General features: G+C 38.8%; 2 protein-coding genes across 6 annotated transcripts; one reads left to right on the forward strand and one right to left on the reverse strand.

Moving 5' to 3' along the window:
- Positions 2,399 to 83,831, reverse strand: LOC102176015 (solute carrier family 25 member 40). 3 transcript variants are annotated; one of them, XM_018047306.1, is made up of 12 exons: positions 83,588 to 83,831; positions 43,109 to 43,177; positions 41,671 to 41,791; positions 39,990 to 40,049; positions 38,122 to 38,228; positions 22,556 to 22,623; positions 20,498 to 20,622; positions 19,704 to 19,877; positions 17,710 to 17,819; positions 13,933 to 14,014; positions 11,620 to 11,700; positions 2,399 to 3,228 (listed from the first exon to the last, which is right to left on the reverse strand). In XM_018047306.1, the coding sequence occupies exons 3-12, from the start codon at positions 41,765 to 41,767 to the stop codon at positions 3,146 to 3,148; spliced, it is 987 nt and encodes a 328-aa protein (XP_017902795.1). In that variant the 5' UTR covers positions 41,768 to 41,791; positions 43,109 to 43,177; positions 83,588 to 83,831; the 3' UTR covers positions 2,399 to 3,145. The 3 variants fall into 3 exon arrangements, with proteins under 3 accessions (XP_017902795.1, XP_005679115.2, XP_017902796.1); XM_005679058.3 differs by lacking the exon at positions 2,399 to 3,228 and adding an exon at positions 9,102 to 11,284; XM_018047307.1 differs by lacking the exons at positions 2,399 to 3,228; positions 11,620 to 11,700 and adding an exon at positions 11,708 to 13,239.
- DBF4 (DBF4 zinc finger) lies at positions 83,982 to 109,575 on the forward strand. Of its 3 annotated transcripts, none has more exons than XM_005679057.3 (12): positions 83,982 to 84,289; positions 85,379 to 85,551; positions 92,685 to 92,864; positions 95,128 to 95,178; positions 95,646 to 95,715; positions 95,926 to 96,002; positions 98,484 to 98,520; positions 99,368 to 99,410; positions 103,558 to 103,686; positions 104,140 to 104,254; positions 106,144 to 106,268; positions 108,396 to 109,575. In XM_005679057.3, exons 1-12 carry the CDS (start codon positions 84,244 to 84,246, stop codon positions 109,372 to 109,374), a joined length of 2,025 nt encoding a protein of 674 aa, XP_005679114.2. In that variant the 5' UTR covers positions 83,982 to 84,243; the 3' UTR covers positions 109,375 to 109,575. The 3 variants fall into 3 exon arrangements, with proteins under 3 accessions (XP_005679114.2, XP_005679113.2, XP_017902797.1); XM_005679056.3 differs by having other exon boundaries at positions 83,983 to 84,289; positions 99,365 to 99,410; XM_018047308.1 differs by lacking the exon at positions 85,379 to 85,551 and having other exon boundaries at positions 83,987 to 84,289; positions 99,365 to 99,410.

Genomic DNA, 131,225 nt, shown 5'->3' on the forward strand with positions numbered 1-131,225 from the left:
CTACTAGCTATAGATGATGCTGTGAAAGTGCTGCACTCAATATGCCAGCAAATGTGGAAAACTCAGCAGTGGCCACACGACTGGAAAACGTCAGTTTTCATTCCAATCCCAAAGAAAGGCAATAACAAAGAATGCTCAAACTACCACACAATTGCACTCATCTCACACACTAGTAAAGTAATGCTCAAAATTCTCCAAGACAGGCTTCAGAAATACGTGAACCGTGAACTTCCAGATGTTCAAGCTGGTTTTAGAAAAGGCAGAGGAACCAGAGATCAAATTGCCAACATCCGCTGGATCATGGAAAAAGCAAGAGTTCCAGAAAAACATCTATTTCTGCTTTATTGACTATGCCTTTGACTGTGTGGATCACAATAAACTGTGGAAAATTCTGAAAGAGATGGGAATACCAGACCACCTGACCTGCCTCTTGAGAAATCTGTATGCAGGTCAGGAAGCAACAGTTAGAACTGGACATGGAACAACAGACTGGTTCCAAATAGGAAAAGGAGTACGTCAAGGCTGTATATTGTCACCCTGCTTATTTAACTTCTATGCAGAGTACATCATGAGAAACGCTGGGCTGGATGAAACACAAGCTGGAATCAAGATTGCCGGGAGAAATATCAATAACCTCAGATATGTAGATGACACCACCCTTATGGCACAAAGTGAAGGGGAACTCAAAAGCCTCTTGATGAAAGGGAAAGAGGAGAGTGAAAAAGTTGGCTTAAAGCTCAACATTCAGAAAACGAAGATCATGGCATCCGGTCCCATCACTTCATAGGAAATAGATGGGGAAACAGTGGAAACAGTGTCAGACTTTATTTTGGGGGGCTCCAAAATCACTGCAGATGGTGAGTGCAGCCATGAAATTAAAAGACGCTTATTCCTTGGAAGAAAAGTTATGACCAAACTAGGTAGCACATTCAAAAGCAGAGACATTACTTTGCCGACTAAGGTCCATCTAGTCAAGGCTATGGTTTTTCCAGTAGTCGTGTATGGATGTGAGAGTTGGACTGTGAAGAAGGCTGAGTGCGTAAGAATTGATGCTTTTGAAGTGTGGTGTTGGAGAAGACTCTTGAGAGTCCTTTGGACTGCAAGGAGATCCAACCAGTCCATTCTGAAGGAGATCAGCCCTGGGATTTCTTTGGAAGGAATGATGCTAAACCTGAAACTCCAGTACTTTGGCCACCTCACGCGAAGAGTTGACTCATTGGAAAAGACTCTGATGCTGGGAGGGCTTGGGGTCAGGAGGAGAAGGGGATGACAGAGGATGAGATGGCTGGATGGCATCACGGACTCAATGGACGTGAGCCTGAGTGAACTCCGTGAGTTGGTGATGGACAGGGAGGCCTGGCATGCTGCGATTCATGGGGTCGCAAACAGTCGGACACGACTGAGCAAGTGAACTGAACTGTCCTTTTTGCACACTGAGAGACCGTTTAAAAGACGGTTCCTTTTGACATCCTGGTAGTCTGTCACAGCTTCCTTGCTTTGTGGAAAATAAAATGTTCTGAGTTTCTTTGGTACATTTCATGCCCATAGTCAGGATCAGCTGCTTCTCCAAGTCCTGTTTCCTTACACTAGAAAATGATACCGGAGAACATAATCTGGGCCTTAGAGGTGTTTCTAGCCTGTTTCTAGCCTCTTCACTAGTGAGTTAGGAAGTTTTTTAAAGAAAAATATACCTAAAATTTATTTTATTTTGTAATTCATACATAAAAGGTTTCCATGTACTTGATTTTGTATATCTTTCTTATGAGGAAAATATTGGTCCCTAGTTTATAGGAACATAATTATTTGCTTTTCCTTATTATTTGTTCTAATTTCAAAGTAATATTATCTCTATTACTAAAATAGGATAAATTAATATAAATTTTTAATTATTTTATCTCGTGAATATATCCCAGAGTCAGAGTACTATGCTTAAAGTTCATCTCAACTCTGCTAACTTCTACTTTCATAACTATCTTATTAATTATCTATTGATCTTTAAAAATATATGCAAATTAAAATAAATTCATGTTCCTCAATATAAAAGATAACATATTATGTGCTTTGCTTTTTCCACTATGTAGTATATCCTGGAAATTATAGAGATTTTTCTCATTCCCTTTTACACCTGCATATTACTCCAGTGTGTATGTCAGACTGTTAGTCTTTGCAATTACTGTTATAATCTGTGTATTTTAAAAATATGTGTAATCTAAGTATACACTCTCAAAGAATTGAAAATAGGACTCAAACTGATACTTGGATGCCAGTGTTCACGGCAGAATTATTTTCAGTAGTTGATAGGTGGAAACAACCCAGATGTCCATACAGATGAGTGGAGTAATAAAATGTCATATATATACACCATGGAATGTTATTGAGCCATGGAAAAGGAATACATACCACATGCATGAGCCTTGAAAAAAAATATTACGTTGTGAAATAAGCCAGACACAAAAGGGCAAATGCTGTATGATTCCAATTTTAAGAATGAATCTAGGACAGGCAAATTCACAGGAAGTAGATTAGAGGTTTCCAGAGACTGAGGGGAAGGGGAGAAAGGAAAGTTACTGTTTAAAAGAGGTAGGGAGTTTTTGTTTGGCATGATGAACATTTTTTGAAATAGTGGTTGGTGATGGTTGCACAATAGTGTGAATGTGATTTTCACCTTACTAGCCTTTCACAAGCCACTCCAGTGTTCTTGCCTGGAGAGTCCCAGGGATGGCAGAGCCTGGTGGGCTATGGGGTCGCACAGAGTCAGACACGACTGAAGCGACTTAGCAGCAGCAGTAGCACCAGCAGCCTTTCACAGCCTTAGGGCGGCCTCTTAGAGCAAGCATGTGCACAGTGGGGGTTGAAACTTGTTCTGCTTGGGAGAGAACGTGTTTTCCCCAGGCATGGACACAGACCTCTGCCACTCCTCCTTCAGGGACCGACTGACTTGTAGCAGGTAACCGTATTCCTGGTGCAGAGTAGATGCTGAATGTTTATTCAGTCAGTGGACAGAGGTTCCCTAGGTCAAGCCTCCAGCTGAACTGCAGCAGTTCTGCTGCTTCTGCATCGCTTCACCTTTACCCACATGCGGATTTCCTGGTGTTTCTGTCGCCTGGGCACTTGTGTTGTTGCTGTAGTTTCCTGTTATTCTTTACTAATTGGATATGACCATATTCTCCCCCAAAAAGGTAAATTCCATATTTGTTCCAGAATATCTCAAGCTTCCATATCTAGAACCTTAAAAGAAGCACAAATAATCCCACTGTCATGTTTCTATTAAGGGGTAGCATTGAAATGACTGGAAGATCAAAAGTCAACATACAGATGTTTGATTTTACAGTATGTTTGCACTGTTTTATACACTACGTATGGCGAAGGCGATGGCACCCCACTCCAATACTCTTGCCTGGAAAATCCCATGGACGGAAAAGCCTGGTAGGTCCACAGGGTCAGAAGAGTCAGACACAACTGAGCAACCTCACTTTCACTTTTCACCTTTATGCATTGGAGAAGCAAATGGCAACCCACTCCAGTGTTCTTGCCTGGAGAATCCCAGGGATGGCGGAGCCCGGTGGGCTGCCGTCTGTGGGGTCACACAGAGTCGGACACGACTGAAGCAACTTAGCAGCAGCAGCAGCAGCAGCATACAGTATGTAAAGTTTAATGGTTTTAGGATCTTACTAGTATCAAGTTTCAAGAGCAATTAAATATTTGTTATCCTAATTTTCAGGTAAAGAAGATACTCCCTCATTGCTTGGCCTCTGTGAGTCTCTAACATCAGTGGCAAGTTACAGATCTCTAACAAGCCTAAAATAGAATGACTACCTTGCAAGTCCCAAAACAGAGATGACAAGTCCAGGTCTGACTCCATCCTGAAAAATTGTGTGTAAAAAACCAGAAGTTTTTATGTTGCAAATATTCCATATACGTAAGTTTGACTGCTGGGAAAATCTTTGGAATTTTATATTGTTCTGGGACATGTCTGGAATTCTGTTGCTTATATTAGAGAATTCAGTCCACTCCATGTAAACTTCTGAGTGAAAAAAAAAATGCTGCCATTTTTCATTTAAAAATTATATTTGTCACTGAGGTTTAAAAATAGGCTTAAAAAACTTTCAGATATCCTCCAATAATCCATTGCAAATTGTACGTATTTATTATTCAGCTGATTTTCATATATTTAAATGTATCATAGTTGCCAGAGACTGAGTTCAAGGTTTTATTCTAGATATTTAAGTGTTTTCTTTTGCTCTCTTATTCAATGATTACATTTTCTAAAAATGACTTATTTCATATTTCATGAACTCCTTCCCAGGTTCTGATGTTTAAATGCCTTGTCTTTGAAGTGAAGAGAAATTTTCTCAGCTGCAGTTTCACAACAGTTTATTCAGTTTGTCTGTAACAGTTACCATTTAGCATCAACCTAACATTCCATTCAGCATTTTATAAATTTTGTAGGATGTGCATTTAGGCAGTTACTAAATTTGTTGGGGCACAAGGAAAGTATTTTACAGTATTTTAGGCCATTTAGGTAAAATGAATAACACTTTGTTTTCCAAAATTTCCTTTAAAGTTTACCAGTTTTACTGGTCAACCACTTGTAAAAGAATGAAACTAGAACACTTTCTAACACCATTCACAAAAATAAACTCAAAATGGGATTAAAGATCTAAATGTAAGACCAGAAACAATAAAACTCCTAGAGAACATAGGCAAAACACTCTCCGACATACATCACACCAGGATCCTCTATGACCCCCCTCCCAAAATATTGGAAATAAAAGCAAAAATAAACAAATGGGACCTAATTAAAATTAAAAGCTTCTGCACAACAAAGGAAACTATAAGCAAGGTGAAGAGACAGCCTTCAGAATGGGAGAAAATAGTAGCAAATGAAGCAACGGACAAACAACTAATCTCAAAAATATACAAGCAACTCCTGCAGCTCAATTCCAGAAAAATAAACGACCCAATCAAAAAATGGGCCAAAGAACTAAACAGACATTTCTCCAAAGAAGATATACAGATGGCTTACAAACACATGAAAAGATGCTCACCATCACTCACTATCAGAGAAATGCAAATCAAAACCACAATGAGGTACCGTTTCACACCAGTCAGAATGGCTGTGATCCAAAAGTCTACAAGCAATAAATGCTGGAGAGGGTGTGGAGAAAAGGGAGCCCTCTTACACTGTTGGTGGGAATGCAAACTAGTACAGCCACTATGGAGAACAGTGTGGAGATTCCTTAAAAAACTGGAAATAGAACTGCCTTATGACCCAGCAATCCCACTGCTGGGCATATACACCAAGGACACTAGAATTGAAAGAGACACATGTACCCCAATGTTCATCGCAGCACTGTTTATAATAGCCAGGACATGGAAGCAACCTAGATGTCCATCAGCAGATGAATGGATAAGAAAGCTGTGGTACATGTACACAATGGAGTATTACTCAGCCATCAAAAAGAATACATTTGAATCAGTTCTCATGAGGTGGATGAAACTGGAGCTGATTATACAGAGTGAAGTAAGCCAGAAAGAAAAACACCAATACAGTATACTAACACATATATATGGAATTTAGAAAGATGGTAATGATAACCCTGTATGCAAGACAGCAAAAGAGACACAGATGTACAGAACAGACTTTTTGACTCTGTGGGAGAGGGAAAGGACGGGTTGATTTGGGAGAATGGCATTGAAACATGTATAATATCATATAAGAAACGAATCGCCAGTCTAGGTTCTATGCAGGATACAGGATGCTTGGGGCTGGTGCACTGGGATGACCCAGAATGATGGTATGGGGAGGGAGGCAGGAGGGGGGTTCAGGAGTGGGAACTTATGTACACCCATGGTGGATTCATGTTGATGTATGGCAAAGCCAATACAGTATTGTAAAGTAAAAAAAAAAAAAGAAAAGAATAGAATTAAAAATAAATAAATAAAGTTTACCAGCTTTAAAATTGATCACATTTATGTCCCATAAATTGGAAAAACTTAACAATGTAGAACACATGTTGAAAACAATTTTATCAGGAAGGATATCAAGTCCATTTAAGGATTTGAGAAGCTTTAAGATAAGGATCAGCAGGCTAATCACCACACTTAACAGCATGCCTGACATCCGGTGCTGTTTTCTCTCGTGTACAAGAATGAATTGTGTCTCACATGCTTTAACAGCTTCTGTTATTAATCATGCCAGAATCTCATTTTAAAACTGACCTTAAAACTTATTAGTTAAAAATCAGTTTTCTTAAAAAGCTCTGAGATGTCTTTTTAAATTTTTGCAAATTTTGAAACAATTGTACATTTGGTCCCCCCAAATTCCACCATATTGAAAGAGGAAATGCATGAAGTACATTTTCTAGAGTAATATGAGGAAAACATGGTCAATTGTGCCAAAGATCTTTTATACATTGTTTACATGAAGAGGCTACTACAGTACTTATCTGGGACTTTGTATGCTATTTTTTATTTGTTAATAAAACATTACATTCAAACTTAGCAACTTTGACTATTGAAAGAACATTCCTCCTAAAATATTGAGGGAAAAGCAGCACTTACCACAGTCATTCTTTGTATTCGAAATGTGGGAGTGTGGTGGTTCTCTGCAATACTTGACTCTCATTATTCGGAATTTAAGATAATAAACAGTAACAAGGCTAGTCATATGTTAAGACAGTTCAAACAATGTCATTTCAGGGATAAAGAAGACCTGGAAGCCCTTAAATTATTTACATGTATCAGAACATACTCAGAGCTTTCTTCCTTTAGCTTAAGTCTTTGGTACTTGTAGTAATGCAAATATTCTTGAGAAATGGTACCATCAATCTAGTCTTAATTCTGTATACCTTATTGTGAATAATGTATCTACAGCAATTTGTAATTCAGCATGGGGAATGGAAGGAAGGTTAAAACAAGGTTACTGGAAACCTTGGGCGGAGCGAACGAGAGACAATTAAGGGCGGGAGGAACTTGGAAAATTTTAGGCTAGCCTTAAGCACTGTTGCTGCTGCTTTCCTGACAGTCAGACTCTAAATGCTTTCATTCATGGTCCACTCTCAAATGACATTATCCTTCAATAATTAAAGAAAATCATTGTTACATTTTCCATACATTTTTATAATATAGAAAGGAAATACAGGATTCCATAACTGATCAAAATTTTCAGATTTGTTCTAACGTGTACCGAATCTTGTGCATCTTCCCACACTGCTGAACGCATACTGAAACACGGCATCTGAGGACAGCGCCTCTTCCTCCTTTCTTGGAGCTCTTGGTGTAAAACTGAGCTGCTAATGTGACTTCAGGTTTCTACAGTTCTTCCACGCTAGTTATAGAGGTAGTCTGTTAATGTTTGCATGAGGTATGTCTCTATCTTCAGTAGTGTTCATTGTTCACACACTCTGCCCTAAATAGAATGCTGAACTATATGCTACTATTTCCACGCGTATTTTGTTGCCTTGATGTACGATACTTGTTGCATGTATATTAAACATTTTGTACCATGCAGTAGTAGTCTTATTTTTTCTTTGACAAAATGTTATTTGATTCAAGGTATACACTGAATTTTTGTTTCAACAAATGTGGTAAGTGTATATTAACACCTCAAATACTAATATGAAAATGATTTTGGAGAAATCTTCATTTTGTTTCAAATTTTTATTTTCTAAAAAATGACATAATATGCTTTAAAATTGACAACATTCACTCAAGTGGTACAGGACAGTAGTGGTTTTGGCTGAGTTGTGATTTATGTAACAACCCTGTTTGTTTTCTGACGTGTAAAATGGACCCACCACCATCCTCTCAGTACCTATGTGATGGCATCAGGATAAAGTCAACATTATATAAAATTACAAGTTCTGAAGTGGTAAGTACCAAATGCAAACTACTATTAACTGTGACTGACAGGAACCTTAAACATCCAAGTAGACTAAGTTGGTTTTAAGTCACTAAGTTGGTTTTATTAGATGTACATACAAGTTTTCAAGTGGTTAAAAATGTTTCTCAAATTTACAACTTATGTAAATTCTTTGTTAAATTTCCCATTGTTGGTTAGTTTCTGGTTTTGATAAACTCATCCCCTGGATTACTCTGGAAATGTCACATGACTGCTTTGAACATCAGGGCTCTTAATCTATTTTACCTAGTCCACTTTGCTCTTTAGTAAGCAAAGCAACTTCTATTTTGCTTTAGCTTTTTTCCCCACAGATAGGAGGGGGAAGATAAAATTATACCAATGCCATGGTGGTACCTTTTAAAAACATACTTTAGTATAAACCAAAACTTGTTTTTAAATAGGTCACCTGCTCATAAGTCCCATTTTTCATCCTGCCAGTCATTTTCCTAAAATCAGCTTCACTAAGCTGATTTTCATCCTGCCAGTCATTTTTCTAAGACCAGCTTCACTTGGTCTTAATATGTGACACATTCTGGTGTTTTCTGTTTTATTCTAGGCTAACCTATGCTATCCTATTTTCTTTCAGTTAAAAAAAAAATAGGTCTTGAGAGAAAAACAAAACACAACTCTGTAACTTTTCAGAGCTGGGCTCAAAATACTTCCTTGGTTTTCTCTTGCCTTCTTGTTCCTTCTTGGCAGACCAGGCCCCCTGGACTCCTTTTCCCATCTGATCTACCACGGGGCATGTACACTCTGCTCAAGCCACTGGTGCTAAGTACCACTACCTGATTGAAGACTGCCAGCCTCCAGGTATGTTGCCTTGGACTGCCTGTCCTAAGAACCATTTGCTGACCAGCCTGTGCACCCCAGGCCAGGGGAGAATTCTTCAGCTTTTCCATTACTTCTTTTGTTTATTCCTAACAATCACAGCTGAAACCTTAAGACCAGTGAGAGTAACTGCAGTGTCTTACCTCCAGTGCTTTTTATGCTGCCTACCACGTAAAAGAGCTCATCTCAGTAAGTGTGGAGTGATGGATTAAAACATAACAACAGTCATTTACTTTTAAAAGTTCACTTGGACAAAAATTAAAAAGTAATACACCAAACTTTCCTGTATTCCTGGAATTTGTGCTCCAGGAGGAAAAAAAGAGGCTAGAATTAAAGGAGTCAAATGTGGCTAAATAAACATAGTGATTAGTTTTCCTAGAAATAACTTTATTTTTGAAAATTAATATGGAATTATATGAAAAGCAGCAAGCATGTAATACCTGAAGAAGACATTTTTCTTAAAAAACTTACACATAAGAAATTAAATGTGTATGTTAGAAATTTTAACATTAACAGAATGCATTTAGAAACATTACCAAGAATACAGTTTGTAGCCAAACCTTTTTTGGTACCTACTAGTAATGCTTTTTACCACTTAAGTATAGACAAAGCCTAAATTCAGACTTCTTTTCTTTCAGATACCTTGCATGTAATGTATGTTACAAAAACTACAGGGAGTTAGGTTTATTTAAGTTCTTTTAGTTATAAAATAATAATTTTCCACAATGCAGTCAGTAGTGAGGAAGGAGAGGATGAAAGTTTCCCTTCTGTTTGTTTATAAGTGACATTAACTGAAATACATAACTGATTTTTGAGACTATTGTTCAAAACCTAAATTTTTCTGCCTTTTCCTACCAGTTACCCAAGAAAAGCACAGCAGGACAAAGGTAAATTTAAATTTAATATTGTAAAAATCAGTGTTCAAGATAAACTTCCATGTGTGTTTTATATATGTGTTTATAGAATAGCATTAACGTAATTTTATATGAAAGTATTTAGCTAGAAGCACAGTGGTAGCTTTAAGAAAGCACAAAATATTTCAATGAAAATATATTTATATTTTTATGGATATATATGTTGCAAACTTAAGGTAAATCAACACAGGATAAAATAAACACAAAAAGCTTAAAATATAAACCCTATATAGTTTATTTCTGGTGAAACATTAAATATTTTTCTACTATATTAGAAAATATATTAATTCCTACCAACACTAGAGATTTGCCATTTAAATATATATTACTCTATTTTAGGGAAAAAATGTTTCACATTTTCATAAAATACAGATAGACTGCAATAAAGTGCTTTTTCTTAGAGTATACATATCCTGAGGAAAACGAAAATATTTAAAAATATTGTTTGTCTTGAAATCATATTCTTTTTCATTCTTACATTCATAAATTAAACTTCTTAGGCATTAGCCTCCAGTGACCAAAAGCTCTTTCTTCAAGGAAATCGGCTTGGTAGTTCTTGGTCTAGCACTCTGGTGTGAGATGTGTAAAGTCAAGGGACATCTTGAACATACTCTGTCTCAGTGGTGTTAGGACAAGCGAAGAGACGTGACCTAGAGAACTTCACAAATGGTAATGCCTGATGACAAGACAGCTGAAACCAGAGGCCTTTCTTGTGCTGAAACGGCTTTCTCGCTGGCCTGAATACAACGTGCTTTTCCACTGCACACCCAAGTTTGACTGAAGTGAACACCGAATACGGTCAGTGAACACTCTCTCTCACAGAAACAGTAGATAATACAGGGTCTTTAGACATCAAAAATAGCAGCATCAATATCACACAAGTTATATTTTTGGTTCATGAACATAACATAGCCATACCTTTGATCAGAGAAATCTTAATACACATGAGGCCTTAAGACAGTAACATGGTGGGGGGCGGGAAAACACCCAAATACATGTGAATTAAAGAAAATAACTGATAGGCAATATTTGGTAAATGATGTGAATAATAATATTTAAAGACTGCTTTCCATTATCTACTTTGTTGAAACACTTAAGTATCTACGTCCATGATTTAAACGTGTATAATAGACTTGGGAATTCTCTTAGACTCTGTACATCATTCAGCACACAACTGCAAAAATGTTCGACGACTCTGACACTCCCAACAGGATGAAGTTACACAGAAATCTATACCAAACTCTGAGATTATTGCTTTCAGTGTAGAATAATTTTTCTCTTCTTTACAAGAATGCTCAATGGTTATGATTTCTGGAATATCTTTTTCAAGTTCTCAAAAATTAGGATAAAAACTTGAAGTTAGAATGATTAAATGCAAAGTAGGGGTTTACTATTCATTTAAATTATAGATAAGGATGATAGAAAACCACTGTAAGATAATAGCGAAAAAGGTGAAAAAAGCTCTTGTCTAAGAGTCTCCGCTTATTATTTGGTCATGGTGGTTATTTCAGGTTGAAATAGCATCTCTAGTATTGCTGTCTTTGAGCATTTTGTTTCTGGAAAAAAGACTTTCCAAATTCATATGTACTGATCATAACAGCACAAGCAGGAGCAATTTTAATTAAACGAGGAATCAGTCCTAAAAAGGGAAGAGAAAAATTCAGACCAAATTTTTCCTTACATTTTAAAATGTAATTTATTTGGTTTCATTCTGACAGTTATCAAATTAAGTGAAGTTAACATATAAAACACCGCCCCATAACTGGTGTCAAAGAACAAGCCGAACTGTTCACTCCTCACTTTAATTCCAAATTACTTCAAAAGCAACTGGCATTTAAAATTTTTAAACTTACAGCAAAGATACTTAGGAGGAAATAGTAAATGAGGAATATTTTCAAAAATTTTCTGCTGAAAAGCAATTTAAAAGGAAAAGTAAACATTTTAGTCAACAGTTGGTAAAGGAAATATTTTTACCTGTAAATAATCCAGAAAATCCGTTCTGAGCAACAATGTTCTTCATTATACTCCAGGTTGACATTTGCAAAGGCATAGAAACTAAATGTTAAAGAAATGATGCTATTATAAATTACCACTTAATTTCTAATATAGATAAATACACATCAAAGAGTGTTTATGGGCTTTGGGATATATCAGTTCATTATAATAAGAACAGATCTGTTTACATAAAGAACTATTTTAAATCTTATTTTTAATAGTTGGATTCATTAAAAGAAACTTTAAAGGCACTTTTAAGGTACATAGGACCCGATGCAATCAAGGAGGAGTATACAGAAAGCCTCTCCTGAACTGATGTTTAAGCTTGGTGGTGTGTATCCTTTATACTTTTTTCCGTATCTTAAAAATTTTTTCATAATGAAAAATTTTAAAGATGTACAGGAATTTTCATGGGGTTCCCCAAGTGAAGCCATGATAACCATTTTTCATTGTACTTTTAGTGCATACATTAAAAAACTCTTTTCCCCAAAGAGAAGCTTTAAGGAAAATAGCTCATTTTCCCTAGGGAGGTTCCACCTTACTAGAATCTTTCTGAATAAATGTGCTAGTCTTGAAATAAATCAATCCTGTCTCCTCTGAAAGGAAGAGTTTTCCTGGAAATAACAGTAACATCTCACTTATCTGCAACTACTCAAGTGTCTGGAACACAGTAAAGAAACAGATTTATACATCTATTGAAAACAGCAAAAATAGATGTTACTCAGATTCAAACATAAACCTCATGAATGTGCTGTACATACACAAAGTTCGCTCACCTTCGTTGTACACAATGATTCTAAGCAGCTGGCTTAGCCCCCAGACTATAGACACTAAAGGTGAAAAAAAATCTGCTAAAAGGTGGGCATCCTACCACGTGAGCACTGTGACAGCTGAAGATTTCAGTCTTGCCCAGCCCAGTGTGTGATAGGCCAACACTCCTAAGTGTCTCACTAGCTTCTGAGAGCTGCGTTATGAAACTACAGTAATCAGTGTGTACAGTGACGACAACTCTGAGTCTTTAGGATTAAAGTACATTTTAGTACGTATGCCTAGGGAAAAAGGGAAAATTAGGGAAAGGGATCATTCAGTAACAGCTCTGTAGAATCTGCAACTTAATGACAAGGGGCTCATTATCTCAAAATTTCTTCTATATAAATCAGATTCTCTATGAAGATAAATGAGGCCTTGTCATTTAAGAAGCTAAACTATCTATATAAATAGTGTAACTATAGTAATTAGAGCAACCAAACAGAAAGGATACATTTAAAAACCAAGAACAAAGTATTTATGATTGAAATTTAACTCTCTAAACACAGTCAGTGACAAAAGCTTTATACTGCAAGTTGACAACTTATACTCCTTGCTTAAATGTTTTCAAGTTTGGAAACAACTAGTAAAGAAAGGAGGCTAAGTAGCTGGGTATTTCTAATGTTATGGAGCTCAAGCTCCAAACCGATCTCTATTTTAACAGTAGGGTGAGATGAATGTAAAAGAAGACGAACAAGAAGACTTCCCAGCTGGAGGGACGCCACGGCAGAGCCCTGCCTAAAGCGCCAACGTCCAGGAGCTCTTTCTACAGGGGAAAAGCAGCTTCATACACTGTAAGGAAACACTGTGTGATTACTAATATTTCAAGCACAGACAACAATAAACACTCCTCTACTGACCGTCCAAATGATCAAATCCTAAAAATGTTAAGTTTCAGAAACAAAGCCCTATTTCCAGTGGGCTTGCTACACTTTCTATAATAAAAACAGAATGAATATAGTAGAAGCAACTAATAGTACTTTTTGATAAATATGGACCATTGTTAAATTCTTTATTGAGGTTGTTCAGTATTGCTTCTGTTTTATGTTTTTTTTTTTGCCCAGGAGGCATGTGGGATCTTAGCTTCCCAACCAGGGATCAAACCTGCACCGTCTGCATTAAAGGGGAAGTCCTCAGGACAATTTTGTTCTAGAAGAAATTACAGGTTATAAAGAAGTAGATGGGATAACAGGCAGGGGGAAAACAAAACACATCAAAAGGGAAGCTAAAAAATAGAAAAGAAAAAAAAAGGACTATGTATATGCATACTAATATAGTCTTTTAAATTTCTTAAATTTTTTGCTTAGGTTTAGAGGTTTTTCTGGGTACTCCATTCTAACAGTACATTAGTTTGAGTTAAGTAGAGAGGAAGGCAACCAAGCGACAGGGAGAATCTTGTCTTCCCTATCTTATATATTACTAACTATCTAGAAAGAAAATATTTTCCATGGCATCTTAGACACATTTTAAATTAATTAAACTTACTTTTCTGGCTTTCATATATCCAAAGTTGTGTCTGCTTTTGTGTTTTTACCACATCAAATGGCAAAGTTACAACAGCTGCAAACTAACAAAAAATAAAATTGATTATTTAAATTTTTCCCAAAGTATTTTATACTCTAATTAGCATATTACTTAATAAGCATAGTAATAAAATCATAATTAAAGTGAAACCAGGGATGTTTAAGAGAAGCTCCTATTGAAGAGGACAGATAAAGTCTTATGTATTCCTCCCAAAGTTCAGGACTAAGAGAACAGTCCCCCTATATTCCTGAGGTCACACCACACTAGTTGGCAGGCAGAATTCCAATCAGACCTCTGACTGCAAAACCAGTATTCACAATTTCTGATGCTCCTGTGTGTTCCATTATTCCTTTACTACAGATGAAGGTATATGTATTTTAAAGCAGAAATTACTTAGTAATTAGCATTTAAAATGTTCCAAATGTTTTTTAAATTGTTAAAAAAATTAAAGAAAAGGGACTTTGGAACTTTTAGTCCTACATACATTTTCTTTATGGGTTTCAACATATTTATCAAATGTAGTTCCCAAATCATTTTTAAAAACACATTTCATGCAAATCAAAACCACAATGAGGTGCCACACTGGTCAGAATGGCTGCTATCAAAAAGCCTACAAACAATAAATGCTGGAGAGGTGCAGAGAAAAGGGAACCCTCTTACATTGTTGATGGGAATGCAAACTAGTACAGCCACTATGGAGAACAGTGTGGAGATTCCTTAAAAAACTGGAAATAGAACTGCCATACAACCCAGCAATTCCACTGCTGGGCATACAAACTGGGGAAACCAGAATTGAAACAGACACATGTACCCCAATGTTCATCACAGCACTGTTTATAATAGCCAGGACATGGAAGCAACCTAGATGTCCATCAGCAGAGGAATGGGTAAGAAAGCTGTGGTACGTATACACATTGGAATATTACTCAGCTATTAAAAAGAATGCATTTGAATCAGTTCTCACGAGGTGGATGAAACTGGAGCCTATTATACAGAGCGAAGTAAGTCAGAAAAACACCAATACAGTATATTAATGCATATATATGGAATTTAGAAAGATGGTAGTGATGACCCTATATGCGAGACAGCAAAAGAGACATGTAAAGAACAGACTTTTGGACTCTGGGAGAAGGCAAGGGTGGGATGATCTGAAAGAATAGCATTGAAACATGTATATTAACATATGTGAAATAGATCACCAGTCCAGGTTCTATGCATCAGACAGGGTGCTCAGGGCTGGTGCACTGGGACGACCCTGAGGGATGGGATGGGGAGGGATGTAGGAGGGGGCTTAAGCATGGGGAACACATGTACACCCGTGGCTGATTCATGTCAATGTATGGCAAAACCACTACAATATTATAAAGTAATTAGCCTCCAATTAAAATAATTAAAATTTTCAAATTAATCAATTTAACAGTTATTTCCATAATGCCTTAATTAAGCAAGAAAGGTTTTCTGAAAGAACAAATTCCCCTAAGAATGTCTTATATTTGATATAACAGTCATGCAAAGTAAAACAGTCTCTATTTTCTGTTTCCCAACTTACATTTGGCCAATATGCTCATAAAATGACCTTTAAAGTCATTTATTTTTATTTCACCCATCAATGTAAGGAGATTTAAGTTCTTGAAACCAGTTTCAAAGATCTCAGGTAAGATAAAATCAATGATCGTTTCTCCACAATCTAACACATATAGTTGTTCTTTAGTATCCGAGGTGCACTGGCTGCAGATACTGAAACCTGCCGAGTATCTGTCCCTTATATAAAACGTCATAGCACAGTTGGTCCTCTGTGTCTGTGGTTCCACATCTGTGGATTCAACAGCCAAGAATCGAATTGGTTCAATCTGAAGGTGCAGAACCCCTGGATAGGGGGTGCTGATGGGAGTATCAAAGGCAGCAACAGTGCGGGATGAGCCTGACACTCTGCAGAATAACAGGTTTAGGCTGTTCGGTTTTCTAACAGAAAGCCTGGACATTATCCCACTGATGTGCTTTTCCTGTTGCAGACACATTTTTATTTGTTTAACGGTTAAAAGGCAGTAATATTTTCTAAATTATTAAAGAATTTAAAAATATATTTTCTGTGTTAGGTAAGAAATAGTAAAACAACATTCTTTTGTTACTGGAAAGCTGGGACCCTACATCCATTCAACTTTTTCCTTTTTTTACATAATGCACTAAGTACAGAATTGGTTCTACAATTGTTATGGATCACTAAACATAAATGGTACTTGTTTTTCATTTCATGGTGGATTAAGATATAAATAAAATTTGTAAGTTACTTTTAATCACCTCACAAATAGAAATAATGAAAAGATTTTGCTGGTATTCTAACTTCTTGAATTAACACAAAGAATTTCTCTTTTGCCTCAGTATATTTATACCCCACTAATGCGGGAGACCCGGGTTCAATTCCTGGGTTGGGAAGATCCCCTGGAGAAAAGGAAATGGCAACCCACTCGAGCACTCTTGCCTGGAAAATCCCATGGACGGAGGAGGCTGATAGGCTACAGTCCATGGGGTCGCAAAGAGTCGGACACAACTGAGTGACTTCACTTCACTTCACTTCAGGGTTAATCTGCAGAGAAGGTAATGGTACCCTACTCCAGTACTCTTGCCTGGAAAATCCCATGGATGGAGGAGCCTGGTACGCTGCAGTCCATGGGGTCGCTAAGAGTCGGACACGACTGAGCGACTTCACTTTCAGTTTTCACTTTCATGCACTGGAGAAGGAAATGGCAACCCACTCGAGTGTTCTTGCCTGGAGAATCCCAGGGACAGGGGAGCCTGATGGGCTGCCGTCTATGGGGTCGCACAGAGTCGGACATGACTGAAGCGACTTAGCAGCAGCAGCAGCAGCAACAGGGTTAATCTGACATATACCAGACCCGAGAATCTTCATGTCTCAATTTTGAACACAATTTCAGGGTCTTCTGTAGCCTGAGGTTAGGTTTCCTGACAGTGACTGAAGTATTTTTCTGCCAGTCTCCATGACTGCACTGTGCTCCTTCACTGTCTCTACCTGGTTCCAGTATGTCAGCACATCACTGTCATCACAAATTCATTCTCTAAGTATGTGGGGATAAGAAAGCTCTCTCCTCTCTGGGGATAAGAAAGAGAGAGAGCTCCAAGATCATGGTGATAAGAATCTGCATAAAGGCCCACTACATGAGTTTTCATTATGTGGAGGAGTGGCCAAAGGTGAACTCCCTACTACCCAAGAACGGTCACTGGGTACTGCTCCCTTCTAATTGTAAGTTTTTTTAAAATTCTTTTAAGAGGTACTCAGCTAGAATGTTCCCAAAGAAACAGGAATTAGCAGCAAAGGATGCAATTACTTCTATTCAATCAGATGATACATAAGAGATAACATTTATAAAATATTAACTAACAAGATCTACTGGTATTTAATGACCAAATTGCCAAATACTTTGTGTAATAAAGTACTATCTAAACTCATTATCATAACTAATCATCTAACAAGTTCAAAAGTTTCAGAAAGATATAATGTACTTGTAATAAAGACAGATATAAAATGCATTTTAAAATATTTAATGGCTAGTGCTGATAATTTATCTTCAAAATAGGGTAGTAAATACTTAGCACTTTGACGATGCACTACCCTAAAGCTGTTCTATCTCAATAGACATGAAATGCTACATAATATTTTGTTCTGTTTCAGTAAGACAATTATCACTATTTTGGAATATAACAACAATAGAAGAAACTTACAGAACCAGACAATGCCCCTGAGGTAAAGTTGATCATAAATGTTGGTTCATATAAGCCAGATTTTGTACACAACCACTTCTTTAAGACTTCATAGTTATACCAGTACATTGCTACAAAAACAGAATAGAATGAACACATTTAGAAATGAAATGTGGACTTTATGGAACATATTTGAAGAATATTATATATTAAAGGAAAACAGAATTCTAGTATTGACACACCTTGTTTTCTGCTTAGGCAAATACTAGGTGAAATTTGTAAAAATAGTAACCAAATTCTCAGTAATATTCTAGGAGTCTTATAAACAAAACTATGCATCAGTAAAAAGTAGGGCTTTAATCTCAAATCCCAACAAGTACACGAGAGGAAAGGAGAGTCACATCTCATGAACACTGATATAAAACTCCAAAAGAAGAAAAACGGAAGTATTTCATGAACTGTCACACACTATGACTAAATTAGGTTATCTGACAAACACAATGATGGTAAACATAAGAAATGCTTTAGATACCGTGTATCACATTAACAGAATTGTAGAATCATCTAAAAATGATGGAAAAGCATTCAAAGGAATTTCTTAGAAACCTAGGAATAAATGGCAGCTTCTTCAACTGGATAAAGGATATTCATCACGAACTTTAAAATGAAATAGTTATAATTTACACATTATTGTCTACATAGAAAAAAGGCAGGCAGACAAATTAGAATTTATAACAGTTTTAGAAGAAGCTGAATATAAGCTAACAGACAAAAATCAACTCACAATGCAACATCCACAAACACCTGGGAAACTTTTTTTAAATAGATTTTTAAAAATAGGCACTAAAAGCTGCATATTCTTGTACATACCCAGCAAGAGACTTAAAAAATGTTTACAGCATTGTTTATTTGTTTATTCATGTATAAACAAGAGTGAAAAAAACACAGTTGCACATATAAAACAAAACAAGGAATATTTCCAAGTAAAATAAATTGTATACCTCAAAAATAGGCAAAACTGAATACCATTGTTTAGCAATAATACATATGTGGTAAAACTACTTTTTAAAATGAAATAAATGATAAAAATTTAGGTAAGAGGTTACCACTGAGGATGTGACAGTGGAGGTGGACATACGTGGTTTCATGATTTTAAAAACTGCAGTGTCCTAATTCATACACAGGGGTGGTGATGGCACAGGTGTGTGTCAGTGCACTTGGCAATTTATATCCTTACTGCTTTTTATGTGTAAAACATCAAAACAAAGAATGAAAAAGTATTGGTCTAGGAATCCATGGTGTTTCTAAAAAGCATAGCTGAACACAAAAGTTGAAGAAAAATACTAATGGAAAGAGAAAGATACAGGACTGTGAACAGGAGTCCAAGCAAAGGATTAAATCAAAGAGAGAAAGAATGTGGAATGTTAATACAACAGTTCTCAGTAATTCTTTCTTCCAGGTTTTAAATGGAAACATCAGTTTCACAAGAGAAGTACTACTGAAGTATGCACATTCTATAAGTTGTTAATTTCTTATTTCTTCATGATTTTCTCCCTCTTCATAATTCAATGATTAGCACAATCTTGAATCTGATTTATAATAGTCCCTATAAGACATTTACTCAAGTGGCAGAGAATTTTAATAACTGAATAAAGTAGGAGTCAATATAATTCACAGGTGGTCTTAAATGTTATGATATTTTGATTCGTAGTACTTTACATATCTTACTAATTATGACTTCTTTACAATAATTTTAAAGGTAGCTTGCATTACCTAAATATGAGTACTCACCAACTGATATTTAAAAAGAAAGAAAACACAAAGAGAAAAGAAAACCAGGCTTGAAACAGAAACCGTCCATTAAATACTCATCAAGATCTAAGAGAGCCACACTGAACGAGGTGTGTGTGATCACCTAAGACAGTAGCTTACATTTAGCCTTAGTGAGTCTAGAATTTCCTTCATTTAAAAGTAGTACATACAAAGCTACTTAAAATGTAGCAGATAAGTCCTACCTGAGAATGGTACATCTCTAAGAATGGTAGGAGCCCAGCCCCTCCAGAGGGAAATCCAACCATCTTCAGATACCTTCTTGCTGACAAATCGATGCAGTTCCTCATAAGAAAACTTCTTAGATTGCATCTTGGTTCTGATCAATTCCAGTGGACTTATTACAGTCACTGCGCCAACTGGTACAAAAGAAGCGAATACAACTAAAGCAAGCCATGCAGTACGAAAACATGCGCGCAGAAATGGGTATTCCATGCATCTTTATATTTTAAAATTTTATTCTGAAATATCTGCAAACTGTGTCTAGTATCTCATGATGGCAACATACTGGCTCAGATTTTTTTCCTTGATAAAGGTATTTCACATACCTTACTCTTTCAAGAGCAGGTCCACAGCCATTATACATCAACCAGGACTATTATAAACTTCATTTCCACTACACAGAGAAAAATGCCCTTCTGATTAAACTCTGAATCTCAGAGTGTATAAAGAAAATGATGAAAGACTCTGGCATTAATTAGACTCTGTGTTATTATCCTAAAATCTAGAATCTAAGGTCTACAATCTCACATCTGAGACTCTGTCCAAGAATTAACGGGATAGGCTGATCCCGTCTGGTTCTGACGGCAGTCACCACACAATGTGACCGCTCGAGCACAGGTGTCAGCATAGGAGGACAAACTATGATGCAAAATAAACCGTCACCAATACTCTGCTTGAAATTCTCCACGAATGTAAACATTTTAAAGCAAGCTTTAAGTAGAAATCAGAATGAAAATATTCTGAATTTATTACTTACGTCTGGCCATGATTCCAGCAACGATTGGTATGCGGCTTTCATTTTCTCCTAATTTAGATCTCAGAAGAGCAGTTAATTGATCATAGCAGGTAAAATAAATAACTGTGGCAGGAACTGCCATCACTCTGTTAGAAAAAACGAAAAGATTGGTATAACACTATCAAAAGGCAGAAACATATTCTTACGTTATTATGAAGCACAAGATACAGTCATAGTGCATAGGTGCTCAGTCATATCAGACTCCCTGAGACCCCATGGACTGCAGCCCGCCACGCTCCTCTGTCCATGGGATTTCCCAGGCAAGTATACCAGAGTGGGTTGACATTTCCTTCTCCAGGGGCTCTTCCTGACCCAGGTATCAAACCCACATCTCTTGTGTCTCCTACACTGGCAGGTGGGTTCTTTACCAACTGTACCACCTGGGAAGTACAAAATGAAGATCCTTCTATTTTACAGAAGCTGAAAACCACAACAAATCAGCTATGAGATCAATTTTTCTTTAAGAATTAGCAGTGTTTAACTTAGACAACAAAAAGATGTAAAGTAGGTTTCTGCTCTCCAGAGATTTGTAATGTAGTAGAGAAGGGAAGTTTAGAGCACCCAGTCAGGTCAAAAATATGAAAAGACAAATAAGTCGTCTTGACTTATTCTGTGTCTGGTCTTCATTCCCAACTACATATACTACGGTAACATGAAAATCACTAAAGTAAAAAATCTTCTAAAAATTACTTGTAAAAAAGTACAAGCACAATTATAAAATACTTTTGAACTGTGGACCATGTCATACCTGCTTATAACTGAAAATAATGTCACCAGAATTATACATACTCAAAGCAAATTCCAATGACATTCTTTCAAATGGAAATATCAACAGGGAGTTATTAATTAAACACAAAGTTGAAGGTACTATCATGTCATAAAGATTTAACGCAACAGGAAACCGGTCTCTGTTACTGGTCTAACCAAAGGACTATCACAGACCACACATGGGAACGCCTAACACTCGACAGTGAAGTGTGGTGACGAGAACTTAGGAACAGGACTGACTGCTGCTCCTGGATCTATCACCAACCTTACAACCTTAGGCACTGTTTAGAGTATGTGCTTCAAAACTGACTAATGTGCTCCATAACAACATAAATCAGAAAGAAATGAGGCAGAGAAAGGCAAGGTATTAATTGGAATTTTTACATTCAGCCTTACTAGCTTGTCATGTGAATTCACGTAATAGCTAGTTAGTACAGAATTTCATTATCTGGAAAAGAAGTATAAATAGCACAATACCTCTCATTATTTTAGTAAAATAAAAACTCAAATGAACACTAATTTCTTAATTTCTGAACATGGAAAAATAAAGTATGCTTGTGCCCCAAATCCAGTATCTTCAGGAGGGTCTATTTGTCTACTTGACCTAGGGTCATCTTCAAGGAATTTAGCCCTCGAAATACTCCTTGTAACAAGGCTTTTCTGTATGTCTAGAGCACTAAACTAGCTTGCCTGCGTTGATTTGTGCAACTGATGTGAGTTTTGGTAAACATCTGCTTCTTTTGGGGGGGCTGGAGTTTCAGTAACCACAGCCAGTCATGAACACAGCATGCTATATCATCAGCCCCCAGTGCAAACCCTAGACTCAGATTCAAGTGCCGGTAAGGCTGAAGCCCTGCACTGGCCGCGGCGGCCTGGGGCTGGGAGAGGCAGCATGCGCCCTGTGTGTCACAAGTGGGGTCTTGGCAGGAATCCGCCTGGCCAGCTCCTGTTGGGCCTCTCCCCTCACTGATTCCACCTCACGCCTCTCCCCTCAGATTCCAGTTCACGCCTCTCCACTCACTGATTCCGCTTCATGCCTTTTGCGGTAATAAACCACAGACATTAGTATACATCCTGTGAGTGCTTCTAGCAAATCATTAAATGTGGGGTACTTGTGAGAGTCACAAAACAATGCTCTAGAAAATGAAAAGTTCTGATATTAAAAATGTATGATGTTGTCCCATCATACTGATAAGGCAAAACAAAACCAGCACCATCACTAAGTAAGAAAAATACTAAATTTCAACTTACAACGTAGGAGGAAGGCCGCTCCATAGGGATTTAATGCCCTCATTTCGAATGATTTTCAAAAAAGCATCCTAAAATTGTAATAGAAAAAAAGTGGTCAAAATAAACAAAAAAGCTTATAATGATAATTGGTATTTGATTCTTTTAAGCATTTATTTCTAAAATAAAAGCTTCCCTGATTTATATACGCCCATTCTTTAAAAAGGAAAAAAAAAGAATTTTTCTCAACTTCCAGACACAAATAAAGCATTTCTAAATGACAGTTCCTGCTTACAAAATAAACCTATATTACTCAGCTTGGGATTGTTCTACTTAGGGCTGAGAAGCAATGTGTTTCAAAGATTATTATAAAAAGGAAGTGGAGGGATGGCAGAAAGTTAGAATAACTCTCCTCTCCAATTATGAAATCTGAGAGAACATTATTTAAACCCAGTATTTGAAACCTCTCAGGAAGAACAAAAAGCAAGTAGAAGCTAGAGGGAAGCTTACTGTTAAAGTCAAAGTGCCATGAATGAGGTTTGCACATTTACAGCTTTTTGCCGATGGGAGCTGCAAGGAACAGTACATTTACTTGCTTGAGATGGCAAACAGCAGAGTTCAGGCTCGTGGACTAATCAGAAAGTTAGAAGGGAAATCCTAGGAAAAGAGGCTACAGAGGACATGATGTTGTTGCCGTTTTAGTTGCTCAGTCATGTCTGACTCTGTGACCCCATGGACTGTAGCCCTCCAGGCTCCTCTGTCCATGGAATTCTCCAGGCAAGAACACTGGAGTGGGTTGCCATTTTCTTCTCCAGAGAGAGGACCTAAGCCCTTGAATTTAGAGACAAAGTCAGCCCCAAGATGTGGCTCACCACTCAATTGTGCAGCCCCAGGAGAAGACAACAAAAACAAACCCCGTGGATGGCAGACGGGGTGGGAATTTCAGCTGCAGCCTCCCACAGTGGTGCCTGAGTGCGAAGTCTGAATCTGGCCAAAGTTAACTGCCTTTTAGAGCAGAACGGACTCTTGGGAAGAATATAAAAGAACCCAGAGTCTTTACAAGGCATTCTTCATAATGCTCACTATCCAATCAAAATTCATTAGACATAAAAAGAAACAAACGAAGAAGTAGTCATCAGAAATCAGCACAGACATGATTAACATGATGCTATCTGCAGACAAGAACTCCAAAACACCTATTATAAACATGTGCGAGGGTTACAAAGATGATGGGTCCATAGTACATGGACAAATTTGGAATTCAACAAGGAAATAATTACTGTTAAAACTGACAAGTGAAAATTCTGAACCTGAAATGAAAAATTAACTAAGTGGGCTTAACAGCAGAAAGGAGACATCAAGGAGTCACTGAAGACAAATCTAAAATTAAATCGGAAGAAGGAAGAGAAAACGAATGAAGAAAAATGGGAACTTCTCCGTGGTCCAGTGGTTAAGACTTTATGCTGTCAATGCTGAGGGTCCAGTTCAATCCCTGGTCAGGGACTGTGATCCAGCAACCCATGTGGCATGGCCAAATTAAAAAAAAAAACACAAAACTTTGGAAAAATGATCAGAGACTCAGAGATCTGAGCGTACAAAAATGATCAGAGGCTCAGAGACCTGAGGGGAAATATCAAGCACTACAGCACTAGTTTATGTGGAGTCATAGACAAAAGGAAAGAAAACAGAATAGGAAATTACCTGATGCAATGATAAGCAAAAACCTCCCTGAATTAGTGAAACGTATCAATTGACAGGGTCCCAAAATATCCAAAAAAAAAAAAAAAAGAAAAAAGTGAATAAAAAAAACAAAAAACAGTAAAGGAAAATGACAAAATACATATAGGGAATCCAGTTCAGTCGCTCAGTCGTGTCCGACTCTTTGTGACCCCATGAATCACAGCACGCCAGGCCTCCTGTCCATCACCAACTCCCAGAGTTCACCCAAACTCATGTCCATCACGTCGGTGATGCCATCCAGTCATCTCATCCTCTGTCGTCCCCTTCTCCTGACCCCAATTCTTCCCAGCATCAGGGTCTTTCCCAATGAGTCAGCTCTTCACATGAGGCAGCCAAAGTACTGGAGTTTCAGCTTCAGCATCAGTCCTTCCAATGAACACCCAGGACTGATCTTCCTTGAAGTCCTTCTTGAAGGAACCCTCAAGAGTCTTCTCCAACACCACAGTTCAAAAGCATCAATTCTTTGGCGCTCAGCTTCCTTCACAGTCCAACTCTCACATCCATACATGACTACTGGAAAAACCATAGCCTTGACTAGACAGACCTTTGTTAGCAAAGTAATACCTCTGCTTTTCAATATGCTATCTAGGATGGTCATAACTTTCCTTCCAAGGAGTAAGCATCTTTTAATTTCATGGCTGCAATCACCATCCACAGTGATTTTGGAGCCCCCAAAAATAATGTCTGACATTCTTTCCACTGTTTCCCCATCTATCTGCCATGAAGTGATGGGAACAGATGCTATGATCTTAGTTTTCTGAATGTTGAGCTTTAAGCCAACTTTTTCACTCTCCTCTTTCACTTTCATCAAAAGGCTTTTTAGTTCCTCTTCACTTTCTGCCATAAGGGTAGTGTCATCTGCATATCTGAGGTTATTGGTATTTCTCCTGGCAATCTTGATTCCAGCTTGTGCTTCTTTCAGCCCAGCGTTTCTCATGATGTACTCTGCACAGAAGTTAAATAAGCAGGGTGACAATATACAGCCTTGACGGACTCCTTTTCCTATTTGGAACAAATCTGTTGTTCCATGTCTAGTTCTAACTGTTGCTTCTTGACCTGCATATAGGTTTCTCAAGAGGCAGGTCAAGGTGGTCTGGTATTCCCCTCTCTTTCAGAATTTTCCACAGTTTATTGTAATCCACACAGTCAAAGGCTTTGGCATACTCAGTAAAGCAGAAATAGACGTTTTTCTGGAACTCTCTTGCTTTTTTGATGATTCAGCAGATGTTGGCAATTTGATCTCTGGTTCCTCTGCCTTTTCTAAAACCAGCTTGAACATCTGGAAGTTCACGGTTCATGTACTGCTGAAGCCTGGCTTGCAGAATTTTGAGCATTACTTTACTAGCATGTGAGATGAGTACAACTGTGTGGTAGTTTGAGCATTCTTTGGCATTGCTTTTCTTTGGGATTGGAATGAAAACTGATCTTTTCCAGTCCTGTGGCCACTGCTGAGTTTTCCAAATTTGCTGGCATATTGAGTATAGCACTTTCACAACATCATCTTTCAAGATTTGAAATAGCTCAACTGGAATTCCATCACCTCCACTAGCTTTGTTCATAGCGATGCTTCCTCAGGCCCACTTGACTTCACATTCCAGGATGTCTGGCTCTAGGTGAGTGGCAGAGATTTTAAAATTATCAGACTGGGGATTTTCAGTAACAGTGACGAATATCAGTAGTATCAGAGGACTAGTAGTGGAGACCCGACAGTAATAAGGCCGCTTCACCAGAGGCAACAGAAATCACCAGGGGAGTCAGAAATTCCACTCCCACTGTCTTAGTCTGTTAAGGCTGCTGTAACAGAACATGACAGAGTGGGTAGCTTAGGAACATCATTAATTTATTTCTCAGTTCTCAAAGCCAGAAGTCCAAGATCCAGGTTCTACTAAGGTCAAATGAGGGCCCTGTTCTGGATTTCACACTTCTCATTGTGTCATCACAAGGCAGAGGGGCGAGGAAGCTCTGCAGTCTCTCTTCTAAGGGCGTTAATCTCATGCATGAGGTCTCTGCCCTCATGACCTAATCAACTCCCAAAGGCTCCACGTCCTAAAACGACTGCATCAGGCATTAGGATTTCAACAATGAATTCTGGAGGGAACACAAACACTCAGACCACATCGTCCCACAGTGAAAGCCCCCGACTCCCACTCTGTGTGTCAGTGGAGGCTGACATGGAAGGAAGACGGACTTCCAGCTCTACCAGCCTAATAACAAGGTGGCGCCCTCTTCCTCTGAGCCGACAGTGTCAAAAGGGCCAACTGGCATATTTAAATGAGATTCAGAGCCTCATAATACTCAAAATTTCCTGGTTCCAATTTTTTTTTTAAAAAAATCACTTGTCATTTTAAGAAGCAGGAAGAGGAAATTCCCTGGTGGTCCAGTGGTTAGAAACTGGCACTCTCATTGCCAGGGTGCCAGGTTCGATCCCCGGTTGGGGAACTAAGATCCTGCAAACCACTGGGTGCAGACAATAAATAAATAAACAAGAAGGAAGATGTCAAACTGAATGAAAGGAGACAATAAACAGACACCAAAAGTAAGACTGACAGGATTATCTGACAAAGGTTCTAGAGCAATCAATACAGAAATCACTGACTGATCACTTACAAGATGTCTGAAACAAATGAAACATTAGAACAGCTCAGCAAAGGAATATATACACAAAAACCTATATATCAAAATGGAATTTCACAACTGATACCACGGAAATACAAAGGATCATAACAGATTAATGACTATATGCCAGTAAAATGGATGACCAGGGAAAAAATGGAAAAATTCCTAAACCAGAAAGAAATATAAAATATGAATAAATGAATTACCAGAAATGAAATTAAATCAGTAATTTAACAACTTCCAATAGACAAAAGTCCATGACCAGATGGCTTCACAGGTGAATTCTAACAAATACTTGGAGAAGAGTTAATGCCCATCCTTCTGAAACTATTCCAAAAAACTGTACAGGAAGAAAAACTTCCAAACTCATTCTATGAGGCCAGCATCACCCTGATACCAAAAGCAGGCAAAGATGTCACACACAAAAAGAAAGTGGCAGGCCAGCATCACTGATGACACATATGCAAAAATCCTCAACAAAATCTTAGCAAACCAAATTTAATAATAAGATAAACAATGATCAAAGGGGTCACACACCAGGATCAAGTGAGATTTATCCCAGGGATGAAAGAACAATTCAGTATCAATAAATCAATCAATGGCACACCATATTAACAGACTGAAGAATTAAACCATACGATGAGGACTTCCCTGGTGGCTCAGTGGTAAAAAATCTGCCTGCCAATGCGGGAAAACACGAGTGTGATCCCTGATCAGGAAGCTCCCACATGCCAAGGTCTATTAAGCCTGTGCTCTAGAGCCCAAGAGCCACCACTACTGACCCATGAGCCACAACTCCTGAAGCCTGTGCCACCTAGAGCCTGTGCTCCACAAGAGCAGCCCCCGAAATGAGAAGCCCGCACACCACCAACTACAGAGTAGCCACCACTCCCTGCAACTAGATGGAAAACAAAAGAGCCTGCATAGCAACGAAGACCCAAGTTTACAAATAAATAAATACATAAAATAAAATAATTCAGCTAAAAATAAATGCATATGATCATCTCAATAGGTGCAGAAAAAGCTTTTTACACAATTCAACATTCTTTCATGATAAAAACCCTCAACAAAGTGGGTGTATGGTTACAGAGGGAACATACCTCAACACACTGTAAGCCATAGACAACAAGCCCACAGCTAACATCACAGTCAACAGTGCAAAGTTGAAAGCATCTCTGCTAAGATCAGGAACAAGACAAGGATACACCTACTCGCATCATTCAACATGGTTTATTCAACATAGTTTTCAAAGTCCTAGCCACAGAAGAGAAGAAAAAAATACAAGAAATCCAAATTGGAAAGGAGGAAGTAAAACTGTCACCATTTACAGATGACATGATATTAAACGCAGTAAATCCTGAAGATGCCAGCAGAAAACTACTAGAGCTCCTCATGAGTTCAATAAAGTTGCAAGATGCTAAATTAATATACAGAAATCCACTGCATTTCTAAACACTAAAAACTATCAACAAGGAAAACTACAGAAATTATCCCATTCACAATCATATCAGAAGGAATGAAATACCTAGGAATAAATCTAACTAAACAAGGTGGTAAAATATTAATACTGAATTATTATAAGTTATAATTATAATAATACTGAATTATTATAATCAGAAAATTATAAGACTAGAAATTGAGGGTTACTCAAACAGATGTTTTTTGATTGGAAGAATAATGTTAAAATGACTATACTACACAAGGCAATCTATAGATTCAATACAATTCCTATCAAAATGACAATGGCATTTTTTACTGAACTAGAACAAATATATTCTAAAATTTGTATGGAAACACAAAAGATCCTGCATTGCCAAAACAATCTTGAGAAAGAAAAACAAAACTAGAGGTTATCATTATCGCTGATTCCAAACCACATTATAAAACTGCAGGCATCAAAACAGACCTCTAAGGTGGCAGAGTTGAAGGACATGCACTCATCTTCTGCGAGAACTCCAAAATTCCAACTAGCTGCTGAGCAACCACTGAAAGGAGAATATTGGATCCCACCAAAAAATGATACCCCACATCCAAGGGTAAAGGAGAAGCCCCAACCAGATGGTGAAGTGAAGTCGCTTAGTCGTGTCCAACTCTTTGCAACGCCATGGACACTAGGCTCCTCCGTCCATGGGATTTTCTAGGCAAGAGTACTGGAGTGGGTTGCCATTTCCTTTTCCAGGGATCAAACCCAGGTCTCCCACATTGTAGACAGACGCTTTCCGTCTGAGCCACCACTTGATCTTAGCCAGATGGGAGGAGGGGAGAAATCACATTTAGAATCAATCCCTATACTCACCAGAGACTCTCGGAGGGCTCAAACAAAACCTTGTGTACATCAGGACCCAGAGACCCCACAGGAGACTGAGCCACGCCTGCCTTTGAGTGTTTGAGTGTCTCCTGCAGAGGCATGGGTCAACAGTGGCCTATTGGGGGAACAGGGGCTCTGGCTGCAGCAGACCTGGGAGGCACAGCATGTGGCCTAAGGCCTCTTGGAGGAGGCTGCCATTAGCCCAATGATACAGCCACTGAGCAGATGACCCACAAACTGGAGAACAGTTATAGCAAAGAAGTTCTCGCACTGTTGCAAAAGTTCTAAGGCCCAAAGCAGATTTCTCAACCTGGAGATCCAGCAAAGGGACTGAGAATCCCCAGGGAACTTGACTTTGAAGGCCAGTGGGATTTGATTACAGAACTTCCACAGGACTGGGGACCAGACTCTTGGAGGGTACAACAAAAACTTGTGCACACCAGGACCCAGGAGAAAGGAGCAATAACCCCATAAGAGAGTGAGCCAAACTTGCCTAGGAGCATCCCAGAGTGTCCAGCAGAGGCATGGATCAACAATGACCTGCTGTGGGGTCATGGCACTGAAAGGGAGGGAACACAGTCCCACCCATCAGCAGAAAATTGGATTAAAGATTTGCTGACCCACCCATCACAGCAAGATCCAGATTCACCCACAGCCAGTCCTTCCCATCAGAAACCTTCCACAAGCTTCTTACCTTTAACCATCAGAGGGCAGACAGACTGAAAACCACAATCACAGAACACTAACCAAACTGATCACATGGATCACAGCCTTCTCTAACTCAATGATACTATGAGCCATGCCATGTAAGACCACCCAAGACGGACGGGTCATGGTGGAGAGTTCTGGCAAAACATGGTCCACTGGGGAAGAGAATGGCAAACCACTTAAATATTCTTGCCTTCAGAACCCCATGAACAGCATGAAAAGGCAAAAAGATATGACACTGAAAGATGAACTCCCCAGGTTGGTAGGTGCCCAGTTGTGACTGAAGAAGAGTGGGGAAATAGCTCCAGAAAGAACGAAGAGGCAGAGGCAGAGCAAAAACAATGCCCAGTTGCGGATGTGACTGGTGATGGAGGTGAAGTCTGATGCTGTAAAGAACAATACTGCATAGGAACCTGAAGGGTTAGGTCCATGAATCAAGGTAAATTGGAAGTGGTCAAACAGAAGATGGCAAGAGTGAACACTGACATGTTAGGAATCAGTGAACTAAAATGGACTGGAATAGACAAATTTAATTCAGATGACCATTATACCTACTGCTGTGGGCAAGAATCCCTTAGAAGAAATGGAATAGCCCTCACACTCAAAAAAACACTCTGAAATGAAGTACTTGGGTGCAATCTCAAAAACGACAGATTGATCTCGTTTTGTTTCCAAGGCAAAGCATTCAATATCACAGTGATCCAAGTCTATACCCCAACGACCAATGCCAAAGAAGCTGAGGTTAAATAGTTCTGTGAACACCCACAAGGCCTTCTAGAACTAACACCAAAAAAAGATGTCCTTTTCATCAAAGGGGACTGGAATGAAAAAGTAGTTAGTTAAGAGGTACCTGGGGTAACAGCCAAGTTTGGCCTTGGAGTACAAAATGAAGCAGGGCAAAGGCTAACAGAGTTTTGCCAAGAGAACACACTGGTCATAGCAAACACTCACTTCCAACAACATAAGAGACTACTCTACACATGGACATCACCAGATGGTCATTACCGAAATCAGATTGATTATATTCTTTGCTGCCAAAGATGGAGAAGCTCTATACAGTCAGCAAAAACAAGACTGGGAGCTGATTGTGGCTCAGATCATGAATACCTTATTGCAAAAGACAGACTTAAATTGAAGAAAGCCGGGGAAACCACTAGACTATTCAGAAATGACATAAATCAAATTCATTATGATTATACAGTAGAAGTGACAGATAAATTCAAGGGATTAGATCTGATAAGAGTACCTGAAGAACTATGGATGGAGGTTGTAACACTGTATAGGAGGTGGTAAGCAAAATCATCCCCAAGAAAAAGAATGCAAAAGGCAAAATGGTTGTCTGAGGAGGCCTTACCAATAGCTGAGAAAAGAACAGAAGCTAAAGGCAAAGGAGAAAAGGAAAGATATACCCATGTGAATGCAGAGTTCCAAAGAGCAAGGAGAGATAAAAGAGCCTTCCTAAGTGATCAGTGCAAAGAAATAGAGGAAAACAATAGAATGGGAAAGACTAGAGATCCCTTCCAAGAAAATTAGAAATATCAAGGAAATATTTCATGCAAAGATGGGCACAATAAAGGACCAAAACAGTATGGACCTAAAAGAAGCAGAAGAGATTAAGAAGAGGTGGAAAGAATACACAGAAGAACTATACAAAAAAGATTTTAATAACCCAGATAACCACGACAGTGTGATCACTCACCTAGAGCCAGACATCCTGGAATGTGAAATCAAGTGGGCCTTAGGAAGCATTGCTATGAACAAAGCTAGTGGAGGTGATGGAATTCCAGTTGAGCTATTTCAAATCCTAAAAGATGATGCTATGAAAGTGCTGCACTCAATATGCCAGCAAATTTGGAAAACAAAGCAGTGGCCACAGGACTGGAAAAGTCAGTTTTCATTCCAATCCCAAAGAAAGGCAATGCCAAAGAATGCTCAAACTACCACACAATTGCACTCATCTCACATGCTAGTAAAGTAATGCTCAAAATTCTCCAAGCCAGGCTTCAGCAATATGTGAACCGTGAACTTCTAGATGTTCAAGCTGGTTTTAGAAAAGGAAGAGGAAGCAGAGATCAAATTGCCAACAACTACTGGCAAGTGTTAAAAAAAGCAAGAGAAATTCCAGAAAAACATCTACTTCTGCTTCAGTGACTACGCTAAACCCTTTGACTGTGTTCACTTCAGTTCAGTCGCTCAGTCACGTCTCACTCTTTGCAGCCCCACGGACCGCAGCACGCCAGGCCTCCCTGTCCATCACCAACTCCCAGAGTTTACTCAAACCCACGTCCATTGAGTCAGTGATGCCATCCAATCATCTCATCCACTGACTGTGTAGATCACAACAAACTCTGGAAAATTCTTAAAGAGATGGGAATACCAGACCACCTCAACTGCCTCCTGAGAAATCTGTATGCAGGTCAAGAAGCAACAGTTAGAATTGGACATGGAACAATGGACTTGTTCAAAATTGGGAAAGGAGTACATTAAGTCTGCATATCATCACCCTGCTTATTTAACTTATATTCAGAGTACATCATGAGCAATGCCAGGCTGGATGAAGCACAACCCGGAATCAAGATTGCCAGGAGAAATATCCGTAACTTCAGAAATGTGGATGACACTATCCTTGTGGCAGAAAGCAAAGAGGAACTAAAGAGCCACTAAAGTGAAAGAGGAGAGTGAAAAAGTTGGCTTAAAACTCAACTTTCAAAAGACTAAGATCATGGCATCTGGTCCCATCACTTCATAGCAAACAGATGGGGCAACAGTGGAAACAGTGAGACTTTAGTTTCTTGGGTTCCAAAACCGCTGCAGATGGTAACTGCAGCCATGAAATGAAAAGATGCTCCTTGGAAGAAAAGTCATGACCAATCTAGATAGCATATTAAAAAGCAGAGACATTACTTTGCCAACCAATGTCCATATAGTCAAAGCTATGGTTTTTCAGTAGTTGTCTATGGATGTGATAACTGGATCATAAAGAAAGCTGAGTGCCGAAGAATTGATGCTTTTGAACTGTGGTGTTGGAGAAGACTCTTGAGAGTCTCTTGGACTGCAAGGAGGTCAATCCAGTCCATCCTAAAGGAAATCAATCCTGAATATTCACTGGAAGGACTGAAGCTGAAGCTCCAACACTTTGACCACCTGATGCAAAGAACTGACTCACTGGAACAGACCCTGACTCTGGGAAAGATTGAAGGCAGAAGGAGAAGGGGACAAGAGAGGATGAGATGGTTGGATGGCATCACCGACTCAATGGATATGAATTTGAGCAAGCTCCCGGAGATGGTGAAGGACAAGGAAGCCTGGTGTGCTGCAGTCCAGGGGGTTGAAAAGAGTCAGATACAACTGAGCGACTGAACATCAACAACAAATGTGTACAATGGATAGCTAGCAGGAACCTGCTATAAACCACAGGAAGCTGAGCTCTGTGATGACCTAAATGGGTGGGAAAGAGGTGAGGAGGAGGGAAGCCCAGGAGGGTTAGGATATAGGTACACATATAGCTGATTCACTTTATTGTACAGAAGAAACTACACAACATTGTAAAGCAATTATAATCCAATACTTTGGCCATGTGATGCAAAGAACTGGCTCATTGGAAAAGACTGATGGTGGGAAAGATTGAAAGCCAGAGGAGAAGGGGATTACAGAGGATGAGATGGCTGAATGGCATCACCAACTCGATGGACTTAAGTTTGAGCAAGCTCCAGGAGTAGGTGATGGACAGGGAAGCCTGGCATGCTGCAGTCCGTGGGGTGGCAAAGAGCTGGACACGACTGAGAGACTGAACTGACTAACTGAATCACAACAATATGGTACTGGCAGGAAACAGACACAGATCAACAGAACAGAACAGAGAGCTCAGAAATGAACCCACAACTATATAAGCAATTAATCTATGATAAAAGGGGCAAGAATACACTGTGTGGGCAAGACTGCCCCTTCAATAAACAGTGTTGGGAAAACTGGACAGCTACATGTAGAAGGATCAAATTGGACTACTCTCTCATACCACGTACAAAAATAGGCTTATATCTAAGACATGAAACCAAAAAGCTTACAGAAGAAAGCACAGGCAGTAAACTAGAGCACCACACCAAGAGAAGTCATGGCAATGAGACACCTGAGCACCACAACTACAAAGCAGCCCCCGGACAGGCTCGCTGCAACCAGAGAAAGCCCTCGTGAGCAACAAAGACCCAGCACCCACAAAAACAAGCGTCAAACTTCCAAAACACTTTATATGGAAAGACAAAGGAACTCTAGAAATAGCTAAAACAACTTCCAAACAGAAAAATAAGGATAAAGCAGAAGGAATCTACTGATTTCAGGATTTACTCCACAGCTACACCAATTAAGACTGTGTGGTACTGATATAGGTAATAGATAAATGTTACAGGATAAACAACCTATAAATAGATTCACACAATATGCCCAAATGATTTCTGACAAAGTGCAAAAGCATCTTAATGGAGGAACGATACCTTTTGAACAAACGCAATTGGACAACCATAGGGTAAAATAAACAAAAAAGAACAAACTTCAACCTCAAATCTATAGATTATATAAGAATGACTCAAAATGGATCAAGGACTTTAAAAATAGGAGAAAATCTTCAGATCTAAGAGTAAATAAAGAGTTCTTAGATTTGACACCAAAACCATGATCTATAAAGTAAAAACTAACTGGACTTCATCAAAATTAAAAACTTTTACTCCATGAAAGACTTTGCTTACGAGGATAAAGGGGGAAGGTAGAGAGTGGGAAAAAATATTTGGTAATTTAGTAACTACATATTCAACAAAGGACTAGTATCTAGATAATACAAGGAGTACTCAAAACTTAACAGTAAAAATATAAACAGTTCAATTAGAAAATGAAGAGTTCAATTAGAAAATATGAAGAGTCATTTCACTGAAAAGGATAAACTGATGGCTAATAAACATATGAACAGATTTTCAACGTCAGTAGCCACTACAGAAAATGTAAATTAAAACCACAATAAGGTATTACTACACACTTATCAGAACTGCTGAAATGAAAATAGTAACAACACCAAATGCTAGTGAGGATGTGGAGAAGTTAGAACAGTCATACACTGCCACTAGGAATGTAAAATGATACTATCAGTCTAGCAAACAGGTTGGCAGTTTCTTAAACCATGAACAGGCAACTACCATATGACCCAGAAACCCATGGATATTTACTCCAGAGAAATGAAAACTTACCATGATATTATAATTAAGAAAATATATACATTTTGGTCTTAATCCATGGATCCTGGCACACAGCTCCAAAATTCCTATAATGTCCTAACTGACATAGAGCAAAGGTATAAAAACGGTATGAATTTAACAGAAGCAGAAGATATGAAGAAGAGGTGGCAAGAATACACAGAAGAATTATACAAAAAACATCTTAATGACCTGGATAACCACAATGGTGTGGTCACTCACCTAGAGCCAGACACTGGAGTGTGAAGCCAAGTGGGCCTTAGGAGGCATTACTATAAACAAACCTAGTGGAGGTGAAGGATTTCCAGCTGAGCTACTTCAAATCCTTAAAGATGATTCTGTTCAAGTGTTGCATTCAATATGCCAGCAAATTGAGAAAACTAAGCAGTAGCCATAAGACTGCAAAAGGTCAGTTTTCATTCCAATCCCATTAAAGAACAATGCCAAAGAATGTTCCAACTACCACACAACTGAGCTCATTTTACATGCTAGCAAGGTAATGCTCAAAATTCTTCAAGCTAGGCTTCAACAGTATGTGAACCAAGAACTTCCAGATGTACAAGCTGGATTAAAATAGGCAGAGGAAGCAGAGATCAAATTGCCAACATCCTTTGGATCATAGAAAAAGCAAGGGAATTTCTGAAAAAAATATCTACTTCTGCTTTCTTGAGTATGCCAAAGCCTTTTACTGTGTGGATCACAAAAAACTGTGGAAAATTCTTCAAGAGATGGGAACACCACACCACCTGACTTGCTTCCTGAGAAATCTGGAGGTCAAGAAGCAACAGTTAGAACCGGACATGGAACAACAAACTGGTTCCAAATCGGGAAAGGAGTACGTCCACACTGTGTATTGTCACCTTGCTTATTTAACTTATATGCAGATTACATCATGAGAAGTGTTAGCCTGGATGAAGCACAAGCTGGAATCAAAATTGCAGGAGAAATATCAATAACCTCAGATATGTAGATGACACCACCCTTATGACAGAAAGCAAAGAACTAAAGAGCCTCTTGATGAAAGTGAAAGAGGAGAGTGAAAAAGTTGGCTTAAAACTCAACATTCAGAAAACTAACATCACAGCATCTGGTTCCATCACTTCATGGCAAATAGATGGGGAAACAGTGGAAAAAGTGACAGCCTTTATTTTTTGGGCTCCAAAATCACTGCAGATGGTGACTGCAGCCATGAAATTAAAAGACGCTTGCTCCTTGGAAGAAAAGCTATGACAAACCCAGACAGCATATTAAAAAGCAGAAATATCACTTTGCTGACAAAGGTCAGTATAGTCAAAGCTACAGTTTTTCCATAGTCATCTACAGATGTCAGAGTTGGACCATAGAGAAGCCTAAGTGCCAAAGAATTGATGCTTTCAAGCTATGGTGCTGGAGAAGACTCTTGAGAGTCCTTTGGACAGCAAGGAGATCAAACCAGTCAATCCTAAAGGAAGTCACCTCAATATTCATTGAAAGGACTGACGCTGAAGCTCTAATAGTTCAGCCACCTGATGCAAGGAGCCAACTCACTGGAAAAGACCATGATGCTGGAAAAGATTGAAGGCAAGAGAAGGTGGCAATAGAGGATTAGATAGCTGGATGGCATCATCGACTCAAAGGACATGAGTTTGAGCAAACTCAGGGAGATGGGGAAGGACAGGGGAGCCTGGTATCCTACAGTACATGGGGTTGCAAAGTCAGACACGACTGAGTGACTGAACAGCAAGGAATGCTGCCTCCATTAAAATCTCTGAAGAAAGGCATTTGGAGGCTTCCCAGCTGGTGAGCATAGGGAGGTGCTGGGAGAGTGACAGGCCTGGAGAGGACGCAGAAGCTCCATGCCTCCCCTAAGTCCTGCCCTGTGCACCTCTTCTATCTAGCTCTTCCTGAGTTGTGTCCCTTCATAATAAACTAGTAATCTCTTAAGTAAATTTCCTTCCTGAGTTCTGCAAGCTGTTCTAGCAAATTACTGAACCCAAGGAAAGGATCGTGGGGACTTCTGTCTTTTGACTTGCAGCCGGTCAGTCAGAAGCATGGGTGACAACCTGGCCTTGAGAGTGGCGTCTGAAATGGAACAGTCCCGTGGGAGCTGACAACTAACTCCAGGTAGATGGTGTCAGAATTGAGTTAAACTGCAGAACACCACCAGTCTGAACTAGAGGACTGCTTGGTAGGGGGAAAAATACCACTAATCTGTTCAGAAGAATTCTGAGTGTTCAGAGAGAAAAACAGCGAGTAGTTTTTTCTTGTACGTTGACACCAAAACCTGTGAATGAACGTATGCAGCAGTCTTATTCAGAGTCAAAAACTGGAAACCACTTGAAACAAACTATGGTATATCCATACCATGTAATACTAGTGAGCAGTAATAAAAAGGAGCAAACTTGATACATTAAACAACTTGATGAATCTTTAGACAATTAAAAGAAGTCAGAAGTACCAATCCCAAAATGTCCTATTACAATTCCATTTATAGAACATTCTTAAGATGACAAAAATTATGTAAACTGGAGAACAGGCTAGTGGTTGGTAGGAGTTAAGAAGTGGGTGTGACTACAGAAGGGAAACAGGAAGGATCCCTGGGTGATAGAATTGTTCTGTATCTTCACTATATCAATGTCAACATCCTGATGGTCATATTGTACTCATCCTGTTACATGTTAGCAACTGAGAGAGGATACACAGGGTCTGTCTCTGAATATTTTTCTTAAAATTATGTATGATCTACAAGCATTTCAAAATTTTAAAAGTCTACTCCTTTTTTCCCCATATATAAGAAAGCATAAACAGATGAACATAAAGTTAACAAAGAATTAAAAGTAAAAAAAGTCCTTCCCCTCTCCTGCTTCAATGTCTACGTTTTAACTGTGTGCTAACTACATGATGGACTTTTTACTCTCTTGCAACTGCTGAATCTTTCATATAGAAGAATAAATGTAAGAATAAAAAACATGCTGTGATTATAAATAATGTAATCTCTTTACCAATGTTCCCTGGAAACGTCCTGGCTTCTTATACCATGCTTTGTTGCCTTCCTCTTCACAGACACACAGATGATCCATAAGTCCGTTACTATATAGAAAACATTTTCCTAACAAAGAAGATTACAATGGTCAACAATTATTTCACACAAGTGTATTATTTTTACCGATGATCAAAATAAAAATACCGGGAGAAGGATGAACAAGACACAATTTTGTCTTCACCTTTTAGGATGAAACAATCTGATTTGTTTAATGACAGCACTGGGCTCTAAACTCACAGTGGTGAAAAGCAATTGAATAAGTTACTGGATTCTGTGTGCAGGTCTATAGTTAAAAAATGTACACAGAAAAAAATTCTCTTCAGTTATCTGAGGGAATGGAGAGGAAAGATAAGAGGAAAACCTCTTTTGAAAAGACAGTATGGGTGTGCGTTTTCTCTATCTGATCAGAACTCTGTGGTATGTAAGGGAAATTCTGACCAAAATGCATTAGGAAACAATGCATATCTGAATCTTAAAAGAGCTCATTACAAGGAAAAAATCATATTAACTACATGAGGTGATGGATGCTGGCTAAACTTACTGTGGTAATCATTTTTCAATATATACATACATGAAATAATTATACTGTACTCCTAAAACTAACACTATGTTCTGTATCAATTACATCTCAACTGAAAAAAGTAGATTATGAAAAAATGTTTTTCATAATCTCAACCCATGCAAATAAAGCTATGCTTTGCCCCTTTCTCTGTATTTTTACTGGTTAATCTAGACACTGGCCAGCTCCCTTCTAATTGACTACAACTTTTTCTAATAATGATTCCTTCCCATTATTGGATTCATTCTTGCTCCCATAATTGTCTTCCCCACTTAACCATATATAATTCTGTCAGTTTCATAATACACTGGTCTACCTTTAATATACAGGAAACTACTCTGCTTTTCATCCTTTCCTACAATCCACCTATTCTTTCATCTACCTGAATACCTGTCGTTCATTCTGTCTCCCTGATACACATTCAACAGAGTGGAATTTATATATGAGCTTTTTTACAGTCTGTTTTCTGCTATTTAAACACATTTGAAATGACATTATCTTTATAAAAACCGCAAAATACAGATCAAGGAATTGTTATTTTGCCTATCTAATAAAAACATATAACTAGTCTTCTCAAAGTCCACATAAGCTCTAATGTCCAGCAATTAACCAAGCTGCTTGATAAAATATTGAATTTCCTATTACTATTCAAGCAACAATTCGATGCCTATTGGAGGAATACTGTAGGATGGGCACAGCTCTTGGACTAAAGTAGGAAGCTAGATTCAAGGTCCCTTATAAGTAAAATTCTGTTCTTACTTGTAAGGCATACACTGAAATACAAAATTGTCCTCTTCATTTGCTAGTAGGTTCATCAAAGTGTTACATGTGTTACATATATGCACACATATACACACAGCCTGTTGACTCTTGAACAACATGAGTCTAACTGTGAGGGTCTACTTATACAGATTGTTTTCAATAGTAAATACCACAGTGTTACACGATCTGCAGTTGGCTGAATCCAAGGATGAGGAACTACAAAAACAGAGGAATTATGGACACTGAGGACCAACTGTAAATTATAGGCAGATTTTCAGCTACACCAATGGTGGGCAACATTAACCTCCTCATTCTTCAAGGGTCAACTGTACTTGTTTTCTGCCTAGACTTCATCAGGTATAACTAAGAAATGAGGAAAATGTTTCCGCATGAAGATAAAGGCATCAGTTTTCAAAAACTGGCAAAAAGAGAATTTTTTTTTTTAAATGAATGCAGTGACATTTAAAAACCTAACATAACATTTTCAGGATAAGCTGAACACATACCTTTGGGGAATGGGTTGTTTTGGGCTTGGAGTCGAATTTTAACAACATCAAAGGGTGTCACTATGAAGATACATAAAATTTCAATTAACAAGTGATATCTGTAATTTGCAGCATAGATGTTTGTCCAAAGAAAATACACCACATGATACCTATATAATGGTTAAAACTATTTATCATAAAGTGGTTTTAAGTGTTAACATTCTAATTTTTTGCACTTGAATTTTGTTTAAAGAGGACCAACGAGAAAATGTAGTTACTTCTTTCACAGGTACTAAACTCTCATTTCGGAGAAGGCAATGGCACCCCACTCCAGTACTCTTGCCTGGAAGATCCCATGGATGGAGAAGCCTGGTAGGCTACAGTCCATGGAGTTGCTAAGAGTCGGACATGACTGAGCAACTTCACTTTCACTTTTCACTTTCATTCACTGGGGAAGGAAATGGCAACCCACTCCAGTGTTCTTGCCTGGAAAATCTCAGGGACGGGGAAGCCTGGTGGGCTGCCGTCTATGGGGTTGCAGAGTCGGAGACGACTGAAGCAACTCAGCAACAGCAGCAAACTCTCATTTATACTATTTCTACAGCTATAATTCCATTAACATTAAAGCTAAAATACTAGTATTTGTAAGAAAATGTTATCTAAGATAAAAGTGAATGTTCCAAAAGACCACTTAAATATCTAAAGATAACTATGTATTACAAGTAATCAATAATCCAATAATATAAGTCTCCCTATATTAAAGTCTCCCTCTGTTAAATTCACCTGTATCAAATAAAAACCACAGGTATTGAAAATTTGAGTAAGCTAGCCATAACTCATTCTTGCTATCATATTGTGTTACTCTATATGGGAACAGTGCAACAAAGGAAAATGGGCATTATGGTCTGAAGTAAAATACTATATTCTAAAGCAATTAGTTTACATTTGTTCTAACCATCTTGGGCTTCCTGGTGGCTCAGACAGTAATGAATCTGCCTGCAATGTAGGAGACCTGGGTTCAACCCCAGGCTCAGGAAGATCCCATGGAAAAGAAAATGGCAACCCACTCCAATATTCCTGCCTGGAGAATTCCATCGACAGAGAAGCCTGGTGGACTACACTCCATGGGATCACAAAGAGTCAGACACGACTGAGAACGAACATCTACTATCTTATTTAAATAAACTAGCCAACTTGTTCAAATGTTAACCTGGCACCTACTGTGTCATTTGGCTGTGTCTATAAGAAATTCATTTAAAGACAGAGAAATGTAGTCCAGAGAAATTTAAGCAATTCACTAAAAGCAAAGTAAATGATCATCTGAATTTGTTGGTACTGTAAGTTATCCACCTTCTATGTTTTTCATCATGCTCATATTTAACCCCATATTTTCACTATTTTAAAAAGGATAACAGTCATAAAAGTTTGATATTGACAGAGACCTCAAAGAACTTCAGATCTAAGCCCCTAAATTTAGAGAGGGAAAATTAAGTTCAAAGAGAATAAAGACAATCCCAAAGTACATTCATCCTGAGAACGGCAAAGCAAAGACTAGAATGCTCATCTCTCGATTCTCTGTCCAGGGCTCTTTCCTGTTATCATGATGAAGCATGAATGATAATATCATCAGTATTTCAGAGTAAAACTCAAGTGGGATCAATAATTCATTCAGATACATAATCTACATCCAGCATTACTGTACCCATCAGTGATGTTAGTATAGCTCCAGTGCAAGAGGCGAACATTTGCTGAAGCGGCGTCACTGTTGTAATTGGTGGTCCCTCTGATTCAGGATCCATATCCTTAACTAACAACAGCAAAATCTGTTAAAGAAAAGCAAGATGTAAAATAAAAATGTAACAGAAGATGCCCTCAAAACTAACTGCTAAAAGTTAAATAAACTATAAAAACTAAAACCAGTATTACTATCAAAGCACATCTTGACCAGCAGAAGTATACACATAAGTTCTATACACAAAGGCACAACACGGTTGTCATTAATAGAACATGTTCTCGGATGTTCCAAAAGTGTAATGTACTTCAGCTAAGCTATGTGAGCAGCATCACATTTGCAAGACAAATCAATAGAGCATTAAGAAAACAGACTCTGGCCATGGAACAGAATGAAAGCAGTTGACCAGTAAGACTCAAAATCAGAATTTGGTCTCATAAGAACCACTCAGATACTTGAATCTAGTAGAGTTATCAGCAAATATAGCACTATTTTTATTGCACTGCAAACACTGCTGCAAAAGTACAAAATAAACCAAAAGCATAACCTTCATAAAAAGCATTATTTTAGAAATAAGATAGTGAGAAAAGCAACATATACTCTTTCTGAAAAACTCAACACAAGAGTATAAAAATCACTTAGAAACTTATTAAAACAATAACCACGGGCAACATACAGTATCATCTTTCCAAAGGTCTATGTACACAAAAACGCAAATATGGAGGCAGATTACATCTAACCAAATATGTACAAACATTCAAGTATCTATACATGCATCTTTTTTGAAAGACAAAATAGATTAACACCATTCATAGCTTTTAGTAGCCAACTTTGATGCTTAAAAAGATAGATGTATTAATGAATACAGATTGACATTATCATTTTTAATGCTTTCATGGTATTCAATTATATTTATTTCGCCTCTTAGATATTCAGGTTATTGCCAATTTATTAATTCTTTAATTTCATAAACTCTCATATAAATATCTTTATACATACATCTTGTTGTAGTGTCTTTACAATTACTATAGGAGAAAAAGTAAGATTGCTGGGCTAAACTAAAAACCTGAGAAAAATTACCAGTGCTTTCCAGAAAGACTGGACCAATTTATATTTCTATGGAAATACATGAGTTACTGTTAGCCCATAAATTCACCAACACTCTCTCATACTACATATCATTTACTTTTTCTGACCCATTTGAAAGTAGACTGCATACTATATCATACCCCCTTCATCCTAAACACCTCAGAATACTTTCATATAATTGAGGTCCAATTACCAAATTTAGGAAACAATACTGACAGTATTCTAAAGTTCATTTTCCAATTCTGTCAATTATCCCAATTACAACCTTTATAAAAAAGAATGCGTCCATTGTTTCTTTAGGCTTTTATTATTTACCTACCTGATTTAAGTCTTTTCCTCAACTCTATGTTCCAATATTTTATTGTTTGTAACATCAGTATCTGAAAATCTGTAGTGAAAAAAGAAAGAAACTGTCTTATCTTTTCACACAGGAAACGGATAGCAAACCTAAAGGAAAGGAGTATATAAAAAAACTTTAAAACATAAATCAACTAATATTTATTAACTATTATTATGAAATATTTTATTAAGTACTTTGCAGAATATGAAGAGCACTCCAGAAATATTATCATCAGAGTTATAAAAGTATTATCACACAAAAATCTTCATATTATCCCAGCAAATATACTCTACTTGAAAAGCAGACAATTCTAAACCTGAACATACTGACCCATCTTAGTATCAACAGGAGTTGAACAACCAGATTTTGTGACGCTTGGAGGAAATTCAGACTAAAGTAACATGGTAAACATGTGTATATTGCCACAATACAGGAGAAGGTAACACTCTGGTCTACAGGACTAAGGTCTTAGCTTCTTCACGTGAAAGTACGGTGGGAAAAAAGGTGGCAGGGAGGCACACTGTTCTAGAATAAAGGAATCCACTCAAATGCATCCTGGTTTAAATAAGAGAATTTTAAAAAGCCAGTTTGAAAGTAACTAAAGAAATCTGAATGTGGGTTGCATATCAGATATTTTTAAAGTATTCTTGATTTTGTTCGGTGGATAATGTTATTGTGCATACACAAGAGGTCTTTTGGAATGATTTTGTTTGCTGCCTACTGTACAATATTACGGACTTCTATCTATAGTTCTTCAGGCACTCTGTTTATTAGATCTGATCTCTTGAATCTATTTGTCAAATTTCCTCTTCTTCAACAAACAATGCAAAGAAATAGAGGAAAACAACAGAAAGGGAAAGATTAGAGATCTCTTCAAGAAAATCAGAACTATAAAAGAACATTTCATCCAAAGATGGGCACAATAAAAGAAAGAAGTGGTAAAGACCTAATAGAAGCAGAAGAGATCAAGAAGAGATGCACAGAAGAACTGTACAAAAAAGGTCTCAATGACCCAGATAACCATGATGGTGTGATCATTCACCCAGAGCTAGACACTGTAGAGTGTTAAGTCAAGTGGGCCTCAGGAAGTAATGCTATCAGTAAGGCTAGTGGAGGTGATGGAATTCCAACAAAGCCATTTAAAATCCTAAAAGATGATGCTATCAAAGTGCTGCACTCAATATGTCAGCAAATTTGGAAAACACAGCAGTGGCCATAGGACTGGAAAAGGTTGATCCGCATCCCAATTCCCAAGAAGGGGAGTACTAAAGAATGTTCAAACCACTGGACAATTACACTCATCTCCCATGTTACTAAGGTTACGCTCAAACTCCTCAAAGTTAGACTAGCATCACGTGAACTGAAAACTTCCAGGCATACAAGCTGGATTTAGAAAAGGCAGAGGAACCAGAGACCAAATTGCCAACATTTTCTGGATCATAGAGAAAGCAAAGGAATTCCAGAAAAACATCTACCTCTGTTTCATTGACTATGCTAAAGTCTTTGACTGTGTGGATTGTAACAAACTGTGGAAAGCTCTTAAAGAGAAGGGAATACAAGACCATCTTATCTGTCTCCTGAGAAACCTGCGTGTGGGTCAAGATGCAACAGTTAGAACTCTGTATGGAACAACTGACTGGTTCAGGATTGAGAAAGGAGTACAACAAGGCTGTTGTTTACTGTCATCCTGTTTATTTAATTTATACGCAGAGCACATCATGAGAAATGCCAGGCTGGGTGAGTTACAAGCTGGAATCAAGATTACCAGGAGAAATATCAACAACCTCAGATATGCGGATGATACCACTCTAATGAGAGAAAGCAAAGAAGAACTTAAGAACCTCATCATGAGGGTGAAAGAGGAGAGTGAAAAAGCCAGCTTACAACTAAATATTGAAAAAAAAACTAAGATCATGGCATCTGGTTCAATCACTTCATGGTAAACAGAAGGGGAAAAGGTGGAAGCAGTGACAGATTTCCTCTTCTTGGGCTCTAGAATCACTGCAGATGGTGCCTGCAGCTGTGAAATTAGAAGACAACTGCTTCTTGGCAGAAAAGCTATCACAAACCTGTGTTAAAAAGCAAAGACATCATTTTGCAGACAAAGGTCCGTATAGTCAAAGCTATGGTCTTTCCAACAGTCACATATGGTTGTGAAAACTGGACCATCAAGAAGGCAGAGCATTGAAGAATTGATGCTTTTGAACTGTGGTGCTGGAGAAGACTCTTGAGAGTCCCTTGGACAGCAAGGTCAAATCAGTCAATCCTAAAGGAAATCAACCCTGAATATTCATTGGAAAGAATGATGTTGAAGCTCCAATACTTTGGCCATCTGATGCGAAGAGCTGACTCATTGGAAAAGACCCTGATGCTGGGAAGAACTGAGGGCAGGAGAAGAGGGAGACAGAGGATGAGATAGTTGAATGGACAATGGACTGACTCAGTGGATGGACCCAGTGGACATGAGTTTAAGTACGCTCCTGGAGATAGTGAAGGACAGGGAAGCCTGGCATGCTGCAGTCCATGGGCTTGCAAAGCTGGACATGACTGAGCGACTGAACAAGAGAATCAAGTGATAACCTTGGGATTTTGATTTCATCTGCCTGATGATTAGTCTCGCTCAGTGTCTTTTCACACACTGTTGGTCATTTGGACCTCATCTTTGAAAAATGTTTATTAAAGTCTTCTATCCATTTTTAAATCAAATTATTTGGTTTTTAAGCTGTAGGTGCTTCATAAATATTTTGGATACTAGACCCTTAATAGATATATTGTTTGTAAATATTTTTCTCCCATTCTATAGACTGTCCTTTTACTATAGTTTACTGCCTTTGGTGTATAGAAACTTTTCAGTTTAATATACTTTCATTTTTATTGTTGTTTCTCATGTCACATCCAAGAAATCACTGCCAAGATAAATGCTACGAAGCTGCTATTCTGTTTTCTTCTAGGAGTTTTTATATTTGGGGCCTCACGCTTAAATCTTAATCCATTCTGAGTTGATTTTGTATATGGTATAAGAAAAAGGTCAAAGTTCTTAATGTAGCCAAATTTATTGATCTTTTCCTTTACAGATAACACTTTTTTGTGCTTTCTTTAAACAATCTTTCCCTACTCAAATGTCCAAAACATATTCATCTATATTTCTCCCTAAAAGTTTTAAACTTTTGCTATCACCAAATTTTAAGTCCTTAATCCATGACTGAGTGACAAAACTTTCACCTTCAATCCATGCAGAAGTATTTTAATAGCATGTGAAGCAGTGATCCAATTTCACCTTTTTCCATGTTAAAACAGATAAACCACTTTACCCAGCTCCAATATTAAATCCCTCTGGGACTTCCCCAGTGGTCCAGTGGTTAAGACTTTGTCTGCCAATGCAGGGGGTACAAGTTCAATCCCTGGTCAGGAAGCAAGGATCCCCTAGGCCTCAGGGCCAAAACATGGAAAGATAAAAGCAATACCGTAACAGACTCCAAAAAGACTTTAAAAATAGTCCATGTCAAAAAATATATATATTAAAAAAAATATTAAATCCCTCCTTTCTCCTTTAAACTGACATACTACTTGGTCAAAACTAAGTTTCATTTTGGTATGGAATTGCTTCTGGTCTCTCTATTCTATTTGCCAACTTATGCATCCTTAAACTGTAGCACACTCTATTATTATTACGTCCTAAGAAGCCCTCCTGTTTGGTAGGGTAAGTCTACCCTCCCTGTTCCTCTTCTTCACAAGTGTCATGCTTCTCTTGGCCCTATGGTCCCTTCAGAGTTTAAAACCCATCTTACCACGTTCCTTGAAAAACCTCTTTGGGATTTTGACTCAAATTGGATTGAATCTACAGATAAAACTGGTGAGGATTTTAACTATGAATACAGTCTATTCTTTCATTTCAGTTCAGTTCAGTCGCTCAGTCGTGTCCGACTCTTTGCGACCCCATGGACTACAGTGCGCCAGGCTTCCCTGTCCATCACCAACTCCCAGAGTTTACTCAAACTCATGTCCATTGAGTTGGATGCCATCCAACCATCTCATCCTCGGTCGTCCCCTTCTCTTCTCACCTTCAATCTTTCCCAGCATCAGGGTCTTTTCCAATGAGTCAGTTCTTCCCATCAGGTGGCCAAAGTATTGGAGCTTCATCTTCAGCATCAGTTCTTCCAATGAATATTCAGGACTGATTTCCTTCAGGATTAACTGGTTTGATCTTGCAGTTCAAGGGACTCTCAAGAGTTTTCTCCAACACCACAGATCAAAAGCATCAGTTTTTCAGTGCTCATCTTTCTTCATAGTCCAACTCTCACATCCATAGACAATTACTGGAAAAACCATAGCTTTGACTAGACAGAACTTTCTTTCATTTATTCCGATCTTAATGTTGTTCTGAGAAGTTTTAAAATTTGTGCTATAGAGACACTGCATATTTGTGGCAGACCTAGTTCTAGGTACCTGATAATCTCTACTACTAACATAAAACAGTGTCTTCCTTTTAATCACATGTTCTCTGTGCAGTTGGGCTTCCCTGATAGCTCATTTAGTAAAGACCCACCTTCAATGTAGGAGACCCCGGTTCGATTCCCGGGTTAGGAAGATCTGCTGGAGAAGGGATAGGCTACCCACTCTAGTATTCTTGGGCTTCCCTTGTGGCTCAGCTGGTAAAGGATCCGCCCGCAATGCAGGAGACCTGGGTTCAATCCCTGGGTTGCAAAGAACCCCTGGAGAAGGGAAAGGCTACCCACTCCAGTATTCTGGTCTGGAGAATTCCATGGACTGTAGTCCATGGGGTAGTAAAGAGTGGGACATGACTGAGTGACTTTCACTTGCTCTGTGCAATTAGAACATGCAACTTATTTTTTTGTCTATTAAGCATGTACCCAGCCAATCTTGCTAAAAAAGAAATCCTTTATTATTTTTAACTGCTGACTTATAGACTCTCATGAGTTTTTTATGTAAATATGTATGCTATGCTGTGTTCAGTGGCTCAATCATGTCTGACTCTTTGCAACTCCATAGACTATACCCTGGTTCCTCTGTCAATGGAATTGTCCAGGCAAGAATACTGGAGTGGGTTGCCATTTCCTCCTCCAGGCAATCTTCCCAACCCCAAGGGGTGAAACTGCACCTCTTGCATCGGCAGGCAGGTTCTTTACCAGTGTGCCATGTGGGAAGTCCATCAACGTGCATATTTGTCTGCAAACAATGACTGATTTCCATCATTCCTAATCATCATGCTACCATCTTAATTTCCTTTTTGCATAGCTAAAATGTCTAATACAGTATTAGATAAATAGAGAAAATGAGTATATTTGTTCCATTTCTGAATTTTAAAAGAATTCTTCTAAGGTTACCCATGAGAATGATGTTTGCTCTAGACTTTTTATCCATTTATTTTTAAACGGACATTCTTCACCACATTAAGGAATTTTCTTTCCAATCCTAATTTGCTATAAAGACTTTCTTTTTCTTTCATTCTTTTTTCTATTCCAGTTTTACTAATGTAAAACTGATATAAAATTTGTAAGATTATTATAGTGACTTGATATATATGTATATGCTGTGAAAAAGTACCTTCTGTCTAATCAATCAGCACATCCATCACCTCACATATTTAGCGGTACTTGTTTTAGTGAAAACATTTAAGTTCTACTTTCTTAGCACATGTCAGTTATACAACACAGTATTATCAATTATAGTCACCATATTTTACATGAGATCTTCAATCTGTATTTCTCTTATAGCTGGAAAATTTCGCCATTTACTAACCTCTCCCCATTTCCTCCACACCCCGGCCCCTGACAACCACTTTTCTACTCTGTTTCTGATTTTTTTAAGAGTCCACACACGAGGTACTATGCAGTATTTGGGTTTTTCTTTCTGGCTTATTTCACTGGGCATAATGTCAAGGTCCATCAGTGATGTCACAAATGGCAGTATTGCTTCTCCTGGCTGAGTAACATTCTATTTATCTGTATCACATCTTATCTTCTCTCTTCACAATTTTACTGAGGATTAATTGACATACAATGAACTGCATATAAGTAAAGCTTACAACATGAGTTTTGACCACCTGTGAAACTATCACTCATCAACAAAATGAGCATACCTGGCAGGCCCATTAGTGTCCTTCTGCTCCTTTGCCGGCGCTATTTCCCAGCTCCCATGCCTGCACCGATGCAGCTGTGAGCTGCTGTCACTACAGTTTAGTTAGAATTTCTGAAAATTCCACACGAATGGAATCACACGATATGTATTAATTTTCTTTTGGCATCTTTCATTTACCATAAGTGTTCTGACACTCATTTATGTATTGATACTTACTTCCTTTCTATTACTAAGTAGTATCCCACTGTATAAACACACTACAATTTTTTTATTCATTCCCCGGCTGATAAAAATTCAGGTTGCTTCAAGTCGGGGACTAGTACAAATAAAGGGGCTATGAATTATTCACATATAAATCTTAAATAAATAAGTAGAAATAAAATGGCTAAATCAAACAGCGAATGCATGCTTAAATTCTTAAGAAACTGCAAACGTATTTTCCAAAGCAGTTTTATCATTTTATATTCCCACCAACATGTAAGTTCTGGTTGCTCCATATCCTTAAAACACTTGGTACAGTTATTTTTAAAAACTGTAATCATTTGAATAGCTGAGTAGTGATATCCCAATGTAGTAGTACTTTGCATTTTTCCAAGGAATAATGATGTTGTGCATCTTTTCAAAATATGCATAATTTTATTATTTGTTGAATAGTTGGAAAATTTCACGTATTTTTTTGGTGATGAAAAGGCTATGAATACTTCGTACATAAACAACCACCAACTTTATCACAAAAAAGTAATAGCATATACTAAGCCAAAGAAAGTCTTCCCTGATGGCTCAGACAATAAAAAATCTGCCTGCAATGCAGGAGACCCAGGTTTGATCCCTGGGTTGGGAAGATCCCCAGAAGGGAATGGCTACCCACTCCAATATTCTTGTCTGGAGAATTCCATGGACGGAGGAGACTGGAGGGCTACAGTCCATGGGGTTGCAAACAGTTGGACACAACTGAGAGACCAACACACACAAGCCAAAGAAGAAGAGAAATCCTTACTGAGTTTTATAATTTTTGGCCACTTGAGTCACTACTTGTAACATAAGAGATACAATACTCTTCACTATATACATGGGTTTCTCGTAGCCACAAGTATTCAATTCCACAAATCACTATAAATTTTAAATGCATAAATACTCCATTTGGTAGTGGCTACTTCCACGGGGAGTTTTAAACAGGCTATCTAACATTCATCCTTTAGATCGTCCGCAAGCATTAAACTACTCTTCTGCTACTGGGAAAAACAGACACACAATTTACCAAACAATTTACCACAATAAGCCTCATTCTCGTCATGAGACAGGTCTCAATGAATTTAACAGGATTTAAATAATATAAAATATGTTCTCTGACAAACTAGAAAAGAATAACAGAAAGCCACCTGGAAGTCCCTAAATAATGGGAAGCTGAAGAACACCCCTCTAAACATCTCATGGATCAGAGTAAAAATTAAAAAGCATTCTTACACTTAATGATGAAGTGATATCAAGCACATGATAAGAATGTAATTACCACTACCCCTACTTAATGTTTTATTAAAGTTCTTAGCCATCCAGATAAGCAAAAAGTACATATAAACTTTATAAAGAAAAAAAATCAGTATTTCCAGATGACATAATTGTGAACACAGAAAACGTAAACTCATCATAGAATTATTAATATTAATAAGTTAGCAATGTTGCTAGCTATAAAAATCAATATGCTAGGCTTCCCTGGTGGCTCAGTGGTAGAGAATCTGCCTGCCAATGCAGGAGAGACAGGTTCAATCCCTGGTCCAGGAAGATCCCACATGTTGCAAGGCAAGCCTGCGTGCCACAACTACTGAGCCTGTGCTCTAGAGCCCGGGAGCTGCAACTCCTGAGGCCACCTGCCACAAGTCCTGAAGCCTAAACACTCCAGAGCCTGTGCTCCACGAGAGAAGCCACCACAATGAGAGGCCCATGTACCCCACAACTAGAGAGTAGCCCCTGCTCATCACAACTAGAGAAAAGCCTGTGCAGCAACAAAGACCCAGCACGGCCAAATAAATAAATGTTATTTTTAAAATTATCAAAAATCATATACCTGTATATCATATATCATATATCATACACCTTTCTATATACCTGTAATTCACAGAAAATGAAATTTAAAATAAACAGCATGTACAGGGGCATGGAAGAATTTCATGTATTCTGGGGATAAGTTTCACAAAATATTCTCAAGACATCTGTTTAAAAAACATAAAATTTCACCAACTGAAAGGTCTTTCTGGGTGGAGTCCAGATGACAGAGCAGGAGGATGCTGAATTCACATCTTCTCACACCCCGGACACCTACCAGGGCTGCTGAGAGGCCTTGGATACCTAAGGGACGGGAGGAATTCCCAAGCGACTGGGTAGGATGATGGGGAGAAAGAGGGGGAAACGAAAAGTAGAGGTGGGATGGGAGAAGAAACCCTGAGGGGCAGCAGGAGGATGAGAGGGGTCACCATTCAGAGGGGCCCGCCCAAGGAACTAGGATTAGCAGGGATGCGAAGGGAGTTTGGGAGATAGTGGATCAGAGGGGAATGTGCCCAGCATCTCACCCACCCCCTCAGCCACTGGCAAGCCTGCTGGGGTCTCGGACCCACCTTCTGGGGTCCCCTCCAGCCTAGAGGGTCCTGAGCCCCCACCCCCACCAAGAGCCTTTTCTAGCTGCTGGGGTCTTCAGCCTAAGCGCCTTCCTCCTCCCCTAGGGCCTTTTCTGGCTTTTTCTGCTGTTGTAGTTTTGTTTCACTTTGTTGTTGTCTTATTTTCATTTCTCCTAAAATATCAAATTTTTTTTTAATTTTTTATTCTTTCTTACTGTTTTGCTCCTTTTTCTTTGTTGCCTTTTCTTTATGGCATATAGGGGTCTCCGTTCCCTGGCCAGGGGTTGGGCCTGAGCTCCCATGGTGGGAGCACCAAGCCCAAACCACTAGACCAACAGAGAATCTAGGATCCCAGGGAACGTTAATTGGTGTGAGTTATCCCAGAGGTCTTCATCTCGGCACCAAGACTCAGCTCCATCCAACCGCATGCCAACTCCAGTGCTGGACACTGCAGGTCAAACAACCAGCAAGGAAAAAACAAAGCCCCATCCATCCAAAAAAAAAATGAGATGACAAAACAATATGGGACAGATGAAGGAGCAAGGTAAAAACGTACAAGATCAAATAAATGAAGAGTAAATAGGCAATCTACCCAAAAAAGAATTCAGAGTATTGATAATAAAGACAACCTTAAACCTCAAAAGCAGAAGGGAGGCACCGATCAAGAAAACAGAAGAAATGTTTACCAAAGACCTAGAAGAACTAACGAACAAACAGTGGTGAACAACACAACAACCGACAGAGAAAATACGCTAGAAGGAATTAATAACTGAAGCACAACTGAAGCAGAGAAAATGAATGAGTGAGTGCGAAGACTGAAGGGTGGAAATAACTGTTGAAGAGCAGAATAAAGAAAAAAAAAATGAAAAGAAAGGAGGGGAGTCTCAGAGACCTCTGGGACAACATTAAATGCACCAATATTCAAATTACAGGGATCCCAGAAGAAGAGAAAGATAAAGAGTCTGAGAAAACATTTGAAGAGACTATAGTCAAAAATTTCCCTAACACAGGAAAGGAAATAGTCAACTACGTCCAGGAAACACAGAGTCTCATATAGGGTTAAACCCAAGGAGAAACATGCTGAGACACATATTAATCAAACTAACAAAAATTAAATTCAAAGATAAAAAATATTAAAAGCAGCAAGGGAAAAGCAACAAACAGCACACAAGGGAATCCCCATAAGGTTATCAATTGATTCTTCAACAGAAACTTGCAGGCCAGAAGGGAGTGGTGGAATATATTAAAAGTGAGGAAAGAGGAAAGCCTACAACCAAGATTACTCTATCCAGCAAGGGTTTCATTCACATTTAATAGAGAAATCAAAACCTTTACAGCCAAGCGACACTTAACAGAATTCAGCACCAGCAAACCAGTTTAATAACAAATGCTAAAGGACCTTCTCTAAGAAGAAGAAAACTTCTCTAGGAAGAAGAAAAATAACCACAAAAACAAAGCCAAAACAGTTAAGAAAATGATAATAGGAACATACATATTGCTAAGTACCTTGAATGTAAATAGAATGATTGCTCCAACCAAAAGACGCAGACTGGCTGAAGAGATATAAAAACAAAACCTATATATATTCTGTCTATAAGAGACCCACTTTAGACCTTGGGACACACATAAACTGAAAATGAGGAGACAAAAAAATATTCCATGCAAATGGAAATCAAAAGTTGGAGTGGCAATACTCGTATCAGATAACTAGACCTTAAAATACACGTTGTTTCAAGAGATAAGGAGGGTCACTACATAATGATCAAGGAATCAATACAAGGAATCAATTACATAATGATCAAGGAATCAATTACAAATATACATGCACTCAACAGAGGAGCACCGCAATACATAAGGCATATACTAACAGTCACAGAAGGGGAAATACAACAACACAACAACAGTGGGGAATCTTAACACACCACTTACACCAACGCACAAACCATGCAGTCAGAAAATAAATAAGGAAGCACAAGCTTTAAATGGCACAACAAACCAGTCAGGCTTAACTGATACTTACAGGACATTCTACCCAAACGTGGCAAAACACACTTTCTTCTCAAGTGCATACAGAACACTCTCCAGAAGAGATCACATCTTCATCCACAAATCAAGTCTAGGTAAATTTAAGAAGACTGAAATCATATCAAGCATCTCTGAACCACAATGCTGAGATTAGAAATCAATTATAAGAAAAAAAAAAAACCCTACCAAAAAAAAAAAAAAAAAACACAAACACATGGAGGCTAAGATCTACACTAGTAAATGACCAAGAGATCACTAAAAGAAATATCAAAGAGGAAATCAAAAAAACATAGAAACAAATGACAGTGAAAAACACAACTTAAAATCTACAGAACAAAGGAAAAGCAGTCCTAATGGAAATTTGTAGCAACTCAATCTCATTTCAAGAAACAAGGAAAATCTCCAACAAACAATTGGGTGCTTCCCTGGTGGCCCTGTTGGCAAAGAATCTGCCTACAGTGCAGGAGACCTGGGTTCGATTCCTGGGTTGGAAGATCCCCTGGTGAAGGGCATGGCAACCCACTCCAGTGTTCTTGCCCAGAGAAGCCTGGCAGGCTACAGTCCATGCGGTCGCAAAGAGACACCACTGAGCGACTAACACTTTCACTTTCAACCTTACAACTAAAGCAACTAGACAAAAAAGGGAAAAACCCCTAAAGTTAGCAGGAGGAATAGGTCATAAAGACCAAAGCAGAAATAGATGAAATAGAAATAAAGATCAATAAAACTAAAAGTTGGTTCTTTGGGAAGATAAAGTTGATAAACATTTAGCCAAGGTCATCAAGAAAAAAAGGATAGGATTCAAATCAATAAACTCAGAAATGAAAAAGCAGAAATTACAACTCATGCCATGAAATACATAAGGGACTACTATAAGCAACTATATGCCAATAAAATGGACAACCTGAAATAAATTTTTAGTAAAGTACTATCTTCCAAGGCTGAACCTGGAAGAAATAGAAAACATAAACAGATCAGTCCATAAGTAATGAAGTTGAAGCTGTAATTAAAAATCATCCAGCAAATAAAAGTCCAGAACAGATGGCTACACAAGCAAATTCTGTTAAATATTTAGGAAAGAGCTAAATACCTATCCTTCCTATACTTCTCAAACACCTCCCAAAAAAACTGCAGAGGGAAGAACACTCCCAAACTGATTCTAAGAGGCCACCATCACCCTGATACCAAAACCTGACAAAGATATCACAAAAAAAAGAGAAAACTAAAGACCAGTATTGCTGACAAATACAGACACAAAGCTCCTCCACGAAATCCTACCAAACAGAATCCAACAACACATTAAACGGATTATATGCCATGATGAAGTGGGATTTATCCCAAAGCAAAGATTCTTCAATATACGCAAAATCCATGTAATATACCAGACTAACAAACTGAAGAATAAAATCCACACGATCATCTCAACAGATTCAGAAAGCATCTGTCAAAATTCAGTGCCCATTTATCATAAAAACTCTCCAGGAAATGGGCACAGGGGAACCTACCTCAATACCATAAAGGCCATACTGACAAACCCACAGCACAGATCATTCTCAGTGGTGAAAAATCAAAAGCATTTCCTCTAAAATTAGGAATAGGACAAGGATATCCACTCTCACCACTTTCATTCAACATAGTTTTGGAAATCCTAGCCACGGCAATCATTGAAGAAAGAGAAATAAAAGGAATACAAATTGGAAAAGAAGAACTCAAACTGTCACCTTTTGCAGATGACATGACACTATACAAAGAAAATTCTAAAGATGCCATGCCCTCCTCCAGGGGATCTTCCCAACCCAGGGATCCAACCCAGGTCTCCTGCATTGCAGGCAGATTCTTTACCGTCTGAGCCAGCAGGGAAGCAGTCAGTAAGTATGGTAAAGCAGTCACTGATCGAATTCAGGACACCCTACCCCCCAAAACAATACCTATTGAAAATTTCAAGCTGAAAAAGTCTGAGAACATAGCAGAAACAAGAATGTCCCTCTAAACTTCCCTGCCCTGTCCTTCTCTCCTGAAATAAAACCATAGCACCTTCATGTCAGAGGTGCCCTCCCTACATCTCTTTCTCTTATTAATCTGCTAGTGTCAGTTTAATGTTCAGATCCAGACAAGGACCATAAGAGAGTTGAGGAAAACCTTTTCCTCCCCTTCCACTATTCTTCTACATAGTTTTCTTGTTTCCTGGTTTTCATTTTTTTTCCCAAATGAACCTAAAATAATTCTGTCCCCAAATTTTTAGGATTCCTATTCATATATGCATAGGGTATGTATCTGGAAGAGATTACAACTTGTAACCATAGTTTCCTCTATAGAAGGAAGTAATTTGGAACTTCATACAACTGAACTTCTAACTTGTGCATATATTACTTTTAAAAAAGTAAAAATCTCTTTTGAATTTTCTTATTTAAAAAAAAAAAAAGATGCCATTGGAAAACTACTAGAGCCGATCAATGAGTTTGGTTGCAGGATACAAAATTAATGCACAGAAATTCTTGCATTCCGATACACTAATAATGAAAGATCACAAAGAGAAATTAAGGAAACAATCCCAATTATCACTGCAACAAAAAGAATACAACACCTATGGGGCCTCCTTTGCGTTCAGCAGTGAAGAATCCACCTACCAATTCAGGGGCTGCTGTTGCTGCTGCTAAGTCGCTTCAGTCGTGTCCGACTCTGTGAGACCCTGTAGATGGCAGCCCACCAGGCTCCTCCGTCCCTGGGATTCTCCAGGCAAGAACGCTGGAGTGGGTTGCCATTTCCTTCTCCAATGCACGCATGCATGCTAAGTCGCTTCAGTTGTGTCCGACTCTGTGCAACCCTATGGACAGCAGCCCTCCAGGATCCTCCATCCACAGGATTCTCCAGTTAAGGATACTGGAATGGGTCGCCACTGCCTGCTACCAATGGAGGGGATATGGGTTCAATCCCTGACTCAGGGGATCCCATAAACAACAACATCTAGGATCATACATAGTAATAATCAATCAAAAGACACAGACTGGCTGGGTAGATACAAAAACAAGACCCAAATATATGCTGTCTACAAGAGACCCACTTCAGACCTAGGGACACTTACAGACTGAAAGTAAGGGGATGGGAGAAAGGTATACTATGCAAATGGAAATCAAAAGAAAGCTGGGGTAGCAATACTCATATCAGACAAAACAGACTTTAAAACAAAGACTATTATAAGAAACTAAGGACACTACATAATGATTAGGTATTTGAGGCAAGAATATATAACAATCACAAATATACATATACACCCAACACAGGAACATCTCAACATGTAAAGCAAAAACTAAAAACCATAAAGGGAGAAATCGACAGTAACAAGGTAATAGTGGGGGACTTTAACACCACACTTACACCAATGGACAGATAATGGAGACAGAAAATAAATAAGGAAACACAAGCTTTAAATGACGTAACAGACCAGACAGACTTAATTGTTATTTATAGGACATTCCGTCCAAAAACAGCAGGCTACACATTCATCTCAAGTGTACACAGAGCATTCTCTAAGACTGACCACATGCTGGGCCACAAGGCGAGCCTTGGTAAATTTAAGAAAAATGAAATCATATCAAGCATCTTTTCTGATCATAACATTATGAAATTAGAAATAAACTATAAGAAAATATCTATAAAAACACAAACACGTGGTGGCTAAACAATATGTTACTAAACAACCAATGGATCACTGAAAAAATAAAAAAGGAAATCAAAAAATACCTAGAGATCAATGAAAATGAAAGCACAATAAAACACCTGTGTGATGCAGCACAAGAAGCTCTAAGCGGGACGTTTATAATGATACAATTCTACCTCAAGAAACAAGGAAAAAATCTCAAATAAACCACCTCACCTTACACCTACAGATAACAACTTAGTGTAACCTAATGAAGCTACGAGACATGCCGTGTAGGGCCACCCAAGATGGACAGGTCATGGTGGAGAATTCTGACAAAACATAGTCCATGGGAGAAGGGAATGGCAAACCACTTTAGCATTCTTGTCTTGAGAACCCCATGAACAGTATGAAAAGGCAAAAAGATAGAACACTGAAAGATGAACCCACCCTCCCAGGTCAGTAGGTGTCCAATATGCTACTGAAGTAGAGAAATAGTTCCAGAAGGAATGAAGAGGCTGAGCCAAAGTGGAAACAACACCAGCTGTGGATGTGTCTGCTGGTGAAAGTCAAGTCTGATGCTGTCAAGAACCACACTGCATAGGAACCAGAAAGGCTAGGTCTCTAAATCAAGGTAAACTGGATATAGCCAAACAGGACACGGCAAGAGCGGACACTGACATTTTAGGAATCAGTGAACTAACATGGAGGGGAAAGGGCCAGTTTAACTCAGAGGACCATTATATCTACTACTGTGGGCAAGAATCCCTTAGAAGAAATGGAGTAGCCCTCACAGTCAACAAGAGAGTCCAAAATGCAGTACTTGGGTGCAATCTCAAAAATGACAGAATGATCTCGGTTAGTTTCCAAGGCAAACCATTCAGTATCACAGTAATCCAACTCCAACCACTAATGCTAAAGAAGCTGAACGGTTCTATGAAGACCTACAAGACCTTCTAGAACTAACACCAAAAAAGATGTCCTTTTCATCATAGGGGACTGGAATGCAAAAGGAGGAAGTCAAGAGATCCCTGGAGTAACAGGCAAGTTTGGCTTTGGCGTACAAAATAAAGCAGGGCACAGGCTAACAGAGTTCTGCCAAGAGAACACACTGGTCATAGCAAACAGCCTTTTCCAACAACCCAAGAGACAACTCTACACATTGACATCACCAGATGGTCAATACTGAAATTAGATTGATTATATCCTTTGCAGCTGAAGATGGAGAAGCTCTGTACAGCCAGTAAAAACAACAATGGGAGCTGACTGTGGCTCAGATAATGAACTCCTTATTGCCAAATTCAGACTTACATTGAGAAAACTAGGGAAAACCACAAGGCCATTCAAGAGTGACCTAAATCAAATCCTTTATGATTACACAGTGGAAGTGACAAATAGATTCAAGGAATTAGATTTGATAGAGTGCCTGAAGAACTATGGACAGAGGTTCGTAACACTGTAAAGGAGGTGGTGAACAAAACCATCCCCAAGAAAAAGAAATGCAAAAATGCAAAATGGTTGTCTGAGGAGAGCTTACAAATAGCTGAGAAAAGAAGAGAAGCGGAAGACAAAAGGAGAAAAGGAAAGATAAATCCATCTGAATGCAGAGTTCCAAAGGACAGCAAGAAGAGATGAGAAAGTCTTAAGCGAACAGTGCAAAGAAAGAGAGGGAAATAACAGAATGGGAAAGACTAGAGATCTCTTCAGGAAACTTAGAGATACCAAGGGAACATTTCACGCAAAGATAGGCACACTAAAGGACAGAAACGGAATGGACCTAACAGAAGCAGAGAGATTAAGAAGAGGTGGCAAGAATACACAGAAGAACTAAAAAAGGTCTTAATGACCTGTACTACCACAATGGTGTGATCACTCACGTAGAGCCAGACATGAAGTCAAATGGGCCTTAGAAGCATTACTATGAACAAAGCTAGTGGAGGTGATGGAACTCCAGCTGAGCTACTTCACGTCCTAAAGGATGATGCTGTTAAAGTGCTGCATGCTATATGCCAACAAATGTGAAAAACTCAGCAGTAGTCACAAGACTGGAAAAGGTCAGTTTTCCTTCCAATCCCAAAGAAGGTCAATGCCAAAGAATGTTCAAACTGCTGCACAACTGTACTCATTTCACATGCTAGCAAGGTAATGCTCAAATCCTTCAAGCTAGGCTTCAACAGTATGTGAACCGAGAACTTCCAGATGTACAAGCTGGATTTAGAAAAGGTAGAGGAACCAGAGATCAAATTGCCAACATTCACTGGGTCATAGAAAAAGCAAGGGAATTCCAGAAAAACAACTATTTCCACTTCATTGACTACACGAAAGTTTTGACTGTGTGGATCACAACAAACTCTGGAAAATTCTGAAAGAGATGGGAATACCAGACCACCTATCTGCCTCCTAAGAAACCTGTATGAAGGTCAAGAAGCAACATTTAGAACCAGATATGGAACATACGACTGGTTCAAAATTGGGAAAGGAATATGTCAAGGCTATAAATTGTCATCCTGCTTATTTAACTTATATGCAGAGTACCTCATGGTAAATGCCAGGCTAGATGAAGGTCAAGGTGGAATCAAGATTGCAAGGAGAAATATCAATAACCTCAGATATGCAGTTGACACCACCCTAATGGCAGAAAGTGAAGAGGAACTAAAAAGCCTCTTGATGAAGGTGAAAAAGGAGAGTGAAAAAGCTGGCTTAAAACTCAACATTCACAAAACTGAGATCATGGCATCTGGTCCCATCACTTCTTGGCAAATAGAAGGGGAAAAAATGGAAACAGCAACAGACTATTTTCTTGGGTTCCAAAATCATTGCAGACAGTGACTTCAGCCATGAAATTAAGACAGTTGCTCCTTGGAAGACAAGCTATGACAAACCTAGGCAATTTATTAAAAAGCAGAGACATCATTTTGCCAACAAAGGTCTGTATAGTCAAGGCTATGGTTTTTCCAGTAGTCATGTACGAATGTGAGCGTTGGACCATAAAGAAAGCTGAGTGCTGAAGAATTGATGCTTTTGAACTGCAGTGCTAGAGAAAGACTCTTGAGAGTCCCTTGGACAGCAATGAAATCAAACCAGTCAATCCTAAAGGAAATCAGCCCTGATTCATTCATTGGACTGATGGTAAAGTTCCAATATTTTGGCCATCTGATGCAAAGAGTTGACCTACTGGAAAAAGACCCTGATGCTGGGAAAGATTGAAGGCAGGAGGAGATTATGACAGAGGATGAGAAGGTTGGATAGCATTACCATTTCAATGGACATGAGTTTGAGCAAACTCTGGAAGATACTGAAGGACTGGGAAGCCTGGCATGGTGCTGTCCGTGGGGTTGCAAAGAGTGGGACATGACTGAGTGGCTTAATAATAACAACAAATACACCTAAAACAACTAGAGAAAGAAGAATAAAACCTAAAGTTAGTATAAGGAAAGAAATCATAAATATCAGAGCAGAAATAAATGGAATAGAGACAAGAAAACAACTGGAAAGATCAAAGAAACTAAAAGCAGGTTCTTTGAAAAGATAAATCAAACTAATAAACCTTGTATCAGACTCATCAAGAATAAAAGGGAGAGGATTCAAATCAATAAAATTAGAAACAAATTATAGCTGGTTCATGTTGATATATGGCAGAAACCAACACAATATTATAAAGCAATTATCCTCCAGTCAAAAATAAATAAATTTTTTTAAAAAGATATGTAAAAGGAGAAGTTACAACTGACTCCACAGAAATACAAAGGATCATAAGAGACTACTAGGAGCAACTAACTGTGTGCTAATCAAATGGACAACCTGGAAGAAACGGACAAATTCTTACAAAGGTACAGTTTCCCGAAACTGAACCAGAAAGAGACAGAAAATATGAACAGACCAATCGAGCACTGAAATTGAAATCCTGATTAAAAACCTCCCAACAAACAAAAGTCCAGAACCTGATGGTTTCACAGGCAAATTCTATCAAACATTTAGAGAAGAGTTAACACATATCCTTCTGAAACTATTCCCAAAAATTGCAGAGGAAGAAAAACTTCCAAGCTCACTCTGTGAGGCCACCATCACCCTGATACCAAAACCAGACAAAGATACAACAAAAAAAGAAAATTACATGCCAATATCACTGATGAACATAGATGCAAAAACCCTCAATAAAATACTATGAGCCTTATCCTACAATATATTAAAAAGATCATACACCATGATTGAGTGGCATTCATCCCAGGGATACAAAGATTTTTCAATATCCACAAATCAATCAGTGTGATACACTACATCAACAAACTGAAGAATAAAAACTGTATGATCATCTTAACAGATGCAGAAAAGCTCTTGACAAAATTCAGCACCTATTTATGATTAAAAAAACTCTCCAGAATGTGGGCATACCTCAACATAATAAAGGCTGCTGCTGCTGCTAAGTTGCTTCAGTCGTGTCTGACTCTGTGCAACCCCATAGACAGCAGCCCACCAGGCTCCCCAATCCCTGGGATTCTCCAGGCAAGAACACTGGAGTGGGTTGCCATTTCCTTCTCCAATGCATGACAGTGAAAAGCAAAAGTGAAGTCACTCAGTCGTGCCAGACTCTTAGTGACCCCATGGACTGCAGCCTACCAGGCTCCTCTGTCCATGGGATTTTCCAGGCAAGAGTACTGGAGTAGGGTGCCATTGCCTTCTCCCATAATAAAGGTAGTATGTGACAAACCGACAGCTAACATCATTCTCAATGGTGAAATGCTATGAGCATTTTCTCTAAAATAGGAACAAGACTAGGACGTCTACTCTTGCCACTTTTACTCAACATAGGTTTGGAAGTCCTACCTTCAGCAATCAGAGAAGAAAAAGAAGTAAAGGGAATCCAGTTGGAAAAGAAGTTAAACTGTCACTGTTTGCAGGTGACATGATACTATACATAAAGGACAGTAAAAGTGCTACCAGAAAACCACTAGAACTCATCGATGGACTAGGCAAAACTACAGATTACAAAACTAACACACAGAAATCTGTTGCATTTCTATACACTGACCACAGAAGATCAGAAAGAGAAAGCCAAAAAAACAATTCCATTAATCACTGCATCAAAAAAAAAAAAAAAAAAAAATCTAGGAATAAACCTACCTAAGGAGACAAAAGACCTGTATTCCAAAAACTCTAAGAAGCTGATCAAAAATATTCACAAACAGATGGAAAGACATGTAGTGTTCACAGATAGGAAAAATCAGTATTGTCAAAATGACTCTATTACCCAAAGCAATCTAAAGAGTCAATACAACCCATATCAAATTACCAACCAATAGCATTTTTCACAGAACTAGAACAAAAAAAAAAATCTCAAAATTTGTACAGGAACACAAAAGTCCCTGAAAAGCTAAAGCAATCTTGAGAAATTAACTTCAGACTATACTACAAAGCTACAGTCATGAAAACAGCACAGTACTGGCAAAAAAATAGAAATACAGATCAATGGAATAGGATAGAAAACCTAGAAATAAACCCATGCACCTATGGTCAATTAATCTACAACAAAGGAGACAAGACTACACAATGCTGCAAAGACAGTCTCTTCAACAAATGATGCTGCGCAAACTAGACAGCTACATGTTAAAACACGGAATTAGATCATTCTTTGACACCATACACAAAAATAAGCTCAAAGTGGATTAAAGACCTAAATGTGAGACTGCACACTATTAAACTCCTAGAGGAAAACATAAGCAGAACACCATGACATAAACAGCAGCAGTATCTTTGTGGATCCATCTTCCAGAATAATGGAAATAAAAACAAAACTAAACAAATGGGACCTAATTAAACTTAAAAGCTTTCACACAATGAAGGAAACTATAAGCAAGGTGAAAAGACCACCCTCAGAATGGGACAAAACAATACCAAGTGAAACAACTGACAATTTCCAAAATATATAAGCAGCTCAATACCAGAAAAATAACCCAATCAAAAAGTGGAGGAAAGATCTAAACAGACATCTCTCCAAAGACATAGAGATAGCTAATAAACACATGAAAAGATACTCAACATCACTTGTTATTAGAGAAATGCAAATCAAAACCTCAATAAAGTATCATTTCACACCCTGTCAGAATGGCCACCATCAAAAAGTCTACAAACAATAAATTCTGGAGAGGGTGTGGAGAAAAGGGAACCCTCTTACACTGTTGGTGGGAATGCAAACTGGTACAGTCACTATGGAAAACAGTGTACAGATTCCTTAAGAAACTAGGAATAGAACTGCCTTATGACCCAGCAATCCCACTGCTGGGCATACACACCGAGAAAACCAGAAATGAAAGAGACACACATACCCCAATGTTCAGTACAGCACTATTTACAATAGCCAGGACATAGAAGCAACCTAGATGTCCACTGGCAGATGGACGGATAAGAAAGTAGTGGTACATGTACTCAATAGAATATTACTCAGCTATAAAAAGGAACGCATTTGAGTCAGTTCTAATGAGGTGCATGAACCTGGAGCCTATTATGCAGAGTGAACTAACTCATAAAGTGAAAGACAAATACTGTATAGTTATACACACACACACACACACACACACACACACACACACACGGAATTTAGTAAGATGGTATCGAAGACCCTAAGTGCAAAGGAGACACAGGCATAAAGAACAGACTTTGACTCAGTGGGAGAAGGCGAGGGTGGGATGATTCGAGAGAACAGAAATGAAACATGTACATCACCATGTGTAAAACAGATGACCAGTGAAAGTTCGATGCATGAAGAAGGGCACCCAAAGCCAGTGCTCTAGGACAACCCAGAGGGACAGGGCGGGGGATTCAGGATGGGGGGCACATGTATACCTGTGGCCGATTCATGCTGATGTATGGCAAAAACCATCACAATGTTGTAAAGCAATTATCCTCCAATTAAAATTAATTAATTTTCAAAAAAAAAAAAGCTTTTGCACAGCAATGGAAACAATAAACAAAATGAACAGAGCACAGACTGGGAGAAAATATTTGCAAATGATGTGACCAACAAGGTATTAGTCTCCAAAATCATACCAACCACAATGGCTATCACCAAAAAATCCACAACAAATGCTGGAGAGGGTGTGGAGAGGTTATTGGTATCGGAGGTTATTGATATTTCTCCTGGCAATCTTGATTCCAGCTTGTGCTTCTTCCAGCCCAGCGTTTCTCATGATGTTGCCTTGACAGACTCCTTTTCCTATTTGGAACCAGTCTGTTGTTCCATGTCTAGTTCTAACTGTTGCTTCCTGACCTGCATATAGGTTTCTCAAAAGGCAGGTCAGGTGGTCTGGTATTCCCACCTCTTTCAGAATTTTCCACAGTTTATTGTGATCCACACAGTCAAAGGCTTTGGCATAGTTAATAAAGCAGAAGTAGATGTTTTTCTGGAACTCTCTTGCTTTTTCCATGATTCAGAGAATGTTGGTAATTTGATCTCTGGTTCCTCTGCCTTTTCTAAAACCAGCTTGAACATCTGGAAGTTCACGGTTCACGTATTGCTGAAGCCTGGCTTGCAGAATTTTGAGCATTATTTTACTAGCGTGTGAGATGAGTGCAACTGTGTGGTAGTTTGAGCATTCTTTGGCATTGCCTTTCTTAGGGATTGGAATGAAAACTGACCTTTTCCAGTCCTGTGGCCACTGGTGAGTCTTCCAAATTTGCTGGCATGTTGAGTGCAGCACTTTCCCAGCATCATCTTTTAGGATTTGAAATAGCTTAACTACTCAGTCATTAAAAAGAACAAAATAATGTCATTTGCAACAATATAGAGGGACCTAGAGACTGACACACAGAGTGAAGTAATTAAGTCACACAGAGAAGCAGAAACATATTACAGCATCCCTTATATGTGGAATCTAAAAAGAAATGATATAAATGAACTTACAAAACAGAAAAAAGCCTCACAGATTTAGAGATAAAACTTATGGCTACCAGGAGAGGAAGGATGCGCGAGAGGGATAGTTAAGGAGTTTGGGATGGATACCTACACACTGCTGTATTTAAAACAAGGAACCGAAGAGCAACTACTGTATAACACATGAATGCTGCCCAATGTCATGTGGCAGCCTGGATGGGAGTGGGGTTGGGAGACAATGGATATCTGTATCTTTATGGCTAAGTCCCTTTGTTGTTTACCTGAAACTATCACAACATTGTTAATGGGCTGTGTGTGTTAATTGTTAAACAGTTGCTCAGTCATGTCCAACTCTTGGCAACCCCATGGACTGTAGCCCACCAGACTCCTTTGTCCATTGAATTTTCCGGGCAAGAATACTGGAGCGGGTTGCCATTTCCTACTCCAGGTGATCTTCCAAATCTGGGCATCAACCCATGTCTCCTGAGTCTCCTGCATTAGCGGGCAGATTCTGCACCATTGTGCCACCCGGGAAGCCCCATTAATTGGCTATACCCCAATACAAAATTAAAAGTTAAACAAAAAAAACAACTACAATGAGGTATCACCTCACACCAGTCAGAATGGCCATCATCAAAAAAAAACCCCTACAAACTATAAATGCTGGGGAGTGTGTAGAAATGGGAACCCTCTTGCATTGTTGGTGGGAAGGTAAACTGATACAGCCACTATGAAGAACAGTATGGAGGCGTCTTAAAAAACCAAAAATAAAACTATCATATGACCCAATAATCCCATTACTGGGCAAATCACAGTGGAAAAAAACACCTGTACCCCAGTGTTCATTACAGCACTATCTACAATGGCCAGGACAAGGAAGCAACCTAAATGTCAAGATATAGTACATATAAACAATGGAACATTTATTACTCAGCCATAAAAAGGAATAGTATTGGGCCACTTGTAAACACGCGGCTGGATCTGGAGCCTGTCATACAGAGTGAAGTGAGAAAGAGAAAAATAAATGTCATATATTAGCACATATATGTGGAATCTAGAACAACAGAACAGATGAACTTATTTGAGGGCAGGAATAAGTCATACAGAACAGACGTGGACACAAAGGGGCACTGGGAGGGTGGGATGATTAGACTAGGGTTGGCATATATACTCTATCATGAGTAAAACAGATAGCTGCCTAGTGGGAACCTGGTACAGGGCACAGGGAACTCAGCTTGGTGCTCTGTGACGACCTAGATGGGTGGGATGGGAGGAGCGATGGGAGAGAGGTCCAAGAGAAAGGGGATACATGTACAGCTGATTCACTTAGTGTACAGGAGAAACTAATGCAACATTGTAAAGCAAATTATACTCCAATAAAAAAACAATACAACAAAACATTGCTGAAGGGAAAAAAAATACAGGTCTTTATAATTCAAAAAGATACATGCAGCCCTATGTTCAGAGCGGCACTATTTACAATAGTCAAAACACGGAAGCACCCTAAGTGTCCACTGGAAAATGAATGGATAAAGATGTGGTACACATATACTATGGAATATCTCTTGCTGTTTTTAGTCTCTAAGTTCTGTCTGACTCTTTGCAACCCCATGGACTGTAGCCCGCCAGGCTCCTCTGCCTATGGGATTTCCCAGGCAAGAATACAGCAGTGGGTTGCCATTTCCTTCTCCAGGAGATCTTCCCAACCCAGAGATCAAACCCGTGACTCCTGCATTGGCAGGCAGATTCTTTACTGCTGAGTCACCGGGGAAGGCCACAATGGAATATTACTCAGTACTCAGCCATAAAAAGGAATGAAATGTGGGTCATTTGTACTGGGTCATTTCCAGAGATGCAGATGGACCTAGAGTCTGTAACACACAATGAAGTAAGCCAGAAAGAGAAAAACAAGTATCATATGTTAACACATGTATGTGGAATCTGGGGCTTCCCAGGTGCCGCTAGTGGTAAAGAACTCACCTGCCAATGCAGGACACATAACAGACGTGGGTTAGATTCCCGGGTTGGGGAAGATCACCCGGAGGAGGGCATAGCAACCTACTCCAATATTTCTGACCGGAGAATCCCATGGATAGAGGAGCCAGGGAGGCTACAGTCCACAGGGTCACAAAGAGTCAGACACGACTGAAGCAACTTAGCATGCACGCACATGTGGAATCTAACAAAGAATGATACAGATGGACCTATTTGCAGGGCAGGAATAGAGACGCAGACATGAGAAGAGACATGTGCACAGGGGGAGCAGGGGAGGACAGGACAGACTGGGAGATCAGGACTGACGCATATATGCTACCATGCGTAACACAGATGGCGAGGGGAACCTGCTGTATGGCACGGAAAGCGCAGCTTGGTGCTCTGTGATGACCTAGATGGGTAAAACGGGAGGCTGGAAGGGAGGGCCAGGAGGGGGGGATGTATGTGTACACACAGTGATTCACTTCATTGTACAGAGATGCTAACACAACCTTGTATGTCAATTACACTCCAATAATAATAAAACACTTCAAAAAGAAAAATGCAAGTTTTTATAATTCAAAAAGATACATGCACCCTTACGTTCATAGCAGCACTACTCACAACAGTCAAAACATGAAAGCAACCTAAACGTCCATCAACAGATGAGTGGATAAAGATGATGTGGTACATACAGACAATGGAATATGCCTCAGCCATAAAAAAGAATGGAATAATGCCATTTGCAATAACATGGATGGACCCAGAGATGATCATTACCAAGTAAAGTCAGTCAAAAAATAAAGGCAAATACCACATGATGTAACTTATATGCGGAATCTAAAATATGGCACAAATGGACCTATCTAGAAAACAGAAATGAACTCAGAGACACAGAGAACAGTCTTGTGGTTGTCAAGGGGAGGCAAGTACTGGGAATCAGGGACTAACAGGCGTACCCTGTTATATATAGGGCGCATGAACAGCAAGGTCCTACTATATAGTTATATTCACCATCTTGCCATAAACCATAATGGAAAAGAATATTTTAAAACATGTCTATATGTACATAAGAGAATCACTTTCCTTTAGAGCAGAGATTGGCAAAACACTGTAAGTCAACTATATTTCAATTTAAAAAATAAAATTAAAACAAAGTTAAATGTCTTAATAGAAAAAAATACCACTTTATGGACTGAAATAATAAATGCTATAACTATATCAAATCTTCCAAACTGGTTCTAAAATTACAGGAATCCTAACAAAAATTCTCAATTTTTTAAAAATTGTGTATTTGATAAAATACTTCCCAAAACCTATATTGAAGTAAAATGGCAAGAGTTGCCATAAATTGTGAAATGCATCTAAAGCAGTGCTTACATGGAAATTTATGGCATTATATGCTTCTATTAAAAAATATCTAAAAAACAAGGATCTAAGCACTTGCGTTAAGAAACCAGAAAAAGAAGCGCAAAATAGAACCAAAAAAGGCAGAAAGAAACAATTCAACCAAAAACAGAAATGAATCATTCACAAGAGGTTCAACAGCATATATGAGAGAACAGACAAAAGAATCAGTAAACCTGAAGATCAACTGAGATCATTCAATCTGAGGAACAAAGAGAAAAATAATGAAGAAAAATGAACAGAGTCTAAGAGACCTAGGTGATATTATCAAGCATATCAGCCTACACATAATGAGAGTCCCAGAAGACAGAAAGGAACAAAAGAACAGAGGCCAAAAGCTTCCAAACCTTGATTAACAGAAGGGTGGGAGGGGAGAAGAGAAGGAGAAAAAGAAACTACACATTCCAGAGTCTCAACAAACTCCTGGCAGGATAAGCTCAGGAACAGCCACACTAAAAACATTATAATTAAACTGCCAAAAGCCAAACACAAAGAGAATCCTGAAAACAGGGAGAGGAGCAATTCATTACATTAAAAGGATCTTCAATGATTACAGGCTGATTTCACATCTAAAACCTGGAGGCCAGAAGGCAGTATACATTCCCAGATAATCTGATAGATTTTGTCTCTAGTGATCTTGTCCTCTAAAAACTCGGGGGCATCCGTTCAAATTAAAATGAAACACACCACTACACAGTAACTAGAACTCATATGAGGAAGCAAAAAGCACCAGCAAAAGTAACAACATAGATAAATATAAAAGACAACTGGTCTTCTAGCTCAAGATGGCAGAGTAGAAGGATGTGTGCTTATCTCCTCCGGCAAAAGCACCAGAATTGCAATTACCTGTTGAACAACAATCAACAGGACACTGGAACCCACAAAAAAACATACCCCACGTCCAAAGACAAAGAAGAAGCTGCAGCAAGACAGTAGGAGGGACGCAATCACAATAAAATCAAATCCCATACCTGCCAGGTGGGTGACCCACAGACTGGAGAACAATAATACCAAAGACGTTCTCCCAGCATTATGAAGGTTCTGAATCCCAGCCTGGGGATCCAACAGAGGGACTGAGAATCCCCAGGGAATCTGGCCTTGAGGGCCAGCGGCATTTGATCACAAGCCTTCCAGAGGACTGAGGGAACCAGACACTCCAGTCTTGGAGGGCACAAACAAAATTTTGTGTGCATCAAGACAGAGAACAGATCAGAGGGGCAGTGACACCACAGGAGACTGAATGAAAACTACCTGCTAGTGTTGGAGGGGCTCCTGTGGAGGCGTGGGTTGGCAGGGGCTCACCACTGGGGCAGGGTCACTAGAAGGTCCCCTTTAGCATAAACCCTCTTGGAGTTCACCATTAATCCTATCATAAAGCTTGCAGACCCCAGGGCAGGTCACCTCAGGCCAAAGAGCTACCAGGGAGGGCGTGCAACCTCCTCCCATCAACAGATAACTGGATTAAAGCTTTACTGAGACTCTGCCCCTAGAGCAATACCCACTTTTCCCCATAACCAGTCCCTCCCATCAAGAAGCTTACACAAGCCTCTTAGCCTCATCCATCAGAGGGTGGACAAAAGAAGAACACAGAATCAGAGTCTCAAGGCAGCTAAAACAAAAACCATACTACAGAAAGTTAATCACAAAGAAAAAGCAGAAAGTTATGTCCCAGATGAAGGGACAAAGATAAAATCCCAGAAAAACAACTAAATGAAGTGAAGATAGGCAACCTTCCAGCAGAAGAATTCAGAATAATGACAGTGGAGATGTCCCAGAATCGTGGGAAAAGAATGGAGGCAGAGAATAAGAAGACACAAGAAAGGTTTACCAAAGACCTACAAGAACTAAAGAACAAACAAACAGAAATAAACAATACACTAGAAGGAATCAACAGCAGAATAACTGAGGCAGAAGAACGGATAAATGACCCGAGGACAAAATGATAGAAATCACTGCCACAGAACAGAATACAGAAAAAAGAATGAAAAGAGCCTAAGAGACCTCTGGGACAACATTCAACACACCAACATTCTCATTATATGGGTCCCAGAAGAAGAGAGAAAGGACCTGAGAAAATATTTGAAGAGATAATAGCTGAAAACTTCTCAAACATGGGAAAGGAAATAGTCAACCAAGTCCAGGAAGCACAGAGAGTCCCAAGCAGGATAAACCCAAGGAGGAGCACACTGAGACACATAGTAATCAAACTGACAAAAATTAAAGACAGATAAAATATTAAAAGCAACAAGAGAAAAGTGACAAATAAAATACAAGGAAACTCCCATCAGGCTATCAGCTGATTTCTCAATGGTAACTCTACAAGCCAGAAGGGAATGGCATAATATATTTAGAGTGATGAGAGGGAAGAACCTACAACCAAGAATACTCTACCCAGCAAGACTCTCCTTCAGATCTGATGGAGAACTCAAAAGCTTTCCAGACAAGCAAAAGTTTAGCACCACCAAAATTTAGCACCACCAAACCAGCTTTACAACAAATGCTAAAGGAACTTCTCTACACAAAACACAAGAGAAGAAAAAGACCTACAGAAAATAAACCCCCCAAAATTAAGAAAATGCAATCAGGTCATACATATTGATAATTACCTTAAATGAAAATGGATTAATAAATGCACCAACCAAAAGACACAGACTGGGCGGATGAAAACATGTGCGTGTATGCACTTCCACTTGTCATATCACTCTGCTTGACCCCCCCCCCCAAATTGTATGCAATTATTTTATATTGTTAAGTTAATCATGTTCTCATGATGGCTTCCAATTACAATTATCTTTTTTTGGGGGGGGTCTGGCTATTGATTGTGAAAACTGATAAACATCTTTTACTCTTGTGATTATGTAACTCTTACTAACTTATTTGTATCATGATTGGTTAACAGAAAAGTAGAACTCTATATCCCCAAAACTAGGATCTAATAGAAAAACTTGTAATCCCTTTTTAAAATCCAGATGCAGACGAGAATGTTCTTGAGATTTTTTGAAAAATACAAATGTATTTGTATACAAATACCTAAGTATTGCCTTTTTTCCTCCAGAGTTCCGATGTGTTTCTAATGAGCAGTCATGCTTAAAAACAAGATCTTTTATCTAGTTTGTTTCCTTTTTTCTATTTCATATTCAGTGCTCCCATTTCATTTATGGTCTCCAATTTCTCCATCTCTTCTTGCATACATATATATATGCATAATATATATATTTTAGAAAACCTATGAACTTCTGCCTAACTAAACTAATTATGACATTTTGAATCCACCTGTTTGACTTAGTATAAATAGAATGCTAGATTTCTAATTAAAAAATAGATATGAAACAAGCAACAAAGGTTTACTGCATAGCACAGGGAACTAGAGTCAGTATCTTGTAATAACATATGATGGAAAATAATTTCAAAAATAATATATGTGTACGTGTATAACTGAATCACCTTGCTGTGCATCTGAAACATTGTAAGTCAATATACTTCAATAAAATATATATTTTTAAAAAAGACAACTGGATAAAGCAACAAAATAAATCTTTGATGATGAGGATACAATACATAAAGATGTAACTTGTATGAGAGCAAGAACACACAGGGAGGTGTTAGGGGACGTAGCCACATACTACTGAAATTAAAAAGACACTAATCTCATTGTTATAAATTAAAATACTAATTAGTAATTAAAAGTAATGTCTCTAAAAGTAATGTCTTCTGCTATGAAGACCTACAGGATCTTCTAGAACTAACACCCCAAAAAATTGTCCTTTTCATCATAGGGGACTGGAATGCAAAAGTAGGAAGTCAAGAAACACCTGGAGTAACTGGAAAATTTGGCCTTGGAGTACAGAATGAAGCTGGGCCAAGGCTAGTAGAGTTTTGCCAAGAGAATGCACTGGTCATAGCAAATACCCTCTTCCAACAACACAAAAGAAGACTCTACAAATGGACTTCACCAGATGGTCAACACCAAAATCAGATTGATTATATTCTTTGCAGCCAAAGATGGAGAAGCTCTATAGAGTTAGCAAAAACAAGACCAGGAACTGACTGTGGCTCAGATCATGAACTCCTTATTGCCAAATTCAGACTGAAATTGAGAAAGTGGAGAAAACCACTAGACCATTCAGGTATGACCTAAATCAAATCCCTTATGAGTATACAGTAGAAGTGAGAAATAGATTTAAGGGACTAGATCTGATAGAGTGCCTGATGAACTATGGACAGAGGTTCCTGACATTGTACGGGAGACAGGGATCAAGACCATCCCCAAGAAAAAGAAATGCAAAAAAGCAAAATGGCTCTCTGAGGAGGCCTTACAAATAGCTGTGAAAAGAAGGGAATCAAAAAGCAAAGGAGAAAAGGAAAGATATACCCATCTGAATGCAGAGTTCCAAAGAATAGCAAACAGAGATAAGAAAGCCTTCCCCAGCACTCAATGCAAAGAAGTAGAGGAAAACAAAAGAATGGGAAAGACTAGAGATCTCTTCAAGAAAATTAGAGATACCAAGGGAACATTTCATGCAAAGATGGGCTCGATAAAGGACAGAAATGGTATGGACCTAACAGAAGAAGAAGATATTAAGAAGAGGTGGCAAGAATACACAGAAGAACTGTACAAAAAAGATCTTCATGACCCAGATAATCACAATGGTGTGATCTCACCTAGAGCCAGACATCCTGGAATATGGAGTCAAGGAGGCCTTAGGAAGCATCACTACCAACAAAGCTAGTGGAGGTGATGGAATTCCAGTCGAGCTATTTCAAATCCTGAAAGATGATGCTGTGAAAGTGCTGCACTCAATATGCCAGCAAATGTGGAAAACTCAGCAGTGGCCACAGGACTGGAAAAGGTCAGTTTTCATTCTAATCCCAAAGAAACACAATGCCAAAGAATGCTCAAACTACCACACAATTGCACTCATCTCACACACTAGTAAAGTGTTGCTTAAAATTCTCCAAGCCAAGCTTCAGCAGTATGTGAACCATGAACTTCCAGATGTTCAAGCTGGTTTTAGAAAAGGCAGAGGAACCAGGGATCAAATTGCCAACATCCGCTGGATCATGGAAAAATCAAGAGAGTTCCAGAAAAACATCTATTTCTGCTTTATTGACTATGCCAAAGACTTTGACTGTGTGGATAACAATAAACTGTGGAAAATTCTTCAAGAGATGGGAATACCAGACCACTTGACCTGCCCCTTGAGAAACCTGTATGCAGGTCAGGAGGTAACAGTTAGAACTAGACATGGAACAACAGACTGGTTTCAAATAGGAAAAGGAGAACATCAAGGCTGTATATTGTCACCCTGCTTATTTAACTTCTATGCAGAGTACATCATGAGAAACACTGGGCTGGAAGAAGCATTGGAATCAAGACTGCCGAGAGAAATATCAATAACCTCAGATATGCAGATGACACCACCCTTATGGCAGAAAGTGAAGAGAAGCTAAAGAGCCTCTTGCGAAAAGTGAAAGAGGAGAGTGAAAAAGTTGGCTAAAAGCTCAACATTCAGAAAACGAAGATCATGGCATCTGGTCCCATCACTTCATGGAAAAAAGATAAGGAAACAGTGGCTGACTTTATTTTTCTGGGCTCCAAAATCACTACAGATGGTGACTGCAGCCATGAAATTAAAAGACGCTTACTCTTTGGAAGGAAAGTTATGAAGCAGAGACATTACTTTGTCAACAAAGGTCGGTCTAGTCAAGTCTATGGTTTTTCCAGTGGTCATGTATGGATGTGAAAGTTGGACTATAAAGAAAGCTGAGCGCTGAAGAACTGATGCTTTTGAACTGTGGTATTGGAGAAGACTCTTGAGAGTCCCTTGGACTGCAACGAGATGCAACCAGTCCATTCTAAAGGAGATCAGTCCTGGGTGTTCATTGGAAGGACTGATGTTGAAGCTGAAACTCCAATCCTTTGGCCACCTGATGGGAAGAGCTGACTTATTTGAAAAGACGCTGTTGCCGGGAAAGATTGAGGGCAGGAGGAGACTGGGACAACAGAGGATGAGATGGTTGGATGGCATCACCGACTCAATGGACTGGGTTTGGGTGAACTCCGGGAGTTGGTGATGGATAGGGAGGCCTGGCATGCTGCAGTTCATGGGGTCGCAAAGAGTCAGACACGACTGAGTGACTGAACTGAACTGAAATGTAAAACGGATTAAACAATCCAAGAAAAGAGCAAAGACTGGCAGAATTAAAAAAAAAAAGACAAACTCTACCTAGCTATAAGAGACCTATTTTAGATTCAAACACAAACATAAACTGATAATAAAACATAAGTATAGGCAACATAAGGAGAAGGCAATGGCACCCCACTCCAGTACTCTTGCCTGGAAAATCCCATGGATGGAGGAGCCTGGTAGGCTGCAGTCCATGGGGTCGCTGAGGGTTGGACACGACTGAGTGACTTCACTTTCAATTTTCACTTTTCACTTTCATGCATTGGAGCAGGAAATGGCAACCCACTCCAGTGTTCTTGCCTGAAGAATCCCAGGGACGGGGGAGCCTGGTGGGCTGCTGTCTCTGGGGTCACACAGAGTCGGACACAACTGAAGCGACGCAGCAGCAGCAGCAGCAGCATAGGCAACATAAACATAAAAGTCTGCATTGTGTGTGATGTGTGAAGTCGCTCAGTCATGTCCGACTCTTTGTGACCCCGTGGACTGTGGCCGCCAGGCTCCTCTCTCCATGGGATTCTCCAGGCTAGAATACTGGAGTGGATTACCATTTCCTTCTCCAGATCTTCCCAACCCAGGGATTGAACCCAGGTTTCCTGCATTGCAGGCAGACACTTTATGCTCTGAGCCACCAGGGAAGCCCAAAGTCTGCATTAATGGATCTTTAATTAGTAATTCCTCTTTTTCTTCCCTCTAATGACTTAAAATACAATTATACAAAACAATAACTGTGTTAATCACTGTCATGCATAGCATTGTTATTTATAAGATACAATATCATTAATGTTGCATATTACTTATATACGATATATGCTTCCCTATATATAAACATCATATATTTACACTTATCTTACATACTTGTAATAGACACATTTAAATGCACATTATATGTGCTTATATATGTCACATACATTATATATAACAGTAACAGTATGTCATTTACAAGGGGGCTGGAGGAATGGAGTTACATAGGAGAAAAGTTTTTACATACCATTAAAACCAAGTTGGTATTAATCTTAAATACACTTAAAAACTAAATGTGAATTGCAATCCTCAAGAAATAAATTAAAAACATAACTAAAATATATATAGAAAAAAATGAGAATGCAATCAAAACATTACACCAGAACATCTAACACAAAAGGTGGTGGTGAATGAATCGAGAAACGAAAATGTATGACATACAGAAAAAAGGAGCAAAGTGGCAATGTGAGCCTTCTATTTTGAATAATTTCATTAAAGACAAATGGATTAAATTCTCTAAGCGACTGGAAGAGTCAATATAAAAAGTGATCTAACTACATGCTGTCTACAAGAAACTCATTTTAGAACCAAATACACAAATGGGTTAAGAATGAAAAAGTAAAAATTTATTCTATGAAAACTGTAACCAAAGGAGAGCCAGAGTGCCAATACTAATACCAGTCAATAACTTTAAAACAAAAATAGTTACAAAATCAAAGAAGAATGATAGAAAAAGGTCAATCCAGCAAGATTTTAAAAAATTATAAACATATATACAACAGAGCCCCAAATTATACGAAGCAAAATCTGACAGAAGACAACAATAGTTGGAAGCTTCAATATTCCATTTTCAATGATAAACCGAACTAGACAAAAGATTAACAAGGAACTAGAAAATTAATAGCACAAACCAACTAGACCTAACAGACATACATAGACCACTCCACCAAACAAGAGCAAAATATGTTCTTCAAGTGAACATGGAATATTCTTCATGACAGTTAGGGTACAAAATAAGGTTCCATTAAGTTTAAAAAGACTAAAAATTATACAAAGCATCTTCTTTGATCACAGGAGGAAAAAAATAGAAATCAATAACAATAGGAAATTTGGAAATTTAAAGCTGTTGAATGAAACAATACACTCTTAATTAACCAACAAGTCAAAGAATCCATTACAAGGTAAATTACAAAATACCTTCAGAGAAATTAAAATGAAAACACAACATACCAACACTTAAGGAATGCAACAAATACAGTGCTAAGAGCACCAAGAGGAGGGAAATTTATAGTTGTACAGGCCTACATTAAAAAAATAAAGATCCCAAATCTCTATTCAAAACTGAACTTCTCCTTTACAGAACCCAAGAAAAAATTTAACTAATCCCAAAACAAGAAGAGGAAAGGAATATTACAGATTAGAATGTAAACAGAGTAGAAAAACTACAGAGAAAAGTCAATGAAACCAAAAATTGGTTCTTTAAAAAAGAAGAAGTGAAATGTTTGTTAGTCACTCAATCATGTCCAACTCTTTGCAATCCCATGGACTGTAGTCCACCAGGGTCCTCTGTTCAGTGAGACTTTTCAGGCAAGAATACTGGAGTGGTTTGCCATTCCCTTCTCCAGGGGATCTTCCTGACCCAGGAATAGAACCCAGGTCTCTCTCACTGCAGGCAGATTCTTTACCATCTGAGCCACCACGGAAGATCTCTTTAAAAAAGATCACCAAAATTAACTTTTGGCTAAACTGACCAAGAAAAATAAGAAGACTCGAACTGGTAAAATCAGGCATGAAAGTAGATATTACCAAAAGCTTTACAGAAAGAGAAATTATTACACGAGATGAACAAGTAGAGTTGGACCATAGAGAATGCTGAGCGCCAAAGAACTGATGGTTTGAAATAATGGTCTGGAGAAGACTCTTCGGAGTCCCTTGGACAGCAAGATCAAACCAGTCAATTCTAAGGGAAATCAACCCTGAATATTCATTAGAAAGGGACAGATGCTGAAGCTGAAGCTCCAATACTCTGGCCACCTGATGCAAAGAGCCAACTCCATGGAAAAGACCCTGATGCCGGGAAAGACTAAGGCAGGAGAAGGGGGTGACTAAGGACAAGAAATGGGTGGACGGCATCATCGACTGAGAGACACGAGTCTGGGCAAACTGCGGGCGCTAGTGAAGGGCACGGAAGCCCGATGCACTGTGATCCATGGGGCTGCAAAGACTCAAACGTGGGCTGCGCAACTGAACAAAAACCCGTCAACAAATCACTTGAAATAAACAAATTCCTAGAGACACACAAAGTACCAAAAGTTACTGAAGAAAGGTACCACTTTCTAAATCATTCTATAAAACAAATATCATTCTTTAACACCAAAATCAGAAAAAGAGATCACCTAAAAACTACATACTAATATTTCATATATATATATATATATATATACACGAAAACAGGAGGGAAGGGGGCAGGACATAACCCTTAAAGAAGGACATATCGATGATATGACAGAAACAGGTCAGAACCAAGATGGCAGAAGAATCCACTTTCAGTACACCTTGAACAGTAGCACACACTCATTGTAATACATTAACATGCTAAATGACATGGGCGCCTATGTCAGTTCCCTGGCCAACCATAAAAGGATAAAAGGTGGGCAGTGGTCCAATTCCTAGAAATCTCTGATTCCTAGAATTCTCCTGGAACAGTCGGAATAATCCTCCCACTTGTTAGCCTATGAAGTTACTCAGCCCATTAAAATTTAATGCCCCCATTTTTCTGGCCACTCTCATCTTTTGACATGGGATCTCATTCTGTCTACAGAATGTGTATCTCTCTAAATAAATCCCACTTCATACCTATTACTTTGTCACTCACTGAAGTCTTTGACTGTGTGGATCACAACAAACTGTGGAAAATTCTTCAAGAGATGGGAATACCAGACCACCTGAACTGCCTCTTGAGAAACCTGTATACAGGAAGCAACAATTAGAACTGGACATGGAACAACAGACTGGTTCCAAATAGGAAAAGGAGTACGTCAAAGCTGTATATTGTCATCCTGCTTATTTAACTTCTATGCAGAGTACATCATGAGAAACGCTGGACTGGAGGAAACACAAGCTGGAATCAAGACTGCCGGGAGAAATATCAATAACCTCAGATATGCAGATGACACCACGCTTATGGCAGAAAGTGAAGAGGAACTAAAAAGCCTCTTGATGAAAGTGAAAGAGGAGAGTGAAAAAGTTGGCTTAAAACTCAACATTCAGAAAACGAAGATCATGGTATCCAGTCCCATCACTTCATGGGAAATAGACGGGGAAACAGTGGAAACAGTGTCAGACTTTATTTTTGGGGGCTCCAAAATCACTGCAGATGGTGACTGCAGCCATGAAATTAAAAGACGCTTACTCCTTGGAAGGAAAGTTATGACCAACCTAGATAGCATATTCAAAAGCAGAGACGTTACTTTGCCGACTAAGGTCCATCTAGTCAAGGCTATGGTTTTTCCAGTAGTCATGTATGGATGTGAGAGTTGGACTATACAGAAAGCTGAGCACCGAAGAATGGATGCTTTTGAACTGTGGTGCTGAATAAGACTCTTGAGAGTCCCTTGGACTGCAAGGAGATCCAACCAGTCCATTCTGAAGGAGATCAGCCCTGGGATTTCTTTGGAAGGAATGATGCTGAAGCTGAAACTCCAGTACTTTGGCCACCTCATGTGAAGAGTTGACTCATTGGAAAAGACTCTGATGCTGGGAGGGATTGGGGGCAGGAGGAGAAGGGGACAACAGAGGATGAGATGGCTGGATGGCATCACTGACTCAACGGATGTGAGTCTGAGTGAACTCCGGGAGTTGGTGATGGACAGGGAGGCCTGGCGTGCTGCAAAGAGTCGGACACGACTGAGCGACTAAACTGAACTGAAGGTTAATATTTACCTAAGGTCATAAAACTACTTAGGAACAGAGTCAGTACTGAATAAAACTCATTTTCTCTTGATTCACTGCCAAATGTTCATTTAATTAGACCATGATTCTGCTCATGTTCTCCAGCTTTGCTTAACAGAACTCTTCAATCAACTTTCCACAAGGAATACTGCCTCCATATCTCTCTTCTTGCATTCATACCTTTCACCTGAAGCACATCTCAAGAAATACTTTAACATAAACCTTATTTTTTTTACCAGTAACTCCGATTATATACATGATGGTAAAGAGGTGTCTATGTTTACAAGCCATAGACATATGACTACATCCTTCTTCCACTGGCTACCAAAAGATCTGAGCTCCAATAATATTTTTTTTTAATTGTCTTTGGGTTACAGATCAGAAAATTTCTAACACTATGCAGCAAAACAAACTTTCTGCTTATTCACAGCTTGACATTATCACCTGCAGTGCAGTCAAGGGTGTGTCTCAAAGCCTAGGGTGCTGTTACTGTCCTTCCTCATTATAGCAAACAAGAAAGGTACCTCAGCTTTCACTGCAACACAAAATGGCCTTCCTATTTTTGTGTTCTTCAACAGAAACATATTTAAATCTTTTCCATATCCCCTAAGAGCTTCCCAGATGGCTCAGACAGTAAAGAATCTTCTACAATGCAGAAGACCTGTGTTCAGTAAGTGGGCTAGAAGATCCCCTGGAGGAAGTAATGGCAACCCACTCCAGTATTCTTGCCTGGAGAGTTCCATGAATAGAGGTACAGTCCAGGGGTCACAAAGAGTCAGACATGACTGAGCGACTAAAACTTTGACTTTCATATCCCCAAACCTACCAAAGACCCTATCTTCCCTTCCTATCACTATAATTTCCTACAATGACACAGTTTTTGCAAAAAGTATACTCAATCCACCTCCACTTCAAGCCCATCATTTTCATCTAGTACTGTATTTAACTTAGCTATCTCCTGAAATTCTCACTAAGGCACCAAAGACATCTTAGACACCAGAATCAAAGGCCCATTTTTCAAGGCTTAGCTTTTCAGAACCCGTGAAGTTGGAGAGGCTGATACAGAATAAAGTTCACCAGGATGACAGCACTTACTTAGCTCTTACTCTGTGCCAGTTCAGTTCATTTCAGTCACTCAGTCGTGCCGGACTCTTTGCGACCCCATGAATCGCAGCACGCCAGGCCTCCCTGTCCACCACCAACTGCCAGAGTTCACTCAAACTCACGTCCATCAAGTCCATGATGCCATCCAGCAATCTCATCCTCTGTCGTCCCCTTCTCCTCCTGCCCCCAATCCCTCCCAGCATCAGAATCTTTTCCAATGAGTCAACTCTTCGCATGAGGTGTCCAAAGTACTGGAGCTTCAGCTTTAGCATCATTCCTTCCAAAGAAATCCCAGGACTGATCTCCTTTAGGATGGACTGGTTGCATCTCCTTGCAGTCCAAGGGACTCTCAAGAGTCTTCTCCAACACCACAGTTCAAAAGCATCAATTCTTCGGTGCTCAGCTTTCTTCACAGTCCAACTCTCACATCCATACATGACCACTGGAAAAACCATAGCCTTGAGTGCTGCTGCTGCTGCTAAGTCGCTTCAGTCGTGTCCGACTCTGTGCGACCCCATAGACAGAAGCCCACCAGGCTCCCCCATCCCTGGGATTCTCCAGGCAAGAACACTGGAGTGGGTTGCCATTTCCTTCTCCAACGCATGAAAGTGGAAAATGAAAGGGAAGTCGCTCAGTCATGTCCGACTTGACTAGACGGACCTTTGTTGACAAAGTAATGTCTTTGCTTTTGAATATGCTATCTAGGTTGGTCATAACTTTCCTTCCAAGGAGTAAGCGTCTTTTAATTTCATGGCTGCAATCACCATCTGCAGTAATTTTGGAGCCCCAAAAAAGTCTGACACTGTTTCCCCATCTATTTCCCACAAAGTGACGGGACCGGATGCCATGATCTTAGTTTTCTGAATGTTGAGCTTTAAGCCAACTTTTTCACTCTCCTCTTTCCCTTTCATCAAGAGGCTTTTTAGTTCCTCTTCACTTTCTGCCATAAGGGTGGTGTCATCTACATATCTGAGGTTATTGATATTTCTCCCGGCAATCTTGATTCCAGCTTGTGCTTCTTCCAGCCCAGTGTTTCTCATGATGTACTCTGCACTCTGTGCCAGGCACAGTACTAATAAGGCTTTCAAAAAGGTTCTAATTAATTTTCACATCTGAGAAATGTTTTTTACTCCCTTTTCAGATATTAAAATTTAGGATCAAAATTACCCAAAAACCATATAGTCAGTGAAGCCTGCACGATGCCAATGTTCATAATTTTGTGACATTTGAAGATTAATTCCAAGTTTTCTTCCTAACTCTGTGGCCTTTTCTCCAACTCTTTCACTATTTCATCATCCTGCGCTCATCACTACTTCTCTTATTTCACATGCTCTACTGGGCAATTTCTATTTCCTCCCATTACTTTAACTGCATTCTGTATCAGTGTTTCTTAATCTTTTAAAACTTTTTATAAACATAAAAACCTTGCGTTCTTTCTGTAGCTTATATTTTGAAAACAGATTTTTCCCAAATAGAAATTATAACGCTGCATGTTTGTCCAAACTATACCTCCTTCAGCCTTTAAAGCTCTGATAACCTCCTAGGCATCACCCCATGACTGAGAATCAGTGCTTGGGCTGTAAGTCTCTCAAACTATCTTCCCTTTATTCGACGCGTCCACCATTCTCTCCCAGACATCCCTCCTGCTGCTGCTGCTGCTGCTGCTAAGTCGCTTCAGTCGTGTCCAACTCTGTGCGACCCCATAGATGGAAGCCCACGAGGCTCCCCTGTCCCTGGAATTCTCCAGGCAACAACACTGGAGTGGGTTGCCATTTCCTGCTCCAATGCATGAAAGTGAAAAGTGAAAGTGAAGTTGCTCAGTCGTGTCCAGTCTTAGCGACCCCTTGGACTGCAGCCTACCAGGCTCCTCCAGCCATGGGATTTTCCAGGCAAGAGTACTGGAGTGGGGTGTCATTGCCTTCTCCGCATCTCCTGAACTCCAGACAAAAGTTACCAACGATCTAATAAAAATGGATCCTTTAGTATCTCCCCAGACCCTTCAAACTAAGGCCATTCACAGCAAAACTCTTATTTCCCTTAGCAAAGCTGAACCATCATCCCTCTGTGTCCTCCATTTTGGCTAAAGGTATTTACAATATCCCCTTTTCTACAATTTAAGGTACCTATTTGTGGAACCGCGGTACTGGCATTAACTTCCCTGAGCTTTTTCATAACAAGTTAAAAATCAACCACCAAACAATGAGTGATTACCATAGCCAGGTGGTAAGGAATGCATAGTACAAGATTTAACTCTTTTACTCCTTAAGTTTACAGGCAGAAACATACCAAAATCCTTTTGTGTGTGTGTGTGCAGTGTTTTCTCACAAGGCGAAACTGACTTAGTTTTCAAAGCATCCCAATGGAATCTTTACTACAAATCCCATTTTACGAGATGTAAAAAACTGAGATTCAAAAGGAGGAAGTAATTTAACCAAATTTTTACAAACGGATCTGTGGAAGGTCCAGACCCAAAAACCTAGACTTGAGATTTCAAATCTCCTTCCAGTTACTGTTGAAATAACCTTCTCAGTAAAACGAAATCAAGTGTAGGTACAAGAGGTCAATAGAGTAGCGCACGCAAATACCAAAAAGCACAAGGCGCCCAGGACGCGCTCCAGGCCGGGGGCTTCCTGGCCCAACCCTCGCTCCGACGCCTCCCGGCAGCTCTGTCCCGTGAAGTGTCTCTGCGGCCTGCCTCCAGATGGCCCGGTGACCGCGGGAAAACCGCACTCGGGGCGCGGAGAACAAAGCCTGCAGCAGCCAACCAAATCTGAGTCCCCAATCTGAGTCCGGGCTCGGCCGCAACCGCTGCGTCCCCAGCAGCCGGAACAGTCGACCCGCGGGGAACAAGCGTACCTGGTGGAGAAAGCAACTGGAGGGCAGGCGGTCCGGGCAACCTTAGAAAGCCGGAATGACCCCGGTGGCGAGCTGGGCCGGCCGGCGGCGCTAACTGCATTCACTCTGTTCGGTCAATTCGGAACCACAAGGACTCTTCAGGGTAGCGAAGGGACGCGAGGCGGCGAGCAACGAGCGCGGATCTGAAGCCGAGAAGAGGCATCGCAGAGGAGGAGCCGGCGGGGCACAGAGACACCGCCCGTGGGGGCGGGGCGCAGGCGCGAGGGGCGGGGCGCGCAGGGCGAGGAGGCGGGCACTGAGGGACTGGGCGCGCGGCGCGAGGGGCGGGCACGTGGGGGCGAGCGCGAGGCGGGGCGCGCGACGTGAGAGGGGGCGGGGCGCACGTATCGGCGCCGCGGCCGCGTGACGCGTTTTCAAATCTTCAACCGCCGCAGCCCACTCGTTTTTGCTTTTCCTCTTCCTTCTCCGCGCCCTGGGGCCGGATTCGGCCCCGGAAACCAAGCCGGCGGGTGCGGCGTCTCTACTGCGTGGGTGTGGTGGCCCGCGGAAGGGGAGAGGCGACCGGCGGGTCAACGGGCCTCGAGGAAGCCGAGTTTCCGCCGCGGCCCGGGGCGACACTCTCTCCCGACCCAGCATGTAGGTGCCGGGCGGCTGCCATGAACTCCGGAGCCATGAGGATCCACAGCAAAGGACATTTTCAGGGTAGGAAGCCCTTCCTCCGTTTGCAGTCCCTTTAATCCTTTCCTCCTTTCCTGGTTCCATTGTTGATTCTAAAGAGTTCTCGCCCTGGGTCTCTCTGCTTTTCTGCCTGACACGTGCGTCCTGCTCTGTGGCCTGAAGGAGGCACGGTTCGGGGAGCAGAAGGATCCCGGCCCCTGGAGCTCTCCCGGCTCCAGCTTCGGCCCCAAATTCCTCGTCGTACGGTCGGTTATAAAACGAGAAGACAGTGTGCGGACCCGGGAACCCGCCGGGGCTCCCACAGAGGCTGCGACCCTTGGAGGCTGCAGATCGAGCCTCGGTTTAAAAGCAGATGTGTTCAGGGCTTTTCGCTTACTGATTAAATTGTGGATTTTTGGTCTTATGAAGTTGAAGCAAAGTATTTTATTTCAAACACACCTTTGCTGTTTTCAACATTATAAACAGAAACAAAAGCAAACCTTCGTTTTCAGGCACTTGTTAAGTAGTCCGGCCTCCAAGTGTTTCTTCTTAATATATAGTGTGTAGTGTGTATACGTGGTCTCCTACTATAAACAGATTTGAGTTCTTTAATTTTTAAGCAGTTGTTTGTAGCTCAGATCTGTTTTCAAAAGAAAGAATGAAATGAATGGTGATTTGGTTCTTCAAGTGGACCGTTTAGTCTTTTCAATATACATTGACTCTACCTGAAACTTACCCTTGAGCAGTCAGGAACCTTTGAGGATTAGGTCAGTACCAGTTTTGAGTGTTCAACAGAATGCCAGAAGCTCAGTAAGTATTTGTTGAGTAAATACTCCATGGAGTTTACATCCTATGAAAACTTCGAAATTGGTTTCATACATGCCTTAATGCATGAAACAGGATTAGATGCATGAATATTTCCTGCAAATCAGCTCCTGACATAACAGTATCTGTTTAAAGACTATTTTGTCATTATCCTAAGTGACACTACAGAGGAAATAAAATGTTAATGCTGAATTAGTAGGATAATATTTTTCCCTCTGTGATATGATTATTACATAAACAAATTATTTTTTCAACAGAAATTTTCTGTCTGTGTAAAGCATGATCTAATTCTAATTTTTTAAACAACAGGTGGAATCCAAGTTAAAAATGAAAAAAACCGACCATCTTTGAAATCTCTGAAAACTGATAACAAACCAGAAAAATCCAAATATAAACCTCTCTGGGGTAAAGTATTTTACATTGACTTACCTTCTGTCACCATATCTGAAAAACTGCAAAAGGACATTAAGGATCTGGGAGGGGTAAGTCAAATCCATGGACTTTGATCAAAAAGAAAAATTTTCTAACTTATAGTCATTTAAAATTTTCCTTTTGGGAAAAAAAGGTATAACCATATAGCACCAGGGGCTTCCCTGATGACTCAAAAGATAAAGAATCTGCCTGCAATGCAGGAGACCCATGTTCGATCCCTGGATAGGGGAGATCCTCTGGAGAAGGGAATGGCTACCCACTCCAGTATTCTTGCCTGGAGAATTCCATGGCCAGAGGAGTCTGGAGGGCTATACATTTGAGGGTCACAACGAATTGGACACAACTGAGCAACAAAACACTTTCACTGTTTACCAAGCTTAAATTTTTTATCATCTGTTTATCATTAGTGCAAAGTCATGTAGCTTCAGAAACCTGACAGAACTTTCAGATTTCTGTCTGGTGTAAAGTTCATAGTGTAGAAATGAGACACCTTGTCCTGGAGGAACTGCTGACTGCCTTTTCATTGTAATGTTGGCATGTCCTTCAGGTGGCAGGAGCTCTTTGATTGTGATTATTAGGAAGTTAAATATAAATAAGATGGTATTTACAGAACAAGGGAAACCTGTTTAAACCACAAAGATGTAAAATTTCTTTTGACTGATACAGTCTCAAAAGAATGAATGTCACTAAGGTACCACTTTTGGATAATGAATATGGGAAATGTGCTTCTTTTCTACATTATACATTTGAATAGTAGAAAATTTGGATAAAATTACAAGAATTTTTTTAGAAGTAAGGGTAATACTGGATACATTTTGTCAAGGTTAAGATTTAATTTCCTGATTCTTCCTGTTTCAGAGATTTCTGCTGTACTTTGAGTTTGTCTCGGTTAGCATTTTTTAATAATATGAGTAAATCCTGCCATAATGAGGATAAAAACTTGGAGAACATGTAAGAGGTTTTTTGGAACTATTTAATCTGTCTTTGAAAAGCTATTCTACTGTTTTGCTGTTTTCTTAAAACATTGTCACACACTTGTCATAGTAGTAGCATGTTATCAGAATAACCATATGACTGCATTCCTAAAGGTTATGTTTTGTAACCTAGCACCTTTGAATAAAGGATCCTTGCATTTTAAATAGTAAGTACTCAAGTGTTCAGAGAAGTTAAGTGACTGGCTCAGGGTAGAATCAGCCTAATTTCCAGACTCACATGCTATTGCACCATTCTGTTCCTCTAGAGTCCATGGCTACAGTGGAAAAACTCATTAACCCTGCTGATGTAAATCAGTAATTTTAGATTTATGTTTTTAGCAGTGGAGCTCTTCAAACAAAATCATGTTCAGAAGTCCAATGTATAAAGCCACTGCTCTAGCTAAAAGAACAGTACAGAAGCTCTCATCCCTATAGCAGTTCCTGAGACACTTGCAAGAACCAAATTTTGAATTAACTTATACATTAGATAATAGTTGAGAGTTGGTTTTATCAAATTTTCATCCTAAAATGGTTTGAACTAGGCCAATGACATGAAGAGTATATTTCCCCAGAGCTGTGGATTTTGAACTGAATTTGATTATTCTTTAATTTTTCTTAAAAACTCTTAAATTCTGATCTTCCCAACACACTACGATTTCTGTCCCTGGCACAGTACTGTTTCTATCACTGAAAAAGACTGTTAAGATCTCAAATGTGAACTATAAAGAAACTTTGACCTCCATACACTTAAGTTTTAAGATTCAACTCTAAGAAATAGTTCCATAGATATTCCTTGAAAGGGTTATGCTTACTATTAATTTTTATAATTACCTAAATCCTTTATCCATTTGTAATTTATCCTGCCTCAGGCTGTTAACAGTGTTAGTCTGTTTTAAAATGGTCTGTGCATTTTTTTCTCTCATCTTAATGAAAATATCTGGTTCAGTTGCTCAGTCATGTCCAATTCTTTGTGACCCCATGGACTGCAGCATGCCAGGCTTCCCTGTCCATCACCAATTCCCAGAGCTTGCTTAGACCCATGTTCATTGAGTCAGTGAAAACATCTAAATACACTTTTTATTTGGAGAATACACTTCTGACAGTTAAACACTGAGAGCACATCAGGAAAGTCTGACATAATGGGAAAATATCTTGAATAGTGGAAAGGAAGGCTGCTATTGCAAAACCAACCATGTAAAGGCCCATGTCTAAACACTGGACTAAAATCAGAGAGTTGGGAAAGAAAAGAGATTTAGGGTCAGATACCTTACCATATCATGGACTTGAGGATAAAGTACTTGTTTTTGATGTTCAGTGTAACCTTTGAGTCATTAGAAAATAAATTGTGAGCTTGTACTTTTAAAGACCTAGATTCAACAATAGCTAATAAAGACAAAACTAAGTTAATGGTACAGGACCCAGTATTAAGTATTTTGGTAGATTCAAAAATGAATCTGATACCTAGTCCACCTGCAATTTCTAATCAAGTAGAGATGGCATTGTTACAATTAATTGTTATATAACAGAATGTTAAAAGGGAAAGATTATTTCCAACTGAGGAACCTTGGAGGCCATTGTATGGACACAATTTAAACTCAGCTTTGAAGATTGATTATGATTTGAGCATATGGAAATTCATTCAGAAATTATTCCACCAGTGTTTCCCATATGGTAGCACTATTTAAGATGATAGGGATGCAAAAATTAGATGTAGTCTAATCTTCTAGGAATTCTAAGCCTATAGGAATATCAGACGCCTAAATTAATAAGTTGTAGTATAACATTGTCAGTGCTTTATCAGAAATTATGTAGAAATTGCCATTAGAATACAGAAATGGAAATTATTAACTCTGCCTTTTACAATTTATAGCAATGATAAAGTTTGAGCTGAATCTTGAAAGCCTAATAGGAATATACCAGGGAGAATGAACAAACTAACTAGAAGAAAGAGCATACATAAAATATATGTATGTGTGGTTTGAGCAGCTGTTAATAATAGAGTATGACTTGATCTTGGGATTTAGATGGGGGAAACAGCAAGAAACAATGTTACATTGGGACCAGACTCTGAAAGATACTTTGTTCACTACTAAAGAGTTACAAGAGGTGTAGGAAATGGAAAACCAAAGGAAATGTGGGTACTAGCATAATGAGTCGGACAGGACTGAGCTTCCCTTTCACTTTTTCCTTTCATGCATTGGAGAAGGAACTGGCAACCCACTCAAGTGTTCTTGCCTGGAGAATCCCAGGGACAGGGAAGCCTGGTGGGCTGCCGTCTATGGGGTCACACAGAGTCGGACACGACTGAAGTGACTTAGCAGCAGCAGCAGCATGACAGACATACAAACCAATGCAATAGAAGAGAGAAGCTAGAAATCCTCTCATATAGTCACCTGATTTTCATCAAGGTTGCCAAGACCATTCAATGGGGAAAGGCTAATCTTTTCAACTTATGATGCTAGGAAAACTGAATATCAACATGCAGAAGAATAAAGTTGTACCCTTACTGTACATTATACGATGTAGTTAATTAAAAATGGATCAAGACCTAAAACATAATAGCTAAAACCCATAGAGGAAAGTATTGGGGAAAATCTTCATGATACTAGATTTGGCATTGATTCCTTCACTATCATACCAAAAACACAGACAACAAATGAAAAAACAGATAAATTCGACTTAATAAAAATGAGGTTTTGTGCATCAGAGGACTACTGTCAAGAGAGTAAAAAAGACAGCCCACATAATGAGAGAAAAAAATTTAAATTTTTTTCTGTTTGTAAAATCTGTTGATGGATTAATATCCAAACTATAAATAATTCCTACAATTCAACAAAAATCAACCCAGTTAAAAACTGAGCCAAGGACTTGAGTAGACCTTTCTCTAGAGAAGATATGTATGAATAGCCAATAAGCACAAGAAAAGATGTGCTACATCACTGCTCAGTGCAGTTCAGTCGCTCAGTCGTGTCTGACTCTTCGTGACCCCATGAATCGCAGCACGCCAGGCCTCCCTGTCCATCACCAACTCCCGGAGTTCACTCAGACTCACGTCCATCAGGTCTGTGGTGCCATCCAGCCATCTCATCCTCTGTCGTCCCCTTCTTCTCCTGCCCCCAATCCCTCCCAGCATCAGAGTCTTTTCCAATGTGTCAACTCTTCGCATGAGGTGGCCAAAGTACTGGAGTTTCAGCTTTAGCATCATTCCTTCCAAAGAAATCCCAGGGCTGATCTCCTTCAGAATGGACTGGTTGGATCTCCTTGCAGTCCAAGGGACTCTCAAGAGTCTTCTCCAACACCACAGTTCAAAAGCATCAATTCTTTGGCGCTCAGCTTTCTTCACAGTCCAACTCTCACATCTATACATGACCACAGGAAAAACCATAGTCTTGACTAGACGGACCTTTGTTGGCAAAGTAATGTCTCTGCTTTTGAATATGCTATCTAGGTTGGTCATAAGTTTCCTTCCAAGGAGTAAGCGTCTTTTAATTTCATGGCTGCAGTCACCATCTGTTTTGATTTTGGAGCCCCAAAAAATAAAGGAAAATGTAAAGCAAGACCCCAGTAAGACAAACATGTTGTTTCCTCAAAATGATAAAGAAAGGAATTATCATTATGATGAAGCAGTTCCACCTCTGGGTATATATCCAAAAGAACTGAAAGCATCTTGAAGAGATAATTTATATACCCATGTCCAGAACAGCATTACTCACAGTAACCAAAAGTTGGGGGGAACAGATATTAATAAGCAGATGAATGCATAAATGTGGTTTATACATACAGTTCAGTCGCTTAGTCGTGTCTGACTCTTTGTGACCCCATGGACTGCAGCATGCCAGGCTTCTCTGTTCATCACCAACTCCTGGAGCTTACTCAAACTCATGTCCATTGAGTCTGTGATGCCATCCAACCATCTCATCCTCTATCATCCCCTTCTCCTGCCTTCAATCTTTAACAGCATCAGGGTCTTTTCAAATGAGTCAGTTCTTCGCATCAGATGGCCAAAATATTGGATGTTCAGCTTCAGCATCAGTCCTTCCAATGAATATTCAGGACTGATTTCCTTTAGGATGGACTAGTTGGATCTCCTTGCAGTCCAAGGGACTCTCAAGAGTTCTCCAACACCACAGCTCAAAAGCATCAATTCTTTTCGTGCTCAGCTTTCTTTATAGTCCCACTCTCACACCCATACATGACTACTAGAAAAACCATAGCTTTAACTAGATGGACCTTTGTTGGCAAAGTAATGTCTCTTCTTTTTAATATGCTGTCTAGGTCATAGCTTTTATTCCAAGGAGCAAGTGTCTTTTCATTTCTTGGCTACAGTCACCATCTGCAGTGATTTTGGAGGCCAAAAAAGTAAAGTCTGTCACTGTTTCTGATGTTTCCCCATCTATTGGCCATGAAGTGATGGGACCAGATGCCATGATTTTAGTTTTCTGAATGTTGGGTTTTAAGCCAACTTTTTCACTGTACTCTTTCACTTTCATCAAGAGGCTCTTCAGTTCTTCTTCACTTTCTGCCTTAAGAGTGGTGTCATCTGCATGTCTGAGGTTATTGATATTTCTCCTGGCAATCTTGATTCCAGCTTGTGCTTCTTCCAGTCCAGCGTTTCTCATGATGTACCCTGCATATACGTTAAATAAGCAGGGTGACAATATACAGCCTTGACGTACTCCTTTTCCTATTTGGAACCACTCTGTTGTTCCATGTCCAATTCTAACTGTTGCTTCTTGACCTGCATACAGATTTCTCAAGAGGTAGGTCAGGTGATCTAGTAGTTCCATCTCTTGAAGAATTTTCCACAGTTTGTTGTGATCCAGACAGTCAAAGGCTTTGGCATACTCAGTAAAGCAGAAATAGACGTTTTTCTGGAACTCTCTTGCTTTTTTGATGATTCAGCAGATGTTAGCAATTTGATCTCTGGTTCCTCTGCCTTTTCTAAATCCAACTGGAACATATGGAAGTTCTCTGTTCACGTACTGTTAAAGCCTGGCTTGGAGAATTTTGAGCGTTACTTTGCTAGCATGTGAGATGAGTGCAGTTGTGCAGTCGTTTGAACATTCTTTGGCATTGCCTTTCTTTGGGATTAGAATGAAAACTGACCTTTTCCAGTCCTGTGGCCCCTGCTGAGTTTTCCAAATTTGCTGGCATATTGAGTGCAGCACTTTCACAGCATCAGCTTTCAGGATTTGAAATAGCTCAACTGGATTTCCATCACCTCTTCTAGCTTTGTTGGTAGTGATGCTTCCTAAGGCCCACTTCATTTCACATTCCAGGATGTCTGGCTCTAGGTGAGTGATCACACCATTGTGTTTGGAATGTTATTTAACATTGAGAAGGAATGGAATTCTGTTCCATGCTACATCATGGGCAAACCTTGAAAACACTGTTACATGAAATAAATAAGACCCAAAAAGATAACCACAGGATTCCACTTATATGAACTACCTAGGATTGTCAAGAGACTTCCTTCATGGCTCAGCAGTGAATCCATCTGCAATGCAGGAGATACGGGTTTGATCCCTGGGTGGGGGAGATCCCTTGGAGAAGGAAATGGCAACCCACTCCAGTATTCTTGGCTGGGAAATCCCATGGACAGAGAAGTCTGGCTGACTTCATAAAAGAGTTGGACACAACTTAGTGACTAACCAATGACTGAATAAAAGAGTTGGACACAACTTAGTGACTAACCAATGACTGAATTGTCAGATTCACAGAAATAGGAAGTAGAGATTAAAAGAGATAAAAAAGGCTGGTGGGAGGGGGAAATGGGGAATTACTGTTTAATGGGTACAGTTTCAGCTTACAATGATGATCAAGTTCCAGAAACAGATAGTTCAGTTCACTTGCTCAGTTGTGACCGACTCCTTTCAACCCCATGGACTGCAGCACACCAGACTTCCCTGTCCATCACCAACTCCCGGAGTTCACTCAGACTCACATCCACTGAGTCCGTGATGCCATCCAGCCATCTCATCCTCTGTCATCCCCTTCTCCCGCCTTCAGTCTTTCCCAGCATCAGGGTCTTTTCCAACGAGTTATTAGAACTCTCCTTGTACTTTCTCAGGACTCAAGGCTTAGAATAATACAGCATAGAAATTTAGAAAATATTGAAAATGTTTCAGGTTGACATTTCCTATTGTGCCTAGCATATGAAACAGTTAATGGTTTATATGAGTTCCTTAAAAATATTTTTTTTCCTTTAGCGAGTTGAAGAATTTCTCAGCAAAGATATCAGTTATCTTATTTCAAATAAAAAGGAAGCTAAATTTGCACAAACCTTGGGACGAATCTCTCCTATACCAAGTCCAGAATCTGTGAATACTGCGGAAACCACATCACCTCATCCCAGCCATGATGGAAGTTCATTTAAGTCTCCAGATACAGTAAGTCTCTGAAATATGCTTTGAGACTCTGAAAGGCTATGAATGAGTGAGTGAAAGTTGCTCAGTTGTGTCCGACTCATTGCCACCCCATAGACTCAACAGTCCATGGAATTCTCCAGGCCAGAATACTGGAATGAGTGGCCTTTCCCTTCTCCAGGGGAACTTCCCAACCCAGGGATCGAACCTAGGTCTCCTGCATTACAGGTGGATTCTCTACCAGCTGAGCACAAGGGAAGCCCAAGAATACTGGAGTGGGTAGCCTATCCCTTCTCTAGCAGATCTTCCCTACCCAGGAATCGAACCGGGGTCTACAGCATTGCAGGTGGATTCTTTACCAATTGAGCTATGAGGAAAGCCCCTGAAAGTCTGTAGGATGTTATAATTAAGAGTGGGCTGACAGCAGAGTTCACCTAGGTAGAATAATATGTACATTAAGTGTATCTACATTAAATGTGGCTTTCCAGTTGTCAATAAGGCTGCTGTTGTATAAAGAATGGTGATTTTTTTCTCCTAATAATACTTATATATAGTCCTACTCCAGGGGGCTTCCCATGTGGTGCAGTGGTAAAGAATCTGCCAGCCAATGCAGGAGACACAGGTTCAAGCCCTGGGTTGGGAAGGTCCCCTAGAGGAGGAAATGGCAACCTACTCCAGTATTCTTGCCTGGAAAATTCCATGGACAGAGGAGCCTGGCGGGCTACATACAATACATGGGGTGGCAAAGAGTTGGACATGACTGAGTGACTGAGCACAATCATACTCTGATTCCTAAAATACATCCTTGCATTTAGTGATGACTTATGTTTAGAGTAATTTACAACTAAAAGATGACAGCAGGTCATTTTTTAAAGAAGGAATAGACACCTCTTGTTTGTTTCAGAGCATGGTAAACAAATAGTAGCCCAGGGGCCAAATCCAGCCTGCTGCCTGTTTTTTTTACAGCATGCGAGCTAAGCATGGAGTTTACATTTTCAAATGGTTGGGGGGACATTCAAAAAGAATACTTTGTGACAAGTGGCAGTTATATGAAATTCAAATTTCGTTGTTCATAAATAAAAGTTTTATTGGAATACAGACATACCCATTCGTATAGGTATTGACTGAGTGCTTTACTGCTATAAAGGTAGAGTGGGGTAGTTGCAACAGAGACTATATGGCCTGCAGAGCCATATGAACATGTACTGTCTGGCCCTTTAAAGAAAAAGTTTGCCAACCCCTGGTCTAGATTTACTGACATCACTTAAGTTCAGTCGCTCAGTCGTGTCTGACTTTTTTGTGACCCCGTGGGCTGCAGCACACCAGGCTTCTCTGTGCATCACCAACTCCTGGAGTTTACTCAAACTCAGTCCATCCAGTCAGTGATGTCATCCAACCATCTCATCCTCTGTCATCCCCTTCTCCTCCTCCTGCCTTCAGTCACATCACTACCACTCAGTTGCCAGTAAGTTGTAAGATACAGTGAAGGGTAAATTAAATTGATTTAATTGGTTATGAAAAGCAGAAGAGATTGGGAAAATACTGTTTATCTCATTTTAAAATTGAAATTAATTAAATAATTTTAAATATCATCCCCATCTTACCTCAGCCATTTGGGAAGCAGGGACACCTGGAGGCAGGGAAGAGAAATCACTTGGGGAAAAAAGAGACAAATATATAGAAAAAAAAAATCAAAGAAGAAGAGGCCTAGGAAGCCTCATACATTCTTTCAGTTCATGGTTTTTTTGAGGAACAAGGTTGTACAACAGTGACTAGTTCCAAATTAGTTCCTGCTGATAGCATTTCAACTAATTTTCCTAATGTCTTATTTAAAACTGAAACTGTGTAAGAACCAGTATATCCAGTCTACTCATATCATTAGGTCTTGAGTTAAACTAGAAATTAAAAATGTAAGCTTACATTTAATTACAGGCAGAATCTCAAATCAGTCTATTTTATTTTTACATTGAATAACGTTTACTACAGAACTGACCTTGGATCACATTCAGCTGAGTTCAGTTGCTCTACTTAAAAAAGAAGAAACAAACTTTTTCATCAGAAATCTAATTGCAAACAAAGACCCTAAGGAGATCAGTTTTTACCGTATTTACACTGATGGTTATTAAGACTTGTGTAAATAAAGTATATGTATTTTAAAGCTCATATTTATATTAAAATTTATTTTTAAATTTTATCTACTTGCTTTGCTCATTTTGTCTTTTTAAAATTTTTTCCAGTAGGCACTATGTATAACTATATGTTTGGTTGTTCTGTGGTCTTTCTATAGGTGTGTTTGAGCAGAGGAAAATTGTTAGTTGAAAAAGCTATCAAGGACCATGTAAGTAGGGATTTTAAAAATTCACAGTGTTCTGTTACTTCACTGAAGTGTAAAATAGAGATGTTCCTGAAATCTTCTTTTCCTCAGTTTTAATAGAAAAAGCCTAAATATCAGCATGTGTCTTGTTTATAAGAACAGAATCTGCTTTTCATGAAGAAACACCTCCATCATGTGGCCTTTTAAAGTATTACTGGACACTTCTGAAGCTTGTGGCATTCTGTGATTTAAAACAAAATAATTTCTTGAAACTGTTAACTGTAAGGCTACAGGGTACATTAATTGTCAAAAATATCAGAGTGTATTAATGGTTTTAGAAATTCCAGAAGGAAAAACTGATGTCTTCATTGTTATTGTGTAGGGTCTGTTCTGAATAACCATAAGTGATATTAAACTTAAGTAATATTTTTAATTTAGCTCATTTAAAATAGTAATTTCCTAGAAAATTTATCAAACTTTTTTTTTAACAGGACTTTATTCCTTCAAACAGTATATTATCTAATGCCTTATCATGGGGAGTAAAAATTCTTCATATTGATGGTAAGGATTTTATTACTGTTTTTGAGAGTATTTTCTATAAGTGTCTATCTGTCTCTTGCTTCCTAATTTTAGATAGTGAGAGTTTTAATAGCAAGACATACCTGTAACATTAATTCTTTCATCTAAATTTAGTACAATTTTAAGAAAATAGCAGTGTTTAACTCCAAAGGCAAAAATGCTAATCTTAAACCCTTCTTTCTTTTAAAAAAGACATTAGATATTACATTGAACAAAGGAAAAAGGAATTGTATTTACTCAAGAAATCAAGCACTTCTGTAAGAGATGTGGTATGTTATTTTCCTTAATTTTTAAACTAATTAGAGAAAATGATTAAGCTTGGTTTTTAGTTATGTATCTGTAAACTTTTTTGCCAAATGGAAAATATTACTGCCAGAATATCCTAGGGGTAATCATGTATACTATATGCATGATTCTGTTATCTGAATAAATTATTGCATATCACTTTAGGATTTACTTATATGGTGAAAGTTGTTTCAGGGATGGTGGCATAGTTTTATTTTCTTCTTTGATGGCTGTTGCTGCTAAGTCACTTCAGTCGTGTCTGACTCTGTGCAACCCCATAGATGGCAGCCCACCAAGCTTCCCCGTCCCTGGGATTCTCCAGGCAAGAACACTGGAGTGGGTTGCCTTTTCCTCTTTGATGGCTACAGGAGCCAAAAGAACAGATATTTTTGTTCATTCTGAAGGAAAACACCATGCCTGACATATTGCATGAGAAGCCCCTAATGTGTATAATATACTCCTTTCAGGAACACAAATAAGGAGGCTTACTGATCAAGTTCTCTAATTTCTGTCATATAGTATGACTGTCTGGGCTAACCTCAAAATATTTGTTAAACAAGTGTGTTGGGCATTAATGTCTGTTAGACCTAATGCTCTACATCTTCCCTTTCTTCCCTTTTTACTAGCTTCCTTGACAAAGCCTCTGTATAGAATCATGCCTTCATGATCCTTTAAAACAAACCTCTTCTGTCCTTTAAAACAAATACAGTAAAACCTTCCTTGACCTCACATCCCTACCTACTATGTAATCTTTATATCATCCAGACACTTGACATTTCCACTTTGACACTTCCCATTTGCTTTTCAACATGGATGGTACAAAACTGCTGACCAATTTGGCATTTTAGGTGTGCACTTTTAAAAAACCAGTCATATTGGTCTATGCTACTGTTCACTTCCTCCTTGAACTTATTTTCATCTGGAACTTCTCTCATCCGTTTGCTTTCTCATAGTTCTCATATCTCAGAACATTCTTTGTGGTCTGGTTTTTCTTCACTCAATCGTTAAATGAATCTAAATGGTAAAGAAGTTTTACAGAAGAATGTATATAAAGACATGAAGCCATATGTAAGGTGGCATGTTTGGGGGATTTTCTGTAGTATAATACAACCTGATCTTTGAGTATGAAAGTGATAAGAAATGAAGCTAGAAAGGTTAGTAGGTTTAGATAGGTCTTTGTACGCTACATAGAGTTAGATTTTATTTTTAAGAGTTTGGAACATTACTGAGAAATAACTAATAGAAGAGGAACCTAGTTGGATAGGTATTTTGGAAGGATCCTGCGATAGCCAATTAACGATATTTCCTTGCGAGACCGATCATTTTACTCTCATAGTTCTACCTTTTCTAAAAATGCAGTAGAGTTGGGAATCATACAGTATGTAGCCTTTTCAGATCGGCTTCTTCACTTACGAATAGGCATTTAAAGTTCCTCCATATTGTTTTGTTACTTGATAGCTCATTTCCTTTTGTGGCTGAGTATTCCACTGTCTGGATGTGCCACAATTTACCCATTTACCTTCTGAAAGACATCTTGGTTGCTTTCGAGTTTGGCTGCCTGTGGCACCTTTACAGCTGCAGTTTCTTAACTGGGGTCCACTCTCATGTCAAAACTGGGGGGAAAAAGAGGAAATAATACAGGGATTCCCTTTGTACTCTTTGGACAGCAGGAGCCTCTTTCCTGGCTCTTTGTAGCCAAAAAGATGAGGTTTGTATAGGAGTTACAGCCACTGACTCTGCTATTGCTGCCAGTCTCAGGACTAGAGGTCCATTCTTCAAGAAGCATTGCAAGAGAAAAGAGGGTAGGAGAATAGAAAATATATCCCCTATCCCCTTAAAGATAATTTTGACTTCCTTCTGCAGTATACCTACTTTTGTTTACTTTTAGTCCTCAAGTAGTAGTTCATTGAATTTTGTACAGTTTTTATTGTCATCACTTCATATGGGGAGTGACCATATAGAATATATTCCATCTTGACTAGAATCAACAGGCTAATAAATTTTTTAATAATTCTTTGATGAGTTTATCATCACAAAGGTTTTGCTGAATAAGGGCGTAAAAATAATTAACATGGCTATTTTTAGATTATTCTGTTAACCATGCTTTTTCTTTATTGGTTGATTTCTTTTTGTGAATATAAAAACAATTATAGCTAAAATGCAAGGTATGTGTTGGGTGTACTGTAAAAGTAAGCTTGGGTTACTAAGTTCCATACTGGTGGTTAAGATCTTTAATTCTTGAATGATCTTTGTTTCCTTTCACTTCTTTGGTTGAATTGATTTTTAAAAGCAGCTTTTTCTCGTTTTTTTTTTTCCCCCCATGAAACTACAGTAATCAGCCTTCCTTTGTATAGTTCTTTTTCTATATTTTTTTTAATTTTAAGGATATTGAACAGTTGCAGTACCCATTTTCCCTTTCCAAGCCCAGTGTTTTCACTATATATTTATATTTCCCCCCACTCCAGGGGAAGAGAGTAGGTGTTGGCACTCAGAAAACAAAAAGTAAGTATTTTGATTTTCTTAAGTGTGCATGTTTTGCTAGAAAATAGAACAAACATAAAACATCTACTGAAAAATCATGTAACCAACCCTTTAAATGACTTATTCAGTGGTTCGTAGCCTTTTCCCCTATGGCTGTCTGGTGAAGCCTGTGGGCTTTTGTTAGAATAATTTTTTGTAGCCTACCAGGCTCCTCTGTCCATGGGATTTTCCAGGCAATAGTACTAGAGTGGATTGCCATTTCCTTCTCCACATTATATAACTAAGAAAATAAATTATATTGAAATTCAGTTATCAGAATATTTTTCAGTGTACAATAGTTACATACTTGTTTTTATTACACATTAAAAAGTTCTACCAGATATTATAATTGCTACTGTAATTCAGTTTTTAAATGATGGCTGTAAATGATGCTTTGAAATATTTGTAGTAACTAATATGATATGGAAATGTTTCAACCGGTATCAAAATTAGAAGCACTGCTAATACTACTGTGGTCCTCTTGGTTATGTGCAGAATTGAAGGAAATGTTGAATTTAGGTTAGAGACTAGTGAACATGAAATTCAAATTTTCCTTTTTTTAGCTCAAAATTCTCCTGAATTCTACTTACAGATCCTTTGAGGGATCTATTCAGTTTAAGAATTTCAGAATATAGACAGAGAGTTTGTTATTTTGGAAATGGATTTATAATTATAAGATACCTTACCTGAAGCTGAAAATTTCAAACTGAAGTGAAATGGGTAATGAATACTTAGTTGGATTATTTTAGCCTGAGAAGTTTTGTTAAAAAATTAAAAAAATCCTGGATTTGTAAATACCTAATATCATACTTTATATATTCCCAAGCAGGTAGACTCAAAAAGCCTTTTGTAAAGGTGGAAGATATGAGCCAGTAAGTATCTTGAATTCAATCTGTATGATTTAAAAGGAGAAAATATTTGAATAAAGGAGAAAATCTAATTAAGCTATTTCCACTAATACTCTTAGGTCCCTTCATGTTAGATTTACATGATACTAATATGCATGTGGCACAGTTTCAAAAAGTAGCATTCGGGCAGCAATGGAGCAGACACAGAGAGCAGACCTGTGGACTCGGTAGGAGGAGAGGAGGGAGCAAGGGAGATCTATGGAGAGAGTGACAGGAATTTACAGTACCATATGTAAAATAGATAGCCAGTGGGAATTTGCTGTATGACTCAGGGAACTCAAACAGGGCCTCTGAGACAGGCTGAAGGGTGGGGCTGGGAAGGAGGTCCAGAAGGGAGGGGACGTAGGTGTACCTGTGGCTGATTCTTGTTGATCTTTGACAGAAAACCACAAAATTCGGTAAAGCAATTATCCTTCAATTTTAAATCTTTTAAAAAGCATTAATTACTTTGTGCTTGAGGACTGAATTTAGTTTCAGTAGGTTTTACATAATAATTACTTAAAAATATAGTTTAGAGCAACCATGAGACCATCTCATTTTTCAGTACTTCAAATAACCCTTCTCTGGCTGAATGTAATACCATATGATTTAGAACTATTACTTAAAGATTGCATTTACATTTTTGAAAAAGAAATTATTAGTTACTACTTGGAAATATAAAATCTGACTATAACATGTAAAGTTGATAGTTTTCTTAAACTCATTCTGAACCTCTGTAATATAATCTTAATGCAGACTACAGACATAAGTAAATTAATTCGGCATGGGAGAATTAGATTTCTCTTAACATTCTACTGCTCATTTAGACACATGTGATTAATTCTCTTGGGTACTCACTGAGGTGACAAAGATACATTGAACACTTTTTATTAAATGTGCTTGCTGTGACAGAAAAGTACAATTTAAAATTAGGCCTAGAGAAGCATCAATAAGTAGAAAGACAGCCCATGTTCATGGATTGGAAGACTTCTTATTTTTAAGATGTCAGAACTACCCAAAGTGATCTACAGATGTAGTGCGGTCTCTATCAAAATCCCAATGACTGTTACAGAAAGAGAAAAATCCATCCTAAAATTCATACAGAATCTCAAGGGACCCTGAACACCCAAAGTAATTTTGAAAATGAAGAACAGAGTTGGAGGTCTATACTTCCTGATGTCAAACTTACTACAAAGCTGTAGTAATCAAAACAGTTAGGTACTGACATACAGACAGATGTATGAACCAATGGAATAGAAGAAAGAGCCCAAGAGCAAATCTTTATATGATCAAATGATTGTGGACTAGGGTGCTGAGAGCATTCAGTAGGGAAAGGACAGTCTTTTTAATAAATGGCATCGAGAATACTAGATAGCAGCATGCAGAGAAGAATGAAGTTGAACCCTTACTTTATGCAATATATAATATTAACTCAAAATGAATCAGACACCTAAAACTGTAAAGCTTTTGGGTAAAAAACCATGAGTAAGCTTTATGACATTGGAATTGGTGCTCATTTCTTGGATATGACACTAAAAGCAGAAGCAAAAAGAACTAAATTTCACTACATCAAAATTACAAATTTCTGTGCCCAAAGAACCTAACACGATGAGAAGGCAACCTATGGAAAAGCAGAAGAAAGTTGCAAATAATGTATCTAATAAGATGTTAATATAAAGAACAACAGAAAGTCAAATGTCCCAGTTGAAAAATGGGCAAAGTTCATACATTGATTCAGAGATATACAAATTACCAACAGGCATATGAAAAGTTGTTCAACATTACTAATCGTTAGAAAAATGCAAATCAAAACCACAGTAAGAAATCGGTGAAGTTGCTTCGTTGTGTCCGACTCTTTGTGACCCCATGGGCTGTAGACTGCCAGGCTCCTCTGTCCATGGGATTTTCCAGGCAAGAATACTGGAGTGGGTTGCCATTTCCTTCTCCAAAGAAATCTATTACCTCACAACTGTTAGGATGGCTACTGTTTTTAAAAAGAAAAAACAAGTATTGGTGAAGATGCGGAGATACTGGAACTCTTGTTCACTATTGGTAGGATTATAAAATGGTGTAACCACTAAGGAAAACCATATAGAGACGTCTCAAAAATTCTGAACTATATGATCCATGAATTCCACTTCTGAGTATATATATCCAAAAGAAACACACAGTTTTGAAGAAGTACTTATACATGCGTGTTCAGCGCTACACTATTCACAATAGCCAAGAGGCAGAAGCCACCAAAATTTCTTCATCAACAGATGAATGGATAATATGGTGTGTGTATGTATGTGTGTGTGTGTATATATATATATATATATATATATATATACACAATGGAATATTGCTGTGCTTAGCCTTGCTCAGTCATGTCTGACTCTTTGCAGCCCCATGGACTGTGGCCCACCAGGCTCCTCTGTCCATGGAAATCTCCAGGCAGGAATACTGGAGTGGGTGGCCATTCCCTTTTCCAGTGGATCTTCCCAACCCAGAGATCAAACCCAGGTCTCCCACATTGCAGGCAGATTCTTTACCATCTGAGCCACCAGGGAAGCCCTCAATGGAATATCATTCACCTTTAAAAAGGAATGAAATTTTGATACATACCACAATATGGATAAACTCTGAAGACATTGTGCTTAATAAAATAAGAGGAAATTACTGCATGATTCTACCTAATGAGATAACCTAGGCAATGGCACCCCACTCCAGTACTCTTGCCTGGAAAATCCCATGGCTGGAGGAGCCTGGTAGGCTGCAGTCCATGAGGTCACTGAGAGTCTGACACAACTGAGCGACTTCACTTTCACTTTTCACTTTCATGCATTGGAGAAGGAAATGGCAACCCACTCCAGTGTTCTTGCCTGGAGAATCCCAGGGACAGGGGAGCCTGGTGGGCTGCCGTCTATGGGGTCGCACAGAGTCGGACACGACTGAAGCGGCTTAGTAGTAGTAGTAGTGTAGTCAGATTCATAGAGACAAAGTAGAATAGAATGGTGCTTGTCAAGGGCTGGTGGAGAAGGGAGAATGAAGAGTTACTTATTTTATATATGGATACAAATTTTCAGTTTTGAAAGGTGAAGAAAGCTCTAGATATGAACAGGTGTTAAGAATCTGAAAACATTGTGAATATATTTAATACAACTGAATTGTGTTCTTAAGAACAGTAAATAGTTGGAATCAAGATTGCCGGGAGAAATATCAATAACCTCAGATATGCAGATGACACCACCCTTATGGCAGAAAGTGAAGAGGAACTCAAAAGCCTCTTGATGAAAGGGAAAGAGGAGAGTGAAAAAGTTGGCTTAAAGCTCAACATTCAGAAAACGAAGATCATGGCATCCGGTGCCATCACTTCATGGGAAATAGATGGGGAAACAGTGGAAACAGTGTCAGACTTTATTTTTTGGGGCTCCAAAATCACTGCAGATGGTGCCTGCGGCCATGAAATTAAAACACTTACTCATTGGAAGGAAGGAAAGTTATGACCAACCTAGATAGCATATTCAAAAGCAGAGACATTACTTTGCCGACTAAGGTCCATCTAGTCAAGGCTGTGGTTTTTCCAGTAGTCATGTATGGATGTGAGAGTTGGACTGGGAAGAAGGCTGAGCACCGAAGAATTGATGCTTTTGAACTGTGGTGTTGCAGAAGACTTGAGAGTCCGTTGGACTGCAAGGAGATCCAGTCAGTCCATTCTAGAGGAGATCAGTCCTGGGTGTTCTTTGGAAGGAATGATGCTAAAGCTGAAACTCCAGTACTTTGGGCACCTGATGGGAAGAGTTGACTCATTGGAAAAGACTCTGATGCTGGGAGGGATTGAGGGCAGGAGGAGAAGGGGACGACAGAGGATGAGATGGCTGGATGGCATCACAGACTTGATGGACGTGAGTCTGAATGAACTCCAGGAGTTGCTGATGGACAGGGAGGCCTGGTGTGCTGCAATTCATGGGGTCGCAAGGAGTCGGACACGACTGAGCGACTGAACTGAACTGAAAGATAGTAAATTTCAACTGATTTCTATTGTTTTTTTCAGACTTCAGATGAATTATATGATTTTAAAATATAAGACTTAAAGCATGTTTTCTTTCATCATAAAGATTCTCATGTGTTTGTTTTTTTACTCTTTTAGGCTTTATAGGCCATTTTATCTTCAGCTGACCAATATGCCTTTTATAAACTATTCTATTCAGAAGCCCTCCAGCCCATTTGATGTAGAGAAGCCATCTAGCACTCAAAAGCAAACTCAAGTTAAACTAAGGTTAGTTTTACCTTCAAACAGTTTTTAATCTTTTTAATAAATACTTTAAATAATTCATTTAATGCTGTGGAGGGGGGCGGTGTGTGAGTGATCACTATTAAGGTTTCTCCTTTGGATATTTTAATGCCCCTTTGCTAGATTTAAAGTCTGAATTTTTTTTACTCTGTCACATTTAGACACTTCAGATTGGGGTTTGAGAGGAGAAGCTAAAAAATATTTACAAATAATTAAAATACATTGTTTCTCTTCAGTGATGAGATAATTCTCCTGAATAATCATTAATTCTCATTTTGCTGCTTAATTTCTTAAAAAGAAAAATGGTTAGAAGTATTTGTTTATATAAATCTCTGCAGATTATAGCAGATGCTGTTTAAAGTCTTAGGACTGTAAATTTTTTTTTTTTAAGTATTCCCTGTGTTCAGTAGTTAATCTTTTACCATGTATTTCTATCAGGGTCCAAACAGATGGTGATAAATGTGGTGGAATTCCAGTTCAATTCCAGTTAAAAGAGAAGAAGAAAAAGGGATACTGTGAATGTTGCTTACAGAAATATGAAGATCTTGACATTGTAAATATGATTTTGTATTCAGGGGGTTGATGTTTCTAAAACTATGAATAATATTTGCTGTATAAATTTTAGCTTATTCTTTTGATTGTGGTTGGTAGCTTCGTAATTATGAAGTAGCATATACTTCTTTTTGATAGAATTATCTTAAATTTTAAGAACCCCAAGTGGGGAAGTATATATTGAAAAGTCATTTTTATCCAGTCAACAAATATTTATTGAGCGGTTACTGTGTACCAGTCACTGCTCTGAGTGAAAAGCATCATACGAAAGAGACCAATTCCTGATCCTCATGAAGATTAGATTCAGTGGAAGGGGAGGAAAGAGAGGTAACCATAGGATAAAAGAATAGTGAAGTATAGAGAGAGAACATTAGATCAGTGCTATGAGAAAGCAGGAATAGAAGATGTTGCTGTTTTATTTAGAGTAAACAAGGAATTCCTGATGTGATATTTGAGTAGAGACCTGTGTGACTTTGAGGGGACAGACTTGTGAATATTGAAATAAGCAGTGCAGAAGTGGTAAAGTAAACTGATGGGATCAAAAAACAGATGTTGGTGGACTAAGCAATGGTAGTAGAAGTGATCAGACATGGTGAGACTGTGGATGCAATTTAAGCTGGGGCCAGGAAGGCTTGCGAATTGGTCGGATGTTGGGGGAGAGAGGAGATGACGGGCCATGGCTGTGAAGTGCAGCATTTCAGTCCTTAGCAATTTACAAGTGGGCAAGAGATTACTGATGGGAGGATGAGAAGAAAGTGGAGACTTTTGTTTTTTGCAATAGCAGGAAGAGAAATAGTTGAAAATGTATGTGGGATGAAGAGAAGGTGGGAACAATTACAATTTGTAAACTGATAAAAAAGCAAAATAGCTTTGGATCCAGGCTAGCCCAGGTTTGAATCCTGGCTTCCTGCCTATGTGACTTTAGACAATGCCTGGCACTGTGCTTGTTACATATTAGCTGTTATTGTTTGAATGTTAATTTTTAAAATAATAGGTAGGTCTGTTTTGGTACTTGGTTTTGGTAGAAGATAGTGGGAAAGTTGAGAAAAAGTACTTGAAATATCTGATTCATAAACTACCTCTGTCCTCAGACTCTAAATTCAAGTTTGTTTTATAACGGAAGTTTGTGTCACATTTTTGTGTTCAGTTTATTTAATAAAGGAAGAAAACAGTTTTAAATTATTTTTAATCAGAAGCTGAACTTTCTCAAAAATATTTCGTCTAAGTTTTATCTCAATACACTGAACTTGTTGGCTTTGTTCTTGACCACCCTTAAAATGAAGAAGACTGTCTCAGTACTCTCTGTCATAAGTACTGGGTAGTTGAGATCATTATTTGCTTATCTCAAAAATGTTGTTTTTATTCCCAGCATTAGTTGTACTTTTTTTTTTAATTTATCTTCTAGATTCTTCTTTTGGGTTCCTATATGTTAAATAACATTTCATGTATTTAATATTTTATAAGGTTTACCTAACTTACTACTTGGTGGTAATTATATAAGGATAAAATAATGTAGTAAAGAGAAGTCTTTCCAAAAATATTAGCATACTTTAAATGCTCATTAGCATACTCTAAATGCTCAGTGTTTCTGTTTTTCTTCAGCTTTATTTCATTTTCTGATGTAACTCCCTCATTTTCAGTTCCCTTAAAACCACAAATTCATTAGTACTTGATTCTTCTCATTGGAAAATGGAAGACTGAAAACCAAAGTAGTTTTAGTGGTTTCTGAGCAAATAACTTTTATTCTACTTATTTTAAGTTCTGATAAAGGATATTTCTTTGGAGTAGTTACTAGAAACTTAATTTTAAGGGCAAGAAGATACTAGAAAACCTAAACAAAAAAGCATCTATTACTTTAAAATATAATTATTATATACTTTTTTGTTTTAGCATCTTCTGAGTGAGCAACACAGAAACTTTGCACAGAGTAATCACTATCAAGTTGTTGATGACATTGTATCTAAGTTAGTTTTTGACTTTGTGGAATACGAAAGGGACACGCCTAAAAAGAAAAGGTAATTTATCAACCTTAGTTTTAAGACTATCAGACTATTAAACTAAAAATAAATCCAAAGTTTTCTGTTCTTAGAAGGATTATAATTTCAGGATATAAATATGGTTAATAACTTATTACTTGCACCACCAAAAGTGCTTACCTTAGATTACTTTTAAGGCTCTCTTCTTAACATAGTCGAAAAGAGGAGTTGGCAAAAAATACAAAGAATTGTTTTAGGCTTTGTGAACTACAAGATAGCTATTGCAGCTACTCAGCTTTGCCTCTATACAATGAAAGCAGCCACAGACAGTAAGTAAGTAAATGGGTGTGGCTATGTCCCAATAAAACTTTTATTTGAAAAATAGATGGCACACTAGATAGATTTGGCCCCCCATCTAGACCATCTCCTTAGACTCAAAAAATAGAACTTTTTGTTATTCTTAAGGAGTTCTAAGAAATTCTTCTACTTCTGTTAAATCTTCTTTATACTTTTACTAGATATTTCTGCTCTGCTTGCTGATAAAAGTTGTTTCAGTACCTTTAAGAAACATTAAGTGTGAATACAGTGCTGTTCAATATACAGTAACTGTACATGACAAACTAAGCCTCATTGATTATACCAATAAATCTAAAATTTTAAAAAATGCTTTCATGTGGATATACCCTAGAATTGGTAATAATGCAATAGGTTATTTAGTCCTTATATCTGGTTTTAGACCAATCATAAAGGCATAAAGACTACTAAACATCATATTTCTGTAACATTCAGAATGATTGCTCATGACTGATTAATAAAATATTTGGGGAGGACGCATATCTTCAACTATTAAAACATATATAGGCTACGGTAAGAATGTGGAATTTCCTAAAAACTCATTCTGCAGCAAAATCCTACACTAGTACTTATACATAAACTGGTTATTCCTTAATCAGTATCCTATTACCTGCACAGTTTTTATCTCTACAGGCAAGTCACCTAAACATCTCTGGACTTTCAAAGGAGAGGGTGGTGTTGGACTAGTGTTTTTATATTTTATAGCCTCCATTTGTTCAAGAGGAGTCTTAAGTAAAAGTATCAACAAAATAAGTAGAAAAGGAACCATTCTGGTTTTGAAGGGGCAGTTGGAATTCTGTATTTTTCTTCATTATCTATAACATGTATAACATAAAACATAATTAGTGAGCTGTTGTAACCACATGGCTCAGTGGTAAAGCATCTACCTGCCAATGCAGGAGACATAGGTTCAAGCCCTGGATTGGGAAGATTCCCTGGAGGAGGAAATGGCAACCTACTCCAGTATTCTTGCCTAGGAGATCCCATAAACAGAGGAGCCCGGCAGGCTACAGTCCATGGGGTCACAAAGGGTAGGATATGACTTAGTGACTGAGCACGCACACACAGTACAAAATAGCACCTCAAGAATATTAAGAGGCTCTATGAAGTGGCTTCCCTGGTGGCTCAGACAGTAAAGCGTCTGCCTGCAATGCGGGAGGCCCAGGTTCAGTCCTTGGTCTGGGAAGATCCCCTGGAGAAGGAAATGGCAACCCACTCCAGTACTCTTGCCTGGAAAATTCCATGGACAGAGGAGCCTTGTAGGCTACAGTCCATGGGGTCGCAAAGAGTTGGACATGACTGAGCGACTTCACTCCCTCATGAAGAAGAGAGTTTCAGGTCAAATATGTGTATGAAACTTAAGGACTACTAATTTGTCGTGTTTAGAAGTATGTTACAAGGTTTCTGGTTCATTATAATATAGAACTGTTATATTTAAATATAAATAAATCAAAATATAGAAGTTAAGAAAATTTTCAAGATAATAAAAAAATCAGGAACAGACCCAAATCCCTTCACTGTCATCTTTCTTTGATTTATATGGTCAAAGCAGTTTTAAATACCAAGTTCAAGATACTGCTTGCCTGTGGTAGAAAGTGGAAGAATGTGGGTAAGGAGTGGCACGCTAGAGTTTTCAGCTATATCTGTGAAGTTTCATGACTTCAAAACATCTAAAGCAAATTTGGCTAAAGGTTAAGAGTTCTATATTTTTGTAATGTTTTCTTAATTAAATAAGTTTCATAAACAGGTTTAAAAGATACTCAGAGTTTTGATAGCAATTATTTTAATTTTTTTCTTTTTTTTTCTTTGAAGAATAAAATACAGTGTTGGATCCCTTTCTCCTATTATTGCAAATGTTGTGAAAAGGTCTGGAACTAAAGAGCTGGAATTGCTGCATAATTCTCAGAAAGACTCCAGGGAAAATGTACATATGAGGAAGCAGGGTTTCCTATATAAAGAACCTGTTCAGGAACCTGAACAAAAGTCTGTGTCTTCATCAGAACATTCCCGCCACCATTCTAGTGAACTGAGAGAACTTGATGATAAAACATCTCATAAATGTTCCATGTTAAATCCAGCTGAAAATAACATAAAACAAAATTTTACACCTCTGCCTCCATGTAAAAATAAACAAGAATGCATTCTTGATGTTTCTGAACACAAATTAATTTCAAATGAAAGTGACTTAGAAGTGAAGGTAGATCACTGTCCCTGTAGGCCACAGACATCTATACAAGTTTCTGATTTCAATACAGATGATAGCACATCTCAACAGAAACAAAAGTCAGATACTGTGCTTTTTCCAGCAAAGGATCTGAAAGAAAAGGACCTTTATTCGGTATTTCATCGTAATTCTGATCTGTTAGCAATAAACAGTTCACAGGAGCACCTAACAATTTGGGCAGAAATTCCATCTGAAAGCCCTCATGAGGAACCCAACACGTGTGACATCAAGAGTGTGGATAGTTTGCCTTCTGGTAAAATTTGTCGGAAAGTGAAAATACCATTAGGAAGAAATAAAAAAGAAAACCTGGAACCAAATGTGGAGTTAGATAAGAAAAGAACTGAATTTCTTACAACACAAGAAGAAAACAGAATTTGTAGCTCACCAATACAGTCTCTACTGGATTTATTTCAGACTAGTGAAGAGAAATCAGAATTTTTGGGTTTCACAAGCTATACTGAAAAGAATAATATATGTGATGTTTTAGATATTTTGGAAGAGGAAAATTCAAATCTGTTAACAATGTTTTTCTCTTCCCCTTCAACTTCTACATTTACTGGCTTTTAGATTTAAAATAAATGCCTTTCAGAAGCAATGAAGATCATATTCTTGACTTCTTTATAAATATATATAAAAATTCTTAGTTTGGGGAATGGGGGTTTGCCAGTTTTGTTTACAGAACCAAATGTAAATATTAACAATAAAGGTGATTTTACATTTTTCTATAGAATTGCATACGTATTTTTTTAAATTATGGAATAAACTTGTGACTCTTTACATACTGTGTTCATAATTGTTTTCTAAGAATTTTTATGAATAGTAAATTTGCTTTATGTCAGTGAAAACTAATTTCAAGTGAAATTTAGGGAATATGAAAATTCAGCATTATAAATTAGGTACACTGGTTTTATGTATTGTCTATTAAAATAGATTGCCATAATATTGCTTTTAAAAACCTCATTTTCACACAAAACAAACAAATGTAGTTCAGTGTCTTGAGTTCTAGAAATCATTACCACCAGAAACATTGACACCTGAAGGTGAACTTGGTGGACCATGCTGGGGTGCTGGCACTGAGGAGTTATTTGTAGCTCATTAGAAGCTATGAGGAAAAAAACCAGGCTAGCTTATGAAATGAAATAATCTTTCTTTCCTTTGGAAATACTTTCTTCCAAAATTAATTCTTTCATCCCTAGTTTGGGGGACTTTCCTGGTGGTCTTGTGGCTAAGACTCCATACACCAATGCAGGGGGCCTGGGTTCCATCCCTGGTCAGGGAACTAGGTCCCACATGCTGCAACTAAGGATCCCAAGTCCCATAACTAAGACCTAGTGCAAATATTTTGTAGAAAATAGTAGTTTTAAAAAATCCCTAATTTGGTATCAAGAAATGAGAAAAGGAGTGACAATGAATTGTAGATAAGTTTCGAAATGAAGACTGCCTTTGATCAGTAGGCAATTCAATAATTTAGAGAAATTAAAATATAAGGAAAATTTCAACACCAGTAGACAGTTAATAAAAATTGGTAAACAGGATAGAAAATTCCATTAGTTAAGTATGAGGGTTTTTACAGAGACATGTTTTCTCTAGTGAACTCACATAACAATGGACAAATACCCATTTTCAGAATGCTCTCATATTTCAAAAACAGTTTGTTCTCATTGTTAACAACCATGTTTGAAGGGCTAAATTGGGTGGGTTTTTTTTCTTTTTCAATAACTCTTTGAGGCTCCCCAGAGACCATATTAGTTGCCCCTAATAGTAATCCCATACTCTTCTCTGTATTAGTACATTTAAACTATAAAAGCTGAGAGCCTTAAAGGCAACTCATCACAGGTTGGGTTCCCACAGGAAGTAAACTAGTTTAGCATACAGGTGGTTTTCTAAGGAGTGCCTCTGGACATAACTGACCGCACAGGAATCTTCAGGGTTCCTAGGTGAAGCTGACTGGTACATCAGTAAATGTTCAATAACCAAGGAGGTTCTGCAGCTGGGAATTCCTGCAGGAGCTGACAGTGTCTACTGCCTCGTACCCTCACCAACAGGGGTGCACGTTCTTTATTAGAGGCATCAGGGTCAGTTACTCCTACCGGGATGGTGCCTCCTTGTCTGCTGGTCTCTTGATATAAGGAACCCAAAGGGGCCAAGCGATAACTGCAGCTTATAACTCAACAGGAATTACTCAGATGGGAAGCACAAATTCCAAGAGGAACACTGGTAAGTAGGGCCACTCCTGCTTCTGCCTATTGGTTCCCACACCCATGTATTCTTTTATCAGAGACATAGCACCATTTAAATCTTTTGAACTAAGTACTATATCCTAGATGCTATCCCATCCTCAAAAATACCACCTCCACACTGCTAAGCTAATGCTACAGCTGTGCCTTTAACAGGCTTCCTGGGTGGTTCAGCAGTAAAGAATCTGCCTGCCAATGCAGGAGACGTGGGTTCAATCCCTGGGTTGGGAGGACCCCCTGGAGGAGGAAATGGCAATCCACTCCAATGTCCTTGCCTGGAGAATCCCATAGATAGAGGAGCCTGGTGGGCCACAGTCCACAGGGTTGGAAAAGAGTCGGACACTGAAGAAACTGAGTACATATGTCTTTAACAGGCCATTCCAATATTCTTATCATTGGGGAAGCTTCTGGTGATTGGGTATGAATTAAGACCACAGACGACCTGATATGGGCTCACTACCATACCTCAGCTATAAAGTCAGTCCCCTACTGTAACATGAAAATATGTAAGATGCCATGCCAATAAATCAAATCCTCAAATTGCGATGGTGTAAACAAGAAAGACAAACTCATACCTGGAATACATCTGCTACCGTGTCTAGCGTAATCAAGTTGCCATCAAGTGCCAGCTTGGTCTCTTCAAGGTACTGTAGCAGGAGCTCACTATTAGTCTTTCTGACAAGTTGAACTTCAAGCTGAAGCAGAAACGCTAGATCAACTTAAATGAATAGAAGTCCATATTATTGAGCCCAGTCGTGGCTTTCATCCCTGCCCCCATAGCCCTTCTGCTCATAAACCCACTGTGCCAGCACTGGGGTGATACTAACGTGTGGTATGAAGATGCTCACACTTCATGCCCACTCCCATATGCCACATGCCTCTACCCCTTTCACTTGATCTTCCAATCTTTGTCTCCACAAACCCCTTAATAGCCAGTCAAATCATTTTTCACTGCCCGAGAATCCACATATATTCTAAACTCATGACATTTCTCTTTCCACACACAGGGGTAGACTAGGTCACCACTTGAATCTCTGCCCATTGGAAAGATTTTCCCTGTGTTTGACTTTAAATGCCATCTATTTTCAGCTTGCACCCACAGAAGCAGCTAGTCCATGAACCAAGTCTGGGTTTTTCCTCCTTTTTACAACTGGTCGTAAAGGATGGCCCATACACCTGTAGGTGTGACCTGAGAGACATACAGCAGTGATGGATGCCATGGGGGTCCATGCTGCCTGCTCATGCAATTCCCAGAAGCCCTCAGGTCCTGCTCTTGCTCAACCCTGGATAGACCAGTCCCATCTTACCATGGATTACTGCACACCTGCTTCAAGTTATGACTCGATGGGTCTGAAAGAATCCCAACTCAAGAGTGCCAGGTGTAACCACGTGAAGATTTTGCCCCATGCTCAGGTACTTCATCTCTCATACATCATCTCATAAAATGAACTATTTTCATTTTTCATACAATATGTAATTCTCCACTGAAGATGGCATGGCCTTACTCTAAAACCCAAGGCCTCAGTTGTGATTTCCTATTGGTGCTTGCCATAAACTCCAGCTTTCCTTCAATTGAAGTCTCTATGCCATAAACTCCAGCTTTCCTTCAATTGAAGTCTCTAGAACCTTTGAACCTGCCAGGCTATATGACTGCAGAGCCCTTTTCTGCTCACAGCTGGCACCCTTTCATGCCATTGTGTGGAAGCACCTAAATATATTCCAGTGGGAATATACTGCCTCTAAGATCCGAAGAGGCCTACTAGACATCATACTTCCTTCTTCATGTTTGGGAAGTTCAGGGTGCAATCATTTGTCCTTTACTTTGGAAGCCACATCCTGGAATCCCTGTGACCAATGGAACTCTAAAAATGTTACTGACGTGAGGAGGCCCCTTAATCTTAGGTTCTCTCTCCTAGGATCTCTCTCCTACTCTTTGGGGGGCATGTGTGTCTCATCAGTGTCCAATGTGCTAGCAACTTCTTGCTCATAGGGTCTAATAAATACATTATCATTGACATAATGTATTAAAGTGACATTCTCTGTGACATCCTCTTCAAATTATAGGATGACAAAGGACAAGAAAGTTTAAACAGCTATGAGGTAAAATCACAAAGGTATACTATAATCTTTTCCCTGTAAATACACACAGTTTCTGATCTTTTACTTTCCTAACAGGGATAGAAAGTATGTATCTACCCAACCAATGTCTGCCCACCATGGACTCGAGACTATGTTCATTTGCAAAGGAAAAGATACCACATGTGGCACTTCAACTGCAGCTGAGCCTGTGACTTAGTGCGGTTGCAGTCTACGATTGCCTTTCTCAACCCAGACGACGAGAATCAATTAGCCTTTAGGTACTTAATATCTCCTCCATCACCACCACCCCCTCCACCACTACCCCATGGTAAGATATCATTTTTGAATTATTATTTGCCTGAGTGATAGAGGCAGTTTTGGAAATTCCTACTTACTTGGGTTTTTTTTTTTCTTCTCTTGTCTCCTCCATTATAATGATTCTTATATATTATAGGTCGAGGACAAAATGTGAGGGATTTTATGAAGTACTGAGTATTCTCTAATAAAACATTCAGAGGCTAAACAAATGACATTGTAGAGCTGACCCACTGCGAGCCAAACCTTGGCCAGGACTCCATTTATTAGCTGGTTGGCACATCCCTGCATTATATGAGGTACTCTGGATCCCAGGTATCAATGTCAATTCAGACGCTGTGTCCAACAAATATTGGGCTATTCTTACCTTTATCCCCAGTGCAATTACTCAAGCACCTCGAGGTATGTCCCTTGGGGGAGGGGCTAGGGGAATCATCACCACGTGTACTTAACATGTGTCGCAGGGTCCTTCTCCTGGGAACAGGACTGGGGTCTTTTCAGTCCATTTCTTCAGTCAGTGGTTTCTGGGTTGAAAAACTGACTCAAGTTTGGAAACAGAACATGAGAGCATGGCTTTATCAACTACTCTCAGCCTCCCAAGGTGAATTTATTTTAATGATACATATTGAGTAAATTCCTTGGTTGTTATCCATCTGTTTTTGCTCCTAAAGGAACTGTGTTCTCCGAACCAACTCCACAACTTTCTGAGGATCAGGCCTTCTCTGGCTGCCTCTTTAACCTTGCCAAGTATTATTATAATTATGTGCACCTGGCATCCATATATGTGAAAGGTTTCATTCAAATATATAAAATTATAGATAGATATGTAGAACAGGCAAGATGTGGCCAGAAGCACACTACTTCAACAACAGTCAAAGGAGATGAATATGATACACCACATAAAATGAAAGTTAAAAACTGTATGATCATCTCGACCGATCCATGAAAAGCACTGAACAAAATTCAAAATCCATTCATAATAAAAACTGTCAACAAACTGGGCACAGAGAGAATGTTTCTCAATATAAGAAAGATCATATATGACAAGCCCACAGCTAGCATCATACTAGATGGTAAGAAACAATGTTCTTCCTCTGAGATCAGGAACAAAACGATGCCCACTTGTGACACGTTCATTAAACATAGTATTAGACGTTCTAGCCAGAGCAATTAGTGAACAAAAAGACATAAAAGGCATCCAAATCAGAAAGGAAGAAGTAAAACTGGCTCTATTTGTAGGTGACATGATATTATATACATAGCAAACCCTAAGAATTCACCCCCAAAACTGTTAAAACTGATGAATTCAGCAAAGTTGAAACATGTCTTTGAAGAGCTCCAAGTGAGGTCCTGAGCCAGTTCTACTTAGCTGAGGGTTCTAAAGAATGCTCAAGAGTTCTGTAATAAAGCCTTGCCTTTCTCCAATCTATCAAGGACAAGGAGCAATATCTGTAGTTCCTCGATCATTACATAGTTCTTCCAAGTTGGGGAAACCCCAGCCATATTTTACCCAGGGGAAGTTGTAGAGCAGACAGGAGCGCCTCAAGTAAGTCACACTCGGTGTCTTATTAAAAAGCTCCGGGCTTAGAACTAGTACTTCAGGGATTCCTTCCAAGTTCTATCTCTTTCTGACTCTGAACCCACTAGCTGGGTTCAGACATAAACACATCTGGCTGGGCAGACATAAACACAGGAGTTAAGATAATAATTCTGAGAGATGTTAACCCAGAGAATTTTTTTTTTTTTTTTTTTTTTGCTATGGTGTAGGGATATCTCACTGGCCTCTACCAATGCCTAGGATAAATATTCTACACCAATTCCCAGCCAAAAACTTTCTGATTCAAAAGTTAATATCTCAGGAATCTTAATACCTACCAAAAAAAAAAAAAAAGGAGCTGGAAGACTCAGCATCATTAGACAGGAACAAAGTTCATTCTAAATGAACAAAAGCAGCATTTCTGTTTAAATACCAGTCTCAAGTAACACTATTGATAGTACTTAGTACTTATATAGAGCTTCCTATGTACCAGGCATTATTCTCAGAGCTTTTTATCTATTAACTCCTTTATTCTTATAACAATCCTATGATGAAGTAGGTTCTATCATTATTGTTCTCATTTGCCAAATGAATATACTAGGGCATAAAAATGTTTGGTAACACATATCCAGTGGCAGAGCTGATTTAAACCCAGGCCGTCTGGCAAAGAATTTGTTTTCTTAGCCACTCTGCTATTCAGTGTAGAACCTGCCCCCAGGATACCTGCAAAGTTAAAACCCAAGTCTAGGACAGGAAGTTCTAACCCCACAAGCCAATGCAAACAAGCCCTGACAGCACTCTAGATCTTGATAACAGCTCAATCAAATGATGTCATTGCCCAAGTCAGATCTTTAAATATGGAAATGCAGAAAGTGTGGTATATGATGAATAAATCAAAGGCTTCTAGAAAGGTTCTCACTGATGCACACATCACTTCAGATTTCAATGTCTTTGCATATGCTGCAATATTCTCCACTCTTCATCATGCAAACTCCTCCTTAACTTTCAAATTCAGAACAAGCATCTTGCTCCCTGGAAGGCCTTCCTCATTCCCAACTCCAAAGGCAACCCTTTTTCTGCACTCTTTATTGAAGCATTTAGCACCTTACAGTCTATCTGCTATTATTCTCATCACCCTAGATGGTAAACTCTTTGAAAACAGAACTCTTTGGAAAGCCTCTGTTTCCTCATTTGAATACTGAGAGTAATAAAATTACATCTCCTGTGAGAATTAACTGGATAATCTCTGTAAACTTTCTTGACATTTAGTTAGCACTCAAGTGAAGGATAGCCACTATGAAAGTACAGTTTTGTAACCTCGGGTAGCTGATAGTGTTGACATACAATACACGGTAATGCTAAACAAGTACAAAATGACATTCAGAAGTCATTGAGGAAACAAACAAAAACAACAAAAAACTCACTGAAGATATACTTCAAACGTCTCAGTTAAAGGTCTTCATTGCTAGTGGATTTGTCAGTTTTGCTTGTGGAAATTTCACAATTCAAGTTGTCACATACCTTGCTCATTTTTCCTTTCTTTGGTTCCTTTTTCTGTTTCATGGTTTTAACTTTAAATAAAAACAATGGTTGCCTTCAAAGGTTATTTAAAACAGATCAAGTTTTGTTATAATTGCTAGCACAAGAAAAATTTCAGTGTATCCAAAAAAATTTCTAAGCTCCTTGACATAACCCATTTTACTGTATTATCAAGGATACAATAAAAATGCCAGACTAATAAAGAATTTGGGACATTCCTTTGAGAAACTTGATATTATCTATTGGATAAAAAAAATTTCTGACCCTTTAGTAAGTCTTGGTCTGTGTAGTTTGTTTACCTTCTTGAACAACTCCTAAGTATCTCTAAACTCTCCTTCTTACTAATTATACAAATATATAAAAATTGATTAGTATGAAGTTATTTTACCTTAATTCCTTTGAAGGGAATAAAATAGCCATCTTATATCATTGAATAAGGTATCTATTTCCTTATGCAGGGAATTTCATGCAGTTATAAATAAAGTTTATTTTATTCTAATAATTTTTACCCTTTATATATTTAGGAAACCTGGGCCTTCCTGCAGAGATTCAACATAACATAATTATTTTCACAGTTTATAGACATCCATGCTACAAATTGTTACCAAATGTCTATGCTATATAAGCATTATGCTAGGTGCTTGGGATAGAGGAAGACAAATGGAACAAAACAAAGTCAGCAGTGATAAATATCACAAAGAAAAAGAAAGCAGGTTAAGGGGAATAGAGAATGAAGGGGAAGAGGTGTTATACAGATCAGGTAAGTATCTCTAAAGGAAACAAGACAGTGTCACAGGACGCTGAGAAGCAGGGTTTCAGGCAGACAGATTAGTGAGTACAAACTGTACTGTCCCAGGGCAGAAGTATATTCTGCTTGTTCTAAGCAAAGAGATCAGTATGACTGTAGTGTACGTAAGGGAGAGGAAAATAAGTAGGATATGAAGTCAGAGAGGAAGCAGGGCCCAGATCATATGGGGCCTATGGATTCAATGGAAAGATGACATGAGACACATATGTAAATCTTCTAGCAACCAAATTTTAGAAAGTAAAATGAAACACATGGAATTAATTGTAATAATGTACTTTATTTGACCCACCATATCTAAAATATCATTTCAATACATAATCAATACAATAAAATATGAATAACATTCTCACATTTTATCTTTCCTACTAAAAGTCTTTGAAATCTGATGGGTATCTTATATGCGCAGCACATCTACATTCAAACTAGCACATTTCAAGTGCTCAATTGCTCAAGTGCGCATGTGACAAGTGGCTACGGCATCGGTGCTGTTATAGACAAGTATAAAGCCTTTAAAGGGTTTTAAAATTTGTTTTACATATATATATACATATATATAAAAGAAGAGAAGTGAAAGGCAAAGGCAAAAAGGAAAGATATACCCATTTGAATGCAGAGTTCCAAAGAATAGCAAGGATAGATAAGAAAGCCTTCCTCAGTGATCAATGCAAAGAAATGGAGGAAAACAATAGAACGGGAAAGACTACAGATCTCTTCAAGAAAATTAGAGCTACCAAAGGAACTATTCAAGCAAAGATGGGCACAATAACAGACAGAAATGGTATGGACCTAACAGAAGCAGAAGATATTAACAGAGGTGGCAAGAATACACAGAAGAGCTATACAAAAAAAGATCTTCAAAACCCAGACAATCACGATGGTGTGATCACTCACCTAGAGCCAGACATCCTGGAAAGCGAAGTCAAGTGGGCCTTAGGAAGCATCACTACAAACAAAGCTAGTGGAGGGGATAGAATTCCAGTTGAGCTGTTTCATATCCTAAAAGATGATGCTGTGAAACTGCTACACCCAATAGGCGAACAAATTTGGAAAATTCAGCAGTGGCCATAGGACTGGAAAAGGTCAGTTTTCATTCCAATCTCAAACAGAGGCAATGCCAAAGAATGTTCAAACTACTGCACAATTGCACTCATCTCACATGCTACCAAAGTAATGCTCAAAATTCTCCAAGCCAGGCTTTAACAGTACGTGAACCATGAACTTGCATGTTCAAGCTGAATTTAGAAAAGGCAGAGGAACCAGAGATCAAATTGTTCGATCATCGAAAAGGCAAGAGAGTTACAGAAAAATATCTACTTCTGCTTTATTGACTATGCCAAAGCCTTTGACTGTCTGGATCACAACAAACTGTGGAAAATTCTTCAAGAGATGGAACTACTAGATCACCTGACCTACCTCTTGAGAAATCTGTATGCAGGTCAAGAAGCAACTGTTAGAATTGGACATGGAACAACAGACTGGTTCCAAATTGGGGAAGGAGTACGTCCACACTGTGTATTGTCACCCTGCTTATTTAACTTATATGCAGAGTACATCATGAGAAATACTGGCCTGGATGAAGCACAAGCTGGAATCAAGATTGCCGGGAGAAATATCAATAACCTCAGATATGCAGATGACACCACCCTTATGGCAGAAAGTAAAGAGGAACTAAAAAGCCTCTTGATGAAAGTAAAAGAGGAGAGTGAAAAAGTTGGCTTAAAGCTCAACATTCAGAAAACGAAGATCATGGTATCTGGTCCCATCACTTCATAGCAAATAGATGGGAAACAATAGAAATAGCGTAAGACTTTATTTTGGGGGGCTCCAAAATCACTGCAGATGTTGACTGCAGCCATGAAATTAAAAGACGCTTGCTCCTTGGAATAAAAGCTATGACCAACCTAGACAGAATATTAAAAAGCAGAGATATTACTTTGCTGACAAATGTCCATCTAGTCAGAGCTATGGTTTTTCCAGTAGTCATGTATGGATGTAAAGTTGGACTATAAAGAAAGCTGAGCACCAAAGAACTGATAATTTGAACTGTGGTATTGGAGAAGACTCTTGAGAGTCCCTTGGTCTGTAAGGAGATCCAACCAGTCCATCCTAAAGGAAATCAGTCCTATTCATTGGAAGGACTGATGCTGAAGCTGAAACTCCAATCCTTTGGCCACCTGATGCAAAGAGCTGACTCATTTGAAAAGACCGTGATGCTGGGAAAGATTGAAGGTGGGAGAAGAGGGACAACAGAGGATGTGATGGTTGGATGGCATCACCGAATCAATGGACATGAGTCTGAGTAAACTCCGGTAGATGGTAATGGACAGGGAGGCCTGGCATGCTGCATTCCATGGGGTCACAAGGAGTTGGATGAGACTGAACTGACTGAACTGATAAAAAACATTTATATGTTATATGTTATAATATATGTAAAAGAACAATATAATGAATTTAAAGTTGCCACCACCCAGTTTCAACAACCAGCAATATGTGGCCATCACTCCCTCCATGCACCTTCCCCAAACCTAGATTATTTTGAAGAAATATACTGAAGAGTTCTTCACAAAGGAATGACTTTTAACAGCTCACCTGACTGCCAAGTGGAGACTATCTTGTGAAGGAGAAGCACAGATGGAAACAGGAAGACCTGTTATATCGTTGCTCAGTTGCTCAGTCGTGTCTGACACTTTGTGAACCCATGAACTGCAGCACACCAGGCTTCCCTGTTCTTTACTATCTCCTGGAGTTTGCCCAAACTCGTGCCACTTGAGTCAGTGATGCCATCCCACCATCTCATCCCTTGTCTCCCCCTTCTCCTCCTGCCCTCAATCTTTCACAGAATCAGGATCTTTTCCAATGAGTCGGCTTTTCCCATCAGGTGGCCAAAGTATTGGAGCTTCAGTTTCAGCATCAGTCCTTCTGATGAATATTCAGGGTTGATTTCCTTTCAGATCGACTTGTTTGATCTCCTTACTGTCCAAGGGACTCTCAAGAATCTTCTCCAACACCACAGTTCAAAAGCATCAATTCTTTGGTGCTCAGCCTTCTTTATGGTCCAACTCTCACATCCGTACATGACTGTTGGAAAAACCACAGCTTTGACTACACAGCCCTTTGTCTGTTATGAGCCTGTTACAATAATCCCAGTGCATTTACAGCAGCTCAGTTGGAAGTGATGGGAGTGGAAATGGTAAGATATGGTAGATCTTTAATATATATCAAGGGTAGAAGCTGACAAGACATATTGGTGAATTGGTTATGGAATGCATGACAGAACAATCAGAGACAACTCCACCTATTAGGCCTGAGCACCTGATACAGCTGCCATTTACTGAAACAGGGGAGACTCAAGGAATAGCTGCATGGAGACTGAGAGTTCATCTTTGGGCTTGTTAAGTTTAGATAACCTATTAGGCATCCAAGTGCCGATAGTGAATAAAAGTTGTATATCGAGATCTGCAGTTCAGGGAAGAAGTCCAGGCAGAGATATACATTTTAGAGTGATTAGAAAATAGGTCGTATTTAAATCCATGGGACAAGATGCAAGCTCTAAGAGATGAATATGAATGGATCCTCCTTCTCTAAGAAAGAAGACTTAATCAAAGCCCCAAGTGAGGCAGAAAAAAATAAAAATAAACACAAGAAAAAGTAGTGTCCCAGACAAGTAAAAAAGGATTTCAATATAGCAATACATATTACACATACACACACAGCAGTATTCAATACAGCACCAGTAACCATACTCAATATCTTATCATAACCTATAATGGAAAAGAATCTAAAAAAGAATACATATGTACATATGAGCCAGACACGACTGAACACACACGCATATGTATAGCTGAATCACACTTTGCTGTATATCTAAAACACTGTAAATCAACCATATTTCAATAAGAATTTTTAAAGAAAGAAGTATTTCAAGAAGGAGGTGGTATAGCAAAACAGAAAACTAAATTTAAGAAGAAAATAAAAACCAACGCCTACAATTTGAAAACAAACTGAAACAAATGAAATTAATTGTATATCAGTTTGGCAACAAAAACAGAAAATAGAATTATTCCAATTAGTCCTAGAGCCTACTATTTTGCCTTTACAGTCCTTAGTACAAAATATTCTTAGGGTAAAAATACTGAAATGGCAAACAAATCTTAAAATACCTAATGTTGTTTGTAGTTTTATTGTTAATAGTAACAACTATATTATTATTTTGAAATTAATGTGTATATATTTTTAACATAATAGAACTAAGAAACTATGTTAAAACTGCTAAAGACCAATGTTCAACATAAGAAGGTCAGTTAAAAAAATCTTACAGTTTTACATTGTGGCTCTAAGTATTGGTATGAACTTGTAAACTTTTTATTTTTTTAAGTTACATATTTTCTAGCTCTGTCCACTGAAGGTGGTGATAATCAAGTAGCAACAAGCCATTTTGTGGTCCCCAAACACCATTCCACACCAAAAGAACTCAGGTGTTTTTTTTTTTAACAAAGGCAGTTCCAGGAATTGTACCAACTGCATTTGGGATATCACATTGTGATAGAAAGGAAGGAAGCTATCAAAAGCTAATATTGACAAATTAAGTAAATACAGAAAACATCAAAATGTTCCCCTTTGACCAAAACAGAATAATGTGAATATCAAACAACTGCAACTGACAAAAATACATTGAATGTGTAAAGTCACGAGTTCATAGTGATACTCAAAAAAGGAAAAAGAGAGAGAGTTTTTTTTTGGACATGATGGAGGTTGCTAAGTAACCAACACACTACTCTAAAATTGGGTAATTTTAAGGAAATAACTGAAGATCTTTCCTGTCTTTCTGGTTTGAACAGTATTCCAGGGTCATCAAATAATTCTAAAGGACATAGTAAAATTTCCTCTATACATAATAATTCTAGCTAATAAATGTAGAAGTAATGATCAAACTAGAAACCACCAACTTATAACCCCTATTTCAAGATGAATCAGATAATGATCATCAACAGATATTAAAATCATTAGTTAAAAGTTTGCTGGGAAACTTCACAAGGAAGGAATCAAACTGAATTAGCACCTGAATTAATTAAGTCACCACCTGAATTAAGCATTACTAAAAAAGTGAGACAATCTGACACTATGTGGTTCTCCGGGTGATAAACAGTATGAAGTCTGTATTATCGCTTATGGCCAGGCAAAAATCTGAAACAGAACAATCAATTCTTTACATCTCACTTCTAGACAACAAACAGGACTACTGACACACCTTCTACAAGACATAAATAAAATAAACTTCAGCTATCAAGAGAATCACTTACCCCAGCATAAAAGCCCTGAGTTCTTCCACAGCCATAGAATACTGTTCCTGCTTCAGCAACTCAAACACCACAACTCAAGAGTTGTTGAGTAGAAGCATAAAGGTCAGAACTGAACTAGGCAAATGCAGCAACCTCAACGTAAGGGGCCCATTTTGACAGGGTGCCTGCACCTACTTCACAAACCTGGTGTGGGCAGATCTGACATAGGACACACAAAACTCTATGTTAATGGTAGGACAGATATCTTTGTAGAACAATTCTGTTTCCAAGAAGATCTGTCCATCATTGACAGAAATAACATTCATTGGAATGTAACCAGACACATCAACAGCTTGTGCTTCTGGTAAAGAAGGCAAGAAGCCACCAACAAAAGAATCCTTCGTTATGTTTGCTCTCTCCAGGAGGTGGGAGTGTAGATCTAACACCTCACCAGGCTGGGTCTCACGAGTAGTAGAGCAGTCTGCGCATCAGCGGAGGCACCTGACAATAAGCAATAGCCTGTTTATAGGTAATTCATTCATGAACAGTCAAAGTATGTTTGCCATTGTCCCTAAAATACTGGCCCCCACCCCGCCATAGGATGGTAAGAATAAGCAATCAGGTACTGATGTGGGGCTGTTTAGAAGGAGAAGCTGAAACCACATTAGTGTATTCGTGTTCTCCATGGCCTCCACATCTGTTAAGTGTCTTTACCAACTGGCCAACGATGGATCTCTTTTGACCAACAGCAGTGCAGATATATAATAGTACAGCTTCCTCTTTCCATCAGAAGAAAGTGAAAGTTACTCAGTCATATCTGACTCTTTAAGACCCATGGACTGTGGCCCAACAGGCTCCCCGTCCGTGGAATTCACCAGGCAAGAATACTGTAGTGGGTTGCCATTCCCTTCTCCAGGGAATCTTCCCAACCCAGGGATCAAACCTGGGTCTCCCACACTGCAGGCGGATTCTGTACCATCTGAGCCAAGCTGTCCTCCATTCTTGGAGAGTGTAATCTTAGAGCCAGTCCCTCTGAAGTGCCAGTCTTCTGAAGACAAGTGTTAGAGGAATGGAGGTTCCTTTCAGCAATAAAGGATAATCTCAAATTTTGAACATCAGCCTGGCCTGCCGAGGGAGGGTGTGCAAGCCACACAGCATCTTTGCAGCTCTCCTTGGATGCTTCCTCTGCAGCCATCTCTAGACTGACTCCCAAACAAACATTGACCAGAAGAAATCATACTAATATTTTAAGATAGTATATAAGGATTATGAGATAATTATACAAGACAAAATATATTTGTAAGAAAAATCCTTATTATAAAGTCATAACAAAAATAAATAAAAGTATAATTCAGTATAAACATAAAATAATTCTTATATAATTTTTAACTTTTCATTATGAAATTTTAAAACATACACAAAAGTAGGAAATGGTATTCTAAGATTCAACCATTGTTCACATTCTGTCATATCAACTTTATGAGCACATATCCCAAAGATAACACTAGCAAAAATTTTTAATTGATTTTTTTATTGAGGTAAATTGACATACAGCATTACATGTCAGGTGTACAACATAATGATTTGATATTTGTGTACACTGTGAAATGATCACCACAATAAGTATAGTTAACATGCATCACCAGAGTTATAGAATGTTTTTCTTCTGACGTGAGCTTTGATGTTTCATTACTCTCAGCAATGTTCAAACATGCAATACAGTATCATTAAATATAGTTGCCATACTATACATTACATCCTGACTTATTTATCTTATAAATGGAAATTTGTAGCTTTTAACTCCCTTTATCCATTTTGCCCACCCTGCAACCCCCGCCTCTAGCAACGAACAGTCCGTTCTGTCTACAAACTTGGTTTGTCTTTTAGATTCCACATGTAAGTGAGATCTTAACGAGCAAATTTGCTTTAAAACATACATACAAAGGTATTTCCTTCAGCACTATTTGTTACAACATTTATTAAAAGAGGATTGGTGGCATGAATAGCCACTATGAAGTTCTGTGCAATGTTGGGAAAAAAAACGGAAGACTTCTTGATCTCCAGAAAATATTTTTAAATGTATAAACTATGTCACAGACAATGGGTATAAAATGCCCAGAAATAACTGAAGAGCAAAGCAAAAACTAAATGAAAAGCAACAACATTACAAACCACACTAGATATTATTATTATCAACAACTTTAAGCCAATAAACTTGAAAATTTAAATGGACAAGAAAAAAAAATAGAGAAAAGCCAACTTACTAAAACTCACACAAAAAGAAAAAGTAAATCTAAATAACTCTATACCTATTAAAGAAAATAAACCCATAATTAAAGACCTTCCCCCAAAGAAATCTCCAAGCCATATCACTTCACTGGTGACTTCTAAATTAACAAAGAAATAACATCAATCTTATAATGTTCTTATAGAGAATACTTTTCAACTTGTCTTATGACACCAGAATAAACTCAACACCAAAACTGAAGGACTTACAAGGACAGAAAATTACAGATTAATTTTTTCATAAATCTATTGATTTAAAAATCCCTAAAACAAAATAGTAGCAACTGAATCCAATAACTTATAAAAGATATAATACATTACAAACTTGAATGCAGTGTTGGCTTAATATTTGAAAATCAATCACTGCATTTCACCATATTAAAAGAATAAAGAAAAACACAAACTGACAGGAATATAAAATAGAAATTAAACACTGGTACCCGAGTTGTACAGTAAATCTAAAACAAATGTGTATATATATATAGATAGATAGATAGATATAGATATATATATACACACACATATAAAATTTTTCCCAGGGATATAGGTAGCAACTCAGTTTAGAATACTGTCAAAGAGCTACTGTCTCCTCTTGGCTAGGCCTTATTCTGTTTATAAGCAGCAATGAGATAAGTTTGGGGATATCAACAGACAGAAATGGGTCAAAGGGTCCCTTTATTCTCTGTTTTCAAGACAATGCTTTATCATCCCTTTGCTGGTAGAATTTACTTTTTTCCGGTGTATGCATGAGCAGTTCAGGAACCCCACTCACATGATTTCACCAGTTTGCTCCTAATCTATAACTAAGTTCTCTGGGCACAGTGAAGTAAATGTCCTCAAAGGAATGAAGTATTAGGACTGTTCTATTACCTACCCTGAGCATGGGGAAGTATGGAGATATCCAGTCACACCACTACCAGAGAGAATGCAAAAGGCACAAGCACTTTGGAAAAATAGTGCATTTCTTAATGTACTTGCTATACGATCCAGTACAACAGAATGGTTCCAAATAGGAAAAGGAGTACGTCAAGGCTGTATATTGTCACCCTGCTTATTTAACTTATATGCAGAGTACATCATGAGAAACGCTGGGCTGGAAGAAGCACAAGCTGGAATCAAGATTGCCGGGAGAAATATCAATAACCTCAGATATGCAGATAATACCACCCTTATGGCAGAAAGTGAAGAGGAACTAAAAAGCCTCTTGATGAAAGTGAAAGTGGAAAGTGAAAAAGTTGGCTTAAAACTCAACATTCAGAAAACGAAGATCATGGCATCTGGTCCAATCACTTCATGGCAAACAGATGGGGAAACAGTGGAAACAGCGTAGACTTTATTTTGGGGGGCTCCAAAATCACTGCAGATGGTGATTGCAGCCATGAAATTAAAAGACGCTTACTCCTTGGAAGGAAAGTTATGACCAACCTGGACAGCATATTCAAAAGCAGACATGACTTTGCCAACAAATGTCCGTCTAGTCAAGGCTATGGTTTTTCTGGTGGTCATGTATGGATGTGAGAGTTGGACTGTGAAGAAAGCTGAGCGCCGAAGAACTGATGCTTTTGAACTGGGGTGTTGGAGAAGACTCTCGAGAGTCCCTTGGACTGCAAGGAGATCCAACCAGTCCATTCTGAAGGAGGTCAGCCCTGGGATTTCTTTGGAGGGAATGACACTGAAGCTGAAACTCCAGTACTTTGGCCACCGCATGCGAAGAGTTGACTCACTGGAAAAGACTCTGATGCTGGGAGGGATTGTAGGCAGGAGGAGAAGGGGATGACAGAAGATGAGATGGCTGGATGGCATCACCGACTCAATGGACATGAGTCTGAGTGAACTCCAGGAGTTGGTGATGGACAGGCAGGCCTGGCGTGCTGCAATTCATGGGGCTGCAAAGAGTCGGACACGACTAAGCAACTGAACTAAACTGAACTGAATGCTACTCCTAGATATTTATCCAAAAGAAATGAAAATTTATGTTCACAAAAAAGAATGTTCACAGCAGTTTTATCATAATAGTCCAAAACTAGAAATAGCCCAAATGTTTACCAACAGAAGAGAATGTAATCTGTGTTATATTCATACAATGAAATACTACTCTACATTAAACAAATTACTGACACATGTAACAACATAAATGAAAATCAAAAACACTTTTCACTTCACAACGACTGAAGGCAGCCAAACTGGTTCCACTTATATGAAATTCTAGAACGGGCAAAAGTAATCTATGGCGGAAAAAACTGCATTGGGGTGGGGGGGGTGGGATTTAACTAGGAACAGTATAAGGGGTCTTTCAGGTGTGATTTTAGTGTCATATATTAACAGTTAACAGGCTAATGCATTTGTCAAAACTCAGCTAAAGTGTGTTAAAATTTGTGCATTTTACTTTATCTAAATTTTACATCAAGAGGAAATTTTAAACACTGAACTCCAGTTAATGACACAAATGTTAAAGCACTTAGCAAAAAGTGGGTGAAAACTGTAATTTGCTTCAGTGAACGTAAAAAAAGAAAATGACATAATGGGTGGATATAGCAGACTATAACAAAAAAAATCTAACAGTAGAATCTGGATGGTGGACATATTCTTTCAACCTTGCTGTATGCCGGGAAGTTTTGTAATAAAAGACTGAAAATAAATTTAAAGCTCTGTTGCCTTCTCTGAAATAGGTTCACTGAGAAAGCTTTCCTCAGGTAGACACAGAGCAAGTAAGCATAATTTGAAGAAAGAGAGAAACTTGCTACAGGACTTTGAAAAACACAAATCTTCATTCCTTTTAAGCAGTGTATATAATTTGCCTTCACAATACCTTTGAAAGGACAGTCTTTTGTTGTTTTTGGTCACTAAGTTGTGTCTGACTCCTTGCAACCTCCTGGAATATAGCATGCCAGGCTTCCCTGACCTTCACTATCTTCCTGAGTTTGCTCAAATTCATGTCCATTGAATAGGTGATGCCATCTAACCATCTCATCCTCTACTGCCCCCTTCACCTCCTGCCCTCATTCTTTCCCAGCATCAGGGTCTTTTCTAAAGAGTCAGTTCTTTGAATCAGGTGGCCCAAGTATGGAGCTTCAGCATCAGTCCTTCCAGTGAATATTCACGGTTTACTTCCTTTAGGATCTCCTTGCAGTCTAAGGGACTCTCAGAGTCTTCTCCAGCACTACAATTTGAAAGCATAAAATCTTTGGTGCTCAGCCTTCTCTATGGTCCACCTCTCACATCTATATATACCGGAAAAACCATAGCTTTGACTATATGCGCCATTGTCAGTGAAGTGACGTCTGTTTTTTAATAAGGTGTCTAGGTTTGTCATAGCTTTTCTTCCAAGGAGCAAGCATATTTTAATTTCATGGCTGCAGTCACCATCTGCAGTGATTTTGGAACCGAAGAAAATAGAATCTGTCACTGCTTCCACTTTTTCCCCCTTCTATTTGCCATGAAGTGATGGAATCAGATGCCATTATCTTCACTTTTTGAAAGTTAAGTTTCAAGCTAGCTTTTTCACTCTCCTCTTTCACCTTCATCAAGAGCTCTTTCTCTTCACTTTGTGCCATTAGAGTGGTATCATCTGCATATCTGAGGTTGCTGGTATTTCTCTTGGCAATCTTCATTCCAGATTGTGATTATCCAGCCTGGCATTTCGCATGATGTACTTTCCATATAAGTTAAATAAGCAGAGTGACAAAATATAGCCAAGAAGGGTAATGTCAAAGAATGTTCAAACTACTGCACAGTACTTAGTGTGACTTAAAAACATTAGTTGATCCTCATATTTTGACAGTGCCATGTTTCCTATAAAGAATGAGAAATGATTAATTGCACAGTAAGGGTTAAGTCTATTAAGAAAAATTTAATCAAGGAGCTCCCAGAACATAACTTAAATTTATTAGTAAAGTAGGTGTATTTTAGTTTCTTCAACCAATCTGAAGGGAGATAAGAGTCCTACCTGGCTTGTCTGGTATAGAATTTTGTTACTCTCCTTGCTGCTGGTTCAGTTCAGTTCAGTTCAGTCGCTCAGTCATGTCCAAATTTTTGCGACCCCAGAGACTGAAGCACTCCAGGCCTCTCTGTCCATAACCAACTCCTGAGTTTACTCAAACTCATGTCCATTGATTCGGTGATGCCATCCAACCATCTCATCCTCTGTTGTCCCCTTCTCCTACCTTCTATCTTTCCCAGCATCAGGTTCTTTTCAAATGAGTCAGTTCTTCACATGAGGTGGCCAATGCATTGGAGTTTCACCTTCAACATCAGTCCTTCCAATGAATATTCAGGAGTGATCTCCTTTAGGATGGACTGGTTGCATCTCCTTGCAGCCCAAGGGACTCTCAAGAGTCTTCTCCAACACCACACTTCAAAAGCATCAATTCCTTGGTGCTAAGCTTTTTTATAACCCAACTCTCACATCCATACATGGCCACTGGAAAAACCACAGCCTTGACTAGACGGACCTTTGTCGGCAAAGTAATGTCTCTGCTTTTTAGTATGCTGCCTAGTTTGCTCATTACTTTTCTTCCGAGGAGTAAGCGTCTTTTCATTTCATGGCTGCAGTCCCCATCTGCAGTGATTCTGGAGCCCAGAATAAAAGTCTGTCACTGTTTCCCCGTCTATTTGCCATGAAGTGACGGGACCAGGTGGTATGATCTTACTTTTCTGAATGTTGAGTTTTAGGCCAACTTTTTCACTCTCCTCTTTCACTTTCATCAAGAGGCTCTTTAGCTCTTCTTTGCTTTCTGCCATAAGGGTGGTGTCATCTGCATATCTGAGGTTATTGATATTTCTTCCAGCAATCTTGATTCCAGCTTGTGCTTCATCCAGCCCAGTGTTCCTCATGATTTATTCTGCATATAAGCTAAACAAGCAGGGTGACAATATATAGCTTTGACTGACTCCTTTCCCGATTTGGAACCAGTCTGTTGTTCAATGTCCAGTTCCAACTGTTACTTCCTAACCTGCATACAGGTTTCTCAAGAGGCAGGTCAGGTGGTCTGGTATTCCCATCTCTTTCAGAATTTTCCACAGTTTATTGTGATCCACACAGTCAAAGGCTTTGGCATAATCAATAAAGCAGAAATAGATGTTTTTCTGGAACTCTCTTGCTTTTTCGATGATCAAGTAGATGTTGGCAATTTGATCTCTGGTACTTCTGCCTTCTCTAAAACCAGCTTGAACATCTGGAATTTCACAGTTCACGTACTATGGAAACCTGGCTTGGAGAATTTTGAGCTTTACTAGCATGTGAGATGAGTGCAATTGTGCGGTAGTTTGAGCACTCTTTGGCATTGCCTTTCTTTGGAATTGGAATGAAAACTGACCTTTTCCAGTCTTGTGGCCACTGATGAGTTTACCACATTTGCTAGCATATTGAGTGCAGCACTTTCACAGCATCATCTTTCAGGATTTGAAACAGCTCAACTGGAATTCCATCACCTCCACTAGCTTTGTTCGTTGTGATGCTTTCTAAGGCCCACTTGACTTCACATTCCAGGATGTCTGGCTCTAGGTGAGTGATCACACCATCGTGATTATATGGGTAGTGAAGATCTTTTTTGTATAGTTCTTTTGTGTATTCTTGCCACCTCTTCTTAATATCTTCTTCTTCTGTTAGGTCCCTACCGTTTCTGTCCTTTATTGAGCCTATCTTTGCATGAAATGTTCCCTTGGTATCTCTAATTTTCTTGAAGAGATCTCTAGTCTTTCCCATTCTATTGTTTTCCTCTATCTCTTAGCACTGATCACTTAGGCAGGCTTTTTTATCTATCCTTGCTCTTCTTTGGAACTCTGCATTCAAATGGGTATATCCTTCCTTTTCTCTCTTGCTTTTTGCTTCTCTTCTTCTCACAGCTATTTGTAAGGCCTCCTCAGACAGCCATTTTGCTTTTTTGCATTTCTTTTTCTTGGGGATGGTCTTGGTCCTTGTCTCCTGTACAATCTCATGAATCTCCATCCATAGTTCATGAGGTACTCTATCAGATCTAATCCCTTGAATCTATTTCTCACTTCAACTGTGCAATCGTAAGAGATTTGATTTAGGTCATACCTGAATGGTCTAGTGGTTTTCCCTACTTTCTTCAATTTAAGTCTGAATTTGGCAATAAGGAGTTCATGATCTGAGCCACAGTCAGCTCCCAGTCTTGTTTTGCTGACTGTATAGAACTTTTCCATCTTTCGCTGCAAAGAATATAATCAATCTGATTACGGTATTGACCATTTGGTGATGTCCATGTGTAGAGTCTTCTCTTGTGTTGTTGGAAGAGGGTATTTGCTATGACCAGTGTTCTCTTGGCAAAACTCTACTAGCCTTTGCCCAGCTTTATTCTGTACTCCAAGGCCAAATT

The sequence above is a fragment of the Capra hircus genome, chromosome 4 (genome assembly GCF_001704415.2).
Source record: "Capra hircus breed San Clemente chromosome 4, ASM170441v1, whole genome shotgun sequence".
Lineage (NCBI taxonomy): Eukaryota > Metazoa > Chordata > Mammalia > Artiodactyla > Bovidae > Capra > Capra hircus.

Coding starts and splice junctions, on each gene's coding strand:
- LOC102176015 (XM_005679058.3), bottom strand. CDS start 41,767: ATGGATCCTGAATCAGAGGGACCACCAATTACAACAGTGACGCCGCTT. Junction 20,623..22,555: donor AGCGGCCTTCCTCCTACGTT/GTAAGTTGAAAT, acceptor TTTTTCTAACAG/AGTGATGGCAGTTCCTGCCA. Junction 11,285..11,619: donor ATTTTCTGGATTATTTACAG/GTAAAAATATTT, acceptor TTCCCTTTTTAG/GACTGATTCCTCGTTTAATT.
- DBF4 (XM_005679056.3), top strand. CDS start 84,244: ATGAACTCCGGAGCCATGAGGATCCACAGCAAAGGACATTTTCAGG. Junction 92,865..95,127: donor CATTTAAGTCTCCAGATACA/GTAAGTCTCTGA, acceptor GTCTTTCTATAG/GTGTGTTTGAGCAGAGGAAA. Junction 95,716..95,925: donor AAAAATTCTTCATATTGATG/GTAAGGATTTTA, acceptor CTTTTAAAAAAG/ACATTAGATATTACATTGAA.